Genomic DNA, 144,179 nt, shown 5'->3' with positions numbered 1-144,179 from the left:
GCAAGCAGGGATTGAACCTGTGAACTTGGCGTTATTAGCACCGTGTTCTAACCAACTGAGCTAACCCCACTGGTAACCCATGCTTGGTTTAATACCTGCTTGCTTTGAATACAAAGATAACAATTTGTTTGCTGCCCTGTTGGCCAGAACTGGCCTTATCAGCTTGCTGGACTGTATCTTCATGGAAGACTTGTGCCCAAACCCACTAACGTTTCAAAGGTAGTTCGTGTTGTATTTAGAGGGGATTGTAGCTATGGGGAGTGATGTGCTTAGCTCTGGATTTTCATATTTATCAGGAATCCTCTAGCATGCTGGGAGAAAGGTAAACACTTAATACTAAAAGCTGCAAGGAGAGGTGGGTTTGTTCAGTTTCCTTTTCCTGCAGAACACAGAAATAGAGAGCCTGTGGTTCCAGCCTTACTCATAACCTGCCAACCCTCAACTATTTCCTCTCCAAAGAGTGTGCGTATATACATGAATGCACAGGTAGACGTGTATGTCTTACTGTTTTGGATGAAATCTCTACCTGATTGCTGGGTTAATACTGATTTGCAGCTGAAAACCCAAAGTAATGTAAGGCCTTACCTTTCTCTTGCTGTTGTTCCTGCCTCCACTGTGTCATGCCTTTCCTAACACTCTTAAGAGCGGCCCTCTTCCTTCCCTTCCCCCACCTGCCAATGCTCCCCCCAACTCCCAACCTCAGAATCTTTCTTTTGGAAATATGAGAGAATAGGAATAGATTTTTTTTTTTTTTTTAAAGTCTTATCTGTTTTCTGAAGATGGTATTCTCTACAGCTGCTAATGAAACACATTGTGTCTGTTTGTTTCCTTTGCTCCTTAGTGGCATCCCGTATACACGGAAGGCAGTGAGCTCTGACCAGTTCAGAATGGAAGAATTTTTATGGTTATTTCTACCAGTTTTTCTAGCTCCTTTCCTGCAGCTTACTACTGCCATTATTTTTTTAATAATAGCAAAAAGTGTCACATGTTGCTGATCCCTTTCCTGTGGTCAGATGCTACATAGAAAGAAAGATTTGTTAACTTTCTGTACCAAAGGCAGTTTGAAACCATGGAGCTGGAAATACCAAGTTCCTCTTTTTCATTTAAACACGAACTATAGTTAGCTTCTAGTCCAGGCCTGGCACCTAGTTCTTTAACTAAATGCCTCAAAAGAAGACTCCTATTCACAAGGAAAAGTAAAACAAAAGAATCCTTGCTGTACCGGACTTTGTCCCCATTTCTTCAGGCAGGAATATCATGCCCTCAGTTCTGCAGTAATAAAAGATAGTTACTACTTAGTGCACACTAAGTACACCCCCTGCTTTTACAACTGCATTAGTCAAGCTGCTCTGCTTAGAGCCAGTTTACAACAGAGAATGTCCACGCAATGCACAATAGTAAACAAAAAGCTTAGAAAATTAGCTGGGTTCATTTGGTCAAATCCTACTGATTCTTTGTGTGACTTGAAACAAATTGCTTCTCTCCTGCTTGCTCTCGCCCCTGGGCAGTTTGTCTAGTTGCAGTATGTGGCAACCATATGAAGAGCACATATGTCTGTACAAATGATAGCTGGTGACTCTACAGGAAAAATATAATTCTGTAAATGCTACGTATTTTCTATTTTTATTAGTTAGATGTAGGTATTGGAAGCTAGAAGCAAACAGCAGTACAGAAATAACTTAAACATATGGACATAATTTATATTAAATTAGGTATTCACTATGCAAACTCATTTATAGTCTCTTTTTGTCTTCTCCTGGACTAACTGTCCTCTGTGCTGGACTAAATTAGCTGTAGGACTTGAAGTTTCTTGATAAATATTGAGATGCTGACCCTGCCAAATCCTTGGCCAAGATCAGTGGACCTCCCTCATTAGGCACTCAACTCAAAGGCACACATGATGCTAGCTTTTTGTTTCAGTTATAAATCTTCTTGGATATTTGTGTTAATCTGGAATTTTCCTATGCGGAATCAGCCAAATTTCTCCACAGTGTGCTTCTCTGGTTTTAGTCCATACTACTCAATCCCTTTGACATTTTTCTCTTTTCTTGTTGAAACACTGTTGTGGTTTAGCCCCAGCCAGCAACCAAGCACCACGCAGCCGCTCGCTCACTCCCCCTACCCTGATGGGATGGGGGAGAGAATCGGAGGAGTAAGAGTGAGGAAAAACTGCTGGGTTGAGATAAGAACAGTTTAATAATTGAAATAAAGTAAAATAGTAATAATAATATAATAATAATATATAAAGCAAGGGATGCACAATGCAATTGCTCACCACCTGCTGACCAATACCCAGACAGTTCCCAAGCAGCGATCGCTGCTCCACAGCCAACCCCCCTCAGTTTCTATACTGAACATGATGTCATATGGTATGGAATAGCCCTTTGGTCAGCTTGGATCAACTGTCCTGGCTGTGCCCCCTCCCAGTTTCTTGTGCACCTGGCAGAGCATGGGAAGCTGAAAAGTCCTTGACTAGCATAAGCAGTACTTAGCAACATCTAAAATATCAGTGTGTTATCAGCATTATTCTCATCCTAAATCCAAAACCCAGCACTATGCCAGCTCCTGGGAAGAAAATTAACTCTATCCCAGCTGAAACCAGGACAAACACAAAGGCACTTGGTCATTAATTTAATATTACTGAAAGCACAAAGAAAGGAGCAGGGGTCTTTCATTTTGTTTTGACTCTGAAGTTTTTCCCTTCTGAGCTGAGATTGCTATGGACTCAGTACAGTGTCAAGCAACCACTGTGGCTCAGCAGTGTTTTAGTGAACCTTCTCAGATAGGCTGGGTAAACCCTGCTTTTCTGCACTGTTGCGTGCAAAAGGCCCACTTCTGATGTGGGCTTTTAAATTAGGAGGGAGGAATCTATCACCAAATTGCCTGTAGTTAGGTAGGAAAATATAATGATGCAAACACAATCCCTTCTTCCTTGGTTCAGCACAAGGTGTATGCAAAGGGGGGAATAGACCCTTCACCCACAATGCATGAGCAAATGTGCATGGAAAGAGCTTGCCAACACCGCATACAAGAGCTAGAACAAGCAAGGGAGGGTGAATTCTGATCTTTGCCATCATGCATGGTGGGATGCCAAGGTGGTTGCTCTGTTCTTGTGTATAAATTACTCCTGTTAAGCTATTTATAGGCAAGTAAATAAGAATCTAAAGCAACTTATCTTTTCTTCTTGGCACAGTGCCATCATTGTGATCTCTTAGCTGGCATATGTTGCAATGAAGTGCTGTAATGATTCAGCGTAGCTTTTCAGGGCTGTATTGTGTATGCGTCTTGCACTGCTGTCCCCTACATGCTGCAGTAGGAGCTCTTCTCCCATGAGGGCTTGGCCACGTGAGCCTGTCTGCCCGACTCCTACAGCCGTGTCATATAGCCAGTTACAATCTGCTCTTTTGGTTTGTGTTCAGCATGGTTCAGATGCTCTTTGCAAGATCTTGCTGTTTTCCATTTGTATTGGCTTGAAACAAGCATGCAAATGCTTCTGATCAAGAAAATCCCAGCTATAACTGCGAAGTAGCTGCCATAAATTAAAAACTAGGAGGTGGAGAGAAAAAGGCAGAAGAATTAATGAAAAACACATTAAGGAAAAACTGTTTCTTCTGGAGATAACAGGCACACTATTATTTTCTTTACCCGTGTTCTGGCACAGTTTCTCTATGTTCAAGTTTTTGCTTTGTGATTAAGCAAAAATCTTAGCTTTTCCAGCATACAGCATATCTTTGAGGAATGAAGAACTGTGCCTTGCTTCCAATCCTTATGCCTCTTAATAAACATCAGGAAGGGGGAGGGATTAGAACAGGATTTTTTTCTATTAGTGCAAAACATAGAAGGATCTTCATTACCCACATAGTCATGAATAATGTAAATGAAGAGTCTGAGCTGGTCCTTCTTTGCTCTTACCTGCACATTTCAGTGCTGTCACCACACTGGCTTCAGTAAATATGCCGTGACTTTGTATCAGTATTTCCAGCAACACTGGCAAGGCTATTTATGAAGTCCTACATGCTCCTGTCCTTTAATTTTAGTTTTAATTATTAGTGTTTAATTCAGTCTTTAATGTTTTAAAGTAACTTTTGCCTTCTCTGTGCAGAATATCTGAATAGCTTTAGTCTTCTTCAAATCTGTGGGAGTAGGGAGCTGCCCCAGCTGAGATCCCATCTGAGAAAATGCAGAAGTCAGTACATTTCAGCTGACACCTACATGAGTGGAATTGGGCTGACTGAAGTTAGGGACACTGTTGTGAGATCAGACATTCCACCCCAAATTAAGTGCCCAAACTATGGGCAGAAAACTCTACTATTCACGTTGAGATAAGACCAGGTTTGCTCCTGAGCTGGAACTGGAAGGCAGGTGTCCTTTTCACTTGAGCTGAAATAACTCCAATAATCCAGGCTGTGTCTCATGGTCTTGAACTCCCCTTAACAACATGTGGTCATGTTGATTCTGCATCTGAGAAAACCAGCCTGAATTTTTGGGCAGAGAGGATGTTATTAAGCTTCCTATTAATTAGCAAAAGCTGGTCAGATAGCAGGGCCTGCTTATTTACATTCTGGTGTATCTGCCTTTAAAAAGTCAAAGACCAGAATCTGTAATCCTAAATGCTGCACTAAAAGGAAAAAGGGAAGAATGATGGCTGACACAAGGGAAGAGCAAGATGTCCAGATTTCTGCAGAAGAAAGAGGGATTTAAACTGTCCTTTGGCATAGCAATTTCTTTCTTGGTAAACTTTTGAAGATGAATTAGCTAAGCAGTAAATAAGAAGTAAGTTAATAGCACTTACCTGAGTCGCTATGTCCAGTCCTAGGCCTTTTGAATCCACGACGACTACTGTAAGAATGGTCTGAATCACCAGCGCAACAAAGTTGTTGAATCCAAACATCAGGGCATAGCGTTCCATGCTCAGATTGACTGCAATCTGGAACCTAATGTGACACTGGCAGGTCAGTTACTTCACACTGGGTGGAAGGCTGTTGCTCTCCATTTAGTTGAAGAAGAGAAATGATTCATGCAGATGATACATCAAGGATGGAGTAAATGGTGCTTCATTTGTTTGTTTGCTTCCTTCCTTGATTTCTCTAAAAAAATGTCTTGACTACCATAGTGTATTTTGATGTTTTTGTACTTGTCTGTGTTGCTTTTCCAAACCATGTTATCAGGTGATCTGCTTTATCTAGTAGAATATCAGATCTCTCTAACCTTCCCCTTTATTCCTTCTCTACCTTCACAGACTGTGCCAGACAGGTTGTAATGCCTTCATGGTTGGAGGCTTTCAAAGACCTGGCCAGTCAAAACCATGACCTGATCTGGCATTGGCAGTTCTGCCCTGGCTGGGAGGTTAGACTAGAAGGTCACGATGGGTATCTTCTAACCAACTTTTCCATGATGATGTGAATCACTTTTTGCTTTGTGGTTTGACAGTGGAGGTAGCCTGGCAAGAGCCTGTAGATTTTCCTTGCAATATCTTTTTTGACAATAATCAGAACATCTTTCCTTGCAATAGTTACCTCCAAAGTTTCTATCTGAACAAAAGGGTGTAATTCCTGCAGTACTCTTTTTATTGATTTCAGCAGGGGGTGGGGTTTGGGGAGGGGGGGGTTGGGTGTTTGGGTTGGGTTGGGTTTTGGTTGTTTTTTTTTTTTTTTGTAGAATGTGTTGAAATAGTTCAGGTGTGATCCACTACAACATGCTAACAGTCCACCAAAATGAAAACAGAGGATTCACTTGGCTTCATTCAAGATAGGCATAATTTTGTCATGCACTATAGTTTTAGCAGTTTTTTTAAATGGTATCTGAATAATTTTGAGTTTTGACATAAATATGCATCTGGCATTTTTGTTAATGGAATAGTGTGGTATGTGTAAAGACATTCCAATCAATAAAATAACTGGAATAATAAAAATGTTTTATATTTATTACACAGATTATATATAATCTTCATTATTTTTATTTTTCTATTTCTGACAGTGAATATCTTGGTCTCCTAAGAGATCTTGTCTGAGTTTGTATGTCCAATGTTCTCTTTTATTCCTTCTTTACATCATAATATCATTAAGGATTATGTGTATAAAGTTATGTTTGGGAACACTCCATGCCAAGTCTTTTCTTGCATTCATGCAGTTGATAGCATGCTAAAAAGAGTATCAGCAAGGTGGTCTAGCCATAAGGGGATCTTAAAGGATGGTTGTCAAGGCATGCATGTCCCTATTGTTCACTTTGCATCTTCCATGCCAGGAAGGAGGAAAATAGCTTATGTGTTTTGCTGTTACCATTGCCTTAGTAATAAAGATATCTTGTACCTTGTTTAATTTCTGCCTAGGTTCAATAATAAAATTTTGATAATTTTTATTTTATGGTTGTTTAGAAGAATGAAAACAACATAACTAGACATTTAAGGGTCCTTGTCTTCACCTAAACAGTTATGTCTAGCATTAGATCAGCTACCTCTGAGTAAAAGGAGGGATGCCCAAAGAAAACTTAAAGTATGGTTAGTATCCTGTGCATAATGGGCAGTATTGTAAGGTTTTATACTTACGTTGCTATTGTTATGAGGAGCATATAGCATGCTTTGAAAATGACATAGCCAGTGTAACATGCCCAGATGTTGGTAGTGAAGTGCATGAGAAATAGAGAACCGGCATCTATTGCAGAGAAGATCCCTAAAGCCAGTTCTCCAAAAAGGTCCCAGTTAATTTTCATATATTGTACTAGGAAAGATGTTACCGAGCCTAGAAAAAGAGAAAAAAACATGTAAATGTGGTATCTGTTGTACAGCCTATATCACCAAGTCTTGCCACCCTCACATGCTGAAAGGCAATGTTTGAATAATGAAGCAGAGTAGTTCTGAAGTGTTTCGAAAGCATTTCTAATCACTTCTGAAGTTGTGCAGATGACTGGTCATTTTTAGAGAACTGCGTAAATCAAGTCTCTGCCATTCCTTTCTTAATATTTTATTCCACTTCACAGGATAAACTGTTATGTAGAAGGATGCATTATTTAGCTGTCTGTACCCAGCATGTATCTCTAGGGAGAGAAATAGGAACACAGTTTGGAGCTCAAGAAGAACAATTCTCCCAGCTTCTACTAGCTTACTTTATAGCTAAGCTAGTAAGCTTTCTAGCTTAACAGTTTAGCTATGTGCAGCTCATAAAGGGGCTAAGCTGTCAAAAAAGGGAGTTTTGTGATATATCAAGTGAGCATGTTCAGGGAAATGAGAAAGGATAGGCACCATTTGCTTTTGGTGGGCCTGCTACAAAGAGGCATCTGTTGGGAAGGTAAGCCACCTGACTCTCCATCGTAGGCGTCTCACACAATTTTAGAACTTCTACAACTCTACACTGAGAAATAGGCAATTCCATGAGAAAAAGGAATTCATCAAGGAGTAGGCACAACAGGAGCTACATGCTTCTAATTCGTGATTCAGTTGGTCTATTTAGTTGCCTACCACAAGGTATGAGTAATTTTTAATCTTAGAAGTATCTGTTTCTCCTTAATGACCGTAAGGGTAACCTGAATGGCCAGGTATGATGTAGATATGTTTATCTTCCCTGGTGGATCACACCCCAATGCCTTGTGCAATTTCTTTACAGCAGCACAATATGAATATGTGAAACACTGCCAACTCAGGGTGGTATCCTTTGACGTTACCTTTTGATAACATTACTTTGCTTATGTGGTGTGGGCATCTGCTTCCGGTGCAAAAGCATAATGGTTAATGTCAGTAGCATAATGAATTCAGTAAGGTTTTTTTTTTTTCTGCAAATCTCTGTATCCTGGAATGACTAAAATTCTTCTTTCCGTCCTGCTGCACAAGAGTATTTCACTAGAAAAAGATCTTAATGAGAGGATTATGTTCTTTTTGTGTAAAATATTTATGAAAAACTCCTCTCATCTGTATAAGCTGATACCATTGTTATGGGAACTGTGTGATACTTGTTTGGGGAAAAAAAAAAACCAAACACACACCACCTCAGCCAAAGAAACATAGGTGCCTTTGAATGGATTTAGCCACTGGATGTAAAGTCTGCGTGGCTTGTACACACTCTGCATGCTGTAGGATAAAATTGGGTGTCCTAGTCCTAAAGAAAAATAACATAGCTGGCATTTGAACTATTTTGTACATCAAAGAACTAGGTCTTGAACGCACAATGTATACACTGGCTTCCTAGAGTGTCTGAAATGGAATGGCACTTTAAAAGTGTTCTAAATTAAAACTTTAGGTACTGCCTTTGTGATCGATGCTCAGACACTAACTTACTCAGAAAAGTTGCTATTGCTTCAACAGCTCCATTGTACACTGCAGAGCTGTGAGAGGGGGCTCTGAAGTCCCACAGCACTTGGATATAATTCAGAACCTGGTTAAAGCCTGCCGTAGCCAGAGCCCACCACAGGGACCAGTAGAGAAGTTTCCTAGAGCTGTAGCAATCCCTCAGGTCCTTGCTCAGCTGCACCAGTACGCTGAGCGCATGATGCTGGGGCTTGGCATCATCAGCCTGCTGCTCAGGTGTTGGTCCCCTGTCAGCAGATACAGAGCCCTTGTCCTCTTGGCAGCTTGGTGGCCTGTCGGAGCTGACTGTGGCCGCAACTTTATCCGGTCCTGGGAGGGTTTCTGAGGCATCTTTCCTGTGGAAGAACATACTCTTTTGAGGCATTGGGAGGAAAAACGAACACACGAATGCCAGGGACACGGAAGCCAAAGTAATGGCGTGAAGGTGAAAGTAGGATACATCTGCTAAGGAAACCAGCAACTGTCCCAGCACGGCGGCAACAGTGGCTGCAACGAGAGTGATACTTCTGCAATAGCTCGTCACTCTCTGATAGTGATCGATGCTGACGACACTGTAGATGTAGGCGTAATAGGCGACCTCGGTGGCTGTCACCATCCCGTAGAAGAATTCCACCACCTGCATGGCCACCACTCCATGTGCGAAGAGGAGCAAGAGCCATGTGATGATGAAGCTGATGCCCTGGAGGAGGAGGACGGGCTTGTAGCGCACATAGTCTGTAATCAGGAAGACCGGGAAAAGGAGTGCGAGGTAGGAGTATGTCCAAACTGGGAAAATCTGGTTGGTAACCTAAAAGAGAAGAGGAAATCTCTGTGGTGTTATTCTTGCGGAAATGAAGTTCATTTATTTTAAATGGCTTTGTACAGGGAAGGAATTATTTTTTGCTCTGAAGGAATTCATAAAATATATAACCACACTGAAGCAGCATGTGATGGTTGAGCAGGCAAATGGATCTTAAATCCATTAAATGGATCTTTTATTTATACCATCTGCTGCAAATTGTAACCTGCCAAAGTTGGTTACAGTTGTGCTTTTGGGGGTATTTATCTTTGCTTAAAAACTTTGTTTAAAGTTTTGCTTTTTTATTTTTGCGGCTCCATAAAAAAGAAAAGGCAGAGTAAAACCATACCTCATCTATGGTCAAGTTTTTATCTGGTCCTGTGAGATAGGGTGTTAGAAAAGGTTCTGATGGTTTCATCATGTAGAAGAATCCACAGAGGCAGAGGATCAGAGTCGGAAAAGTCCAGGTGTTGCTTTTCTCTTGCTTCCAGCAGCCCATGGCCTCTGCAGCAAAGGTGGGGGGGAAGTTTGTTAGAAGGATGATACTGCCTGTGCAAGCTCAAAGATGTCTTGTAATTGATTTTTATTTTGTGGTTTCTAATGCTAAGGAGTGCTCTTTAGAGGCTGGCAGTTGGAAAACATTTTTCTTCATAACTTTAAAGTGAACAGCTTTTCCTTACATTTGTCCACTGTTTTTCTGTCTTTGTAGATAGTGTATAAAGAGTGACGTGGAAGACCTTTAAATGGGAGACAAATTACACTGTCATTCAATCTGCACTGACCAAGCTAACCACAGGAAAAGCCTTTCTGGACAAAAGTTGCTGAAGACAGCTGAGCACTGAGATTTCATTCAACACCACGACTGGTCACAGCCAAGCACCTTGTTGAATGACAATTAACTAGTTCACAATTGCCGTTTTTCCTCCTTCATCTCCTAGATGTGCATAGCTTTCCTGTTATGGAGAGCTGGTAACTCTGGAGCCTAGCAGATAAGAGTCACCAATAAATACAGAAAGGATGTCAAGCCAGTTCCACAGCTGGGATTAACTGCATCAGAAATCCAGTTTGGATACAGACATCCTATTCTCAATCTATAAAAAACATTTGTGGTCACTGATGGTAATAGTTCACACTAAAATGAAATGAACCAGATATTTTTGTTCTTGTCTCTAGCTGAGACTTAGGGAATAAATTAAACTTTGCAATTCTGCTGGACAGAGCCCAAAGAGAAGTCCAAATGGGTGTAATGGGGGGGCAGGCAAAGGACACAGACAGTAAGTTATACTCCATATTCCTGTTGGTATAGGCAATGTCAGGAATCTAAACACTTACAATTTATCTTTTGGAGCCCTCTGGAGGGTGCTTGTTTACCAGCTGGGATTTCCATCACTCTGCTTTTGACTTTTACCTATTTACCTCCTGAGAACTTTTTTTTTTCCTAGGCAAAAGTTTTAATCTTAAAAATGAAGTATTTTGCAGGCAGTATTTTTCCTCAGACTTTTTTGTAAAAGCTGGAGAAAGATCTCTTCCAAAACAGCTAAAATATTCATGTACCTGTTGACTACATCACTCCAGATTTGATGGGCAGAGGATCTTATAGGGTAAGATATATAATACATAAGGTAGCAGGCATTATGCATCTTCTTTTCTAACTCCACACCATGATAGCACATTTTACTAATGATCTGATGCACTAAGAAATAGGTGCAGATCAAAGGGAATTTGAATTATTTCATTTTATGCATAACAGCTGAAACCATTGACATTATAGGATTTACAGCAGAAATGAATTTAGCTCTGTGTCAGCTCTGTAGTGTGAACCACTAGAGGGCAAGATGACCCCAGCAAAGGAAAAACGTGTATGGGAGGAGTGTGAGACACATTCAGAGTGCTCAAGGAAAATAATTTCTGCCCCTCATTCCTCCCCAGTTGTTGTAATAGCTTCTGCTGCAGATATGGCTTTGGCAGGATCAGTTTTGGCCCTGCCCAAGATCACACTCACTTAGTCACCATAACAGCCCCTTGCTCTCCTTTCATATGATAATCATTAAAGTGTTACAGCAACCTAATATATAATTGCTCCTTTCTGCATCCATAACGACAAACCTCTGACAACGAGATCTGTACCTCGGTGCTTAAGGGGGAGAGATCCAACTTGTTCCCATTCAGTCACCCCTTATGGTCAATTTGTCTTCTATAACTCCAGGGTTTGTCCTAACTTTTGGAGAGATGGGGAGGTGCCTTGGTGTCATTCTCAAGCAAAACCTCCTCTGTTTCTTGTTTCCCCCATCAATTCTTGGTTAGTGCCAGAAGCTGTCAGCTCTTCTCCCACACAGCCTGACCCAGCCTCCCAGTTCCCCACCAGACTGCCCTTTTCTTTCCTCCCTTTTTTCCTTGTCACTGCAGGATTTCTGATTTCTGAAGTTCATATATAATCTTACCTTGTCTGCTGGAGCTCTTCCTTTTTTAACTTCCAAGGGGAAGGTCCCCTTTTAGTTTCCTCAGGCTTTCTTCGGGCTGTCCTGTGTGTATTACAGCTACTGGACTCTATTTGATTTTTGTGCTTTTCCTGTTCTTCTGGTATTTCAGCTTGCTCTGATGACACATCCTTTGAAAACATTTCCAGCTGGCTTTATTTCATCCACTTTCAACACCCTTAAAGGGAACAGCCAGACAATCCTGGCCTGTCCCTGCCCCAAGGCAGCAGTAGATCAAGACCCAAACTACGGGAGATCGAGACCCAAACTACGGGCTTGGTGCTTGACTGACACAAAAGCAATAGAGCTAATCCTGCTCTTAAAGAATTTTGGGTACATGGCTTTGGACCTCTCTGTGCCTGGAACTGGTCTATATTAAAGATGGAGCAATAGCTATGCATGGGTAATGACACAGATGAGGGAAAACAAATACCAGTGTTAGAAGGTTTAAATGTTTCCCCACTGAATACATGGGGTTTCATATTATTCTAGCAGGTTTAAAAAGTAAAACACTCTGCTCTGCTTCCCTTTGACTGTTGTTTGTTAGCACGTTTCTCAGATCTTTTGCTTAGGCAGGTTCTCACAGTCCTACTGAAGATGGAGATGGCCCTATAGTCATCTTCAGAAAATCCTGCAGGACTCATAATAGCAAAGGATGCTATCTGAAATGTACAGATTTGCACAAAAAGTACGTACATAAGAATCTAGATCCATGCCCATGCCAGTCCTATGACATACAGGTCTGGAATGAAGCACATAGTAATTACTTAAGAATGTGACCAATACAGTAGGAAAATTATGAATTTGTAAATAACAGTGAATTATCCAATAGTTTCAGAGGAAGGCAGCTTCTTAGGTCATATACAGTAAAATGGTACAGTAACTTTAGAATAGGGAGATATGCATGAATAAGGAAAGCATACAAAATTCCCTGCTGGGTCAGATGAGTTGCCCAGCTAGGCCAGTATTTTGCCTTCAACCTTGGCCACATTTTGCAGCCTTTTCTCCTCCTACTCCTCAGCACTCAAAGTTACAGGATTAGTGATGATAGTGAGGCCATCCCTGCTATTGTCTTTATCATTTGTTTGTCAACCTGCTCTCTATGAATCTGTCTAATCCTGCCTGGGACACTGCTGTATACTCATGTGAGCTTTTGTGATGTATGTGAAACTAATGCGTGAAAGGGATATAATAATTCCTTTTGGCTCTCTCCCAGCTGCCAGCCATTGTCTGACACTGTTTCCAGAGCTATTTTGGTTCTACTTCACTGCATGTTTAACTGAACCTATAGCTATAGGTGACAGCCCATCTGAGAGGAGACTGTGTATACCTGCATTCGATTCGATTCTGTTCTCAAGGGCTCTTGCTAAAATGCAAAGAACTTCTGTCGAAGTGAATAGCATTACTCTGGGTTTGTATTGACTTAACGGAGGTAAGAATCCAACTCAAATTTCTCGGCACTGAAAAAAACCCCAAAACTATGTTTTTCCTGTAATGTAATAATGAGAAAGAATGATTTAAGTAACTTCCGGTTATTGATGTTTGTTTTTTCTGCTTTCAGATCCTCTTTTATCCTCTATTAGCTGTTCTTTCCACACTTTTCAGTCCATCTTTTTTGTACCTAAAATTTCATTGTTTTTCACTGATTCACATCTGAATGCCAAATGGAAGACAGTAAAACTATGATGGGCTTATGCAAGTTTTTGGCCAACTTGAGCTCTATGTCATAAGCTGCCTGCAGCAGAGCTTAGTCACTGGGTTTGAAGGGGACTGTGCTCTTTACACTGAGTTTTAATGTAGTCTGGTCAGAAGTGGAAGTGTTCTTCTGCTTGGAGGGCGGGCTAGGAGATCTGTTTATAGCTGGCATCCCAATTCTATTCAGGTGGGAAAGGGAAGACTGTAAGACCTGAAGAAAAGGTGAGTTTTATAGTAGTAGTGTATCCTAAAGAGTTAATGCAATATGGTCTCTAATGTTTCAAGGAGACAGAAAAATTCTGAGGAGAGAAGGGGAAGGAAAGGCAGTAAAAGAACAAGACTGCAAACTTCTGTCAGCCTGGTACCTTCTCCTGCCTCTGCTGCCCCTTTGGCTTGATCCTGGTATTATCTCTGGTGCTTCACAGGATGGCACCAAGGCTGAGAGCCTCACCTGGGCTGTGTGAGGTATGTCTCTCTCTCTCAAACTGTCTGGTTGGGTGCTGACTTAAGCATTGACTTTCAGCTCCCAAATCACATCTGTTTATTGACACCTGCCTAACTCAGGAGAAGAGACTTTGCAAATCAAACTGAAGGCTTATGCTTTTCGAAGAATATGTACTGTACTCCCTTCAAGAAAGAGTGATAGCAAAGAAAATTTACTGTGGCTAATACCAGAGATTTTTCTCAATTGGTGGTCAAATACAGCCCACGCACAGAAAGGTTACAATGGCAGTTATAAAGATTAAACTGTCTCTTTGTTGGATTCCTCAGACCCAGGAGGATTCACAGGACAAGTTCACTTTTTGATTTATGGATGAGTAGATCTTAACCTTTTCTCATGCACTACATTCCCATTTTGGGAATGAGCTGCCATTTACAGTCTGAACCCCGTAGAGAGTGGGTGAGGGTTTCTATAACTCGCCTCTCAGCTGAATCTCATGCAGGGTTCCCAAGGTGGGGAGACATTCACATGTTGGGCTTGAATGCTTTTCATCTGAGACACTTAAATGCTTATGCAAAGTCTAGTTTAGAATATTTAGCTAGAAATTACTCAGTGCATTACGCCAAGGGGTAAGTTAGAGAATACATTTAACCAAACTAACGTTTCAGGTACTAAGTTTAAGCGTAGACTTAAAAGTACTTCCTTACTAAAGAGTAATGACATAACTTTATTTTTCACTACACTCCTACTTACATAAGGCTAATGCCCTTCCTTTTTATCCAGTCACTCTTCTTATTCATGTCACTAGAATGCGCATTGCCATTTGCACGGTGCAGGGTAGTGGCTCCTGGTAGCAGTGCAGAATCTGGTGCTAACAGCTGTGTCATTAATCACCACTCTGGGACATTTGGGGGGAGTTAATTCTTTTTTTCTTACAGGCAGCATTTTAGTGGTGGCACACTTGGATGTTTGCATAAGTAAGGCCTGAAGCTCTTGCTGTAATGCGCTACCAAAATAGCATGGAGCACGTAGAGGTTTTGTGATGAGTTTATAAAGAGTGGTCAAACCTACTTTGCATCCAGGACCATGCTTTATGTCCCCTTTTGTACACTGCTAACTTTGGGCCAGTGCTGGGTTGAAAGGAGTGCTTTACCCTCTTAATCTCCTATAAGTGACCAGAGAAAGTTAACTTCAGTATCTTTAGCTTTCTGCAACATAAGTCACTGGCTGGATTTTCCCTCTTTTTGGTTACAGTTTTATTGTTGAATGTAGGTGATGGGTCAACGCTGCCGTAGTTGTGAGAGGCTAGGGAAGTAACATCCAATTTACACTGGGTGTCCCCTTGGGAGCATTGCCAAGACTTTGCGGGGATGTATGGCATCCCTACTTGCATCGCAGTGACCTGCATTGCAGCTCTCTGATTTGCTGCATGTCTCTTGCGAAAACCTGTCAGAGACTTTGGTAGGTTTCCAAATAAAGGTGTTTCACATTGTCTGAGGACTAGGTTTGTTAGTTGAGCAAGATCCCCCTTTTACTTTCTCACTCTGTGTTCTGGTTTCGGCTGGGATAGAGTTAATTTTCTTCCTAGTAGCTGGCATAGTGCTGGGTTTTGGATTTAGGATGAGAAGAATGCTGATAACACACTGATATTTTAGTTGTTGCTAAGTACTGCTTATGCTAGTCAAGGACTTTTCAGCTTCCCATGCTCTGCCAGGTGCACAAGAAACTGGGAGGGGGCACAGCCAGAACAGTTGATCCAAGCTGACCAAAGGGCTATTCCATATCATATGACATCATGCTCAGTATAAAAACTGAGGGGGGTTGGCTGTGGAGCAGCGATCGCTGCTTGGGAACTGTCTGGGTATTGGTCAGCAGGTGGTGAGCAATTGCATTGTGCATCACTTGCTTTACATATTATTATTATATTATTACTACTATTTTACTTTATTTCAATTATTAAACTGTTCTTATCTCAACCCAGGAATGTTTCTCACTCTTACTCCTCCGATTCTCTCCCCCATCCCATTGAGGCAGGGGGAGCGAGCGAGCGGCTGTGTAGTGCTTAGTTGCTGGCTGGGGCTAAACCACGACAAAGGTTTTAAAAGTAAATGCATTTGTTTTTTACTTTAGGATTATATAAAGTATCCTATTCTGTGTAGATTAAACAGTGATTTACTGTATAATGAACACATCTACCTAGTAAAAAATTTTATTTTTTAAAGCTCAGGAACAAAAAAAAAAATTTCTATTTTAAGCTCAGGAACAAAAGCTCAAAATAAAAAGGTAGCCATTATGAAAATACACCAGTGGACTCATGTAGAATTTCACAAGTCAAAGTTTGACAGAGGATTGTAGGTCTCAGACATGAAGGTTCTACAGCAAATGCTGTCCTGGTTTCAGCTGGGATAGAGTTAATTTTCTCCCTAGTAGCTGGCATAGTGCTGGGTTTTGGATTTAGTAGGAGAAGAATGCTGATAACACACTGATATTTTAGTTGTTGCTAAGTACTGCTTATGCTAGTCAAGGACTTTTCAGCTTCCCATGCTCTGCCAGGTGCACAAGAAACTGGGAGGGGGCACAGCCAGGACAGTTGATCCAAACTGGCCAAAGGGCTATTCCATACCACATGATGTCATGCTCAGTATAGAAACTGCACAGAGTTGGCTGGGGGACAGCGATTGCTGCTCAGGGACAGCCTGAGCATTGGTTGGCAGGTGGTGAGCAGTTGCATCACTTGTTTTTCCTGGGTTTTGTCTCTCTTCTTGTTGTTTTCCTTTTCACCATTTTTTTTTTCCTAATTATTAAACTGTTCTTATCTCAACCCAGGAGTTTTCTTACTTTTACCCTTCTGATTCTCTCCCCCATCCCACTGTGGGGGGGAAGGGTGAGCAAGTGGCTGCGTGGTGCTTAGTTACTGGCTGGGGTGAAACCACGACACTCTGATTGGCACAAAGAACACTCTGGTCTCCCAGCTAAGGGGTGCAGAGTGGTGTGGTCTAGAGGAGTCACAGAGCCAAGCCAGAAAACAGTCCAGCATGTGAAGGTATCTGCTGATACTGTCCTGCCACAAAATTCATTGTTCAGACTGAAGCTGTTTGTGAGCTTTGCAGTATCTTCCTCTTTGATTTATAATTTTCAACCTTGTTTTTTATGGTTCAAAACTACTTTTGAACAACAACAACAAAAATCAAGCAAGTAAGTTGAATACATGATAAAATTTCCAGGATTGAGCAGACGAATGATATCTTATGTATGGTCTCCCTCTTGGCATTGGGCTATGTGTTACCCCTAACAGCCAAATTTATTTTTGTTGCAGTTGTACCAATAGCAAAATACTGTCTTGAAACTTTTAAAACAGAGATGTGAAATCCAAAAATAGTGTGATCCAAAGCTTACTGGAAGTTGAAGAAAGTCTTCCTGTTGCATCCAGTGAATGTTACAGCAGGGCAGAAAGGCTGACAAAAGAATAGGTTATACCTTAAGTATTTCCTTTTGTTTTCCTTGCATTTTCCGTCCAGATCATCACTAGAGGACATGAACTACTACTTTGTCAGTGGGAATCTCTGGGGATTTTCCTTTTATTTAAAATTTGGTCATGGTTGCTGTAGGTCCACAGCTGACTTTGGTGCCGGCTGTGGATGGGTGTACTGGGCTCTGGTTTCCCTCTGCCCCCCCAAGTATGTCTGTCAGCTCTTCTAATGGCATAGAAGCTGTCAGTGTTTAAAGGAAGAACAGCAATTTGGTATTTCTGGATGAAGTGGAGGATAAATGATCCTGGCAAGAAAAAAGTGGTTGAATTTTTGTTGTGACTGCAAAGCTATCTTTCACCATCACTTTAAGATTGTCAGTGTGGTTCACAAATTGGGTTTGAGCTCTTCACTTCTGCAAACTGTGGTTGAGAGAAACACGTCTATTTTCTGTGGCTAACAAGAACATTTTACTGAATACTTCCTTGATATGAGCTACATGTTACATGTAAGAATGAAACAATTGCTTTCATGAAGTACCAAATGCTCTAAAAGTTGTGGCCTGTTTTCTCATCAGTGCCAACCACAAATTGCTCTCATGACAGCTATGAGCTCCACATGACCAATGAACCAGCCAAAGTCCATGAGGCAAGTAGTGTCTGGATACAGAGCTTGTGCCAACTCTTGCTGATTTTTTTTGGCAGAAATGAAAAAAGCTCATCTGTTTACTTCAGTGTAGTTATTGTTCAACACTGTAACAAAAAATGAGTAAAAAGTCATGCTTTTAGGAGATGAGGAAAAGAATAAAAGAATCTACTAAGCTTCACTTCTAGAATTTGGAGGACATGCCAGTCATGGATGGATGCGTGTAGTATGCATATCCCAGCACCAAAAAAACACGAATATCTCCAAGTTTGCTCCTTCATGATTGGACCTGGTGACTTTGCCATCCTATCTGTATTTATTGTAATGATGCTATACAATATCACTCAATGTGCACTCTTAGTTTGTGCTTTAGCCTTTCTTTGATTGCATACTTTCTTCATTTCCAGTTAAGTAACAAAAAGGAAATGATATATACGTCAAGGAGATCTCATTTAAATTGGTTAATACTTTTAGTGACTAATGGTGACTTACTGTGGATTACCAAAGAGAGATGAGAGGAAAAACCTGAAAGGACTTCTAAGTAACTTTCCATGTTGAAAGATCACTTTCTGAGGTGTGTTCCCTTGTACACTTATCCTACAAACCTCCCACTAGTGGCAGATTTAGCCCTGTCATGGATGGACATCTCATTTCAGAGATGTAAATTTGCATTTGCACAATTCGTGTGTGTAGGAAGTTTCAGCTCTGCACCTCCGCTCTACCTTTTTTTTTTTTTTTTTTCCCCTCAAGGTGCATCTCATTACAGACACTGCGCGAGATTTTGAATCATTGCAACAGCCCAGGTAGTGTAAAGTCCTGCTGGAAGAACATTTGTCACATTTTGACAAGTGCACATAACTAGCTGGATGCTTCATTTAATGCTAAATCTCTAATGACATTTGAGAGAGACTTAAAATAAATGCATCATCCTGCTAGTGTTTGCTTGCAAGTAAGGATTCTTGTACTCAAAATGTTCTGGATTCTTCTAAGACCTTGATTTCTTGCCAGCTCAGAAAAGTTTGGATCACAGAGTCACCAAGCACTTGCAGTGTACTAGGGAGGGGTTTTTTTGGGGTTTGTGATTTGTTTGGGTTTTTTTTCCCCCCCTCAACAGTGTGTGGGGTTTTCTCCCTTTCACAAAGAATTTTTTTTTTTTTTTTTTTATGTGGTTCAAGATTCTCTCCAGGTGCCTTCATCTTCCTCTTAGTCATTTCAAAGGCACCACTTAACAGTGTATGTGTCATATCCTGAAGCTCTGGCCCTGGTTCCCAAATCCTTCAGTGTGCTAGTTTGTGTACAAACATGAAGAAAAAAAGGACTGTTCTCTGATCTGAGGAAGGCTAAGTCTAGTAACTTGAGGTGAAAATATTGTTGTAAAACACAGTTCACTTTGCTTGGCTTAAAACATCTTGTGTTTGAGCAGCTTTTCTGGCTCTGGTTCTTGCAGAACAAGCCCTTGTTGTTTACAGGAGCCTCTGAAGCTAGTGAGCAGTCCTGTGTGGTAGGGAACAGCACCTTCCTTAAAGCCCTGCCAAGGGCATGACCAACAGGGCACTGCTGTGGCTGACTGGAGCTGTCCAGTGGGCTGACTAGGGTTGTCCAGGCCAGCAATAAGGAGAGAAAGATTTTGAAAATGAGGACAAGCAAGATATGCTTGAAGCAGCCAAGGGGAACCTTGTAGAAAGAGGAAAAAATGACCCTGGCAGACATTGCCTTAATGGGATCTAGGGCAAGACTACCCATGTTAGGGCCCCCAAATGCCTCTTGCAGAAATCAAGAGGTGAGGACTAAGGTCCAGAAAGGAGTTTTAAGGGTATAGGAGGGTAAGAAAGGCAGTATCTCAGTTGTGTTATGCAAAAGAACATGTAAGAGTCAGGATGGGAGGACCCAGGACTGTGGTTTCCTTTGAAAAAGAGCAGGACTCTTGGACAGAGGGAAGTCTGAGCTGGCTGGTTTGGGCAACCATGGTTTAAATCTCCCCACCGGAAAGTCCCTAAAATGTAACTGTGTAGTGCTGAAAAGCTACAGCGATTGCAGCACTTGCCTTGAGAAGGCCTGTGTCCATGGCTACTCTGCCAATGTTCATGATATAGCTACTCAGTAGTGTTAATATCCATTAAAAACAGACTTGCTTGTTTTTTGTTTGGCAATCCAAAATAAGCATGTGTTACTGGATACGTTTAAGCTAGTCTTCCAGTAATACATGACAAAACGCCAGCTGTGTTAATCATGTACAAAGTAGTCCAGAGCGATGAAGTGTCAAGTATGACAGTAAAACCTTCAGCCAGTAAGTTCTCTTGAGCAACTTAAAACTTTACCATTTCATGTCACTTAGTTCTTCTTTCTTCTCTTTTCTTCCTAGGATTTGTTTTTTTGTCAACTTGAGGAAGCAAACATAGAACATGAGAAAAAAGAGAAATTTCACATTTTCTAAATTATTCTCTTCTAATTTTTACATAAAACTATTCACCATGTTTCAACTGAATTCAGGAATAGCTTCAGCCCACCTAAAACTGCATTTCTAATGAAATTTTTACGTGCCAGATTTTTTTCCCCACCTCTATTTCTGTCTTAATTGTTAAAATCTGGAAAATGTCATACATATCTCTTTCATAATTGCCAAGGAATAGTATCTTTTTCTCCTCTTTCTGAATTAAATATTTTTTAAGTGCAAAGCCTCATTTGTTAGTACTGGAAGGCACCTTTATGTTCATTTTGGCCCCAGCCACTCTCCTTTTCCAGATCTTCTTTGGGATATGTACATCTCTGGGAAACTCCCAGCCACACCACAGCAGTGGAGAAGCACTGACTGACATATGTAGAGGTGGTGAGGTGGGGGCTATAGAAAACCAGAAGCTTCAGGCTTAGTTTCAGTGGGGTTGTATGATGACTCTAGTGCTAAAAGGTTGCTGACAGCTTTTTTTGTGAAGATTCCAGGATGTTAGACCATGGCAAATCACATTACTTCTTCTTTTTGTAAGCAGGTTCCTTTTTGTCTGCAAATGACACTTGGTGACCTCAGTCCCTTTGTAGGAGATACATATTGTATGCTGTCAAGTGATTCCTTCCCTTCTTCCCTACCTTTATAGAAGTTATGCAGAAAAATTGGCACTTCTCAACTTCTTTAATGGTCAGAAACGTATTAGTTGGAATGTTTCTTTTGTTGTGTTTATTATGCCTAAAGGCACATATGAATTTAGATTAGAAGGGAGACAGAGCTGTAAGAAAGCAAACCTAATGTAACCTAGAGCTCAGCTTGGTAGGTAGCTTTTAATGGTTTCTTCTTTTGACTATATTATTTTCATCCTTCTTTCCAACTATAGGTTTTGCCTTCAAGTTTAAGAGGTCCATTTCTGTGAAAAGGTGATTGGCTACCACGAGGGGCTATAGACAGAGTAGGGTTAATTTTGAAAGAGAGAAATCTGTCCTCAGAACACCAGATATTCAGCTCCTGTATGTATGCAGCAGCAAGAAACCAGCAGTGCTAGGATGGATGCTGGGATGTTCATGGCAACTGCACCAGTCTCCTCATAACCTGCACTTTCGATAGATCAGAGGTTCATTTCTCCCAACAGGCAGATAATTTGTCCATAATAACTGCATCAAACCAAGGTCATTCAATAGTATTTCTAGATCTGTTCCTTATGAGGTGCAACATATAATTAGTGAAAATTAGTTTCTTCCTTCAGACAAGGATTTTTGTCAGTCATGCAAGTGTTGAACTGCATGAAATCACTGCATTGCATCACAGCTGCTAATGCTCCAGAGATATTGAGCAAGTTAGCTATAGCACTTTTGTGCTTGGGATTTATTACGTATTTCACCATCAGGGATTACGCAATGATTAAATCCCCGCATTTGTCCCTGTTCCTTTGAACCAGTGTCTTCTCCTGCCCTTTGCTCTGTCAAAGGTGTCCTAAACCATTGGAAATTACAGAAGGGAAATTCCCCTGTTTGATTCTGTCCTTCCTGTTTGATCAGATGTATTGCTATAATGCTTTATTTTAGAAGTTTGGACAAGGGCAGTGATAAAACATCTCTTTGTGAGGATGAATAAAAATGGAAATTTTGGTAAATTGCTGCCAGTCAGTTAAAAATTGTCAATATGTTACTCATCTTATTGTAGGGGATAGGTAAAGATATTCTAGACAGCATCTAACATCAGGGTAGGTAAAAGATGGTTTTGTGGTGGTGTTTTTTTAAAAAAAATCTTTCATGTTTAATATTAAACCTAAACCCATAAAGAAGTGACTATAAGCTATAGTCTATCAATCAAATAGTTAATGATTATGAAATTCCTTCTCTGTCTCTCTTCAGAAGCTAATGGAGTGTTTTAAGCCTTGCATCTGTATGACTGTTTCGGAATCTCATAGCAGAGCTGCATAGTCAAATAGATTATCATTGTGGGGCCACAGTTTCAAAGCATTTCAAACTGTTTTCCAAATCATATACAGTTCTCAATTTCCCAGGTGCATATGGCTTCTCATATGCAAGATTTTGCATTAAAACAGACATAGCTTTATTGACACAACTCCACATGTACCTGAAAACCAGGCAGTCTGCTTCTGTGCTGCTCCTCAATGGGGAGAGTAATGGAGCAATCCCATCCCCCAGAAATACGGCCCATTTTTCCTCTGGTACAGGGGTGTTTATCAAGGCTGAACTATTAAGTCCCCTCAGCACTTGAGACTTTCAGCAGGTATTTCTGTGAGTAAAAGCCCTTTGGGATAAAAGAGAGGCGTGTATTACCGGCAGACAGCAGCCTGGTGACCAGGGAAAAAGGGGACAGAGAGGCTGTAGCTTTGCAGCTGTTGTCTGGGAGCAGTCTGACTCCCCAGCTATCCTCTTTAACATCCTCAAATTGCTCAGAACTATTGGTTTCCCAATACTACCTTGGAAAAGCCTCGGTTTTCCCTGATGTATTTCTTCTCCTTTCACAGCTCTAACTGAACGGGTCTGCAGCACTGGCACCTAGGCTGTCTTTGCCTCATCTTTTATAATACATACAGGAGGGGTTTGGCCTGTTCCCTCTGGCCCCTGGAACAACAAGAAGGGAGGCTTAGGAGAGGCTGAAAACTTTGTCAATCTGTGTTTTGAAGCTTTGTCTTACTGTGAGTGCAGCAACAGGGAGGCAGAGCGGGGTTTGTGAGGGGATCTGAGGAGGGAAAACAGGAGGGAGGGAAGTTGAGAAACTTACAGCAAAGGAAAGTCAGGAAGAGACAAATAAGTTAGGAAACTAAAAGAAGAAAAGGAGAGTTACATGACAAAACCAGAAAAAATAACTTGGGCTTGACCATGGCTTGGGAAGGAACCCAAGCATAAGATCATGCTCAGGGCAGGGGCACATCCAATTGAGGTTTGAGTATCACCAAGGGTATTCAAACTGGGCTTTCACATCTCCTCCTGGGCAACCTGTCCCAGTGCTTCACCCTCCTCACTATGAAGAGGGTTTTTCACTATGTGTGATGAGAATTTCCCTTTCCACCACCTGCGGCTGCTGCCTCTTGCGCTTCGGCTGTGCCCGTCTGAGGAGACTCTAGGCACAGCCTTCCCCATGCAGCCTTTTGGGCCCCCGCGCAGGGAAATAATGGCCTCCCTCAACCTGGTGGCCCCCTCGCTGACCCCGACTCCATGTGCAGCCTCCTAATTGCATCAGTGTTAGGACACTAAGCACAATATATTGGCTCAGCAATGATCACCCACAACTGGCCCATGAACAGACTCCGAGGTGCTGGTCGCCAGCCTGGAGCCCGGCAGCCCAATCTTTCTCCTCTGTTGCAGTCCCCTGTCCAGTCCATATTGCCCCATTTGGTCACATAGGTGCTAAGGGAAACCAGGACAAAAGGCTCATTGGGTCAGGGTGGACAACAGTCACCGTCCCGTTGTCCACAGGAAATAATCACTTCCCTTGAACACACAAGCACCTCCCTGTTTTTGTATTTTCTGCCTTCTATTTGCATTATGGACTTGTAAATGTAAAGACTGGTAAGACATGGTTATAAGTCATATCAGGACCTAGCAGGCAACTTTCTTCAGCCATTTGTATGAAACCTTTTTTGATTTTTTTTTTTTTTGACTACTTTGTGCAAATAAACTGGAGGTACTTTGTACACTCTAAGTACAAACAAAAGGACAGTGCTCCTGAAGTTAAGGCCCTCCTGATGTTTTTTTTTTCTAAGTTTAATTCTTAACCTGACTTCTTAAATCAAACAAACCACGAGATAAAATGAGTACCATGAGCAAGAGTCCTGACATGAGGCACAACACCAGCCATGGCTTCTGGTGGGAGCCAGAGGTGTGATGCAAACTGCCTGAGGGCAGAACTATGGGGTGAGCACTAACTGGGTGATGTCATTGCTCTGGTATCCAAACTGCTTGTGCTTAGTTAGGAGTAGGTAGGGGTGTCAGGTGAGAAGACTCTGTCCAAAAAGCACTGAATGGAGAAGAAATAGAGCTGTAGAGTCAGAAGGGAGACTTGAGATGCAAGGGCCACCTCCATCTAGATAACAGTATCAGTAATTACATGTTAAGCTGTAATTGCCTAGGAAATGGCATAAGAAACACCAAAGTTGGATATGGGTGTAATATATTTGGGATCAATGAGGAAAAGGAATTAGGGGTGAGTTGTTTATTTGAGGGGAGTTTGGGCAGAGGAAAGAAGATCCAGGGGTCGTGAAAAGATGGGTTCAAGAAAAGGAAAAAATGGGTAATAAGGTATAAAACGAAGAAGGAGAGCAAAAAATGGGAGGATCTTGTGACAAGGGCAGTCCGGCTGCCTCCAGGCAGTGGTGAAGCCGGCCTGTGGGCCCAAGCTCCCCGGGATGCTGGGGGCAACCCCTGTGGACAACCAGACTGTTCACCAGCTCTATATCAGAAAGACAGTGCAGGAGCGGGGAGTAAGAAGGGATAAACTTCTAAGGAAGGATAGATTTGTACCTTAATACTCAGTGCAGGAGGTAAGGCAGCAGATTTGCAATTTACTAGCACTTACTAGTGATTTTTCAGTTTTCTTTATAATAATTTAACCAATACATTAATGTAACCACTGTATCAATACTAGTAGTAAGCAATAGAATTGTAACTCAATATTACTTGAAGTGATATGATTGTGAAGTAATATTGCTAATAATAGTGGTGTTTTTATTAGCCAATTAAGGTATTAGCTTTTTTTTAAAAGATGTGCTTCCTAGTCAATAAACATTATAATCATCCTAATCAGTTACATCTCAAGTCTCCAAACTAATGGGGCAGAGGTGAACTTAGGGAGTAACAAGTACATTAGCAAGACAGGAGACACACTGATCTCTTTTTTTAGAAGGCTTTGTTAGCAATTTTTAAAATTATTGTTTGCCTAGTGCTTTTGATGCTCTTGATACTAATCCATGGATAAGAAGATACGGTTACTATCTTGACAATCTTTGAAAGTTCTTTTTCTAAAGTAGCTGGAGATTTTCCTAGTATCGACACTAGAGCGAAATGGGAAGGTGGAACTGGAGAAATGTGGGTTGATAACCCCATGCCAAATTTTCATAACTCTTAAAGGCAGTTGCTTGATAGAGACTGGATGGTGTGAACTCCTGCTTAAAAAATAGTAAGTAAATAAAAAATCCCAGGTTTTTACTGGACAGCCAGTTTAAAAAAAAAAAAAAAAAAAAGTGGTGCTGATGGGGAAGATACAGAATTGCTTATAGCCAGCCTGATGGTTCTTTATACCTGTCACACTAGAAATAGTTGTAAGTGATTCACATTTAACTACTCCTATCTTTATGGAAAGGAAAAAGCTATCAAGCTGAACTTCCATCATTTCAGGTGTTAGTTAGCTATTTTGTAGCATTGCTTAATGCTGACAAATAGTCCTTAAAACAGTTCAGAAATAGCTGCATACTGAGAGCATTATTCTTTATGTATTTTTATGACATTTCACTATCATCCATAAAGCAGTTACAAAAAGCAGCACAGATCAGGGCATGGGATCCTTATTGCCTCTTCCCCTGTCCCTTGACCAATAGCAGTGGCCCTGAGGAGAAGCATCCCCAATGTATATGACACCAAGCATGCCACAAGGCTGCTCGTATGTACCCCAGCCATATGAGCTTCCCTAAATTCTGGCTGTTATATAGAGGAATTAACTTATTTGAATAATAATCTGTTCTAGAGTTCAAATTTTTTACATTTCTATGAAGAAATAATAGGAATGGACCCTTTGTGAGAGGTACTGGCAGTCTGTGAAGAATAGAAGGTGTGTAATTATGAACTAACTATGGCTGTGTCCCTGAGGTCTACCTTAAGAGAAGCTACTTAAAGCTCAGGTTACTCTATAACCACCTGGAGCTGGTAGCAGCTCCTGTGTACACCAGGATGTGGCCTGCAGCCATCACATCCATTTCACACAGGTCGCTAAACAGCATTGGAAAGTAACAGCCTTCAGCAGCAGCTCAAAGAGTGGACTTACAGCGATGACAGAGCCTCTGTCCGAGGGTTTCTCCTGAGCCACGTGAGGCAGTTTGAATCATAGAACCATAGAATCATAGAATGCTTTGGGTTGGAAGGGACCTTGAGAGATCATCGAGCCCAACCCCCCTGCAGTGAGCAGGGATTGAACCTGTGAACTTGGCGTTATTAGCACCATGTTCTAACCAACTGAGCTAACCCGGCAAAGATTGTGTGTGTTTTAGTTGAATGTTCGGGAGTCGCAATACTCGGGTACAGTTTGGCATGGGAAAGTAACAAGATACAGCTATTGCTTATGAAGCAGCATTGATGCTTTCTGGACAGCACACATTCAGTATAAAATCCAGGCCCCATTTCAAATTGCTTTTAAGCTAACTCTGTTTCAGATGAAATAGTTCAGATGTGTAACAAACTGGCAGAAAGTGATGGCAGTGAATATGTGGTAAAAGAAACTCTAAAGAAACTCATTTCCATGAATACTTAGTGTTGCTCACATATCGCCACCAATACTACAATCTAGAGCTCAGAAAGCAGTAAGCTGGAAAGCCTGATGTTACTGTGTTGGCCAACCAGTAAGTATTAGTGTAGTGTTTTGGTATCATTGCCGATAGTTACCAAGCTCCTGTGAGCAGGCCGTACTGAAATTAATCTGGCTGGGTTAGGCCCACCTCCCTCTGCCCCCAAGTTGGGTTTATTAAACTAGAGCACAGCAGATACGCAGTTTCTGTAGGTAACATTAAGAGTTACCTACATTTGACTTGCCTCATTTCACAACCCACACTCCTACCCCTAAAAATACATATGCTTCACCCACAGAACCATTACCTCACAGCCTTTATTTCCTTTTCTTTTTGGCTGAATCTTCTAACCTACTTTAAAAAAAAAAAAAATCCCCAGCATGCTGTTATCTCTGGTTATAGCACCAGGAAGGTGTGCTGGGGCCGAATTGGGCACAATGGAATTTGCCGTGGGGAAACCCGCTGATGACAACGGAACCCGCCCGCATGTGAATTCCCGCGGCTCCTGCCTCCCCTTTATAAGCAGGTGGAGGTGCGGCAAGGCAGGCAGGACAAACGGGCAGCAGCTGAGCACTTGCTGGAGCACAGGTGCTGTGTGGAGTGGAAATGGCTGGCTTTAGCAACAAGAGCTTGGTCCTGGTTTCTCTGTTGGGGCTCCTGGTGCTGCTCCTGTGCGGCACCTCCGAAGGTGAGTGAGCTCGGGTGTTCGGCCCCAGGAAGAGGTTCTTGGTGCTGCTCTGCAGCATGCCAGCCATGCCGGGGTGTGTATGCTTGGAGCTGGCAGCAGGATGAGGGTGAGGTGGAAGGGAATTGTTTCAGCAAAGCATGCTGCCTAATCCTCCTCTTCTGTTGATGGGGAGCTGGATAGTCAGGGGGCTGAACAGCAAGTACTCTAGCCAGCATGGCAGCATGGTCCAAATGGGTTTTATTTACTTCTTTTTTTTTTTTCCTTCATTCCAGCACAAAGCAACCAGGATTGCTGTCTGTCTTACACCAAAGTGCGTCTGCCTCGGTGGGCACTAAAGGGTTATACTGAACAGCTCTCCAGTGAAGTCTGCGATATCCATGCGATCATGTAAGTTACTTTTCAGAAGATCCTCTGTTTCTTCTGACATGTATTAACTGTAGGATGTCTGTTTGGGCAGAAGCAATGATTTGAACATTAGAAGCATGATTTTTTCTTGCTTTTCAAAACATTAAATTAACTGAATAAATTGTATATAATACCTGTAAACAAAATACCCAACCTCTAGTTGATAGGGACTACTAACTCATAGGACAGCCATACAATGGAAATAATAAATCTGACTGCTTAGGAATCAGCTGTGCAAACAAAGACATGCTTTATCTCCAGCTGAGGGCCACTCTAGCTAACACAGGGTGTTCCCTTGCCAAAACCTGCTAACAGACACATAAGCGACAAGAGTTTTCTTAATTCACAGAGATTGGAATTATTTTTCCACAAGGTTTTAGCCCTCCTAAATTTTGATCTGTCACCTTAGCTTGACAGCAACTATTCTCCTTAGTCTCACAAATTACATCTGGCATCCAGCAAAGTTCTTTGTCTCAATAGTTCCAATAAATTGAACACAACTTTATGGTGCAAAAAATGATCCCTGAGACTGAAGCAGCTATTACATTTAAATTTCATTAGGTGTTTCTTTTTGTTCATATAGTATTGGAGGGGTTGTGGAGCATCCCATATCTAACTGGCATTTACAAAAGCAGTTGCTATTGTTTATTAGATAGAGTAACTACGATGCATGTTTTTGACCTTTTTTGACTTTGAAGATGCATCTTCACAGTATATACTAGCAGGGATTTCTAATGTTTTACTGATCTCTTTATCATTATTTCTTTTCCAGTTTCCACACCTACAGTGGGCTGCATGCCTGTGTAAATCCTAAGGAAGGCTGGGTGAAGAAGCATCTTCTTTTCCTGAGGTAGGTATCTAAAAATGTAAATACTAGTAGGCTGATGAAAACACAGCATGCATGAAAGCCCATTTCTTACATCTCCTGAATGCCACTTCTGATGGCAATGCTGAACACATTTGTCTTTCCACCTCCTGTCAGTCATGGCTACTCCTTTTTAGAGTCTTCCTGGGGACAGTTGTGTCACATGTCCCTTTTTCTACCTGAGCTATTCTCTCAGAAGGTGCTATATCTTGGAGAGAGAAACCTATAATTGACCTGCGGCTGAGGTAATTATTTATGTGTGTTCTCTCATTCTTTTAACAGCCATAAGCTCAAGAGGATGTCAATGTGATACCGTTTCCAGCAGGGAACTGAACACAGTCGTGGCTGAGGAACCACTAGGTTCAACCTCTCGGTTGAGATCGTCGTCTTGTACACTGTTGTGTGCTTACTCACCACTATCTCTGGCTTCTTTGGAACCGTTGAACTTCTTGAGTTGATTCATATTGCATCACTGTTTTGCTTGAATTAAGCATTTTGTTAAAGTTTCTATTTTTACTAATATGTGTGTGTTACTAATACGACATAAGAGTAGTACTTACTAAGGACTACCTTAAGCTGTTGCATAGAGTATGAATTTTATTAAGTTTATTGCATGTTATTTTTGTTTTGTTCAGCATGTGTAAAGCAGGTTATTTATTCTGTTTATTTTGTTACTTTGGCACTGCCTTGTGCCAAAATGTTTCCTTTTAACTGTAGTTAGCGTTATAATACTTCTTGAACTATTGTTAAACAAAGTCTGCTTGTAGAAAAAATGGAAATTGGAGTTTAAAAAAATAAATGTTAAAACCTGCACTCTGTGATATGTTTATTTTTTTAATTGAAAAAGGTGACTTCCCCTTGAAATTAATTCCTTTATGAGTCTCCAGCTGAAACAATTATGCAAGTGTATTCACACCTGTTAAAGCCACTTTCCATCTTGCTCACTTTGTTTGCCCTATGTGTAGCATGACCTGTATAGGGTATAATTCCTTCCTCTCCCCGAGACAGCTGCTGTATATGAAGCTTTTGCTTAACATGAAGACCTGTTCTTAGCTCAATTTCATCTTAATCAGACTTGAGAGAATTTCCCTTACCAGTTTCTCTATTTATTCAGGAGAAACATTACACATAGTGTTACAGGGCAAGCTTCTAGCTCGTCCACTGAGAAAGGGTTATGATTATGGTAATACAGTCCACTCTCAACTTAAAGGGCTACATCTAGAGGAGAAATTTGCAGTATTTTCCTCCCCTCTATGGGTTTCTTGTAGTATCCTAAGGCTTCTAGCATAATGAGGCTTTCCTGATTCAGGATCTCTTGATGGAGGTCTGCAGACACTACTGCAGTACAAATGACGCCTGATAAAAGTATTGGGACTTCATGGAGTAGGTAGGACATGGGTGCAGGTTGAATGGGGAAGGCCGCTCAGCTTTTTAGGTACTACTACATGGCCCACACGGACTTTAGGGATGTGACCAAGTAGGCTGTGTAGGTGTAGTCCTCTCATTGTCAGCACCCCAGTCTTGCAGATAAATTTATGCCTTGACTTTTGGTATCTTTTAGTCATAGAGATAGAAGTATTAATTTTAATTTAAACTTAAATGTAAAGCATTTTTGGTGTCCTTGAGAGAGGACCTGAGAGGTATTGGGTTTTTTTTAAATGGTGGTCATGAGTGTAAGGCTGTTATTTTCTGGTTTCAACACTTGCTAGAACTTAAGCAATCTGCATGTGGCTCTGCAAATCTGGGAACTGGCAACTGTGGGTGAAGCTCTGAAAGAACAAGATTAATTGGCTTTAATTTCCAGCAGGTGAATTCCATGTCCCTGATATTAAGGATATCATGTGAGAAGCTATCAGCCTCCCAGGCAGGAGTAATTACCCAACATGTTCCCAGGGGATTCCCCTAACTTCTGGGTAAAACTGCAGAGCTCTGCCTCATACCTGCTAGCGCTAGTGTAGGCTCCTGGTTGGGCTCAAAGAGCTCGCAGGCTAAATCAGGCACCAACAAAATGGTACAGGCACAATGAATGGATTTGCATTAAAAGCGTCAGGTGAGGTTCCCCAAGCCTACCTTGGGAATAGGTAGACTTTGGTGGAGATGCTAGGAACCAGAGCTGTATATGAATTTGGTGCAGAAAAACCTGGAGTCCAAGCTAATGAGTTCAAAACAGGGGAGCAAAATAAGAAAGTGAAGACCAATGTGTGAAATTCTATGAGTGGCTCTTTGTACTCTCCGGTCAGGCCTGTTAAACGTTTTGCATTGCTTCTGTAACTCATCCTTCCTCTTATCAGCCATGGCTCTGTCGCCACAAAACCCCACCATGCTTCATCCACAGGGGTATGGCTTGTGGGATATTTTTTTTTTTTTTAGTTCCTCTTATTCTGGTTGAATATTTTTTAATAACCAACCTCATTGGAGGAGAAAAAAAACAACTTTGAAAAATGGTTTCTATTCTCAATAACATAGATTGATAAGGTTGTTATGTTAATGGCAGGAAATCTGATGTAAAAAAGCATGTCCCTCCATGCATTTCTGAGGATACAAATACATATTGTAAGCGAGTGCTGCGTCTCCAAAATCATCAGATCAGAGGCATGTCTTTGTAAGTAACCTTAAGTGGCCAGTTAGAAGTTCTGACAGCTCTGAAAATCATGACCATTTCTAGGAAAACCTGAACCTTGATTACATTGGTGGGGCTGTTTTGCATTTGTGTAAGTAAGTTTCTTTTTCCTCTATATCTTTGGCCCTCAGCTCCTAATTCAGCATGTGTAATTTTGCTGAATAATTTGAGATGCAGTATTAGATGGTCATTTGGGGACTCCTTTCCCTTCCATTTATATATTTTTTTAAAAAACAAGTTTTTTTTCTTGGAAAATGCTAACAAGGCTTTTCATCACAGCTTAGATATCATTTGGTATGAGAGCTTTCCCTTCAAAGTCTCAGCACAACTTCATACTTCAGTTCCAAAGTCTCCTGCTCTTGCTGTATTGAGACCAGCCTTCAGTGTTTCCTGTGCCTGCTGGAGTATTATTATTGAATCCTATTTGTGCATATTATTGTGTGGTTTTTTTGTTTGGTTGGGTTTGGTTTTTTTTAAAATTTTTATTTTTGCTTCTTTTTTAGTTCCTTTTTTTTCCCTAAAGCAATCTCACTCTATTCCCAGTCAGGACATTGCAGCATTTCATTAGCTTGGGATCTTTGACAGAAAACTTTGTCTTCATATATGGAATCATAATTAGATTTACTAATTTCTTAATATTTTTTTCTCCCACTCCAGCGCAAAGCAACAAAATAACTTAGCATTGCATGGACAGTGATTTTTGTAAGGAGTAGCAAACCTTCTGCTGATTTAGTTTTGCTGTTAAAATATAAACCCTGCCACATCTCATCTGCTGGGCAAGTACTAACAAGTTATTTGTTGAATTACTGTTCGGTTGATGGTAGCTCCTAACTATCAGTTGAAGACTGGTTCTTGTTCCTCATCTCTTGTTTTTTCCACCTTCTACACAGAGGGGGGTTGTAAAGGATGTGCAAATGCAAGACACAAATGGGTGAAGGCCACCTTAGCCTACGGTATGCATGTTTTCAAGTCTGTCTGAAAACCAAGCACTACTGGGTGTGCTTAGTGACAATGACACTTTTAACTTTTTCATAGGGGTGTTGATAATTGGTCATTTATTTTCAATTACCAATACCAACAAGCCCACATGTAACTGAACTTTGCTCCCAATGAACTGGAATGTATCGTTCAGCTGTAATTTTATTGAGAAGTGAATCGGGGAATTCATGAACCAAGAAGGGCTTTAGGTTTATGACACTGTCACTTGATTTGAATGGCATACAGCCAGCTGGATAAACATCAAAACAATACAGATGATCAATTGTAACAAGCCTTCTGTATGCTGAGCTCTCAGCTGTGTTATGCCCTGGCAGGCTTATTCCAAATACCAGGCTACAAGCAACATCCTTTGCCAAAATATGAATCATAAAAGAAGTTTTTAGTCTTCAGACTAAAACCAGTGCATTGTGTATGCTATGTTTACTAAGCGATTATAGTTGTATGACTGTATGGAAAATTATGATTGATGTTCCTATGATCTTGTGGTTGCTCTATTCTGGGAGGTGTCAGCCGTAACTGTCTAGTGTTACAGTCCTAACTCTGTTAAAGTTTTTTAAAACAGAATGTTTGTTCTTTCTGCATTATCAGTTGCAGATAGCTTCCAGTCAAAGCTCACCATTAGTTGCTGGCATTAGAACATTTAACTACAATATACAATAGACACAATCGATAGTCGGGGTTGAGATCCCCTGAAAAAACATATGCTCTATACAGTGTCCATATATGGAATTGTGCTGGACACACTTAGAATGCATGTCCTATACTAAAAGGATTTTATCTACCATCATGGCCGCACAGCTGTACATACAAAAGTGAGGAAAAGATGGGTTGCGCATGGCAGATTTTCCTAGACTAACAGTGCCAGCAAAGGAATATGAAAATCCAAGGAGAGAGAGCTACCCAACTCTCAGGAGAGGTGACTGATGTAAGTGGGAGTTGACTTTGTATGGGTACCTATTCTGTGGATAAAAAATCTGTATCTCAGGTTCTGTTAAATTTGGTTCCTTCCCAATTGTTAATATTCTTATTATTGGAGAGGTGGCCAGGAAACACGTGAGATGCAGTCACTAAGGTTCATTAAATATATCATTAATTCCTACATGTATTAATTTACAAACCTAACCTCTGGGTTAAATCTGTTTGTATGACCTTTGGATCCAACACATTCCAGTGTACTAGGTTTTCACACTACTCCATCTCCTGGAGAATCTTGATTTACCTAAAAATCTATGCTTCACAGTGATTCTTTTCTCTAGCCCACAAAACTACAGAGAAAGCCTTGGAAAACAAAAGATGAAGAAGAACATTTCAACAGCTTTTCACACCTAAGCTAGTTGTATGATGTTTTGATATCCAACTCATGGTTTTGAGTAGCAGCAGTAGTAGTGAAATTTAAAGGGAAGTTTATTGCCATGTTTCTTGCAGTGAACACTACTTTCAGTTATCAGAAATTATGATCTTGAGCCACTCTTTCAGTGAAAAAAATTGCTGTTCCAGCTGAGGCTGAAGATGTGTATGCTCTTTCTATCTGTTTGGTTTATAGGGCTTTTTCTCCTTCACTTCTTACTGCTGGAGATGGATGTAATGGCCCACAGGCTGCAGAGAAGATTAAGCTTGCTCAAGGACTAACATTAACTGTTTCCTGTGCCACGGTGAATGAGAAGACACACATAGATAGTTGTAATAAGATATCAGATACACTTTTCTGTTAGTTGGGGGTTTCTCAGCCTGTGAAGAATACCTCACTTGGTAAGACACGCTGGGAGAGCGAGTGAGAACGAGGGAGAGAGAGACAAACCAACTTCTGGAAACAGGAACAGTGTGGCCCAGCACTTGGGCTCCCTGGTGAGAAAGCCTGAATGATAGGAACCATTTAATAGCTAGCTACAGGATAAAGCAATTTATGAAACCAGAAATATTGAGATAGTGCAGTTGGGGTACCATGGTTAATGAAGGCATGTACCAAAGTGCACGAAACTGAGCACAAAGTATTTCTTATTTCTGAGTCAAACTTTAGGTACATTTGTGATGCAAATTGTAACTGTCTTCTCTTCTGGCCATGTGCCTATAAGCCAAGACAAAACATTTATGTGTAGGCAAAAATTTTATGTGTAGGATGGTCTAGCACAACAAAATTGTACTAGACTCCTCCTATATCTTTGGGATAATAAATTTTAATCAAAACATAGATTGTTCTTGAAGGAACATGGCTTGCAAGGGGATAAACTCTGTACCAAGAATTCATATAACAAATACTGAGGTGACAGAAGATAGCATCATTAGGTACCAAGGGCAGAGAAACATTACAAATCTGTAAGAAGCTACAGACTCGTACCTGGGTGGGGAGTGGATAGCAAGGTGCTACACACTGACGGGTCAAGCCATCTAATTAGAGTTGTGTCAGTGAAGATGGGTTCAAGTAAGTGGTCTGATTTGCAGTGAAATTGTAAATTACAGTGTCAAGATTAAACTAGTAGTTTAATATCCTTGCAGGATCATTGGTCAGGCACAAAGATAGTGAGAACACTATAAATTTACAAAGTAGGCAAATGCGAATTTGAGAATGATTGATTTAATGTGGCAGATAAATCAGAGCTCTAGAGTCTGGTCAGTGTGGTGACTTCAACTGTTCACTCAAATGTGGCAGTATCTCACATATGAATAAGCTTTGTTATATAGCTATACTTAAGGAATACAAATCAAAATGTTCATGTTTGTCATGCATATCTGAAAAATAATAATATTTTAGCTATATGCCTTACTGCAGTGGTTTCTTTTTTCAAATGCGCATTTACTAGAGCTGGTTGAAAAATATGATTATGTGTTCCAGCAGGCACCTGAATGTTTCAGGTTGTTACAACTAGGAATAAATGGTCTAAATGTCTTTCAGAGACAATGCAAATCTCAAAGGTATCTGAGATACTGCACATCTCAAAGAGTTGCTCTCACTATAGCATCCTCCAAATTGGTATGAGAGTAGGCAGAATCGTTTTATGAATTTGAAAGTGGGTAGTGCTGCATTAATGATAATTACAATGATGCATGATATGCCTATATATTGTTTTGCACATCCATATGAAGTACATCACAAGACAGTAAAGAAACTTAGAAAACAAGAAACAGAGACAATAGGACTACCAAACTTAGTGAAAACATATAGATATGTAGAAAGCATGATGGTTTATTTGAAATGCTTAATGAATTTTGGCATTATAAAAATGAAATATAAAAGCCCAAATGAGTTATGTTGACTTTTTTATTAAAAACAATGGTGAGATGAACACACTTTCACTTTAATGAAGTTGTGTTTTCTAAAACAAGGTGGCTTTCACTACTTATCTTTTTCAATTCTATTGTAGACTTACTAGTAATCCTGTTATTCGTCAGGAGCTTTTAGCTTCCTCCTAACTCAAAGTGGTTTGACTCAATTGTGTGTTAGGTATATGTAGAAGTGCTCCACTATTTTCCTCAGTAGGTGCATCTGGATAACTCACTGGCTTTCATCTTGCAGCTCAGACAATCTGACCGCAGACTACTTGCGTAATTACCTGACACTGTCAACTTTGCCGTCTTGACTGGATGGTAGAGAGCTCTCCTTAACTGAAAGGTCTTCAGCCCCCTACAGTCTGGACCAGCCAAAGCAAGATCAAAGGCATTTCTGAATTCTTCTCAGAGAGGGTAAGATAAATATACTTTATTGGTTCTTCTGCATTGTGGTTTTTTGGTTGTCAGGTCTACGCGTCAGCTCGGCAAGGTTAAGAGGAAAAGCTCTTCCCTAAAAAGTGGACAGCAAGGAAAATTTTTTCAGCTAAAAGTGAAAATTCAACTGAAACAAGTAAGAATGTATGGAATTTGCCTGACTGCATGACATATGCAAGCAGTTTGTCAGAAATGGAAGATGGAAGAAAAGGGCAAACAAGGGAACTACTGTTCCTTCCTGGTACTTGTTATTATCTCACTGTAGGTGACCAACACATGTACCTATTCATGTGAACAGAAACTTGTAGGTGACACACTTTCTAGGCAAATAGCAACTAGTAATTTTTTTTTTTTTTTTAAATTCCAGATAACTTTAAATTGATGAAAACAGCCATGCAAAGATGAAAAACAATCTTTGGGAAAGAAAGTGTTTGCTTTGTTCTACAACACACTGTCACCTCTTTCTCCTAGAATAGCTCTTACGTAGTGTTGTGGTTTAACCCCAGCTGGCAACTAAGCACCACACAGCCTCTCACTCACTCCTGCCCGCTGGGATCGGGGAGAGAATCAGAAGAGCAAAAGTGAGAAAACTCCTGGGTTGAGATAAAGGCAGTTTAATAGATAAAGCAAAAGCTGTGTGCGCAAGCAAAGCAAAACAAGGGATTAATTCACTACTTCCCATCAGCAGGCAGGTGTTCAGCCATCTCCAGGAAAAAAGGGCTCCCTCACATGTAACCGTTACTTGGGAAGGGAAATGCCATCATTCCAAATGTCCCCTGCTTCCTTCTTCTTCCCCCAGCTTTATATGCTGAGCATGATGCCATACGGTATGGAATATCCCTTTGGTCAGTTGGGGTCAGCTGTCCCAGCTGTGTCCCCTCCCAGCTTCTTGTGCACCCCATACTAGCTACTATGAAGAAAACTAACTCCACCCCAGCCAAAACCAGCACACCTAGCAAACAGCAAACTCCCAGAAGATCATGTTCCTTATACAAGTAATGTAATTTTAACATTTTTCATGGCTGTGCAGTCATGGATTTCCATGACTGCATGACTGCAACAGAGCAGAAGTGAGAAGCAGCGTTAACAATGCACAGAGAAATGTATGTGTATAGCGGTGTCTGTTCGGGCAAGAGGAAGCAGGTTTTCTACGCCAGAATAAAACAACCTTGAAAAGAATTACCTAAACTCATTTAATTCACCAAGCAGAAACAAGGAAATACCAGAGCACAGTCCTTCTGCATCTGACAGACCTGACAATTCTGAGAAAGGACAGCATCTGAGAAAGGACAGCATGCAAAAACTCCCCTTAGTAAAAATTCACTGCACCCATTGCTGACATAACAGAAATAGGAAGTGGCTTTCTACATCTTTCCCTTAACTCAGACTACTCTTGTGCTGGCCTTTCTGATTTAGTTCAGCATACCACAGACTGACCTACTTCAGAACAAGTGGGTCATGATACAATTTTAAATCAGGAAGCCTAAAACCTACTCTTCTCTGTAAGCGAGAGTGTGTTTGAGTCAGAAACACTTTCTTCTTGTTATCCTTCTTAGGACGGTACTTTGGCTCAAGAAAAGAGAGATTTTTCAGAACGTGTGTTGGCAGGAAGGACCCAGCATTCTCAAAAGGAAGCTCTTCATTGTAACTGTATTAATTTTGCTTCATACTGTCCAACACAGTTGTCTCCAGCACTCTAGATAAGTGTATATTGCAGCCTTTCAAAGGCTTTTGAGTATTGACTGATGTGAGGTTTACAGTATCTTAACTTTCTGCCACTCCTGCAAACTCCTGGCATAAGCAAAAATGCACAGGGAGCAAAAAAATGTGTAAGTTATCTTTCCAGGCTGATAACGTCAATACTTTTGATCTCTGTACATAGAAGCTGATTATCTCATCCAGAGATAAAAATTGCTGCAGATCCCGGATTAATTTCTCAGCATTTAATTTTTCTTTCTAGTGTAGATATTTTCAAACTCTCTATGATTGTGTATGCAGATTCTTGAAGCTGGTCTTTCATGGCTGAGAGGCTGTGTGCACTCTTTGGATGCTAAAAACTATCAGGGCAACAATTTTGCCCCAGCATTCTAAAAATGTTCCTTCTAAAAGTATACACTAGTTGCCCATTTCCCTGAACTTGAAAAAGGGTTGCATTTCTGCTTAACAGACAAGATTTGGTGGTATGGACTTCAGCTCAGTCTGCTGTATCATCGGAGTCCCTGCTTGAGTAGTCCTCAAGCAATTAGCTGTGTTTCAGTCCTTCCCTTCACTACAGTTTTTACCTTTGCTGCTTAAAGTCTCCTTAGGTAATCCCACTTGTGCTACAACTCTGGTTCTGTTTTGTCAGAAAGTTAGTTAGTTACTATATATTTATTTTGCAGACAGGGCTGTCCTGGGTGGCGCTCTGGGAAAAACTTCATCTCAGCACAAAGTTAGCTCTTTGTCCCCCCACTCAGGTGGTCAGCCATTTTTTCTAGTTACTGTATAGGAACAGAGCAAACAAGGCCATTATGCCAGTGCCTCTTTGGGACAGTCTGGATAGCAGGCATAGAGCTGAGAGGGATTGACTTCTGTTGTTGACTCCACTGCTCCTGAATTTTCTGCTTACAGAAGCAAGGAAAGGAGGCGAGAGCTAAGGCCTGATTTCACTTATCATCTTCCAGTGTCATTATTGCCTCTTAATCCCAGGTGATGATAAGCTGTGAGGCATGCATGTTCAGATGGAGATTTACAGCAAAAAAGTGAGGAGAAAATGTGCTGAACCGCCAGCTGACATCCGTACTGACATCATGGAGCTCTGCAGCCTTTCCACTTCCCTCTCCCCTGTTTAGACTGGGCCTGCATTTTCCCTTTCTTTGTCTCATGAAAAGCAAAGAAAAAAAAAAGCTTGTTGGCATATTATGATATGCAAAACCTTGAAAAAATGATTGCTCAACAATGTCGCAATAATTGATTCAATGATGTAAATACAACCCTGAAGTACAGAATCGAAGAGATGCTTACTGCATAAATTACAGTTGAACTGCATATAGTCTTAATTTGCTGTAGAGAAGTATCAAGCCTTTAAATTTGACTAAAAAAATTAAACGTAGCACTTTTAGTTGGTGTTAAGTAATACTGAAGACACCAGAAAGGCTGCATGAATGCGTGTTTATGAAGAACAAGAAGGTGTTAACGTAGCAAGCAGTGCCCACACCATGTCTGTTGTTCACGTCACTTAAGTTGAAAGAACAGAAAAATATGTACATTCTGAAATTATAATCTGGGCGGATACATATTATGCTAAACAAATACAAAAAGCTGTTAAGAAACTGGAGACCACCAACGCTAGGGGTTGTTCAAAAAGTTATTTTTGAATAGCGTTGGTCCAAGTAAGTCAATTCAGTTGGAAAGCTGTTTGGATTATTTGTTTTCAATAAAAATATTTCTTATCTGCCTCAAGACTTTCCACATACAAATAAGACAAAAGATTTAAACAAACAAATTGGAATGAAAAACGCAGAGACCACTCTGTCCCCAGTCATGTCCCAAAGTAAATCTGGAATCAGCCATACTTCCTGGCTTTCAAAAACCAAAGGACTGTCTTCAAAGTGAAGCTGTAGGGAGCCATACGGGTGTTTTCAGAAAAGTCACGTATTGTTAAACACCGACTGGGACTGTCTTATGTTGACCCATTGTCAACAATGGGGGCTATGAGGAGATTTGCTAAATGAAAATGTGTTCACTGCTTCCCCCTATTGATGCTCTACAGTCATTTCTGCACAAAGCTTGACGCAAGTTTTTGCTTCTGTTAATACATTATCTTTTAATGATTTCATGTTGGTTATCTCTTTTCAAATACATTCTTTTCTACTGTCTTTGATGAAACAGTATTTCATACTCATGTATCTGTCCTGAGTTTCTCTGAAAAAAAATTAAGCTGATTAGGTTTGGTTTTTTTTTTTTTTTAATCTTTGCCTGCTTTCCTTAGTAATTAAGTGACTATTTGCTTTTCAAATAGCTTTCATATATTTGTTATGCTGTTACTTGTGGCTCTTTAGCACTCCAAATTTTATCATTTTTCAGTGCACTCTAGCCCTTGAAGATCTCATACTTTCTTTTCTACAGCGTAAATTACAAGCCCTTGCAGGTCTGTGTGAGTTGTATCGTGCGAGCAGTTCTAGCTGATGGCATTCAGGGTAGTCAAGACGAGCTGACTATGAAAACCGCAGAAAAACCTTGCAATGCTACGTGAAAGCACAATAAAAGGTAGATAAAATTCAGCAGGGATAATTATAAACCTATGCATCTGGGAGAAATCAAACCTAAGTTTGTCTAAATAGTGACGGGCTTCTAGCTGGCTATTACTGCTCTGGTTAACGTCTTGGAGTTATAATGGGTAGTTCTGCTGAAATAAAGTAACAGCAAAAAGCCCTGGACATTATGAATTGACTGTAGGAAATAAAATAGTGCCATGCTGCCAGATAAGCTCACGGCAACCTGCTCCCTCATGGGAGGCCTCGCCCTGCCCGGCTGCGGCCGTTTAACCGCCGTTTAACCGCCACGGCCGTCTGCCACACCGGCGACCCGCAGCACCCAGCCGCCCTTCCCGCCTGAGGCAGGCGCATGCGCGCAGGCGCTGTTGGGGCGTTGCCATGGCAGCGGGCCGAAGCCCGGAGGCGGCGGAGGATGAGGCTGAGGCGGCTGCTCCTGCGCTACTACCCGCCGGGTGCGGAGCCGGGTGCGGGGAGGCCGGGACGGTTCCCTGCCCGGTCAGGGGCTGTGCCGGCACGGCGGGGCCGGGGCCGTGCGTGGGGACTGGCGTGGGGCGTGTGGCGGGCGCCTCTGTCAGGGAGGCGCGGGGGGGGTGGCGTGTGGGAGACCTCCCCGTAATGGAGTTTTTCCTCACCCCCGTCATGGGCTAGGGCAGGAGTAAGCGGGTGGATCGCGCACCTGCAGCTGGATTGACTTCAGGTGCAGGTATTTTGGCACGGCGGTTGGCTGAGAGGCTTCCAGCTGGAAGCAGCTCATTGCCGATCGGAGCCGTAATTGATGATTTATCACTGCGAAATCAAGGCAGTCTTATTTGCATCGCGGTAAGGAGTTGAAAAAGTCAAAAGTGGCAGTAGTAGGCACCAAAAAAATGCATACGTGTTATCAAAAGGCATGTATGTGTTATCAAAAGGCCTGTTTAGCAAAAAGTTGCTGTGTTTCTTATTTTTCCTTTCTTTGTTTTGTGACTTTTCTGAGCAGAACCATGCTTTGAAAAGCTATTCCACTAAGCGATCTTCATCATTTATTGTGAACTCAGTCAGGAGACTTAATGAATTTTCACAAGTGAAAAAAGATGGAGATGGCCGGCTCAGGAACTGTATTGTAATAACAGATCTTTCTTTCAAATAAAATATTTTTCTTGCAGACTTGGTAAAATGCAAAATGACAGTCTAAATTATCCTTTCCCACAGAAAACCAAGGACAAGCAGAACTCTTTAACAGCTGTTTCAAAACAGGAAGCAATGCGGTTAAACATTTTAATATTTCAGCTCAGTAGAAGGTGCAGAGATGCCAGAGCATACCTGGAAATGGAAAGTGTGTTACAATTTTCTATACATCACTGCACAAAGGCTTTTGCAAACACTGAAAGAAATATAGCAGGTTTTGTAAAACGTGCCTTCCAGGCTTCTTGGAACACCAAACTACAGCAAGTATCTTCAGGACAGCTTTTTTGAAAATAGAGCTGATGAAATCATGCAAAAAGTTGTTGGGGAAAAAAAAGCTGGTTCATTTCCAGAATAGAAAATGGCTCATAAATAATAATGTTTAATAAGTTTTATCATATAAACAGATCAGAGTTGTTCGTCACTCTGCTAACTCTCAGCAAGAACAGCCAACATCCTTCTGGTTTCAAGAACTGGAATTAGGTCTGCTGAAGTCATTGGAGCAATAAAAGTGGAAGCATTGCACTCTACAGTGTGTGTTATAAAATCCCTGATATCTAATTTAGACCTTTTTATCACATTTTTTAATCAGGAATTATTCTGGAATATGTACAAGGTGGTGAGCCAAAGACCAGATCTATAGATCTACTTAATCTTAGACCTGAGTAAGTATGATATTATTTCAGATAACAGCAATCTGCTGTTTTATAGCATGCTCAGATACAACTCTATTTGATTGTTTTAAACATAATTAAGGTCAGTTATGTCTTGTTTCACTAAAATACACACAGAAAAGAAAATAACATAGTCGAATCATTCTCCTACTATTTTAAATAGAGAATCTTGCATTCCAGCTGATTATTACTGTCATGCTTTTCTGTTCAGAGGTGAAGTCTCTTTTTGCTTATAGAGTTATGATTATCAAGATGCCTGTACAAGCCAGCAGAAATGTACAGTGCTTAACGTTGTAATGTTGTGATGAATGACAGTTAGTTCTTGGGTCCTGTAATAGCATTTCTGGCCTTGAGAATGTTTTCAAAAAGTGGGTCTAAGTCAGTCCCCAGTTACATTGGTTTAAATGACCTCTGTTGAAATCACTGAAAATAACAACTAGGTATCAGTTCAGATCTCTTCTGTTAATTAATTAATCATAACAACCATAGGTAAGATGGTGTAAGACAGGGAAGTAAGTTATTCCCTCCCATATGTTTGCGTGGAGAAACTAAGTACGTGCTTCTGTTGCAAGTAATGGAAGTTTTCTCGTTTCTTTTGTTGCAAAACTAGTTGCAGTTGGGTCCTTCAAAAGAACAACTAAGAGTGCATAGTCTGATTTTCTAGTCTCCTACAGATGACGAAAGAAATTGCAGGAGCTTGATATATCTAAAAATCAGGGATTGGCCTCACTGAAGAATAAAAAAAAAACCCCAATGTATTTCAAAGTCCAGTTTAGATTTAAGTTTGATAGGGTATCTTTAGGCAAGATAGAAAGCAGAGGTCACTTCATGAGGAAGCAAGTGAGACTTGCTATGTGGAGGACAATCTTCAATCACATCTGGCTCTGGTTTTCAGATGGAAGGCACCAGTCTGAAACTCTCTTATGCCTTCCTTGTGAAGAATAGGACGAATTTGTTGTAATGAAAATGTTGAATTGACAAGTTACTATGCTGAATTAGCTTTAATGCTGCTACATGTTATTTATGCACCAGTGCTTGAGAGGTTATTTGACTGGCTATTTTGTGCATTCAGTGACAGAATATAATGGTATGCCACAGAATCAGAGAATTGTTTAGGTTGGATGGGACATCTTGAAACCATCTAAAGCAGGGTCAGCTAGAGCAGGTTGACCAGGGCCATGTGTAGTTGGATTCTGCATATCTCCCCGTTGGAGACTCCACAACCTCTCTGTGAAACCTGTTCCTGTGTTTGACCACCCTTACAGCAAAAAAGTGTATTTTTGTGTTCAGATTGAATTTCTTTTTTTTTCTTTTTTCTTTTTTTCATTTGTGCTCCTTGATGCTTGTCCTCTCAGTGGGCAGTAAAAAGTCTGGCTCCCTCTGCTTCATCTCCTCTCAACAATTATTTGTACACATAAAAAATATGGAACACTTCACAATTTTGCATGTCATATCTAGTGGATTTTTTCACAGAACTTTTTGGCTGCCATCAAACACCATGGAAAGTTTATCAGGATTTATGCAGCTCTCAAACTATTTCTTTTGCTTTTCTCCAGTTCTAGGCACCCAAAAGAAAAAAATTAAAAGAAAGCTGAGAGACTTAGTATAGTTTTGGTCATAGAAGTCAGCCTACGTGCTCTACTCAGCCAGCTCTGGTAGGAAGAGCTTCAGAAAGAGGAAAAAATTGCCACCATTGAATAAAGCTGCTGAAATCCTTAGAGTTTATTAGGCAGAAGGGCATGAAGTAATATGATTGTCTTAATATTGACATTGATATGGAAGAATCCTTGCATGTGGGCTGAAGTTAGTAGACAACGTAGGCTGCACATGCAAGATGAATAATGCAAATTTCTAAATTGTTTATTTTTGTCTACCTGGAAATGTCCAGCTCAGTACTCTGGATAAATCCTAATGAGTCACTTTATGAAAGAAATAAGTTGTCTGGTATTACTTAACAGGAGTATAAACACTGAGAGGATACTAATTTACGGGGATGTTAGTGGCTCCCATTTAGAGGACTGATATAGAAAATCCCCTTTAGACTGCAATAATTTACATACTAACAGAAATGCTAGCTTTTTCTTGCTAGGACCAGTTTTAAGTATATGTCGGTTCTTCGACTGCTGGGTACCGTCAACCCTCAGTTTCTCACGGATGGCCAGGAATCAGACTGCAGACCATGTTTTGGAAGTTATTATCATAAGTAAGAGTTATAGGAACAGGCATAGATTTTTGCTGCTTCATGGGCAATTCATTCAGAATTTATGGAATTCTACTTTAGATCTTTGTTCCAAAACTATCAGTTTTGAATACACATCTCCCATGTCTTACCCTCTGTGGAAACCCTTTGACAAGGTAAAGTTCTTGCCAAACTAAAATTTTTAAAAGTTGAATCTTACTGAACAACGTTAATAAGAGAGGGAAGTATAGAAACCAAGAAAGATTTATCCATATTTCTTTAAGCCGTTACAGAATGAGATAAGTGTATATCATTGAATTGCTTACTTCAGTTTCTCTGCAAGTAAATAATATTCTTGTTTTTATAATCATAATTATTTCCAGAGGATGAAAACTGGTGGGTTTGGTTTTTGTTTGTTTGTTTCGTTTTTTTCTCATAATTAGCACAGATGCCATTGCCTTAGTAGAAGAAATTCGAAAAGGAGAACCTCTCATCACAGCTTCGTGCAAGGAACATGTCATACATTTAGTACAAAGATTGCAAGAGAAGCTAGGGGAAAAAGAGGATCACAAGTTCTATCTTTTTAAGGTCAGAGGCATCTTTAAAATAATTTGGGGGATTTTGGGGGGTTTCAGTTGTGATGGTGTGCATATGTTTCTACTGCTGCATATTGTGCCTGAGAGCAAAATTTGAATTTTATGACCAGTTTCTTGCTTCTTTTCAATCACCTCTGCACTGTTTAGAGCAACTGAGTCTGGCCTGGTTATGTCTGTCAGGAATTCCCCCAAAAGGCTAGGAGGTAGAACTGTTCCTAGACACTGTTTACACAGGCTTATGTACAAGGGTGTGTTTTGGATGGAGAAAAATAATTCTCTTATTTGTCAAATAAGACTCTGTGGAACAGCCACACCCATAGTTATGTTTAAATAAAACCTGTAAATAGACCCCAAGTAAATTAGCTGCTGGGAAAGTCCCAAAATATTTTCATACCCTTGTCTACTTATTTTTCATTTTGTGAAAACTGTGTTTATTTTAGGTATTCTGCTACATACAGTAATATTGGTTGTCATTACGTTCTGCCATTACTATTATGTTTGAAAATTGATAGCTTGATCTTCGGCTTACAGACAGCACCTTGTAATTTTATTTTAAATGAGTGAGATTTTTAAGAGCAATTATTAGAGAGACCTTTCAGGACTTCAAATCCAGGATTCAGTCTATCAAAAGAGAATAGGTTTATTTGTATTTAATTGTGGAAATATAAATAAAATTGCTTCCAGAAATTGCATGTTGCAATCTGAAATAATTAAGTGTTGTATCTTTATTGTGTCAGCAGATGGCAATGTGTAGCTGTTAAAAATTGTGGGTCAGTGCTATGTTTCTGATTGTTACCTTAAATTTAGTGAGAAAAGGGAGAAGTTTTGTGTTGGTTTGTTTGGCTAAAAAAAATTCCTTACATGTTGCTAGATATAACTTGGGTTCTTTTGACCAACAGTACACATCTGGGTGAATTCTGCACAGATCTGTGTATTTAACCTTGAAAACAGAGCTATGTAATAAGGCATCTTAAATTCAAAAAGTGTCTGTTCTGTTTTAAGGTATGGTCTCAACTACAACAATGCCTTGCTTTTCACAAGCTTTTAAAATTGTTTGTTCATCACAGAGACTGACAAATCATCAAATGCTTGTCCAAATTTCAGTGTAAATAATGTATTTGTTCTTTGCTGGGTGTGGTGCCACATTTGAGCTTCTGTATTTGGCAATACTAGAAGCAAGCAAATCCAGTCAGTGCTGGCTTATTTCCTTCACTGAAGAGTAGTTAGAAGTGTGTGAAAAGAACTTGTTTTATATTTCAGTTCCATTTAATGCTTGAAAATGAAACACGAGTATCAGGTGCTTCTGAGATACTAATAAAATACAAGAGGTGGGTGGGAGAGCGATTCCCCCCCTGCCCCCATGTTCCATGTGTTTGCATTGTTTGGAAATCAGTATTTTTTCTGTTGCACTGGAGTGTAATCTCCAATGAGTGTATAAACCTATCTTTTTGTTATTTCCAGTAATTGTAGTGATGGTGTTGTGTTAGGCACCCTGCAGAGAAGCAAGCTTTTGTAACAATTTCTCAGGTTTTAAACTATTACATAGCAATGGTATGCTGTAGTGATTTGCAGACTTTTATTGTAGGGACTACTATAGCAGATTTTGCAAAACTGAGGTACATTTTTTTAATATTGCCTTAGGGTTTGATTATTGTATCATTTGCACAAGCAATTCTTGCTGGCTTAGAGTTCTGTGGATGAAGCAACTGCACCACTGGGCATAGAAAGAACAGAATTAGTCCCATGATCTGAAATTGAGCATAAACCCATCTCATTTTCCTCCTTTTTTTTTTTTCATAATTGTTAAATATGTTTGTTGTTCAGAGCTGCCTGCATGGAGCCCTAAAAATGTCCTGGATCAAATTTCCATAAATTTCCATTATTATCCATTCTCATATGCAGATATTTGTATACTGTGGCTGTTTTAAAAGAAAGCAAAATATTTTTGTCATTTTCACATCTTGATTGCCCATTCCCACTGCTGTAGCAGAAAGTACAACTTGTGTTATTACTTTCTGTAGATAACAGAAATTGCTGTTTCTCTAACATAATACCTGTTCTGTTTCTCTCTCCCCCAGTCCTTCACTTGACCACTGTTATTTCTCTTCCATTTTGATCAGTCCCTACTATTCTGAGTAGATCTCTGAGCTCCTTTCATTTTCCTTTGGAGACAGGCAGCTGAGAAAGTTAGAGATAGAACAAAAAGTTGAAGCTCTGGTAATATGTCAGTGATTAAATGGGATTGCTCATAAATCATTTCTTCATTCTTACACTACAGAGAAGACCTAGTGGACCACTGCTGTATTTTTAACATCCCTTTACTTCACTGTCAGCAATTGCTGTGACTTCCCAGGTTATGATTTTATTATGCTTTAGACTCTAGCAGAAGCCAGCTTGTAATAGGTGAAAGTTGTTCAAATGCAAATCCTGTTATACAGTAGCCACCTTATTAAAAAACAAGCCAGATTATATTTTTTTTTCTGTCATTTTCAAAGTATCATGGCACGCTGACTTTCATTGGCAGTATCTGAAACCATTTTCACCTATGCTTAATAAACCTTAATATCTATTATTATGGGTATGAGATAATTTACATGAAACATATATACTGTCTGATTAAAGGACCTTAGAAGCAATGTTAGAAAAACAGTGACCTCCATACAGGCAGACATCAAATTTGAAATTCCTTCTTTGAATTTTGTCTTGATAAGTATCTTTGTTATGGTTCTGCATGCCTTTTTTGTCATGACCTCATAGGATGTAGATGTAACTTATGTCTGTTCTTCCTGTTTTTAAAAAAAAAAAAAAATCATATACCAGCTGAAAGCATCCCATTACCTAAAAGACTCAAAATACTAAATTTGGCTGGATCTCTTGAATCACTATATAAGGCTTAATATTATTTAGGATTTCTTTCATCAGTGATCTCACCCGGCATGGTCTCCCCACTTATTTGTTTTTGCACTTTCAGCTCTGGTCTAGGGTTACTTTGGTGGTCTCGGGTTACTTTGCTGGTCTCAGAGAAGGTGAAGAAAAAGCAAACATGGAGGAAAAGACAGTTCATTCAAGTAAAATATAAATTTGAAATCAATACTATATAATATCTGCAGTGCTAACCTGCTGAGGCATAGGGGACTTTTTAGTTGGGCATTAATGTATTACAGCTGTAACTGCTAATCTGACTGGAGGAGAAAATATTAACCTATTAAATATTTTGAGCAATTGTTTTGGTTTTGTTTGTTTGTTTTTTTAATTGCATCAAATGTTGTTTTCTTCTCCCGCCCCTGCTTGTATTTCAGGTACTTAGAGCACATATATTGCCACTGACTAATGTAGCATTTAACAAATCTGGTTCCCGGTAAGTTGTTTTCAAAGTCAAAATACATAATCACTAATTGAAGTTTTGTATTTGTAAATTGCATTGTAAGGGAATTTCTGTGCTTTTATCTTTCTGCAAAAAGAATTCAGCTGTGCTGCTTATAAGCAGCTTCAAGCACGACTGGGGATTGGATTTCAGGCCTCTGTGGGAGAACCAATGGGAGATGCAAAAAAGTAGCAGGAAAAAGAAAAGGAACCTCTATAGTCATTAACCTATATTTCTGAAAGAAAGAAGGGATTTTAGGGTCTTAGACAGTGCTAACTGAAATCTGTGGAAATAACTCATTTGACTATGCACCAGGACCAGTAAGATATTCACTGTATTCAGAAATTAATTTCTCTTTGCTTTAGCTTTATCACTGGAAGCTATGACAGAACCTGCAAAGTATGGGATACTGCATCAGGAGAAGAGCTACGTACGCTGGAGGGGCACAGAAATGTTGTCTATGCAATAGCTTTCAATAATCCCTATGGGTAAATATATTTTCTTTGAGATAGATCATAATTGCTTATCATGTTATTTTGCAAATAGAGAACTATCACCTAAGCTTTAACATGTCTCTGTCTCAAATTGAAAGAGTTCAAATTCTGAATTTGTAAAGCTCAAGTATAGCTGATCACCATGGGATGACATCCATATTATTTATATGAGATACATTCAAGCATGTTTTCTGCTATAATTTTTTTAAAAGAAATTTAGAAATTCAAAGCATACATTTTATTAGGTATTCAGTGTCTTGAAAAATACACATATGAGTCATTTTAATATATTGAAACACAGAGCTATTTCAATAATATCTACATGACCAGGTTGTGTTCTGAATCATTCTTTACTGCCTCCGTGTACTTGTATATGATGTGAGATATAAGTACTTACGACAGCTTGTGTTGCTTCAGTTAAGGAGAAAGAACATTTCTGTCATAACAAAAGTGCATTTCTCTATTTTGTGTTACACTTTCATTATTATTTAGGACATGCTTTAGAAGTGTCACAGCTATTGAGTAATTTTTATAAAATCCACAGGGTGCCGCTGTATGAATGTCAAATATGATTCTGTGCATCTTTTGTTTTCTGGAATAACTGTTTGCCTTAGGTTAGAGTTGCCACCTGTTAGGTAAAGGGAATTACATGTTAGCTACTGAAGTTTCATTGTCATTTGCTTCCTGAGGAAGCTGTCATGTTAAGTAAACCATTTTTCTTCTCTGCAAAAAAAGAGAAATTAATTCCTATTTTTATATTGAATCACATTACTTCTTTCACTGTCAGATGTCCTATTTATCATTTAAGCAATACACAGTTAATATCAAGAAATAAATGTTAAAGTCTTGTTCTTACACTTTTTGGAGCATCATTATTTCCTTCTAAATGAAAACACTTTATCCAACCTAGAACTCGCTATATCGATGTCTTATATTCTGATATTATTCTTTGCTTTAAAAAAGCAATTAATGAAACTCTCTTATATACTTTTAAGAAACTAATGCATGACAAAAATCTGTGCAAAGATTAATAACTAAACTGTAACGTAAAACTAGAAAAGCAATACATAGCGAGCAAAAATCTGATGAGAACCTTGAGCTAGTCTTAAAAGTTGCTACATTTTCTGGGTAACTCACTTCAGTCTTGCTCTAACTGCAGTTGGTCACAACGCTTCCACTGACTTCAATGGGAGTAGAGTTCGACCCCTGAAATTTGGGTAAACTGCTTATAAAAAGAGTTTATAACTGTTGATAAACAAACAGATGCTATCTGATGAAATTACATAACTTATAAATACATCTGGAAGTACAGCGGATAACCTCATCCCTAATGTAGGTTAGTCACCTGTTACGAACACTTCTGTGCTAATAGATAGGCACAGGGGCTGTTTTAGAAACTAATTATGTCTGCTAATTTTTTCCTTTAACATGACTTCTGTTTGTGAAGTCCTGCTCCAGGATCTCGTAGTGCAGCAGAATGTACCAAAATGCATGCAACCTTCTTCAATGGCTGGGTATTGTTTCTGTGAGCTCTACTGTCTTTGAAGTCAGAAGTTTTTTTCTAAATAAAAGTGACAAGATTTTTTCCATTTAGTGACAAGATTGCCACTGGATCTTTTGATAAGACCTGCAAACTGTGGAGTACGGAAACAGGAAAATGTTATCATACTTTCAGAGGACATAGTGCAGAAATAGTGAGTACTGACAGATGTTTCTTACTCCTTTATGCTTCCACACACCATTATTGACAGCTGTGGGTTCCAAGTCCCTGTGAGCTGACATTGGAAGGGGCAGCTATTCTGCTGCATCTATCCACACATTCAGATATTGTGAACATTTCTCCACTGCAAGAAAAGATAGTCTGACAGTTCTTAAGAAATAGAATAAAACATTGTATACCGTTTGAAAAGATACTTTTACTTTTAGTTTGTTCCAATTTCCCTTGTTTGCTAAATGTTAAAACATTTTTGAAAAATACCATAACAATTGGAATTTTCAATGTATTGCACATATTTATTCCTGGATTTGCTTATATATCCCATTTTTTTTTCTAGATATCTTGTTTTGCCTCTCATATTTGCAGAACTAAATACACAAGAACGTCATTGCTTGTATTGCTGTCTTTCACATTGAGATCTGTACTTCACGTACAGGACCAACTGAAGCCACAGGAGAATGAACTTCTGAAATTTTAAGTGTGTTAACTGGGAATATGTGGGATGCTGAAATGTCAAAGATACATGAAATGAAAACAGTTGAAGCTTAAAAATGGTTGGTTTCCTTTCCAATGCACCAGGAGCCCTATTAGTGATAGCAAATGTCTGGATGCAAAGCATTCTGATTTAAAAGATATGGGCAAACGATTGAAACTTGTAATTTCAATGCAGAATATATTTTTTTTTAACAAAAATAGCTGTACAATCATTATTCAATAAAGCATTTCTGGAAATCGTTTCTGGGAAAAATTGGAATTTAATTTGTAGATTGCAAGGCCTATAACTACTGTGAGAAAATGGTGGTTTACCTTGGTGGAAGGCGAGGTTGGTTTCAGTGGGGTTTTGATTCTCTGGATACTTTGAAACAGATACCTCTTACCACGGAGAACATCTTTGCTTATTGAGACAGGCTGCAGTGATTTTGCTTCCACAAATCAGTTAGCTAAATATTTTAAGGTCTCCCAATTTCTTCTGACTTCTGCAGGGGTTAGATTAGACCCAAAGTGTTACAAGTTGTGCTAGCAAGTAATCAGCAGAAGATAATAGCCAGCAGAAAATGATGTGTTTCTCCGAATGAGACCTGTTTCTGAAAGGCCATCATTGCATATGATACGTTGCTGGCAAGGGCATGTCCATAGTTATTCAGCATAAAAAAAAGAAATTGACATCGTGAAAATGTGCCAGTGCTATAAGCTACTGTTTTCCTTTTTACATGGTACCTCTTATTCTTTATTAGCAGAACAATGATATTGCATAATTACAGAGAATGGGAAGATGACTATGTGATTTTTTAATGTAAAAAATTAATTAAGGAAGTTGTTGAGCTTTTGTTCTTGCTTTTTCATAAATAAATATTATGTTGTGGGATGCCCTTGGCAAATAGCCTAGATAATGACACCTGTTAAGATAACAGTGTGAGTGTACCGAGTGTGTTCGTGGGTACACAAAACTGTGTGGAGGGTCTTTGCCTCGAGCTGATCAAGTTAAAGAGGAAGCCTACCAAATGATAGTGTTAGGGAGTACTGTCAGTCAGATTGAACAGTAACTGGAGAATCTCAAAGAGAATTTTGAAATAAAGAAGTAGAAAAGCCCAAAACCAAGCATAAAAGAATCAAGACAATTTATAACAGGGTGGGGGAGACATTAGTCTGGAAGCAGCAGTTGTCAAAACCTGCTCTGGTGCTTCCAGAAGTCACCCTGGGCACCACAATCTCTGCCTAGACCAGAGAGCGTAGCCTTCCTCTTGGAGATGCCATGAGGAGTCTGCATCCGGCTAGTGGATTGTCAGTACGGGGTTCAAGAAGGAGGCTCCCTTGTCCCCCCTGTAAGATGTGTGTGTGTGAATTAGGATGCCTTATCTCTGGCGTGTGGATCAGCACATTGCAGGAAGTGGCATGGGCTCAACTAAAGCTAGAGCACTCATGTTTTCTAGGGGAGGTGCTTGCAACTAGGGGAACGCATACTCCTAGGAAAGGGGGGTGCGCTTGTGACCCACTCATCTTGTGAGAGGGTGTTGTGGTTTAGCCCCAGCCAGCAACTAAGCACCACGCAGCTGCTCGCTCACTCCCCCTACCCCGATGGGATGGGGGAGAGAATCGGAGGAGTAAGAGTGAGGAAAAACTCCTGGGTTGAGATAAGAACAGTTTAATAATTAAAGTAAAATAGTAATGATAATAATAACAATATAATAATTATAATAATAATAATATACAAAGCAAGTGATGCACAATGCAATTGCTCACCACCCACTGACTGATACCCAGACAGTTCCCGAGCAGCGATCGCTGCTCCACGGCCAACCCCCCATAGTTTATATACTGAGCATGACATCATATGGTATGGAATAGCCCTTTGGTCAGTTTGGATCAACTATTCTGGCTGTGCCCCCTCCCAGTTTCTTGTGCACCTGGCAGAGCATGGGAAGCTGAAAAGTCCTTGACTAGCATAAGCAGTACTTAGGAACAACTAAAATACCAGTGTGTTATCAACATTCTTCTCCTACTAAATCCAAAACACAGCACCATGCCAGCTCCTGGGAAGAAAATTAACTCTATCCCAGCCAAAATCAGGACAGAGGGGATGAACGTACATGCAAGAGTGTGAAAGTGTGTATGTGTGTGATTAAAACATCTTGGAGTTATAGGAGGAGGTTTAGAAATTTGTAGCTGTTTATTGAGGTTGCATAAGTTTATCTATTGTATTACAGATCCTGGTACTGAATATACAGTTCTCTGCCAGTGGTGCACTGTTAATAAGTTAACAAACTGCTTCAGTCTTGATTTTGATTAAAACTTTCTGAACTAAATAATTTCTCCCTGTGACACAAAATGAAGCAGCTAAATAGTGAATTTTAATCCAGGCTCAAAAAACAATACAGGAAATCTTCCAGTAAGTCTTTTTAATGCACTGCCATTGCAAAGCCGCCAATTAGTCCATTTGATTTGAGTAGTCATTCAGAGCTATGTGACAAGGATTTGTTGCTCTTCTAGTGAACTGCTGGAAGAACTCTGCAATTTTTCTGTATGCCATAAAATATTAAGTGAGACTTTTGTCTTCTTTAAAAATATTAATCCTGACCCATTGTTTTTGAGAAAATGTATATAAATACTCTCCCACTTTTTCCACCCAATTTTTCTTGTTACAGGTGTGTTTATCATTTAATCTTCAGAGCACATTGGTGGCAACGGGAAGCATGGATACCACCGCCAAATTATGGGATATAGAGAAAGGAGAAGAAATAGTCACTTTAAGTGTATGTTTGCCTTCCTTATGTTTTTAAAGGTGTTCCTTGCTTTCTTAGTTTTCTAACTGAGACAAGTAACAGTATAACCATTATAACGGTTTCAAAACTTGCAGAGTTTCTGTTACCGCGTGGGTCCCACAGTGGCTGCAGTTATGAAACAGATTAAGAAAACTTGAAGGGAATCATAAAGCTGTGGTGTCTGATTTATCAAAAGACAGATTTTCTCATTTCAGTGACATTACTGCTATAGATCAGAATGCCTTACATTGCTCATTAAAACATAGCTCTATACTGTAAATTCTGGTCTCCTCTGCATTAACATAAAGTAACTCTGAGAACATTAATGTCAGACACAACACCGTATGGATTGTCTTCCTGTAAACATCAGCAGAAGCAAGCCATCCAATTACCTCTAGATTGTGATGTCTCTTTGCTCTCTGTGCCTTGCTGGGATTCCACAGGTTAGATTGGCCTGTGCTGTTTCAATGCATTTCTCTCACACAAATCCTACATAACAGGTAGTGCATAAGCTTCCTTTGGTGTTTGTGGCCTATAGAGTGGGGAAGGCATTTTCTCCTCCTTTACTTTCTCTTCGTCAGAGCCCTGAGCAGAGCAAAAAGCAGTGGAATGTGTGAACCTTTAGCTTATAAGAACACTTACCTTCATTTTCCCAAGCCTCTCCACCAACACAAATGACAAGCTGTACTGTAGTTTACTGTAAATGAATCATCTGATTTCACTATGTATTGGTGAACAAATGTGATTCTGTTTAAATCAAATATGGAAAATATACACTGATGACATCACTGGACAATTGTTCACTGCTTAAGTGATGTGCCTGATTTTTTGCAGTTGTTGGGATGCTGACTATTCCACAGTCTAGCAGATCTTTCTGTCAAAATTGTGTTATACTGGAGAAGACAGTAAATAATATATTGAAGGGTTATGAAAGGATTATGCTGCTGAAAAAAAGCTACATATTGAATGACACTAATGGAAAAGTCATAGTTTGCTTTCTCATACTCCTTTTTAAAAATTCTCTCAGGGGCACTCAGCAGAAATTATTGCGTTGTCTTTCAACACCACTGGAGATAGGATTATCACTGGCTCCTTTGATCATACTGTAGCAGTGTGGGATGTTGGCACTGGCAGGTACTAAAATACTAATAAATATAATTTCACATTGCATGTTTTAATGACAAATGAAAGAGACGATGTTGAGCTACAAAATACAGACCTTGTGTTTTTGTTTCACTTAGAGTATGTGTTCCTACATTTTATCATTTATTACTCTGTTCCCTTTGTTTTCTGAAAAGGAATGCTGCTCATGAAGTGCTTTTGTGTATGTTTTTTGTTCCAAATTTCCATCTTATTAACACTGAGAAGGCAGACAGAATGGACAGAGCCTGTGCTTGTTGCTGATGAATTCTCCAAACAGGAAAATATTTTATCAGCGTGGAAGCTCATGGTTTGGAAGGTGTCTAGAATTTCTAGATGGAACAGATTGTTTAAGTAGAAAGAAAGTGTATGTTATGTCATAGAAAATTAGTGTGGTCACATTGTCTTTATAAACCATAGAGGGTCTGTTTTCCTTCTCACAGTCTTTGTGTCAGTATAAATTTATAAAGAGGAGAAAATTTGGCCCTTCTGACTACAGAGAAGAAAATGTCTTGATGATGATGCCAACAAATAATAATGTAGTAGCTAGATATGAACTTCTTGTATTATCCTGACAAATCCACCTGTTTTTTCAACTGGAAACTCAGTATAAGTAGAATAATAAAATGATTGCCCTGATTACTGACAAAGTAATTTATGAAGATAACGATCCTATTATGTTTTCAGAGCTCACGTCTTTTTTGTTTTTGTGAGAGCAAGGGCAGTATCTCTGAAATTTATATATGAAAGGGAAGTGTGTGTATAGTGATATCTTGGGGTAATAAACAATGTGTATAGCTTCAAAATGAGAGTAATCATGTGATTTAAAAAATAATGCACACATAGTACATCATTTAAGGCTTGATCCTGTAAGCTTTGAGCTTATTCAACACCAGCAGTTTAAAGTTTGGCATGTAAATACTTAAGAGGCACTCATTCAGCAAATCGGACATTTGGATTCAACTTCATTCAGTCGGGTGTTCTTGCAAATGTCTTTTTTAAACTTTTTTTTTTAAAACAGCTGCTTCTTCCAGCTTCTTGTCTGAGCCTGCAGTGAAGTCAGTGTCTTGGGATTTTCATGATGCATTCTTTTTTTCTAAGAAATGAATGTGGACTTCGTGGCAGGGTCAATACCAAGAAGTGGAACATGAAGGAGAAAATTCTTGTTTAAACACTGGCAGCTCTGGTAATTAGCTAGTGGGCAATATGATTGTGCCAGGGCCAGCATTTGGTCTTTTAGGTGGCAGCTGGGCATATATACATTTAGTAATAATGAAAAGCTGCAGTCAGAATACAGACTGTATGCAGTCTGTATACAGGTTCAGGTAGATGTGCAAAAATCTTGTAGGTGAGGTTGTGTGTTGATGGAGGGACAAGAAATCTCAAGAAGGTTCAAGATTTTCTTCATAAAATGCTAAAATAAAATAAAAAAAAGGGGGCAGGAAACACATGCTTTTGTAATACAGGTCTGTATTTCATCAATAATTTCTCAACGGCAGATACAGTCAGCCAGCTGTAGTTCAGTTGAAGGTGTCTTCAGAACTTCATTTGATAAATCAACAGCCTGTAACTGGGGTCAGGAGAGCTGGACAGCAGGATGCTGAGAGAGAGACAGTTTCTTCTTATTTGCAATTATAGTGCAAATATTAGGGCACCCATATATTAAATTTCACTGGAAACTGAAGGCTAAAGAAGTATTATCATGACTGAAGATGATTTTTTTAATAATTTAAATGGAAATTTTTTATGGCATTTCGCAAGCCTGTTTTTTCTAATTGTGTATCTAATAGATTGTGGTTTCTGTGACATGTTGCTATTTATTCTGTTTATTGATTGGATATTTCTGTTGAAGCTTGAAGCCTGGACTGCCTTTTCGAAATTTAGAAATTAAAGCTTTTAAATTTTAAATTAAAACTTTTTTCATTATTAGGTATTCTGGGTATTGGGTATTACAATAACAGCAGTCTTGATGGCCAAATAATATGTACACAAAATGAAGAAGTTTTCCACTGTTGTTTTCTGCTTGTTGATTTTTGTTTTTACTGTAAAAAGGCCTACACAATTACAACAGTGCAGGCCTCACATTGTTAGAAAGTAAAAGGAGTAATTCTATAAAATGACATGAGTATAATCAAGTTTCTGTTATCATAAACAAATAGAAGAATTCAATTGCTCAGGAGATTTGCTTTGCTGTTCATTTAGCGTATACATTAATTTAGCTACCCTTATATATCTTACATGATGAATAAATACATTTCAGTTACTTAAATTCATTTAGCTGTCTTTCTAGTCGCTAGTTTATCCATTAGTTAAAGCAGTTTTCTATTAATGATACAGTGATATTAGCATTGTGAGAATAACGTGATTTACTAATCCTTTAAAATATATATATATATCAATTAATCTTTTTTAGGGTTCATTGCTTTATAGACCATTAATTCTTAGGAAGCAACAATGGCTAATTGTACTTTCTCTATCCAGCTAAAGCTGAAGAATTTAATGGAATTAATATTGTCAGTCTTTGTGCAGCAAGAAGTTTAGGATTAACAAGGATTACAAATCATATTTCATTTTGGCCATCATTTACCTGTTACTTGGGAACCCGTTAACATTAAGTACCCGATTAAGTTCCATTTGATCTTCAGTGGATTTTATAAAAGGTTTAGATTATATGGAGTTTTAAAGATGTACTGTTTACAGTTCGTTGAAGTAGGATAATGGGAGAGTAATGTGGAAAAACTTGCTGTATGTGCTTTGTATGTAGATGAATACAAGACATCTGTCTCTGGCACTGAAAAGTCATCACATTTCACTGGAAATACATTCACTAAAATATTTTTGAAAGATAAAGGAGGAGTTTTCCTTTTTGTTCCTTACTGTTTCTTTGTCTCAACGATAAAAAATGGAATTGATGTAGTACTAGAATCCTAAATGAGCTGCACCACTCCATTTAATTGCTTTAATGGATAAAATGGTGAAGACTTGACACCTTAACTATACTATTTTATAAACTTACTTGTAATTTGTATGCATAGATAAAAATACACACTAAAAATGTAAATTCTCTTTTCTGTAGGATGTTACATACTTTAATAGGTCACCGAGGAGAGATTAGCAGTGCACAGTTCAACTGGGACTGTTCTCTCATTGTCACTGGATCAATGGACAAAACATGCATGGTAAGAAAGTTGAGTATGTACTGAATACAGCTACTTGATATATAAAAATATCTCTTTTGTAAATGGAGGAGCAGTGTTTTAAACTAGTACATGTAATTTGTTAAAGAATTTACAACTAAATGTAAAACCTATAAGCTTATTCATTTCAGTGAAGTCCAGTTAAATAATAATATATGTATTTTAAGGCTAGTTTAATCAATACACTGAAATAAAAAATATATAGGACTTCATTAAACTGACTAAACAGTGACTATTAATTTATACCCGAGTTTCATGTTAATACCGTCAGACATCAGAAAGGGCCTATACATGTTGCTTTATGGATGAACTAGATATCTATCAAGTAAATTAGTCAAAATAAGTAAAAAATTACCCTTATTTATCTATGCAGCTGTGGAATGCTCTGACTGGGACACATATAGCAACTTTAACAGGTCACAGTGATGAAATACTGGATGTCTGTTTTGATTATGCTGGCCAGCGTATTGCAACTGCTTCCGCTGATGGTAAGTGAAATGACTGGGATAAGAATTACAATAGTAGCATAAACCAACTTTTTCCTTTGGTTTTGCTTTGAATGTAGCTTGACGGAAGTGAAGTATTGTGACTCAAAACTATAGAGCAAGCAACGTTTGTTGCATTATAGAAAGTTTTGATTTGCACTTTCAGAAACAGGATACCAGACTGGATGGGGGGCACTATTTAGATCTGATTTCCTGTAGCTGCTAAATTAAGACTGGACAGGCTGGACTGATGGGCTGAGGCCAACTGTATGAGGTTTAACAAGGCCGAGTGCCGGGTCCTGCACTTGGGTCACAACAACCCCATGCAACGCTACAGGCTTGGGGAAGAGTGGCTGGAAAGCTGCCTGGCCAAAAAGGACCTGGGGGTGCTGGTGGACAGCCGGCTGAACATGAGCCAGCAGTGTGCCCAGGTGGCCAAGAAGGCCAACAGCATCCTGGCTTGTATCAGGAATAGTGTGGCCAGCAGGAGCAGGGAGGTGATTGTTCCCCTGTACTCAGCGCTGGTGAGGCCGCACCTGGAATACTGTGTCCAGTTTTGGGCCCCTCAATACAAGAAAGACATTGAGGTTCTGGAGTGTGTCCAGAGAAGGGCAACAAAGCTGGTGAAGGGTCTGGAGCACAGGCCTTATGAGGAGCGGCTGAGGGAACTGGGATTGTTTAGTCTGGAGAAGAGGAGGCTGAGGGGGGACCTTATCGCTCTCTACAACTGCCTGAAAGGAGGTTGTAGGGAGGTGGGTGTGGGTCTCTTCTCCCAAGTAGTTAGCAATAGGACGAGAGGAAATGGGTTCAAGCTGTGCCAGGGGAAGTTTAGGTTGGAAATTGGGAAAAATTTCTTCACGGAAAGGGTAGTCAAGCATTGGAACAGGCTGCCCAGAGAGGTGGTGGAGTCCCCATCCCTGGAAGTGTTCAAAAAACGGGTAGACATGGCACTTTGGGACATGGTTTAGTCTAGTCTACCCTTGATTGGCTTAGTGTGGACTTGGTAGTGTAGGTTAATGGTTGGACTGGATGATCTTAAAGGTCTTTTCCAACCTAAACGATTCTATGATTCTAAGACATAAGACAATGTAAAAAGGTTCCTGAAGTGTAATCAATAGCTTATTAAATATAATTAATAGCTTATTAAATAGAATGAATATCTGAAATATAATGACAGCTTTCTGAATATATTGTACATGCGTTCTGAAATTACTGACTTCAGTGGTCCATGTTCTATGTGGACATTTGTATTCACATTTTAGAAGTGTTCTGCCAGAAACTATTAAGAAGTCAACCTTTTCCAAACAGATTACAGATCCTTTTTGACATACACTGTCCTTGGAGGAAACTGTGTTAAGACTGTCTTCTATTTCTTTTGAAATCAGACCTGAGGATGAGGCCCTTCCAACCTTATTAAAATGTTCTTATTGAAATGCATGCTTAAGCATAACAATCACAAATGGCTCTAATCTACTACAGGATCAGCAAGAGTCTATAATGCAGAAACAAAAAAGTGCATTGCAAAGCTAGAAGGGCATGGAGGTGAAATTTCAAAGGTAAGTTGTTTGTTGTTTGCATCTTTTCTTATTTGATTATATGTGACATGCAATCCACCAGTTATTCCATGACACAGGAATACTGTTAAAGAATGTGGTGTTAAAATTACTAATACTTAAGATTGAGAGGTCTGGCTAAGAAGTTATCTTTACTAAAAGAACATTCCTTTCTACTAAAAATGAACTAACATTGACTAAAAAGTCAATGATTGTTTCCAACTCCTCACTTCTGAGCTAAGATAATACTGGGTGTGCCACTCCTATAGGCTCCACCAAGAGCCATCTCTCCATATTGTCATGTTATTTACTATTTGATTCCTTAGAATTGTGGCAGTTAGCAAGCTACTTAAGAAGTCCATCCCTGCCTGGAATGGATACCTGGCTTAGTTAACATTGAAATGATTGTTTTTCCTTACCTTTTTCCTTTTTCTGAAACAGTGTATGGGTTGGGTCTCTGGAATCACTCAGCAGAGAACAGAGGAGCGGAGAGGGAGATGCTGTCCAAATGTTCACTCACTATGATCGTAGTTAAAAGAGCTTCTGTCTGACTTGCCCTAAATTGTACTTGTGTTATTATGCCCTCAGAGTCCCCAGATTCTCTGACAGAATAGGCACAAGTTTTTAAGTCTCTTGATGACATCTTAAGGCTATTGCCTCTGAGGCTTTTACCATCACCCTTATTCTTTGCTTCTACAAGATCAGCTCCTCTTTACTCTTTTTCATTTCTCTGCACACCTGATTTATGGAACGGAACAGAAAAAAATATATTTCTGTGGCAAAATACATGGAGAGTCTTATTTTCAAAAGTGCATAAGGGACTTGGAAGTATAGACCTTATTTCAAAAATCATTGGTCATGAGGAGTGTGCTTATGTACTTTGCTGGAAGTCTTGCCTGGCTCAATTTTGAATGCCAAAGTTCAGTTCCAAATACATGTAGTTACTTCCAAAATTGTACGTATTTTTCAAACTTTGTTATTTAATGCTTGCAACTTTTCATTATTCCTTCAAATGGATAGTTTTCACTAGCTTCCAGGCTAGTATGCCAAGTCTGTGCTGCTTTTGTTTGATGTATTTTGTAATTGAAATATTAATGTTTTGAAAGTAGGGTGGTTCTTAGTGAACAAAACTCATGTGCTTTCATTGTATTGATTTGGCTATTATAATCACTCCGCTGCGAGAATATTAAGTTCAGAAGGGCTAGTCTTTCCTCATGTAATATACTCAGTGCAGTATTTCACACTCAGTGTAGATGCACTGAGGAATGCAGTCTGAGTACATGCTGACATGTGGGTGGGTTACAGACAGCTTCCATCAGGGTCCTTAGTGCTGGCATGATTTCTTTGCTGGAAGTGAGAATCTGCTCATCTGGGAGCATGTTAAAAAGTCAATCTATTTCTGCAGATGTTCTGTGTAGCTGTGATCACTTGGGAAGTTTATTACTTGGAAATGTGATTCTGGGCAACTGAGGCATTTTGCCCTCAGTAATTAAGCAATTTTGCATTATATAATAAACCTGGTATTGTCCGGTTAGTGCTATAAAAATATATCTGATTATCTGGAAATGCATGCAATTTTGGCAATGAGTGTTTAACAAATATGAAAACATACTAAAAATGAGTTGCCTTCAGTGGAAGTTTTGATATTATAGAGACGTATGTTATTTAATGTAGAACTCTATAAAATATGTATAAATTTTACATTGGAATGATGATAACATTTAAATAAATTTGTTACAGGTGTAGAGCAATTGTGATTTTGGAGGATAACGTTCTGAAGTCTTGATCCTACAGTAAGGTCACTGTTTATAGACCTTTGCACATACACAAAATTTTCAGCCGCAGAAGTTTGCCAGGGTGACTCTAGTGGAATACTATCCTGAATTTTAGCTGAAAAACTGAATGCAAGAGTTGCTGGTTTCTGTTTTCACTTTTTAATCACTAGATATGCTACTTTTTCTAGGCATATGGACTTGCTAAGTAATATAACTCTTTTCTATGTTTTTTTAAAGATATGTTTCAACCCTAAAGGCAATCGTATACTGACAGCCAGCTCTGATAAAACAGCTCGACTCTGGGATGCTGCTACTGGACATTGCCTTCAGATATTAGAGGGTCACACTGATGAGATATTCTCCTCTGCTTTCAATTACAAAGGCGATATAATCATTACAGGTAACTAATATATTCCAATTTTTTTTAATTTTTTTGAGAGACATTTTAAATCTTGTTATGGTAAAAAAAAAAAAAATTAGAGTCTGAAAAGTGTCCTGGGCCGTATCCCAAATGCAGGTACCAGCATTGACTTAACAGATAGTCAGAAAAAGCTAGCAACTCACTTTGGAACTGAGGCTTAAGTGAATGCCTCCATGAACAAATTTGTATAAAGGCACGTGCATACCCTACCATCTTTCCTATGGGCATATACCAGCCTCAGCCCTATGACTAAGCCATTTTCTCATGCCGTATTGCAGTGAGGGAGGTCTGGATGAGCAAAATGCAAAGCTTCTTAGATGGGAGCACACCTTTGGTGTATTTGGCACTGCATTCCATTCAGGTTTCATTCACTTCAGACAAAAAATAACAGTGGGAAATGTGAACAGAGTATTTGTGATCGCTTCAATCTTTTGAGTGAACTGCCAAAATATATGGGATGCAGAATGATCTCAGCTAAAATATTGCTGTAGGTCCTGCTGTCTCTTCCTAGTCACGGACAGAAAAATATTTCTCTGGCTCCTCAGCATTCTAGGTAGATTGTTGATGTAGGTGTGAACAAAAATGGGTAAGTTGTGCAATACAGCTAAATGATTGCCTCACAATGTGTTTTTATTACTAGGGAGCAAGGACAACACCTGCAGAATATGGCACTGACTGAAGACAAGGAAAGATCCAGTTTGGTATATGTCTACTTCGTGAGTTTCATAGCCAATAAACTCAATCTTTCAGGTCTGTTTTCTTTTTACCCTCTTTGTTCAGCTTTGCTGAAGTAGAGAAGTTACGTAGATTTTGACAGGTTTGACTTTGGTGATGTCTGGTAGATATGGAATCATAGAATCACAAAACAGTAGAATTTGAAGGAACCTCTGGAGATTGTCTAGTACAACACCTCTGCTCAAAGCAGCGTCAACTAAGCCAGCTGCCCAGGACCATATTCAGCTGGTTTTGAGTATCTCCAAGGATGTAGACCCAGAGTTTCTCTGGGAAACCTGCTCAATGTTTGATCATTCTCACAGTAAAAAAGTTTGTTTTTTTCTTATTTTTAAATGGAGTGTTTTCTTGTATTTCAATTTGTGCATGTTAGCTCTTCACTGGATACTGCTGAGAAGAGTCTGGCTCTGTTATCTCAGTCACCTGGGAGAAATCATGATTAATGTGAATGAATCCAGTCGGATGGCCCCATTTCTTTGTGTGTCATTTTTTCCTTGTAACCCTTTTAATAAAAAATAGCATTATGATACTCTCAAGTGTGAAAGGGGTGTTGTTATGCACTCACTCCAAGTACTTTTGTATTAACTTTTTTTGTGTGTAATAAAGTATAGAGTTAAAACGCCAGTTTCACTGCTTGTAATACAATGTCCCACTTGATATTTCCGGGGAAAACCAGCAACCATTTGTGAAGTGCATTTCTATTAACTACTGTATGCATGCTGCAGTTAAACTCCCACTCGCCCCCTTTTCATACTTGCCCACGTCTTTCCATTCATTCCATTCCTTTCTGCTCAGCCCTCATACTTCTGTTTTGGTCTGAGGTAAAAAAAAATAATGTGGGTGGTGACTCCAACTCTGAATCCTGGCCCAAAGATTATGGCCAGCATGAAGAAACTCTACACACCAACAATTTGGAGCCAAGGATCATGACATAAACTGAGAAGTGGATGAGGAACTCCTGCAAGTTATTTACCACCATACAATGAACTCTAAGCGAGGTTTGCCTCTTGCCAGCAATTGCCAACAGGCTTCACCTGGGCAGAGCTCTCCCCACCTCCTAGCAGAGCACCTGAAACTGCAGCTGCTCTTCGCGGGGAATAGCAAAGAAGCAGAACCGACAGGTCTCTTCCGGCAGCCCTGGAAGAAGGATGAAGAGGCAAAGAAGGTAGGATTGGACAAAGTATGTGTGGTGCCTGGGAGACAAAAGAAAGGAAGTGTGCAGCAGAGAATGAACTTGAAGGTATTTTGTTTATATTGTATATCTCTGGGTGATTATGGACTTGACTTCTAATTGTTGTTAAATTTAATAGGAAGTTACTAATGCTGACATGTTCTGCCTATGTCTGAGTGCTTGCCAGCATCCTTGTGTGTAAATGAAGAAACAAAAGTGCCTGTCATCACTTGGCAAATATCCTGGTTGTTTCAAGTAGTGTCGTGTTGTGGCAGAACTAAGCAGTGTGCTGCAGATCATTTAAAATTAAACCTTTACCAGTACGCGAAGTGGCTGATACTAATGTTACAGTCATGCTTGCGGTGTTTTCTGTTGTCTAGTGCAAAGACATGATAGCAAAAAAGTATCTCGGTAATCTGGAATTGAAAGGGGCAGGAAAGGCAATGCAGTTCTGTGTTACTTTAGAATTGCCCCATGTGCCTAGATGAGTTTGCACCCGTACTTACAGATGTGACACGGGGCATTTCTGGCTGACAAAAATAGGGGAAAATTAGTGTAATGAAGTGTGTACAAATACTGCTACATAGATAAAAATGGGAATTTTATTGGCTGTGTAACCATAAAGTAAAAAAAAAAAAACTGGACTGTGATTAGGAAGTAGATTTTTTTTGCTTAATCTTTCAGGTTGGATTATTTTCTGTTGCCTTTTCCTTTATGATTTTTCTCTTATACTATGTTAGTGATTCAGCAAATCAAATATCTGCACTAGCTTTTGGCTTCGAGCTCTTGTCTTATTTTTATGCGAAATTGTGAGTGAGCTGAGGTTTCATAGGCTAAGCGTTGGACTGGGAGGCCATCTGGGTGCTATTTCTGGCTCTCCCTAGATTCACTGAGTGAGTAGCATTGCTTTTCAGGCTAAGTTATCCAGGTTTCCTGCTCAAATGTGAAATACTTTCACATCTGGTGTGATTCACAGCACTGCTGAAAAGTGTGCTGGCTTGGTGCCTCATAAGAACTTCAACAGTACTCTAAGGTACCATCACATGAATGCTTTGATGTTAGGCTCTCTGCACCTTGGTTTACCCATATGTAGATTTAACAAATTATGAAGATGTACGTTAGGAGTGCATTGTATAGATGCATCATCCCGAAACCATTCTGTGTCTCTGGTAGCAGCTTGATTCCCTTTCTCTTAATTCCACTTCAGTCCTTGCAACCAAAATAGCATGTGTGTGTGTGCTCTGACTCTATTGTTTGGTGCCATTTTAATCTTATCAAAATATTTGGCTTCTACACACCTTACGCTCTCCAGGCTGCCACTGTAATCACTGGGTGGTTAGGGTGGGATGTGGCTCTCAACATCATCCTGAAATGCCGGCAAACTTGACTCACTGTGACCTTATTGAAAAGGATTACCTCGGGAGACCCCTGAAGTGTGCTTTAGTAAGGACTGTCACAGGGGAAATCAGATTTGCTGGGGTGTTTCTGCCCTTGAGACCTCTGAATCCTCCCAGTATATACTTCTGGGAATATACAAGTTTGTTTCTCTGGGAAAGAAGCCCTTAGATTGTGTCATGTAACTTTCCCAGGACAGAACGTACGTTTTACAAGGACAAGAATTTCTGTGTAAGTGTATGATGTGTACTTGGACTCTTGATGCGTGCTTTTTGTATCTCCTGAAATTCAAATTCTTTTCTGAATAGGTGAGGATAATAATACTCATACCCACTCATGTTTTAAAAGAGGCATTTTGTGAGAATTTCTTCATCAGCTCCTTCCGTGTGATCACTTGCATTTCCTGGGTAGTTAGTGAAAGGGTATGAAATATACCCTGCTTGGTTATATTTTTCCAGTTTGCTGCACTTTACTGTCTAATTTTCAGCTGAAACTGGGAGGAGAGCACAGTATCCATCAGCCAGACCTGTCTTCACTGCAAATTGTTTTAACTGGTTTGATAGTCCAGCTGTCTAACTTAACTGTCTGTCCTGCTAGATGCTGTACAGCTGCAAGTTGCTTTCTGAGGGCCTGTTCCTCATGATGCCCAGCTTTAGAGGGGGTTTGAAAAATTGAAGTAGTGGCATTATGAGTTTGCTCATACTTAGCGAAGGCTTAGGAATGGCTCTGGCTTGAATTAAGATTCTTAAATTGGCTAGTATGGATGTACTTTCTTCTCAGCTGGAATTTGGTTTATTTGTGAAGTAGCTCGTGTGGGTTCTTTATTTCAGTGGAGCGGTGGGGTTTTTTTTCCCTGACGTTTTGAAAGTCAGAGTGCAGGATTCATGGTGATATTCCTGTGCTTGCCTGTCATGCAGCTGTGCATGAAACTGGCCAAGAGAAACATAAAATCGGCCTCTCCAGAAAAGTTACCTGCTGAATTTAATAAGGTACCTGTAAACAGGTGACCACTTTTATCATAGACCACAATAAAATGGTTAATTTACTTGAAGACACTGTGAAAATCTTCAGTGTTATGACAAAATGGAGGAAGAGTATAGAATCATAGGATCATTTAGGTTGGAAAAGACCTTTAAGATCATCCAGTCCAACCATTAACCCACACTACCAAGTCTACTCTAAGCCAATCAAGGGTAGACTAGACTAAACCATGTCCCAAAGTGCCACGTCTACCCATTTTTTGAACACTTCCAGGGATGGTGACTCCACCACCTCTCTGGGTAGCCTGTTCCAATGCTTGACCACCCTTTCCGTAAAGAAATTTTTCCTAATTTCCAACCTAAACCTCCCCTGGTGCAGCTTGAGCCCATTTCCTCTCGTCCTATTGCTAACTACTTGGGAGAAGAGACCAACACCCACCTCACTACAACCTCCTTTCAGGTAGCTGTAGAGAGCGATAAGGTCTCCCCTCAGCCTCCTCTTCTCCAAGCTAAACAACCCCAGTTCCCTCAGCCACCCCTCATAAGGCCTGTGCTCCAGACCCTTCACCAGCTTTGTTGCCCTTCTCTGAACATGCTCCAGCACCTCAATGTCTTTCTTGTATTGAGGGGCCCAAAACTGGACACAGTACAGTTTTTCAACGTCTAATGATCCCAACATTAAAAGCACCCTCAAGAAAACCCAACTACAAGTGAAGGGTTTAAATACTTATTTTTCAATAGGTAATTCTCCTGCAATTACACTGATGTATCTACAGGCCAGATCCAGCTCTCATTAGGTGGCTGGTGGAGTCACCACCAGGGTGGGAGGCCCCTCTCCCTGAAGCCTTCTTGCAGAGTCCGAAGGTGGCGGGGCAGCCCCTCACGGCCAGGGCATCTCCTGAGGCTCACAGGGTTTGTCTTATTTAGTAAATTGTGGTGCACCTCTTTCAAGTCTTATCCAGCTCCCACTTGAGCCTACGTACAAGTTTTGCATCCTCTCATTTGATAAAGTGTCACCTCTTTTTGTTTGCTTTGAATCTGGCTTGTATGAGTTTCATTCGTAGCTTTTGTACTGGGAAAGAGTGAGCAGCCACCCTCTCCACACCCTCATGATACTGGCAACCTGCCTCATGCTCATGTATACAGAGGCTGAATTGCACTTGATTTACTCTGAGATTTTTACCTAAAACTGTGTGTAGTATGAGGTTTTCATTATGTGTAATTAAAGCTGACTTTAATTTTTTTCAGCCTTTTTTTAACGGTGGACAAGTCCTGTTCTGATTTACTCAGCTAAGCGTTAGTTTCCTTTTCTGTTTAGCAGAAGTAGTACCTTTACACCTAGGCAGTAGGGCAGTAAATATCTGCGCAAACTTAAACAAGCAGACGAAACTCTGGAACTTCTGTCTCCCCACCCCCCTGCCCACTTTTGCAGGTACTGAAAGCAGGCAGAGCGAGCCCTAACAGAGATTTGGTAGGGTGGGAGTTATTCTGGGGATAATCCTCGGCAATGAACTTGTAATTTCTCTTTATTTTACTGTGATACTAAGAATGTTATGATTAGCCTTGTATCACTTGAAAGAATTGCAGAGCCTGAGTAAAGCTGTAGCTTTGGTACTGAGGTATGCCCTGGAGCTTCCTCTGACTTGTTTTGGTCAGGGCCATGGGTCAGATTTTTCATTCAGAAGCAGAGCTTTGAGAAGCTACAGGGATGGCAGGCAAATATTATTTAATAGGTCAAAAAAACCAAAGCACATTCATGAATCTCTTAGGAAGGCAAAGAGGACGCACATTATAACACAAATTTATTTCTGCATAAATTGCAACATTAAGAACTACTGTACAGAGAAACTGCATCACACTGTTACAACTGTCATGATATTTGTGCTTTGTAGGATAAGTAAACATTTATTCTATCACAGCAAAAAATCGTATACTGACAACTAACTGTATTTGGTTTAAAAATAAATACACTTTCCCATTTATTAACTCAAAGCACTTTAAGTCTCTAATACTTGGTGCTTTCTATGAACTTTCAGTCTCAGACATGCTGAGCATTCAGAGTTGCTGCTCACCTTGGTGGGAATTATGGATGTTCAGCAATTCTCAGGAGCAGGCTCGGTGACTGCGCAGTTACGCTCAGTGTATGCAAAAAAATGACCTTGATCTTGACAGTAAAGTGACCTTTGCTGTTCTGTGTATGCTGCAGAGTAGGTGTAGAATTAGTCATGTCATTTAATGTTCCACGGTGGATTTTGATTCACTAACAATTTGTATTTTGTAACAAATGAGTGATGCAATCGTGCAAGTTTAGGAATGGTTTTAAAGATAAAATTGAGAATATGGCTCTTTTTCATAAATTATTTAAAACTACTTCAAAATTTTCAAAAATATTTAGTGCAAAAGGATAGGTCGTCCCCCCCCCCCCCCCCCCCCCCCCCCCGCAATATTACAGAAGCATATACTGTTATTTGGAAAATAAAACATCTCTTAAATATTTTTTTGGGAAAAGCAGGCAGGTTTTCTATTATGCTATTTAGGTAGGGAGAGATGAAAGATAAAGATTTTCAAAGAAACAAATTGCAGAAGAGCTGTGATGTGGTAAGTTATATTTAACTTAAAATTCAAAGCCAATCTCTTTGGCAGAGTCAAGAGAATGTATCATTCAGCGCATGATACTAACAGATCATCTCAACAAGACGATACCATAGTATATCTTACCAAACATTTATATAAATGTTACAGTAATGTGAAGTATCACATATAGTCCAAACACTTATATCCAAAATGAACAAGTATGTCTGCTGAAATTTTAATAATAATTTTGCTTTCTTGTAAGTTACAAAAATTAACATCAAGATTTTAATGAGATGGTGCTCTCTTCAGATATGCGTTTCTTCACCTTATTAACAATTTATTTGATTAAACTAAAATTAAAATAGTATTTTTTTTTCACTGCTTTGAACTGATATGTAGCATGTTACACATTGCTTGAAATAGAAGCACTTCCAGTAACACGGGTACTCTCGTTACTCCCCCTCAGCAGGTAGGGACACTGAGGCACAGAGGTGAAGGGGCTCGCCCAAGGTGGCGCGGCCGGTCTGTGGTGGGAGGGGGCTCAGAATCCTGCTGCCCTGGCTCACAGAGCTGTGTTCAGGGATGTACCAGGTGAGGCTGTGCGGAACTGCACCGCCTCCAAGTGAACAGGAATGAGTTTTTTAAGGGTAATAACTGAGAGTCTGGATTTTATTTCCTTGAGAAGATGACAGGAATGGGGAACAGCTATGGAAGAGAAACAAGCCTATGGAAAGAAACTAAAATGTGTTCTCAGCAGCTTTTTATTGTGTTGTCTAACTGCAAAGCTCTTAAGTGTTCAAAAGCCTTTACCCCTTAGCAGACTATGGGGATTTAAAAAAAAAAAAATTGTTTGTCCTGGAATGTGGGTGCCTCTAGGCATCCTGGAACACACTCTGGTTTTAACAGTTAAACTGTACAAATATTGGTGTTTTAAAACTGAATGTTAGTGTACTATCCCATTTTAGCCAATTGATTTAATCAAACCGAGGAAAATGGAACATATTAGATACTTAATTAAGCCTTTACTGTGCAGTCCATTAATTTAGAAAGCTAAAAATCCATCCCCTCCTAGTACAGTACATCCTATAGCACAATATGTCAAGAGTCCCTCATGACACAGAAAGACACAATACACCTTGGTTTTGCTTTGCTCCTTGCTCAGTTGTGGAACGGACATGTGCTGTTTCTGTAGAGTTTGTATATCTTTGCTCATTTTATTCAGTGATGTTTGGAAATCAGAGCGTTAGACAAACCACTGCTTATTTCAACTGGAATAAAACAAAAATGCTGAACAGGTGAACTTTGTTAACCCAATTCAAGAAGCCAATCAAACAGGCTTGGTGTCATCTCTCTGCCTTCCTCACTGAGCTTGCAGTACTGCACCACGGCATGAAAGATATCCCCCACTTTCCAGGACTTCCGTTGAACTAATTGCACAACATCTAAAAACTAAATAGAAAAGCAAAAAAAAACACACTTAGGATTTAGTTAACATTTTGCTAAGGTTTTGTTAAATGAATACATGCAAACTGCTGTAAGACCATCCTTTGTAAATGTGCTGCTGTACAAGGGAGTGGACGCAGTTCACCGCACAGCACCGTAAAGGTTCTTTCCATTTATAAAATTTCATTTCGGAACTTCCGTAGTTTGCCAAAAACTGGTCAGATCTCATGACGTTTTCTAAATCAGTTTTCTCGTCAATTATTTCTTATTTATTGCAATGAAAGTAGTGACAGTCAGCTTGATAAAGGATCACAACTTTCCTCATTATCGACAATTCACTGTCAAAATAATGGAAGCGTGGCTATCCATATTAAAGAAAACCAAAAATCCCTCTTCATTACCATTAGCTATATTTTAATTTATATTTAATTTTCTGTATTTCCACATATACATCCCGCAGTATTTTAAATATGAACATAGTACTGGTGAGAGGGAATTCTGGGTAAACTTATGTCACATGAAGACAATTGCCACAATTGTGGTTGAATCACAGAAAGGATCTATATTTGATTTTTTTTTTTAACTTCCAGATAAACCAGAGGTTAAATATATGTTCTTAAGCAGCTGTAAAAAATCCTGAATTTTGTCCACTTTGTACTTAATAATGGGCTTCATGGTGTCATACATCTGGTCCCCTTTTTTTTCTGAAGCACACAAATGAAAATCAAAGCTTTTCATTTCTTTGAATTTCATAATCAATATCTAATTAGCTTGCTCCTTCTACGTTTCCAGCTTCAAACCACACAAGAAAATATTGTGTGCGTCTAGTTAGTGTAGCTGTTTGCTATTTACATACTGAAGCCTAAACTTTTAATATGTATTTTAATGATATTTAATAGGCACGCGATTTCCAAGAGCACTGTTGTAGGCAGGATGTGCTTCATTATTCTCTAGTGTATTTTTGCAATTGAATTAACTGTTTGCCAAAGCACATGGGTAAAGCTGACAGCTGTTTCTTTAATTAGATGCAATTTGGACTGTTGCTGCTGAATGCATTTTAAATTATGTTTATGATTCCTAAATGCATGTACTCAAGAAAATCAAACAATATCTCTACTACTCAAAATGATCTTCCCATAGACATTATTTTAAAAGACCAAAATACTGATTTGTAACACTTTTCATTAATTGATTTGAATAGCGTGACACTTTTTGTAAGCCTTAAGGTTTGAGCCATTCTTGCTGACCTTGGAAAAGGGTCTGTTTTGGTTATTCCTGAAACGTTGTGGGTGGCATGCGGTGCTGTCTGCAACGGAGCACTAACTGATCATTCAGGAACAGTAACAGCCTGCACATCTTGTGGCCATTTTGGACCTCAGTGTTGCTCTTGGTGCTCTGGCTTGGACTAATACCTCGGAAGGTTTCTCAGTTCTGGTAGTCTTGTGTCTGTCTGCCTCTTTTGGAAACAGATTTCTGCTTTCAAAATGGTGGTTGGCAGAGGCTAAGCTACACCTGAGCAGGAGCAAAAGGGTACTGGCACACATAACACTTTTTTATTGCTAAGCCAGGGGAGGTGCTTCATAATTTCCATACAATGATGCAAAATATTTCAATCAGTCAGACTGATTTTCCAAGTAACAGATGTGTGACTGCAAACATGGCTCCACTGGAAGCACTGGCTGGTCACTGCCTGGGCTAAAACTGTGTCTCAGGGTAGTAACAATACAAGGATATGCCTACACAGATAGGTCCGTCCTGCCTATCCTCTGAACTTTTGATCAGCTCTGGTGCAGAAGACTTGTAGTGTTGGTATGTGAGACACTGAACCTGAACTAATGTAGGTTATCTTTATTTTGCAGTTAGTCTCTTCTGTACATTTGAGCAGTGGGTCCATTCCTTGATGAGCAGCAATCTTTTTCTACCAGCACAAAGTGACTATGAAGCCAGTGCATTTGGCCATGGTCAGTCTCGCATAAACATAGGAGGCACTGTCAGGCCCCCGTGGTACTCTGCTGTATCCCCGGCTGTAGCAATTTACGAACAGCCATGCACACATTCAGACCTGCCTGAGGCTGCCCTAATCAGTGTTGCAGGCCAGGTGGAACCTGCATAAGGACTAAGGAACTTCAAAGCTGAAAATCTTAAGCACAACTTGTCTCACATCATAGTCAGCTCCTACCGTCGCCAGGTAGCAGAACTTCGTATGTGCGAGGTCTACACTCAAGTGATTTTTATTTTTCAAGCTACATGTTTAAACTCCATGTAAGCCACCTGTAACCCTTCAAATGCAGCCACATAAAGGACTTGTTCTGTTAATTCTGCCTTAGGCATTGATACCTAATGCATCATTGATATGAAAAAGTGAACAGATTCATCAAAGCATGTTATAGAGGCTTTGGAGAAGGTCTCATGGTAATACTATTTTTTTGTGCCATGGACATAATACTAAATGTCTTCTTTCACATACCTTAAATTCTCACAGATCTAATCCTCTCCTCCCTCTCTGTAATAAACAGTAGCATTACCATCTTGCTGTAATGAAGATGTTTTTGCATCAGCTTTTAAGCTCAGTAACTTCAATACATCATAACTGGTACTGTGATTGAAGTGAATTAATAGTATGCCCAATTCTGTAAATACTACCTTTTCAATTCTGTTTTCCTGAGATTTCTTAAAATAGATGGTTGGAATTCCAAGTTCAGAAGCAGCTATCCACTGCAGGGTGGCTCGCAGCTCCGCGTCAGGACACTCTGGTTCCAGATCAAAGTTTATCACCAGTAGGTCCTTTTGACAATTGGCAGTTCCCACTGAAAGCCCAGAAGTACTTTCTGGAAAAATAATCCCAACAGTTACTGTGCAATTACTTGTGTTAACTTCAGACTGTATGCTTTAATTCGATACGGTTCAACTTACCCTCTGTATTTTCTGTCTGTTCTTTAAGGAAAACCTTTTCTTCTACTAATTCACTTAGAAACAAACAACAACAAAGCTTATTAGTGATATTTAGGAACAGTCTATAACATTGCTTCATGATGGATAAACTTCTCCCTCAATGTAAGACCTAGAAAACTGCAAGAAAAAAGTTACATAGGATGAAATAATAAAATGCAGAATATATTTCAATTATTTAATCTGTAAATCAGGAAAAGCTACAGAAATTTCAGCGTTATTCCCATAATAGGATGAAGTACTTGTACTGGTTGCACTGTGTATTACATTTCAGCAGGATCTGTGTAATGACAAGCAAATGATATTGTGGTGAGACACAGCAAGTCTCATAACCTGGGGGGAAATACTGAACTTCCAAGGTCTGCGTTTTGCAGGGCTATACTCCCAGGCCAAATCTTTTTGAGTCCTGCTTTCTAGTTTAATCTTTCGTAGTTAAATACAATCATAACTATCAATGACTTCAGCTGCTGCTGGTTTTAAATATATTAGCTGTTTGGATAAAGAAATTCTGTTTACACCTTGCAAAAATTTCCAAAGATCTTCATGTCTTATGTACCATCTCTTTCCTGTTAAACTACACAAACCAAACTCCTGGCATGTGGTCACTGCTTCAGTTCCCATTTCTGAACACAATATCCATGCTTGTGTACATGTGGCAGGAGACTGCAAATTCACTATTGATGTCACAGCTATTGCATTTGTTTCATCGCTCCTGGAGGGATAGAACTTACAGTACACGTTTCCAGACTGTCCTGTTCTGTTCTCAATCAGGGGGAACGCTGCAAGTGTAAGATTTTGTTTCTAGCATGGGAAGACACTACTTTTACCACTCTCATTCACAGGATTTCAGAATCTCCCCCAAGGCTTCAAAGAATCAAGATTATATATACTCGTGCAGTAGTTACTGCAAGATGTGAGAGGAAAGAATGGCAGCATGCAACATATGGTTTGTCATGACTTAGAATCATAGGTGCTTAATAACTTCCCATCAGATTTTTTTCCAGTTTTCTGTTTGAACAGCAGATGTATTCTGTGCCTTGACTTTTATTTGTGAAAGTACAAACTTCTCATGCCTATTGGCTAACACCTGAGAATAGCCCCTGAAAGCTAACAAGGGGAGCCAGAAATTTATCCCTTTGGTCCTCGGAAACATAAGGGAGAGGGGTCATCTTTAGGAACGTCTGTAGGAGGCATCACTGCCTACTGTGACGATGGGAATATTTTAACAAGGTTAGTCTCTGAATCATCAGCTGAGAGAGAAGGCATGGAACTCTACAGATATATGAAAGCCCAGATTTCTCCCCCAAAAGAGCCTCTTGAAAGTGGGATAGTTGTAATATAGTCTGGTAATGAGCTGTGAAGATTTTCTGATGTCAGTGACTTCACAAAGTTCCCATGTTCAATGCGTGATGTACAGTCCATACACTTCTGCAGTGGCCGTACCCTGACTGCATCGTGACATTCACCAGCTGGCAGGTTATACCAGGTTTCAGGGTACCAGAATCTTTAGGCAGGTACTTGCACATCTCTCCGATAATTTTATTGCATGCTCAGTAGAAACATGCCCAGAAACAGTAGGTAAAATGTACTTTGGGCCAAATTATTATTATTCTTGAAAAGAATACTACCATATTTTTTTTTCTTTGACTTTAATTGATCCTTATTTGGTTGACCTGGGTTGCTATTACAGTAAAGATGTGATAATATTTGAAGTTATTCGGAGAAGAAAGTTCACACAATGGGAAACCGATACCACAGAAAACGGTCCTTAGGCAGAGCGGTTGGTGGATCCATATTCTCTTGAGAGATCCACCTGAGAAGGCTTTCCTGTAATCTTTCACTGTCTAGTGCTGTCACTCTGCACAGACGACTCCATGTGCTTTTTTCTAAAACTAACGGCAGGCTCAGCAGCAGGTGCAAAGCAGGGCTTGGCACATTTTAGATGGTGTAAATGATTTGCAGTTAAAATTAGACTAAACATCAAGTCTCACTTCAGTGACTACTTACTTAATCATAGGAGAAGATGGCACGTTCTCCTGATAAATTTCCAGGTCCATAATGCCAAGACTGCTAGTTGTACTGCTGTTGCCATTGCTGACAAAGCAAAAGTTTAAATATTAGCGCCAAGCTGCACTGAACATGTCTCCATACATCTTTTTTTAATTTATTTATGTACAAAGCAAAGTGAGGAGGCTGCCCCCTGTTATGCAGAGTTCCACAAAATCAGTTGTGCTCACCAAGTGTTCCCAGAATGAAGCACACTGATCTGCTCGAAATAACAAGGCTTTTATTAAAATAGTTCTAGATGAAGCACGAATCAAGTGACACTGTCAACGGGAGGAAAAAAAAAATAGTGAACTATCTTCTTGTGAATGGCTTATGCAACGAACATCTGGCCTCAAACAAAAAAGCTAGTCTGCATGAGTCCTTAAAAGGAAGGATTATCAGGTACAGAGATGTGCTGGGAAAAAACTGCAGAGATTTAGATACCTCTGAATGTTGTGAGTTACAGAAAGACATTTGGTTGCCCATCATACTACTTACCTGCTGGGTGACTCCATGCCTGTAACCAGCAGCAGTTTCAGTGTATTACATCATACCCCAAATACTACCAGGGATCTGATGGAACCCACAGGTACAGTGATGGCCCCTTATGTTTCTGACTACTCTGAAAGACTGACATTTTAACTAAAGACAGTGCTCACTGGGACCAGCAATACATAGAAGAGTTCTCTTTGGCTTCTTCACAAGAATGAAGTCTTACATCTGAGAATATTTGGAAAAAATAGTACCAGTTCAGTTTATAACATCATTATAAATTTGACAGTGAATGTTTATGCAGATATTGTAATAGGCTGATGAACAGGTTGTGAATTTGCTGGCTGCAAGTCAGTTAGCACAAACAAGTTCTGTGTGGCGAGTCAACTTGAACCACTTAATTTTTACTGGGAGACCAACTAATAGTATTTTTCCTTATGTTAGAAGGACTGACTAGACAGTTCCTTTCCCCATCAGGTTTTTCTGAGTCAGCATCAGCACGCCATGCATTCAGACTTGCTGTAGCAATTTCTGTTTCAATGCAGAGCCAAAAGGCACAATACCTTAGCTCTCTCAGACCAAGGACTTTGTTAAAGGTTGATACTCTAATAACGGGATGAATGTTCACCCATACTGACAGACAAGTTTTGTTCAGTATTTTTTCACCTAGCCAACGGTGCTCTCTGACAGAGCCTCTTTCTCTTCCCTGCTTCATTACCTTACTGTCTTCCCTCTTTGTCATCTTAATACCCGGGAGAAAGATGTAATTACTTGACAATATTTAAAAACCTAATCTAAAAGCGTGTGAAGGAAAAGCCTTGCTCAGTTTGAATCATGAAAGGGCTGAAGTCAAACTAACATCACTTTAGGGACTAGATAACATCTTTAAACACATGTCCTGACTTGGACAGGAACAAAAAGCAGTACATTGCAATGGGAGCTCTGGAATTTATGCCTACTCAGGGGGAACTCGGTCATCCTTTGTTGATCTGCTCCGCTGTGCCAGTCTAAGCAGATCAGGGCTCTGTCTATCTCTGCTGTCAGTGCACAGATACCCAGTGGGAATAGCAGTCTCATCGATCTCAGCTAAGGAGATGCTAAAATAAACGTTATGCAAATAGTAGCAAATTAATAAAAGGAAAGACTCTAGCAATTAACTTGTCTGGTGACCCTTTCATTGTAGAACTGAGGCACTTGAGTGGTGCAAAGAACTTTTTTTGTCTGAATCTAGCAGCCCACCAATAATAAAAGACCTGGCTGAGAACCAGAATGTGGCTAATTTTTTTCCCTTTTTTAAAAATAAAGAGATGAACTCTCATTAGGCTTTCTTTACAGTATTCTGAATAAAACTCGAGCTGTTGACTCTCATTCCTGATGCATGGTAGTCAAATCATTGGCTTGGTTGACTAGACCATATTGTATACTGAGAACAGACAATATGTGTACCTCAGGGATCGCTCGCTGAGTTGTAAGTAGCTACTTGTGTCATCAGGATTGTCCTCATCGTTAGCTAGCTGGGACCAGCTGCCAGTGCTTTCTTCACTGCTGCTGAGATGGTTTGGAAATTCTTCAGCTGTTTTTGTCTCTCCTATGATTTCAGCATCCGGTCTGTTCTGAGAACTGTTGCTGGTAGGGTGATAAGGAAGGCACACTGATATTGTAATATAGGCAAACAAAGTAGTGCCACCAATCTTCAGGCAGTGCTGCTCATTAAAGTCAGCCAAGCTGCAAAATCATACACATGCAAGAGACTGGACAATTCACACACAAAGTTCAGTCGAACATAAGGTCTGAGATGCTCTTAAAAAAGGATCTTCTTATGACTGCTACAAATAAGCACAAAACAAAGTAAGCCTTATATTGAAATATGCATAGAAAAGGTTTAACTTGTACAAAAAGATTTTACATGTACAAAAAGAACTGCTCACTGCATAGGCCTATTGCTTAACGCACTTCAGTCAATCAGTGGTTGAAATATGTGATATATATTAGTGAAGAATGACAGCATTTCTTGGAAATATATATTGGCACTAAATTCCTGTCGTACTAATGGGTGAATAAGTTTCTTGCCAGGATTTTCTACTCTGCTAGCACTGTAGATCCAAAAGCAGTCTAGAAGTAAAAGTAGGAAAGTATTGTGGGTTGTGAATCACAAATGACTCTTAGCCTTTTGTGGTTTTTAGGATCTTTGCTGCTTAGGTTGGGGAAGGACAAAGTATTCTTTTTTTCTAGGTAGCAGCAGGTAGTCAGAAACCAGACTGAGTATGGAGCCCAGACTGAGTTTAGAAAACACAGGGTTAAGGATAAAAAGCTTTATAATTCTGCAGACTTGACACGTCTCACACACACACACACACACATACATATTTATATAACATATATATACATTCCCACAAACAAAAAATAAAAAGTATATTTACAGTAACTTTTCAGAGCCAAACCGGACTTTGTGAGACTTACCATGGGACTTTTGATATGCAGGCAGAAAGGTATATAATCATCCAAACCTCCCTCTTTTTGGATGATAAGAAAGAATTCATTATGTCACTGCAGTGCCAGAATAACAATTAAAGCAAAACTGTAGTTTGGTTATATTTACTGGATGGTCTGCATTTGCAACTTTGTGATTAAAACAATGTAGTGTGTACTGACAACCTTCTGCAGGATCCCTCTAGAGAAGTTCTTGCCTTCAGTCTGTAGTTATGGCTGAGGTGCCCTGTCTTCAGTTAGAGCAAGAGATCACCCCAAAATTCTATTGCTCTCAAGTAATTAGCTTGATTAAGAATATACTGAGACAATATCATTGTGGATATCTCCTTTTGCCATGCTCTCACTCTCAGGACAACTGAGATGTTGCTGCATTAATGCTGGATGCTGGAGAGAGAGGCAGCCTCCTGTACAGGGAGAAAGGGACTTGTTTGCCTGGGGGCCTCTGCTCCACCAGGCAGTCAACATCTGTCAAGTAACTATGCCTCTCATCCCTGACCCCTCAGGTACAAAACTCATCATCTGTAGTAACACAAAGGCACTAAGCAGCCAGGTCACAGGGTAGTGGTGTTATTCAGATTTTTAATACAAGGCAGATAGCACCTAATACTTGGTCCAAACACGAGAGATTTTGGTGGGCATTGTTACTTGGCACTGTAGGTTTTGTTTGATTCATTGTGCAATTACATCTCAGACTAGCGATGCTTTGAACTGACAGTTCCCTACTTCTGAACAGTCCGTTGGAACGGTTCCTGTGTATCTGTAACAGGACTGGGTCTGTTGCACTGCCTACGTACAAGAAACAATTCTTTTTTCTTGCTGAATACCTTTTCCCCAGGCCTGCACAGCTTTTTTTTTTTTTTTTTCCCCTTCCTAATTGACTATATGTCTGCTTGATATTTTGCCTGGAGTCCTATGTGTCTGTATCTACACTAGCAAGTAATTTCATGCTGTAGGAGTGGATCAAAGCAATTGGTGCTAACGCTTTTATATCTACATTATATGTATTTTTAGGTTTTTACTTCAGCCTAGACTTGGTCCAGACAGCCATGCCACAAGTGGTTCAAATCCATGTGAAGAACCACTGGAAGCTTTGCCTTCCCAGTAGGGGTACGAGCACATCTGGTACACACTTGTGCAGCTTCTGGTTGAGATTTTTTTAAAAGAAATCTGCATTGCATGCTGCAAAAAGAGCCAATGCATGGAAGTTGAGACAAGTTGATTCGGAACTGTACTGCATCACTGAACCAAAATGCTCATGTAGGTGTAGCCCCTCGTTACTAATTCTGCCCTACCAATCCTATTGCTATAAACTTCCCATAGCCACTTCGGAAATTCTGCATCAAAACCAGAGGAAACGTTGTTATTAAAGGGCTCATAAACTGTGCAAAAATAATTTCATTTTCAAACAGTCAAGATTCCAAGTAGGTAGATTTCTAAATGTACCTTATTAAAAGCAGGTTGTGTTCAATGGAAGAGGAGGGTTAGTGGGGGAGAGTCAGAATGAAAGAATAGCGACACTATGATAATGATCCACCTAATTGCTACCATATACAGGAAAGTACATGCTTTCTCACTTCAAGCAGAGCTTCGTCAAAAGCCAAAACAGAGCACTGCCTAGAATAAAATGAGCTACAAAATGGTTTCTAACACTAGCACCTGCACTCTTTCTAGCACTCTGAGATAATGGGGTGCTGCAATGCTCCAAGTGACTGGCAGTTTAGATACCACTAAAGTAACAGATATGATTAAGAAGTGTAGTTAAAAATAGGCAATGCCTTGAGAGAGAGCCTTGCTTTTAACTTCACAGCATCCACAGCAACCCTCTACATTTGTGCTGCACTCTCATACTGGGCTTACACTTTGCCTTAACTAAAGCAAGTTTCAGATTTCTCAACAAAAGGAGTACAGCTGTAAGGAGAGGGTGGCGAGCTGTGGCATAAACTCCATGAAATGAAATTAGAATAAAATGAAATTTTATTCTTTTCTCTATCTAAGACTACTAGAGAAGTCTTGAACCAAAGGAAGTAAGGGGTGCTTTTAATTACTATTTTATTTCCTCCACTAAAGAATTTTCATTACTCGTAGCTCCAGACTGTAAACACAAAGCTGAACTTCAAGTTTTTGGAAGTCTGGTCTTGTTTCCAGGTACACAAAGCATTAGTTATATGAACAAGCATAGCAGAGAACTACAGTTCAAATTCTGCTATCTTCTGTTTTATACTAAAACTGATTTTTTTTTTTTTTTTTTTAAATTATCAGCCAGTGCTAAATGAAAGTTCAAACGTTGTCCATCTTTCCTGTCTTGACTATGGACGACTTAAATATCTGTAGAAGGAAAACTTACTTGTCCGTGCAGTATTAGATTTGAATCTCAGAACCATAGTATTGCCACACTCAATGTGAGTTTGCTCCAGAAATAGGCACTGTGATATATGACTGGGTGATTTTATGCCTGTAGTCAGAACTTAACCTGTTTATTTCTTTAAAACTACTTCTCTTCTTATCTTCTTCATTTATCAAAGTAATTTTTACTAGGAAATTAAAACAAACACCAAAGCAATGTGCTGATTTGCTGTTTCGTCACTTACTTATTTAGTAGGGAACTGGAAACTGTGTGTTTCCCATCAAAAGCTTCTGGAGGGTTTTCTTTGTTTTGATGCTCCTTTCCAGAAGGGTCACATGAAGTTAAGGACTCTGAGTCTTTATCTGGCTCATCTCGTTGATCGGTTTCTATCTGAATTAAAGGCACTTCCCTGTGCTGACCTGCAGGGAGGCATCCAGGGCTCTTCATGTGCTCTTTTTTCTCATCCAAATTTACTCCATCCCTTTTGGGTTTTGACTGAATCTGAGTTGCACTTTGGGGATGTTTGCTTTCCAGCACATGTTCTCGGCTTGTATAATCAAAGGAATCCTGCTGGACAACAATTAAATTTTTACCACTTTCAACAATATTTGCAGCCAGTCTGTTTGCATATTGTTCCACATGTGGTGGGGAATCACTGTGAAACTTGTCTGCCTCTGCAGCCTCTGCTTCATCTGCTATGATTTTGTTCTTGCGCATTAGAGATTCAATAGAACTTGCCCATGTCTCGTGAATCAACATATCTGTTATCTGGTCAGTCTTACATCTTTGGTACAGGCATGAGTCAGACTTGCAAAGACCTGAAGAAGCCATGGTACTGACTGGCTGTACACTTAGGGAATCTTGGTGATGGTGTGCAAATCCATCTAATGAATTTGCCTTAATGGGGACGTTAACTGTTAGCCTAGAGCCTGATGATCTGCTGTCGGGCATTGATGACTGCCTAAAGCAAAAAGGTGATCGTAGAGAGGGTGGTAGCAAACTGCCGCACCAGTCCTTTGAATTCCGAGGGGAAGACACATTATCTTTATTTTCCTTTTCTATTTCTTTTAGCATATACCTATAAAATTCTTCTGTTATGCTTTCTGTGCTGGACTGTTTGGATGGACAACTTGGTCTTACATTAAGATGACCATTTTTCTTGGCTACCTGTTGCAAAGCAGAAGTTAAGATGTTGTTTGCATTTTTACCTGCATAGTAATCCAGTAATAAATCAAACCCTCTTCCTTCATTTTCCATCTGGTTCACCATAAATCTTGAAAATTCATCTGTAATGCTTTCACAACTAGACTGCTTTGAGACAGAACTTGTCTGGCTCACGGTCTGACCAAAGGTGTTCATTAGGCTTAGGGTACTGAAACAGGCTTTGGAATCCAAGTCCTCCTCCGGTATGCTCTCGCAGCTTGAGGCCTTGGCTCGGCTCCATCTGTCACAGTGCAGCCTATTCCTGGGGTGGTTTGGACCTTGCCAGATGCTATCAACCATGGAGAGTTCGGTCAGGTTCATGATCTTGGCAGCCACTTCATTTGCAAAGATATTGACTGAATCTGGTGTGTCCTCAAGGTTTATAGATTCATCTACTACTCGATTCATCAATCTTTCCTTTAGCTCAGGATGCTCATCTGTTTTTCTTTTGATCTCACTAAGTCTAGGTGCCCTGTGCTTCCGAACAACTGAACCATTAGCATGGGTTTCCTTTTTCCTTTTCATGGTTCTGCATGATAAACCCTGGGTCACCAGATATTCATTGCCTCTCTTCCATGCACAGAACCAGGGTTGCTTTCCATTTGAATTTTCAAGACAAATGGCAGCTATTTCTGTTGCCATAGAGACAACTGTTTCTGCCAATTCTTCTGCAAAATCTGTTATACAATATTTGTCCCTTGAATGTTTCACCTGTAGCACAGGCTGAGAAGGAAGTAAGACATGATTTCCTAATAAAGACAAGCTAACCTGGACATCATTATTTAGCACAGCATCACACTTATGCTTGGCCTGGTTTTCTGCATTCATGGTGGCACTGGAAGACAGCTGTTCTTGAACACCATGCCTGCATTCATTATTTGCAAAGGTGTTTTCCCTGTCTGAAAATGATCTGTAGTCTTTCTTCTTCTGATGATTGTTACTCTGATTTGGGGATTTGTAACAGTCTCGTGTGGTTCTTTTCAGGTATCTTTTCTTGGGAGATGTTTTGGAAACAAGTGCGTTATGCCCTGTAGCTCTACTTGTTGATTCTGAATTCAGTGTGGCACTTTCCTTGCTATTTACATCTTTCATATTACTTTTCCTAGTGTTTGTGACATTTCCAAGATCTTTGCTAGCACTAGTGCTGTAGGATGTACCAAATGGCTTAACAGCAGAGTGACCAAAGGGGCTGTGTGAAGTTTCACGTGCTGTTGCCTGTGTTGACCATCCTTCTGCTCTTGTTACTTTCTCCGCTATTGTGCCCTCGGAAAAGAGAGGAGAACACTCTTCAACTTGTCTTATGTCATTCATCTTCTGGCAAGTGAAATATATGACATTAAAAAGCAACTCGTTTGCAGTCTCCATGAAAATGTCTTGTGTACTTGAGCCGTTTTCTGAATGGGGGTGTAGCTGTCTCTTCTTCCTAACCTCTTCAATAGAATGTCGTAGAATAATATTGGATAAGTTTTGCGCCAGTTCATCCCTGATTACTTCATCAGCATGTCGAATCCGTGGCCTTGCTGCTGTTTCAATAATTTTTCCATTTATGGATTCCATAAAATGCCCTACATTTTTGTATGTGTTGGGTTTTGTCAAAAGTATTGACGCCTCTTTGAGAAGTGCCTCTGCAATGTTATCATTTAGCTTCTCCATGCTGCTTCCTATAGCTATGCTACAATGAAGAGTAATGGCTGCAGAAGTCTGAGCAGCAGACAGAAGTCCACTCGAAGTTGCAGGGTACTTCTCTTCCTTCGTTTCCCCTAGACCACACACGGCTACAGCACTTGCTACTTGAGTCATGCCACACAGCGCAGATGGAAATGAATATTCTGTGCCAGCACGGGCATCAAGTAGCTCTGAAGATGCTGTGTGTAGCTCTTCATTATCAACTGCTCTGCTTTTAGAGTCTGTGGCTTCTTGATCCCGTCTGAATTTTTCTGCAGCCTGGGGACTGGAAATGGTTCCAATAACAGTGGCTGCACAAGCCAGAGCCACTTCCAGCGCACTTTGGGTGTGTCCGTTTGAATGTTCTTCCTCAAAGTAATCCGAAACCTCAGCAGAACTTTCTGATTCAGTCCAGTGGCACAGGTTGGGGAAGGCAGACCCTGGCCAGTCAGATATATTCTCAGAACTGTCTGGACTTTGCACTATGACAATCTTTGGAAGTTCATTCCACGATCGGGAAGCAGATACATCTTCTGACTTACAGGAGCTTCCTACGGAGATGCTGACTGCAGCCTCCTCACTACAAGTGGGTTGAGACTGTGACAGTCTAATGAACGCATCTTGCAGAACAGATTCTGCTAAATTTGTGGCATACTGACCTGTAGCTGCCCGCTCATTTTGTGAGGGAGGATCAGTTTTCCTGACACCTGCACAATCCTCTCCATCTGTCTTACTGTTGTGTTTCACTGTTGGGTCACACAGAGGCCCCAGCTGCTCTTTAGCCATTTTGGTTAAAGATACATCTTCTAACATGTGTGCTGAGCAGGAATTTTCAACCTCACTAGTCAAATTAGTAGTACTAAAGGAAGAAGTAGCTCTTCCAGCTAATTCCTTCTGCCACAGTATTTCCTGGTCTGACTTATCTTCAGGTTGCAAGATGCCATCTTCAGCCACAACATTCACAGCTTCAGTGACTCTAGTAGTTGTGTTATCTTTATTAATGCAGTTCCCTTCAAGAATGAACGGCAACCTGGCTTTTCGGTAGTGGAGATTTTCAAATCCCTTTCCTTTATTTTTTTTGACATCCGAAGCTGCTTCTGAAACATTTAATTTTTCATGACCTATTAAAAGAAAAACAAGAAATTAGTTTTTGCAGAGTACCCCGTAACTTTAAAAAGAAAATGGCTGCACAACTGTGTAACGTATTACTGCTCTGTAAAACTACTGCACAACCATGTATCTTTGTCTTTGAACAACGATTTAAAAATATGAATGGCTTGTCCATTTTCTAAATTGCAAATAAATATATGCATGAATTAACATCAAGTGCAATTTCTGTGAGCATTGCCATGGCTGTTTTGCAATTTCTGTGAGCATTGCCATGGCTGTTTTGCAGTACGAACAATAGCAGAATTATGCTCAGTCCCGTTGCTTTTACCAGTTTTATATTCATCAGCCTCGTTGTCATCCTCGAGGTGCTCAGATGCTGTGAGGAAATCTTCTTCTATTGAGGACACTGAGCAGTTTGTGTCATCCTCGGGCTTTAAGACATGAGCTATCTGCAGCTGTCTCTCCTGAACGAGCTCAAGTCCAATCAGAAACTTGTTTATTTCAAAAATGATGCAGCTTGCGCTGTTTTTCCTGTCCCCCCTCGCACACTGAACCAAGCAGACATCTGCCAGCCAAGGACACTAGAGGGGAAAAGAATCTCAAATAGTTATTTAATTAAAAAATAAAACTTATTTTAAGCTTCCCTCTCTATAAATATCTCAGGAATGTTCTGTTGCAAAGATGCAATACAATTTGTCATTTAGATGTTTGTAACACAGTGTGCAGTTACATATATGACAAAACAAGACTGCTTGGACTGACAGCTTTTGTTATACAAGTGTTTTAGTAGAGAACCCAGCTGTATCACAGGGGCATCTTTATTTTGTTGACATTAGCAAGTTGTTTGTTTTCAATCAACTACTTCTTTTAATGACAGAGACTTCTTTGCTTTTAGCCATCTGACATTAATGGCCTTATACCACCCGGCATTACCTGTCTCTTGAGGGAAGTGTTTGTGGGCATGAATTCCTTTTCAGGATAATTTCTGTTGCAAAGCTTGTTTGAAGGCAGCCCTGTAAATACTGGCTGGCGAGATTGTTAAGAGCAGGTCACCTTTAGATGTTCCTACAGACTGTTTCAAAATAGTGTTTTATTTTGTTTCTTTGCTCTTCTTCCTCTCATTCCTTATTTGCCCAAAGCCTCATTATTTCAGACCAGTATAACCTCCCACTGGAAGTAGGGCTCCACTGCACACTGTGCTGAGCCTTTCTATAAAACTGTCTTACCCAGAGAAGCTGTACAATTAAGTTGAAAGTTGGACAGAATTGAGAGAGGGGAACTCTGCTTATCCTCATTTTATTGATAATGTAACTGTTGGATATTTATACAACCACAGAGCTAAGTTGATATCTCTGCATGGGACCACGTTTGTGGTATGGATGTACTCTGAAGCAAAGCCAAGCTTTTGCAGCCTGTGATCTTGTGCTTTAACTCCAGGCCCCCAGGAAGGAGCCAGCTTGAGTGGAACCACCTCTGGATCAAGGTGGTAGATTTTAAGCTGTGCAAAAGATGTCCTGGACCCCCTGTGTGTTTGCACAGTATCTAGCATAATGTAACCCCATCCTAGATCTTTTGTCTTTGAATGTGAATGCAAAGCACATATCTAGTAATAAAGGGAGCGGGATGAGTATTATGTTGGAATAACACGTTTTATTAGCCTGCTCTTCCTTTCCACCTAAAAAATGTGCCTGAACAAAAAACCAGAAAAATTAGTGTGTTAAAAGTAAAACAGAAGAGATAGATGTTTTTTTTTTTTTTAACTAGCTGCTAAGAAATTGTTGCTGAATCAGACTTGAGCATACACTGTATTGTGAAAATTGTTATTAAAAACAGATGCAGCCTTAGAATAAACATTCTGCTGTTTCAGTTTGCAGGGTTGCACTTGTGAAACAGGCTGAGGGGGAACAGAATAAAAATCCTTGTATGAAAACTACGCAAGTCTCTTTACAAATGAAATTCTCTGGAACGCCAAACAAATGTAAGGACGAACATAGCATGTGCTTATCTGGCCAATAAATCTCACCCAGTCTCAATGGAAAGCTTTACTCATAAGACAGAAATTTAGGTTAGTTCTCATTTGTCTCTTGCCTGCACTATCTCTGAGAAGGCTGCCAGTCTCATTGGCTGCAGTCTTTTGGAGATGGGGATGACTTGGGTACTTGAGTCTTCTTGTTTGGGCCTCGAAACACCCTTGTGTGTATTGCAGCAGCTTCCCCCCCAGGGAAGTGGCGTTTGGAGCTCCACTGCTCCCACCACAGGCTTGTGCTCTTATTTTTTAAAATCTTTCTAAATTCAGCTATTAGTCAGAAGTGGCAAGAAAGCTCAATAAGCAGGCAATTTCTCTCTTTAAAGGTCAGATTATTGGTATAACATAAAATTCAATGATCTTTGCAATACAACTGTTCCACAAAGACTTCTGTACACAAGTTAATTTTAGTGAAAAAAAGTTTTCTGCTTTTTTTTTTTCCCCCCTGCAGCAGATAAAACTGGAGATACTCGTTCATGTTTTAAGTTTGCTGAGGGAGTTTTGTACTCCAGGAAAACTCTGCAGTTTTAATGAAGTTGTTCCCAATTCATGCTTGGCCAAATGCCATCAGAATCAGGATGAAAAATACTGAAGTATTTTTCATTCTTTTTCTTTACACAAATATGAACAGGCATAAAGTATAATAAAAATGGAAAGGAAGAAAAAGCTTTGCATTAAAATAAGGAGTTAAGCTTCTGAAACTTGTGTATTAAAATGCCTTTAAGCCAATGTTATTGTTTGCTTCCTCTCTCTATGTGGTGCCAGTAAAAGGAATTATTGGCCTCCAGATCACAGTTAGGGAACATTTCATTGGCAATAATGGGAGTGAAGCAAGTTAGAATGCTAACTTTGCCTTTAGCTCCTTTAAATGTTAAGTTTTAATTAATGCATTAATTACTTTTTAAGTTGACAAGCAAAATGAGGAATCAGCTCTGATACGGTTAATGTAGCTTGGTATTTTCCATTGTCACATTCAGGCTTACAGTAGCCTCTAGGATCTTCAAGTCCTATCATCAGCTCTTTCCGAGGTGCATGCGTGGGAGAAGATGGATTGGGAACAAAAGTGGGAAGTAGCAAGACTTCATTTGAAAAGGAGTCTGTAGGAGCTGTGCCCTGATCTAGCTATGTGCACAGAAAAATTGTTACATCTTTCCTTTCCCCACTCTGTGCTGCCCTTCTGACTCCTGCTACTCTTGAAATCTGGGCTTATGAATAATCTCTGCCACCAATGCCTGCCTTCCCTAAAGGATCAACTGCTAATATGGCTTAAAGCATTATCAGCTGTAACCCAGGCATCCACTGGATCTAGAGGGAACAGCAGGATCTCTCTCCTATCTCTGTGTCACTCCCCCTGCCACACTTAACAGATTTTTGTTAGACAGATTTATTTTTTATGTTTGCAAACTCCCACTCATCTCTTAAACTGGTGCAAGGTCTTTGCTTTCAGCTTCTTTTTTTCCATTTTCCAAATTCCATCCTTCACAGGTGTGATGTGATTCTTAAAGATGAGTTTGATTCCTACCTGGGGAACTTCATAATCAGCCTGAAGGTTTCCTGATGATAATCCGCTCAGCAGGACTATTTCATTTTCCTTTGGTGGCTGCACATTCATCGAACTGATTAGTTTGGGGAGATTTGGAGAGACGCTGATCAACCTCTGTAGTATGAAAGATAGAGTTTGCTCTCAGGTAATGAAGTCTGAGTTGCACAGTTACTCATAAATATCAAAATGAAATACTACTTGTAAGCATCCCTTTAGAAAGCTTACTTCAACTTACTACTTTGAGTTGATTAAAAATAGAACTGGCAGCATTAAAATGCACATTCTTTCTTTTGAACCACCAGGCAAGACAACAGTGACAGCATAAAATTCTGCACAACTGTCCAGGACAATCTGTCATTCCTTACGTTGTCATGTGCTAAACAGCTTGATTGTATTTGTGCATCTAAATGTTTGGCCTTCCTATTACGAGTGAGTTCCCAAGAGACTGAGAACACTGTGTCTGTTATTGTCTAAAACAGAAAAGATTCAATAAGTGTGGTAATGAGAACAGGGCAAATCTTCCGCTTTTCCTCCAGGCACATGACAAGCAAGAAACCGAAGGGAAAGTTAGACAGAAATTGCTGATCAAATTGATACAATACTAAACCTGGAATAACAGAAGTATTTAATACACAGATGAAATATGTATTTGCTAGAGCCAAAAGTGGTAACAGTCACAACATCAGTGATGCTATGTAACATAGGAGATTTGTATTGCGATACTGCTAGGAGTCCCCAGTGACGTGCAGGAGACATTTGTGCTCATTCGTGTACAAAGGCCAGACCAAAAGGACAATATGTACTCTAAGAGTGCTTGCAATCCTTTTCTGCCAAGGATCTCGGTGTGCTTGCTTTATGAACAGGGAATCAAAGATGTCACCTTAGAGGGAGTAAATACCACCTCCATTTTATGCACTAACACAGCCCATCAAATGGCAAAGCCATTAAGGGAATGCAGATCTCGGGCACCCAGCCATATGCTTCAGTTACTGTGCAATTCAATGATACTTCACTTTTTCCTTTTCATCTTCAAAATAATAAGCTTGCAGTACTGTTATTAGTACTGAATTAGATATAATAAAACTTTCTGGTTTAGCAAATATAATTCAATTTTGGGGAACAATTCACTTTTCTGTAGACTGATCTTCAGATGAGGCTAAGTATTTGTATTTGACATAACTAAATTCAGTACTTCAATTCAGTTTGACATTTCGGTATAGTACAAAAAAGTTCTCATCCTTTTCTTTTTTCAAATTATAACCTTTCTGTTATCACACATATTTCTCTATGTATCTCTATTTTTCTACTGCCTAAATTGCCACATTTTATTAGATTTCTTAGGTAGGAAATGATGGCATTTTGTATATCTTTTACTTCAGTTCCTTACCTCTTGTTCAGAATAAAAAAGGAAAAGTCTGGAAAGATGATTATTTTACACCAAAAAAACCCAATTTAACCCATTCCAACGTTCAAAGGGTAATGCAAAATCCTAACAGTACCTATTAGTAAATAGTTATATATTTCATATGAACAACAGCTATACTAACATCTTTAAAATTCTTCTATGAAATGCTTTCACCACATCAGTGTGTTGTATAAAAATCCACCCCACTCAAAGCTAATTTACACAAACTGCATATTATACACAAAAATTGTGATGAGCGAGTTTCCTCTTAAAGAATACACACTACCTGTGCTAGCAGTGAATTTTTATTATCTACACTGAAAACTAAAATAAAAATATCATCTCCCCATCATGGCTAATAAATGTGTTGACTCTGCACCAGAAACTACCTTTCTAAAATGCGGCCAGATGTTGCGGTCCCTCCATTACCAGTCCTCCATGTGCCAGGCAGGGAGTGCCAGCTGTGGGCATGTCGGGTGCAGCACTTTGGGGAGCTGATGGGGCTCTGCTGTGAAGGAAGAGCTTAGGGCTATGCAGAACACACGGGCAGTGAACGCACCACTGCTGTAGGGCTGATAGGTAAAAACCATGCAGCCGCTTTCAAAGGTGATTTGTGCTTGTGAGGGAATAATCTAATCTCCAGGCGTTGTAAAGGGTAGCTGAATAAAGCTAGTTGTCCTGGTTTTGGCTGGGATAGAGATACGCTAAGGGTGGATACTGTCCTAGGTACTTGCCTATACTATCCCACATACCCTGCCACTCATAACTATCCAGCCTTGGGGCAGATCTCTGGATGATATTCTTAAATTGCTTATTAACCTTCTTCAAAACCAAAACAATATTCCCAAGAAATACCAATAGATGCATCTTAACTACCCAAGGATGTTCAAGATACTGAAAAGTTATTGTAATGAAGGAGGAAACATCATAGAAGAAGGTAGTGAAGGTGCCATTCTGTATTTCCTCCACAAAAAACCTCTCAGAGGAAGAGGTATAATTACTAATTCTCTCCATGAGGTGGTACCCGAAGTACAGTAATGGCTTCAGTACAAAACCCAAATACCAGATAATGCTCAAGGTCAGTGTTTTACTAACAAATCTCCCAGGCAAAACATCACTAATCACTGCAGAGCACAGCAAACTGCAAAAACCAACACCAATCTTCAACATGTACAGCAAAAAAGGAGCATGGTGCAGATCAGATGAACTAATATCGTGTCTGGCAACTGTTAACAGATTCCATAATACACTCTGGTTAATCTGTTGTTATCTCAGACCCTCCATGCCCCATGTTGGGTGCCAGAAAGGACTGTCATGGCTTAACCCCAGCCAGCAACTAAGCACCACACAGCCACTTGCTCGCACCCCCTGCCCTGGTGGGATGGGGGAGAGAATCGGAAGGGTAAGAGTGAAGAAAACTCCTGGGCTGAGATAAGAGCAGTTTAATAATTGAAATAAAATAAAGCAAATAGTAGTAGTAATAATATCAATTTAATAACAACAGTAATAATAATATACAAAGCAAGTGATGCACAATGCAATTCCTCACCACCTGCCGACTGACACCCAGACAGTTCCCAAGCAGCAATCGCTGCTCCCCAGCCAACTCCGTGCAGTTTATATACTGAGCATGACATCATATGGCATGGAATAGCCCTTTGGTCAGTTTGGATCAACTGTCCTGGCTGTGCCCCCTCCCAGTTTCTTGTGCACCTGGCAGAGCATGGGAAGCTGAAAAGTCCTTGACTAGCATAAGCAGTACTTAGCAACAACTAAAACATCAGTGTGTTAGCAACATTATTCTCATACTAAATCTGAAACACAGCAATGCCAGCTCCTGGGAAGAAAATTAACTCTATCCCAGCTGAAACCAGGACACTAGTTTAAGTTGGCTTTTACAGATATCTAGCTCTAAGATTGAGGGAGAAACTTTTGGTATTCCCTTATGACTTGTTATAGTTTTTGTTCCTTAATAAAAACTGTAAATAACAATAAAACCATTGCTTGTTAGAAAACAAACAGTGCTTCTGTGGATTCAGTAAAGTTAAACCTCTCAAACTGTTCTGCACAGTTAAACTGCTGATTCAACAGAAAAATCATTTTGTTGCAAGAAGCTGTATCTATTTGCGACGTGAATTTTCACAGATCCAAGATGCAGAAAACAGCATAGAAAAACAGTTCCTGCTAATGAATGACTTGCAGGAGGCAACGAGGTCCTAGCATTGTTTGTCCTCCCATGAGCTAAAAGTGGTTTCAGCAAACTAACTGTAATGCTTTACGAGGAGCTCCCTGGATATTGTCAGGAGATCCTACCTTTGTTCACCCATCACATATTGCTGCCTTATTGCTGTGTCGATTGTAGGCACCAAGCCAGGATGATGAATGTTCACTGATAAAGGAAGATGTAAACTCAAAACTGACACCATGCCATATCTTTAAAATGTGACTTTCTCAGATTTGAGGGTTTTTTGGAATGGTATGTATTTTAAATAGCATATCATGATGTAGTCTGTCTCAGTGTCTGTAAAATAACTAAGATGTTTTCTTTTTTTTAATCCCTTTTTTTCTACTCTCCAAACTTTCAGTTAAACAGGTAAAACACATCTAGTTCTGTTTTATCTAGACCCCTCCTCAAGATGACATAATTGAACTATCTGGAGTTTGACTGAGTAAGACTGGTCAGCTGAACTGGACTTAAATGAGTAGAAGGTTCTCAAAGGCTTTTTGGCGGTAGGAAAGACAGACATCAGAAATTACTTTTATGTAGTGTCATGTCAAATTAAAAATTGCATGTATGACATATCCATGTTCACTTCTCTGATAAAACCAAAGCGGAGCAAGAAGTCCACTCACATGATAACTGCTGTGAATTCACAGGCTGCAACAATCTGTTGGGTATTTCTGGGATGGGAGTAAGAAAAGCTATAAAATATGGCCTGGTGTTGAGATAATTTCAGATTCCTGATGCATTGCTTTCTGTAAGGGTTAAAAATCTAGGGCTGACTTTGATTTGTCCATAGAATTTTGATCTGGGTTTGTATTGGAGAGTCCAGGTGTAGCTGACTAGACCTACTGTGCATGTTATTAAGACCTAAACTGTTACCTGTTTCACTTGCTCATCGCTGCAATCGTCTCTGTTTGCATCTAAATTCACAAAACAAACCTGTCATAAGAGACAAAAAGAAACAGTAGATTATAAAGTCATATTAGAATGGCAGCAACCCTTTTAAAGTCAATATATGTTCCTTTTCTAGCCTTGTAGCTGAATATGTGAAGCCTTTTCCTAGTACAAGAAAGGTTGAAAAGTTAGCAAAGAGAATACCAGAGTAGATATAAAGAAAGGAAAAAAAAAAGAACAAAAGTAAGAGTTGTGACTTTATCTGCTCTGACAATTAGCTTGTCTGATGAATGAGCAAATGTTGCCAGTAAACTGTAATACAGAGGATATTAGACAAGATAGAGGAAATGTTAAAAATGCATTTGATTGTATATCAGAGAAACTCTTCATGTCTGGCTTTTGCAATGATTTCTTCTTTTCAGGCACCTGTTGCTACATGTTTCCTAAGTGCAAGTATTGATATATATACAAATTGTGAGTTGCTTTTAGAGTTTTCTCCTCATCACATAAATATTGTAGCATTTTTCCTAGCTTTCCAAATTTCCTAAGTAGAAGTTTAAGACTTTACGGAAATAATTTTTTTAACCTTGGTTCATGAGCCAATATGCAAGCAGAAGTTTTCAGCAGTGCTAACCAGGCACTACAATAGGTGGCAGAACAGCTTACTATCTAGTAAGTTTATATGTGATTCACTGGAAAGTACTACTTGTAATGACAAGGTCTTTTGCTCCTTCCTTGATCATTATGAGTTTCAGCAACCATTTAATGGTAGTGAGGTTGACTTAAACAGAAACTTCGGATCTAAAGACCGTTTCATTTCTGAAAACTTTTATTTTTTTTACATGACTGGAAGGCCATTTTCTAACTTTCAGAAATAAGAAAATCTTTCCTCCAGCTTTATTTCCGAGTTAGAAGCAGGGATTCCAAAGCTAGGCTGACTGTCCTACTTCTGAGCACTGTGGATATCTCTTTAGAGGTTTGTGAGAGTTTGGTGTTGTCTTGATTTAAACCAAAACCTGGCACAGATTCAGGGCTGAGCTGAAGCCAACAGCTGATTCCAAATAAATTGCAGATCCAGAATTTACCTTCTAAGAGCTGAGTGATTTCTTTTCTTTTTCTTTTCCAGCAAACAGTAAATGCTTCTTTCCCTAATTCTATGTAAATTTCCCCTAGAAAAATAAAATACTGTAAATTATCCCCTTCACCAATATTCTTGTGTTAGGCATTCGAGCTCCTGTTGTGTGCCTGCTTTTATACCAAGACAACACTGATTTCAGTTTATATATGCACATACCACATGTACAGATTATGACCATCTGCAGTAACAGCCAGCACAGCAGATGGAAAGATCCAGCCAGACCTCCCATTGTGAACCAAAAAAACCCCACTGAAAAAGAAAGCTTTTTGCCCTTTTAAATAGTTTAATGGCATCTTTATATGAACTTAAAAACACATTTTCCAACATTTTTACAATTTCAGGAAAAATATTTCTCTGCCTGGCAATGTCGACAATCAGGATATGCCACTGTCATCTATGGCTGGCTAACTTTTAAGAAATAGTTATAAAAATTTCTAAGCTATAAAGCATTAAAAATACCCTCTAGCAATATAATGTGGTAGTTATGTAATGTCCTAAACATGTTACAGTTAATTGTACAGACAAAAACTTGTCTTACTTTCCACATGTAGGCTTTTTACATATTAGTACTAGGTAGTTATTACAAAGCATTAGAAAATTACGCTCTTGATTTGCACTTGAGGACTTGCCCAATGCCTGCAGTGACACATGGTTATGAGTCTGGAGGCACACGGAGATGTGTTTGCTTAGGTGACCATTAACTTGGCAACCAGGGTAGAAGTGCTGGAAGTTATGGGTCCAGTTTCTAGTCCTCTCAAGCATGTTAACTACTGTACTGAAGGTAGGGCTGTTACTTAGGAGCTTTGTTTCCAAGCCCCCATGCCAGAGTGGTAAGGTCTAGTTTTGTACTGGATTCAGTGTGAAAGCTGAGTGGGAGCAGTCATGTCTGCGCATACGTTCCAGCCAAACTCTTGACTCTCTGGTAAACCTTGTTTTGTCATTTGCTACCAGCATGTTGGTACAATGGTACATGTCTTTGCTGTGTTATACACTGGCACTCCTACCAGTGACACCAACTACCAGCCTAAAGGTATGCCCTTTCCAAGCAGCCAAAAAAAATCATCAGCTCTGTTTCATATGGTATGGATGGCATATAACTCACTAATGTCTCAGTAGAAGAAATAACAGTATAAACACAAATATCTACTATTTAGTCATATTCTCTTTCTTTGATCTATTTTTTTTTTAAATTTTCAAATTCCATTGACGTTGATTTATTACACTGCCAATGCAGTCTCTTAGCATTTTCCTGTTCTGTGGATTTTGCAGTTTTAATTATAGGCAATTTTCACACAAAAATAGTTTTGCACTGGTGAAAGACACTGAAGAACTCATTTACTTTTTCCGTTTTGCTGCTTGCTTCGAGATTAGCCCTGCTTTGGGCAGGGGGTGGGACTAGAAGGCTACTGTAATCATAAATTAACTCTACAGCTCCATCCTGGCAGGCTCTGCACTACTGCTGCTTTCTAGGAAGTTCACTGTGAGGATGTTTTTCTTGGAGATACTTCACTAGAGGTGCTCAAAGAGAAAAAATCCATCTGAAAAATCTCTCACTGTCTTCTGCTTATGTAATACAAAATTTAAGCTCTCACTAGCTTGCACTGCTTGATGAACTTCTAGTAATTATCAGAGACACCTCCATCAAAGCAAGGCAAAACAACACTACAGAATAATTAGTAATCTGTAGGAGGGAAATACTGCATAGGTTACTGAAGAAAGAGCCAAGGTCAGGTCAGCATTTGTTAACCTCAATTTAATTCTAACTTTTTTCCTTTGGATCAGATGCAGGTTAATGTATTTTAGCTTAGTTTAACTAGAACCTAACCTTATCCTAATCATAGTATCTTTAAATGTCAGTCCTTTCCTGTACACTTCTCCTTTGCACCTCGCATCCTTGTCTTCCCACAAACATCTTTTCACTTCCAAAATGTGTCTGCTCTCCACTCATATTGAGCTACTGTCTGGAAACCATGCAGAAACATCAAGATATTGCCTTTTGTTCTGGCTTAGGAAATACTTATTTTGGGGGGAGAAAACAACAAAAATTAAATGGTGTTACATAATACAAAAAGGGAAAAAAAACACCACCCAAATTCTGGCTTTACATAGTGAGATAGTCACCCACAACTTCCCTGTTAGATGCTAATATCTACTTTTGGTTCAGTAGTGTTTCCAGTGTAGAAATCCTGTTTGCTCAAGTGAGAACAATACTCTTCTTCTGGTGAGTATGTACCACTGCACTCAAATCTAGAGTCTTAATATTGGCAGAAAGCAGTATGCTACATATCCAGAAAGCATTTAATACACAATCACGTTGTAAATAGCAACCCTTTTACTATGCAGATTTTTGTACATGAATAACATGAATTGGGGTCTGATCCCCTAAGCCTCCTCTTCATACAACTCTCCAAGCATTTCTACTAGGACAGTACCAGGCAGATTATCATCGCTAACTTGCTGAGCTTTGATCTTGAAGAAGCATTTACTTTCTAGGATCATATAAAAAGCAAACAGAGAAACTTATTTTTTTTCTTTTTTTCTTCCCTATTTTGCATGACAATTTCTGTGACTGGTAAGAAGTGTATGGAGTAAATTCTCTAGGTCAACAATTTCAAGTCCTGAAATCTACTTCTGAGTCGGTGTAGAAACTATGCAGGCACCTCAGTGTCCACTGTCTGCAAATTAAGACTATTACTTCTTACAAGAACTACACATTAAGAAATAATTTGTTTATAAAGCACTTAAGGTTGCAATGTACTATACACAAAATATATTTTACTCATTGACAGATGGCCTCAGGGAATCACTAAAAGCATAACACTGGTATCCCTTCAAAAGAGTAAAGCAGTTTCATTTTTTTTTCAGAGTATTGATTCTGGCAAACAGCTGAATGACAAGCAAAGAAATATATTATTGTCTATATTTTTGTTACTGCTTTCATTTTGGCTTGTATTAACCAAGGTTGGTATTATTGGCATTTTAATATTCCCTAGATAAAAAAAACACAGTGATGGTAAGAAACACTGTCTCAGAGGTATAACACTAACAGTAATTTAAAAAAAAAAGTGTATTTTTCCTAAGTGTCTATTCTAGGGTGAAGTCTATTTCAGTTCTGTACTATCTTCCCCAGATAAGAGATTGCCAATCTACTTTTTTCTGTTTGTTTTAGGAAGTGCTAATGCTTCTTTCTATTGTCTGTATCAATGCCTGACAGTAAGGAAAGGCTTATTCTTTGTCCTCTGAAATAGGTTATAGCTTTTGGTGAGATTAAAACAAGCCCCAGCTTGTGGGTTTTTTACTAAACTACTGGGGTTTTTAGTGAAGAAGAAAATCTGCTTGTTTCACGTTCCTCTTCTATGTCAAAATACTAACTTTGCAGAGATGTTTGAAGGCTGGGCTCATCCTGCCACAACAGTAGTAGCTTCTTGCACGGTGCTGTAATGGCTAGGAGCTGCTAGCAGCTTTTGAGAAGTCAAACAGCTTTGCTTGGTTTCTTTTCTCCCATGAAGCATAAGTTCTTCCAGCTTCTTCTTAGGGAAGAGGTTGAACTGAAAATCCACTATACTACTCCCTTTCACTGGGATAATAGCTGTCCCTTGCACCTAACAGATTTAGTTACTCTGGTAAGTGAAGTGAGAGTCATAGTCTTGTGTTCTGTGCTGTAAAGGACTGCGATCAACACTTGTTTAAAGTGCTGCAAGAGGGGTTTACTTTTTCCCCCCATAAAATCCAAATACATATACATTATATACCATCCTCCCAAATAAATTTCAACACCTATTTTAAAAGAAAGGAAATCAAAATGAAGAGACAAGACTTGAAAATTAGAACTATATGCAGATGGCTTGTGCAACCTTAATTCTACCTTGTATGCCCACATATATACAATGCAGGATCTCTGCCTGATTCAATGAACAGGAAGACTGCAAAAAGGTGCAGAATTACAAAGAAGCAGAGAACTGTGTATCTGCCATTTTCTAACATTTGAGTTTATGACTTTGTAACCTAAAGGACACTCTTAAACATGGTTTCTTTGCTTCTAGTGTATGTCAGTTGGTGGATTACAAACACGCAGCTAAAGACAGTATCAAAATGCCAAAATGGTGGCAGGACAACATTCAGGTGGCACAAACCACTTCATCCTTGTCACTCTACCACTGTATCCATACAGCTGATCCTCATCATCTTTGGCCCAGGTGGCACTAGCAGGCTGGGTTTGGTGCTGTATACCTCAGCATAGGCTAAACTTCTGTGTATGTATTTGGATTTGCAGGGGAATTGCGCAGAACTCACCGTGCTCTGTGCTGTCCTGGTTGGTATGTCAGTTCCCAGACAGCATTTACATACTGAGCTTATAGGGTCTTTACAACCCAGGTCTGTGCTGCTCTGCTTTCTCCATCCTCTCTCCTGTCTTCTGTCACAACACCAAGTCTACTTAGACATGCAAAGGTGCCAATTCAGACAGCCCAGGAGAAAGTTAGAGGAAATAACTGGTTTGGAACTGCACTGCAATCTGCTCATAGAACTCATGTTTAATTTCCTACAAACGGAAGTGAAAAAGATAATTAGTCCCAGGAGAGATCGCAAGAGAAAATAATTCTGAGCAGGCAGTTTCTGGGTGCAAAGGAAAAACATCATTTAAATGCCTAAGCCTGAGAACGTGCAGGATACAGCCGTGTGGCCTGGGAAGGCTGAGTGACTGCTGAACCCAAGACTGATAGTAGTTTAGTACATAAAACCAGCTGAAGTGCTGATGAGAATGTAGTCCTCAAGGGCAAAGAACTGAAGCAGTGACTGTATCTCCACAGCAGGAAAGGCAAGTTCAAACTGTGCTGTTCCTTGCACTTCAAGCCTTCCCTGATGACACTCGGTTATTTTGTTCACTTTAAATGTTAACTTCTGTTGCTGACAGGAGTCCAGTGGTGGGAGCAAGAAGGTAGCTGTATGTCAGGGCAGTCGGCTGTCCCCTCTCTATCCTGGTTTGGGTGATGCAGGTATGAAACTCTCACAATGGGACTTTTAAATTAGTATGTACCTGACTGTGCTTGTTTGCATCTTCACTTGCTCCTTGTGCCCAATGTGAGTTACATGTATCTTACATTAATGTAGTGATGTTCTGATTATTTAGCATTATCCTTTGAGAAATTAAAGCTTGGTGTTTATATTCACATTGTTTCCCCTCTGTATTTTGGGCAGGTATTGTTTGTTCTCAGGATGTGTATTGTTTCTTATACGCTATTATGCTACTGAACAATTTATCCCTTTTTTAAATGTAGAACTGCAAAGATACAGTTTGTGAAGAGGGTTGTGACATTTTACAGCAATTATGATTGCTATGACAGTTGTTTTTAAGGATTTAATGGGTGTCTGACCTCATTTATTTCTGCTCTCAGCAATAACTCTGTGATGGGATGGCAGTTTTGGAATTCTGAGCCCTATTCTCATCCTAATTTCATCTGTGCAAAAGCAGAAAAACAATACAGTTGCTCTAAACTTTTATTAGACCAAAGTCAGAATCTCCTGGCTTTAGAAAGATAGTTTAAATCACCATAATTTCCCCACAGCACAATAACCAAATATAGCTACTCAAAGGCATCACTCACTGGAATGGTGTCTATTTCATAGAACGTACAGCCGCATGTCATGCTCCCTTAGGAGCTGAAGTCAGCGAAAGCCCTAGGACAAAATATTGGTTTACTGCATGCATCTGAGACTAAGCAAACTGTAACCCACAGAAAATATCAAAGGAGTGGCAACGTGCCATATTTTGTCCAGAAATTTTCTGTGAGCTTTGTCTCTTTGAAAATGACCGGCAACTTCCACATATTTTTGACTTATATTAGGATGGCATAAAATGCCTTTTCCAGCAGATTCGAGCAATGCAGCCATCTGTTTTTTTCTGTCTGTATGACAAGATCATTTGTTTTGATGGTTATCAAAATGCTGATCTGCAGAGCTCCCAAAAAGAACCTTGCATTTATTTTCACTTGAATTATTTATGTTAATGTGAAGGCTAAATAAAAACTCTTGGACTTCTTGTGGGACATATATATATATATGTATGTGTGTATATATATACACACACCCCTTTTCTGTAAGGACCCCTACTTATTGACCTCTCCGTTCTTTAAACTTGCAGCTTCTTGAGTCTTGTAATCCGAATAGAGTTTCAAGTACCATTTATTATTTTTTTTCAGAAAGACAAACAAAATAACTGTAAAATGATGATTTCCAAATAAATGTTCCAAAATGTCACATGAGATTACCCTTTAGCTAATAATTAAACAAACTACCTCATAATTTTGGAGATCCTAGGAATTTTTTTTAGCATCTAGGTTTGGTAGGACTTGCATGAAAGGAGACTGCTTGTGTGAATTTTTTGGGAAGCTTGTGGCTTTGGTCATTTCACCACAATTATTTACTAAAAGAAAACTTTCATAACTGACACCTGGGGCCAGTATGTCTGCACCTCTCAGTACAATTTGTACAATATAATTCTGATTCATTTGCTGAAAACCCACTATCAGGTTTTCACTGTGACTCAGACTTTGGAGAGTAGAAGTCTCCCTACATTGCAGCTTCAGAAATTTGAGGTCTTGGGCAAATTCATTGCATTGGATGGGAATCTTGTTATAATGATTCCGTGACTGCCCCAATGATTGTGCACATGCGGGGTGTAAAACTTACTTCACAGAAATGACTCAGCATCGTTCAAGGCCAAAAGCAATATCCAGCCTAATATTTCTACCCTTTGCTTGTCTCTCATTACCATTAAAAAGTGTATGTTTCTCCATCACCCTTTAAATTTACAGACTGGGGTCAAAAGTAGTTCTTCTACAGAATTAATAGAAAGTATCACTACTTGTGCAAGACTACAAAGTTAATGTACATTTCTGTAAAAAATTATGTGCCTGCATTAGTCATCTTAAATTACTTTTTTGCTAGGCCTTATGCTTATTTATTTTCTTTCTTTCTGTACCCATTTAAATGTCAAGTAGAATCTCAGAGAACTAGACAATATAACTGTGACAGTTAACAAAGCTGAGAAATCTGATTTCGAGGCCAGTCAGAATAAAATAATGATAAATATAAACCAATAAACCATAATTGATACCATCATTTGGCTCTATTGAAGTTAATCTTGTCTTTTTCCATTTCCTCTATTTGAAGAATGTTGGTATGGAAAAATTATGGTTCCATCAGACCATTGCAAGGGATGTTATTTTCAAGGAGGATTTGCTCCTGAGCAAAATAATAAGTATGAACCCAAGACCAGTTTGTGGACTGCACAGAAGCCAGTCCTGCTCCTTCCACTTTTCCTGCATCTTTTGATCTCCTGCTCAGCAGTGCAGGCTGATGCCTGCTACCCAAATATCAGCAGAGTCTGGAACTATATATCAGTGACCAGGCTACTCCAGAAAGACAAAGATAAAACTTTACAAAACAGCACTTCCAAATTTTAGACACTTTTAGGGAAAAGATTTCATAGAAATTGTTGAAAGTTTTAGTTGTCAAAATGCCATGAAGTTTTAACTGTTGTGGTTAACTACAGGACAGACTCTGCTAAATAACTGCACCAAAGAATATAAAATATTTAATGGTTTGGAAAAATGAGCTATTTAACAATGAAACCGAGGTGAAAGACTGATTCCCTGCAGCCCTAAATTCTGATTGTCATGGCAGTCTCTGCCCAGGCCAGTCTTGCTAAGCCAAGAAATGTAACTGCCTGTAGTCTACAAAGACAAACAGATGCATTCTTTCATCTTATAAGCAACTGAAGCAGAGAATTATTATGATGTTGGATATATATGGAGAAGAGAACATTGACAATGCATTACTAAATGAATGTTCAGATTTCTGGGACAGTTGAGTATTTGCCTACTATTTTTTTAACACACCTAGATAGTCTCATTTGGTACAGTGTTCCTCTAAACGAATATAAAAATCAATTATTTTTCCCCAAAAACACTTGTATGTCATGTAGAAGCAAAAAAAGGAGATTAAAAAGTTCTAAGTACTTAAATCCATTCTGCTTATCTGTGCATGTCAAACAGTTCTATGGTGCTCTACAGGCATTTTCAGTACTTGAGAAAGATGAGGAAGTAAATGCTGCTAAGCCTAATTTAAAAATGCAAATGATTTTGCTAAACAAAGATGCCAAGTGAAAATATTCCATAGCAGTGACTGTAAGAGAATGATTGGACTCAAGTTCCACATGCTCCAGGTCTCTGGGGTATATGAATGAGCAGGTATTACCGAAGCGTAAGTGTATCTATCAGCTGGATAGAAAGAGTAAATTGTGCGTTATACAACTAGATATAAGCTGTTAGATCAGAAGCTAAAGCAGCAATATCTGGAAAAGTGTATTTGTGGGTTTTTTTGAACTGAGTTAGCTAGTTCTTTCTTACTTGCCTCTACTACTCAATAATGCTTGTCACTTCATTATGATACTCTGTTTTTTTCCCCTCTTCTGTGGTATAATGTTAGTGTGCATAATAGTTTAGACCATGTTTCTCATTTTCATATTGTCTTTCACACAGTGGGGCAGGTCTGCTACATATTGCTGTCCCCTGGGCTTAGGTGCCTTTGTTCTGGACTACAGTGGGAGAAGGAATGGGTAGGTGGCACTTTGCAGGGCAGCAGACAAAATCAGCAGCTCCATGGTTGTCACACCTCCTGAAACATGTCTCCTGATAAATCTCTACTCAAAGCCTTCTGTGGAAAGGATTTCAGGAGTGGATCCAGTGGATCAAAAACTATTGTCTTGAGATTAAAAACAGGCCCCTTTGCTCCACTGGTTAGTGAGATCCTCTGTAGTAAACCCACACCATTTTGTAATGCTTTTGAGAAAATGAGGTGGGAACTAAGGAAGGAAACATGCAGGTCTGACGATGGGTTTTGACTGAGCTCAGTTCTGTGATAAATATGCATCAATATACACATCAAGAACAAAAATCAGGTTTGTAAAATCTCACTGATCAGGATAATGCCCTAAACTCTTCCTTCTCCCCACCAAGCCCCTCCTGGCCCCAGTGCTTCTACTTGCTTCCTGGGTCATAAGATTAATTTTTTAAACCAAGACCATAATGTTTTCTCCCCTCTGAAGAGGAATGCTTCATCCTTCCCTCAACAGTATTTGCATTCAGCACACAAAAGATCTGGCTACAGCTGACCAATGTTACAAGCAACAGAAATTACAGCTTTATAATACGTATGGTTTGATGACAGTGTTCTTAGCTCCATGCACTTCATTGTCAATGTCTAACAGAGTCACCCTGTAGAAATCTCTAGATTAAGTTACAGTACAAATAAAAATAATCCACTTACTCTGTGACTGAACCAGTTTGTTCTTTAGAGACTTTTTCCACTCTTAGTGGAACAAACAAACTCTTAGCAACTAGCTAGTGTTTTCCACTGCAATTCAGAAGATAACATACCCTGTTCTAAACATTTGAGTTCACAACACATGGCATAGCCTCTAAATTCAGCAATTCATAGTCTCTAAATACAGCCTTAAATCTACTAACCTACATTAGTTCAGTTACACAAAGGCCAATGAAGATAAGACATTACTAGGAAAACAGTAACATGAAAGCAGAAAACCAGAAATGTCAGTGCCAGGCTTGTCAGAGTTGAGGATTAGCCCAGAACAGCAGTGATGCCTTCTGCTTTGTCTGTCCCCTCTTAACAGTGTGCTTCAAACAAAAGGCTAATTGCCCAACTTCACCAGCTCAGTCTTTCACTGTGGGCTTTGTTCCTGCTGTGGCTCATCAATCTCTCTTTTCATCATTTCTGACTAAAGTTCTGTAATAAAGATAACATATGGTTGCCAACAGCTTCAGTCATTTTAAACTAAACCTTTAGGGACTGACCTCTGTTTCTGCTGAAGGAGACTTCCATAGCATCTGTCTGCTCACGCGTGCTTTACAAATTCCAGGGCAGCTCTGCCCCAGCTGTTAGCCAGGTTATAAATAGGTAGAGCTCTGAAGCAGGAAGATTACTTGAAAAAGAAGAAATATAATATGTTCTTGTGCTTATGAAGTGGTCTGGAAAACAGCTGATTTTCTGATTGGCTATGTGAGTGCTGGGATTACACAAGCCTGCTTACCTATGTATTAACATTTCAAGGTTAACTTTTCAGCATCTTGAGGTGTAAGCTCTGACTGCCACTTTCCCTTCAGTAGAGTGTTTATGAAGGTGTGGCTTTGTCTTGTTTCTCTGTTGTATAAGCAAGGTTTGAGTTCATACTCAGCTGGTGCACTTACAGTCTCCCAGTTTCAGCTATATTCATGAAATCTGTAGGAACTTTTACCTCTGGGACCTCTGGCCTACTGTCAAATTAGATAGATACCATCCAGCAAGTTCAAAAGTGACTACATATTGTCACAAGGAGACGTTGACCATGTATACTCATAAGCTATGTCTTGATTGGAAATGAAGATCTAATCTGTAGCATACAGAATGGTAGCTTTGTGTGGCATGTGAAGCACATCAGATACCAGATCCTGCAAACTGCAGAGGAGTCACAAGAAGAGCACTGGTGGGGCATTAGCACCAGTTCCTCCTCCTCCCACTGTCAGCACTGGTGGCAACACAGTCTGTCTCCTTATCAAAGCTACCCACCCTCCAGCCTTCTTTGTTCTTCTCACCTGCCTCCCACAAACCATCAGGGCTCAAAATTTGGCTTGAAAATAGCTGAAGCCCAATGCTCAACTTCTGCTGCTGGAGTCTGTTGCTGTGGGAGGTTGTCTGACATGGCTCTGTCAAGACACCGGACTCCTCTGTCTTTCTGTTTAAGCCTCTCAGAGGCATTGGGGGAAGCTCTGTTGCCAAATGTGTCCCCGAAAGGAGTGGGCCTGCAGGTCCGTCTGCTTTTGCGTAAGTAGGGGTTTACTTTGGTGCTGTCCTCTCTTTCTTGCTGCCTATTTTTAGAGGACTGCTTTGTGTTAGTATCCATAAAAAAAGTGTATTCTATGATACCACCATCTCGGATCCCACAAATTTTTTGTAAATGAAGTCATGAATCACCATGCCTACCATGCTTGCAGCATGTGTTGTTCAGTCACATTAAAAAGATTCTTCAAGTCAGTTAATTTGACATCTTAAATATATGCTCTCAAAACCCTAAATGCCACTGCATAATTAGAAAGAAAGCCTTAACTGAACTTTGAAATTTCCTTTTCCCCTGACAACTTTATTTGCTCTCCCCTCAACTTGCATTTGCTCTTTCATTGCTCTCAGTTGAGCCTGAAATTATTCCTGTTGGTAAACAGGCAACCAGAAACCATAATTATGCTTCTTTACTGAGGCTGTAATCCTAGGTATTCTCTTGATTCTTAAAAAAAATATTTAATCAAACTAATTTAAATCTAATTCAACTAGTTTGTCATACTATTTTTATGCACGTAAATTCACAGCTTCTTTGGGACAATGTTTTGCCTAATTACATGTAGTTTTTGACAGATTTAGGTCTTGCCCCAGTTGAAGTCTGATCTATTGATTTCCAGAATCCAGTATGAAATAGTAAAGATAAATAATTTCCTCTCACAGAGTTCTTTAAGCACCTTTCAGGGAAAATAAAAAAAGGGGACAAGGGAGAAGTGCGGATCTGGAAGGACTTGTCTTACCCAAATACACTGTTTAAGAAGCAAGCTAGGAAATTCTTTAAACTGTTCATAATACATAAAGTGATTTTAACCAGGAAACTACATTTTGGTGGATTTGATACTGATTCTTCCCAAATGGTCAGAAAAACTATTTAGAAAAATATTAGTCTACCCACCTTTGCATACCATCAGTGAAAAAGGGCATGGAATATCTCAGTTAAAGATCTTCTGCTGGAATCTGGAGGAGGTGGCCACCACATCAGAATTATCAAAACCACCCCTAATCCCTGGGTGTCAGGCAGAAGTACCTGTCCTTGTGTGCACTCACCCATTCCCACAAGCTCTGTACTGCCAGAGCCAGTCCACACACCTGCTGAAATCATGGATGTTTTTCTACTAAGTTAAACAGCAGCGGACAGAAATAAAGCTTTTTCTGTCCATGAGTCGGATTATTAGTTTTACTATTACCATTTTTAAGCTCTGCAGCTTAAAAAAGTGAGTTGTTCATTCCACATACTTATTTGTGTATGTGACTGGAGAAAAAATATCTAAATAACACTTTTGAGAGGTTTAGAACAAATGCCTTAAATAAAGTAAGAATCTCCTAGCTTTCAATTTCTCATATGAAATGATGAAGCTGGAAGTTAAAAAGATTTTCTGGTGTGAACTTTCTTCTTCCCCTAGACAAGCTTCTATCAGGACAACATCTGCTTTCCTCATGGCCTTCTTAAACCTGTAGGACCAGAGCAGTGCTGCAAACAGAACTGGGAGACTTCCTGACATGCTTTCTGTGGCATCATCCCAAAGTTGGGTTCATATTACAGAAAGGGGTCTGAAAGCTCCTACAATGATTAAAGTCAGGGCTTTTGTAGCTCCTAGTTTCTTTGCAGAAGAGCAAAGAGATAAGAAATCCTGGCATCCAGTTGAGGATTGGATTAGATCTTTTTGTAAAAGGAGCTAGAAACCTCAGCCTGAGCTAGTTTCCTGCAATACTCTTAGGAGTGGTGTTTTAGGTAATTTCAGTAACGCTATGTGGTGTGGTTCCTGATTGTTCTCTAACTTATGCTGATACTTTGAGAAGGTAAATATCTCTATAAAAAAGAAACCCCTATCCTTGCTTTTTGCTTACCCCTGGTAACTTTTTCTTAGTGTAGCTAGGGGGGGAAAAAGAAAAGCCATATGCTAACACTATGATGGTAAAATGGATGTTGTATGGACAGCTGTAGTGGATCTTTTAGTACAAAGGACACAGGAACACACACTTTGTCTATACAAGGTCCCAAGTTCCGGAGAAGAAAACACCTACGGCAAAACACTTGACTGCAATTACATGCAACTTCCAACTTAGCGGAAGTTAGATTTCATGGTCTGAATGCCAAGAGCACAAAGCTACGCAGAAAAACTTCCAACCCTAGTACGTTCTTCAAGTCCTCGCTTACACTGTTGTTGGGCATGTGTATTTGTCTGTGTAATAAACAACTGCTCATTTTCCTTAACAGAAACTCTACCGCTGCAGCCAGCATCAGACTGAACTGGAACAGATGCAATTAGACAAGCTGCCGGGGGGCAGACAGTCTTTGCACTCACTCAGGCCCACTCACAAATTTCTCAGCTATTTAAAGATATAACTGTGCAGTCACACGCACCCTAATGAAGAGAAAATGAGGATTATCTGAAGTAGGAGTGTGCGCATGTGGCTTTCTTGTGCATACAGTTTCGTAATGCCTAATGTGTGATCTTCATTCAGCTTCCTTCTGGTTTTATACTGTGCTTCCTTAAAATGCCTTCCTGCAGAGCAGTGAGGCTTGCAACACCTACGTTATAAAGCATGTAAAGGAAAAGACACTTTCCTATGGTTTCTGGGAGGGAGAGATTCCAACTGTTCACAAACTGCTAGCTGAAATTTGCTGAGTGTCAGGTAATATTCTGTAGAATGTTCTCCCACCTTTTCTTTTTTTTGTCATTACTATTAGTTAGCTTCCTATTGCTCCACCTCTGAGTAGCTTTGGGAAACAGGCAGGATTTTGTTTCCTGCTTTGCTATTGAATTGGTGTGATGTCACGGGATGGAAGAACATAATCGAGTAATTCCCAAGTGTTTCCGTTCCCTCAGCATACAGATAAATACCTACTGAAGAATGATGTGTTATAAGGATTGACATCTCCTTTTTGTAGAGATCCGAGATATTTCATAAGAAATAAGGAAACTGAAAATTACCAGTTGTTGCTTTTATGTTGCAGTTATTTGCTTTTAGATTACAATTTCCTTTCCCCCACTGACTAAGTTTTGGTTGACTTATTTTCCCTGCCGTTGGCTCTCATCACTTCTTTTCGGACTCATTAACAGTTATAACTAATACGCATAGCTCAACTTTTTGGTAGATAGGAGACTGGGAATGGTATAAAAGATGTAGCTCTCTCGTCCACATACAGTAGAATTTGATCCTTTATATTTAAATGGTTAAAGAGGATCTTGAGTTGGAATATGTCTTATATGAGGTGTTTGGAATAGCCTGATAGTGACTCAGAGTAAAAAAGCATCTTCTGGAAGACAGAGCTAATTATCCATTAACATTTGGATGCAATGCTTGTCTCACATTAATTTTCATGCTTGCCAAAATGATTCTGGCAGAGGAACCAGCTGTGAAATGTAGAAATGAAAATATTATTTTGGAAGTACTGGATATACCACGTAGCTGCTTGCAAAAGCATGTATATGAATGGAAGTGTGAGGCAGCAGTATTACACAGGTAGGAGAATTTAGAAGTGATAACCCCAGAGTATGAAGAAGCTCAGGTACACCTTCTGCACTGTAATCTAAATAACTCAAAAGGCTTCATGAAAAGTATCCCTCAGCTATACGGTAGTACCTTCCTTAACTCACCAAAGTGAGATCAGGCTGCTGCAAACCACCAAAAAATCCATCCTTGTCAAAGCAGGATGATGGCACTCTACTGACAGTTTCTGTGCCCAGAACTTCAACAGGATGCAGGGCAGGTTGGGGAAACATCAACTTGAAACATCAACTTCCTTCTGTTGTACAGCCCTTCACATGATTAAGGAGTGACAATTTCTCTCTCTAGCTGTGAGTGGAGAAAATCTTTTTCCCCTTCTTGCCCCATATTTTCATTAGGACAGCCACAAAAATCACATTACTCGTTCCAGACTCTATGTAAAAATCTCTCTCATGAGCTGCACAACTGCTATCTAACATGCATATGAGGTTTCCAGCCACTCTCCTTGCAAGCCCTAATGGAGCGTTTCCAAAAGCAGACAACCCAGTATATACTATCTTCCGTGAGTCACTCAAGTTCACCTAAATAAGGTCCTGATATGACTTTCCTGTCTCTCTCCAGCCCAGCCACAATTCTTTTTTAGGTACACATTGTATGTTGTCAGAAGAATGTGTTATACTGCTCTCCTTCCCCCATTTATAGCAGTAAAGTATCTGAAATTTAGTCCCAATTACTCTTCAGAAGGTGCATATCTCAAGTGACTCGGTGAATTTATGGGTCTTGATATTTTAGAGACTATCCCTATTTTAACGGCTGGACTGCATTAATGAATCATCCCTAGTCATCTCTTCATAATCCATTGCTTCAAAACCAGCTGTGAATATTTTCTTCCCATTAAGGCTTATTCTTTTGGGTTTGATGTAATTAATTGTCACTTATGACTTAAAGAAACTATGCCAATAAATATTTATGCCACATGCACCATCTGCTTTCTCCGGTGCCCTGTATACTTAATGCTTAACAAATTTCTATAAGCCTCACACTACAACTCATGTTAGAGGGAGCCTGTGGTTATAACAGCAGCAAGCAGTTAAGACGTCCACTCTGGAGGTAGCACAAGAATCCCATTTCTTGATAAAGCAGACCATGGAAACACTGAGAATATGCCAGTATGAAATGCTGAAGGGGATACAGCTGCAATACCACATTTGATCCTCCTCGGTGTTTATTTATAGCTTTGTCAGAGTAAGGCTAAGCATCCGGTTCTCTTAAATACAGATAGGAAAACACTGCTTTATGAGAGTATCAGAGAGGGATAGGAAAGACGATGGCAGATCTAGACAGAAGATTAAAAGAGTGTCCAAGTCTGAAGTTAGAAGGAAAGAGAAGAAAATCTATTGCCAATCTTCCCCGCTCCAAAATTCATGAGGCAGCTTTTGGCTGCTGTAAAAAATACATGTGTGGTACTGAAAAAGTGGAAATACAGCTCTTTAAAGGCGTATTTAGTTTCTGCCTTAGCATTAGCTCATATGTGAAGATATATTTGTCAGAGCCAAGTATGTACAAGAGCAAAAAGAGAAACATATCTTATGGATTATACAAGTAATCCTTTCAGTGGTCTTTTAAACTAGTGCTCTGTCTGCCTGTGCTGGGCTCCATAAGGCAGAGACTAATTGGTGAAGAGGAGGGTTTCTTATTCCTTTGTGCAAGCAAAAGAGGGGGTCTCTGGAAGGTACAATTCCTTAGCACAGCAGGATGAACACCCACTCATGCCTGAGAAAGGACTAAGACTCAATGCCACAATTTAGCCTGCAGCTGTTGATTCCTGCTCCTTGTCAGGATATAATTAAGGTATCGTCAGGCTGAATAGGAAGATGGGACTTAAAACTAAAAATACCTTTAGTAATTATGGCTTAGATCTGGAAAGCAACGGATGGATTTTGATTTCTGAAAGAGACAATGCTGTTCGAGAAGATGGTTGAGTAATTACTGAGTGAAAGGTAAAATAAACACTCTTGTAATCCCGTCTATATGACATACTGCTGAGGGTGTGCATGCAACCTCATGAGGGATGGCAAACATCTTAGTATGTAGGTCTGTCTATTTTATGCAGACAAATAGGGCTTTGCTATGTTTACTAGGAAATGTAAATCTTATTCAAACACAATAAAACAAAACAGTTGTTTCAGTTATGTTATCGTCACTATTCAGGAACACACATATGGTTTTGATTTTAAAAAAACCCAACAAACAAACAAACAAACTCCTCTGGGATTCAAGGTTGCACTTCCATACTTGGCTGTATAAAAAGCCTTGTTGACTACTACCAAACCTGTGAAGAAACATCCTCCTTTCTGAACTCCTGTAAGACTAGATCTCCACCCTTCAGTAAGGGCATGCTTTCATTCTTTGGAGACTATGGAGAACGTACTGCATACAGAGGCCCTGATTAAGACACACAAAATGTCCCAGTGCTTAGATTTCAACACCCTGACCCAGTGTCTGCACTATTGTTAGCAAGTTACCTGGAAGTAATTCTGGTATCAAAGACTGATGTAAAATAGAAATCTGTGTATTTGTACCTAAACATCTGAAGATATATAGTGTCACATCTTTAAAAAGACTTGGGTGAAGAAATGAATGAAAACCGCTCATAATCTACTTTAATTCAACTGAAAGCTACTTTCCTTTTTCCCTCAAAATACACCTTGCCAAGGATTTTCGCGTTCTGCATATGCTATCATTCACTTTCAATTAATTTGTGGGAGCTGTTTCCTGGAAGTTTTTGTTCCATCATTTGAGTGAGCACTGGCATTTGCCTGATAATACAGTGAGATGATTCAAGGAAGAACTGGCCACAAAAACTAATTTCTTAATTTTCAGTTATTTTTCTCTCTGAACTGACTTACTGCATGTTTGTACAAATGCTGGGGCAATAAAAAGGATGAAGTAGGAGCTGGAGGTGAGACCACAGAAGTAGGAGGTAGACATGAGACCACAGAAGCCCTGATGTGACGAGCTCAAATAAGTGCGTAATAGCAGCCTTAACCTCCTCCTGAATCTGTTTAAAAGCTTGATGGCTAAACTGCAATGAAATTGACAGTGCTTAGGTGCCTGCTTAGCACAGCGAAGCTAAGCAGTAGCAAGATAAGCAGCCAGTTCTGAAAATCCAGCTGCTATGATGGCAAAATGACATTCTTCATTATCTCAGTAAACAGAGAGATCACGGAGAACGTGATCCATAATTACATCACCTCTTTGCTTTCTTAACAATCCGTTTTATGTCTCACCAAGGCAACAGCCTTGCCACCCTTCACTAATACAAGCATTGCTTCCTTTCCTGGAGATGTCTGTCTCCTAGACTGGGTATGTTCTCCTGTACTGAACTAACCAGCTAACAACCCCAAGCTGCAATTCTTCCTCCTCCTGTGCTGTGGATGGATCAGAGTTCTTCCATGTGGCATAAGCCCACCCAGTTGCTGGTTACTGTCCCCACCATCCCTACTTCCCTAGTCATGTTGTCCTCCGCTCTCCTTTGTGCTACCACCAGCACTCATCAGATGACTTGGAGAAAAAGTGCAAATGGCACGGGTTCAGACAAAAGCAGCCAAAAATTTAATGAGAGAGTACTTTAACAAGACTGAATTTGACCAAAGTTTGGGCTGCTGTCCTTCCCCTCTCCCTCAACTCTGGCCATGTGTTCCTTCTGGTCCCTTGGGCTGGATCTAACCAATATACAACTGCATGTGTCTATGCATATAGTCTACATTATATGCATACTTGAGTATTCTGGTGTGAGCATTTATGTTGTTACAGAGTAGGAGTACTTGCAAGTGGAAAAGTTGCTGGACTATTTCAAGAATGTTTCAGATCTTTAAAACCTTTATTGAAACTGTTCCTTCACCCATCTGCCTGCAAAATCAGATTTTTTTTCAGCTATAAGGAGACATAAAATGATTTTTAAATGAGCTTTAGAGCCCTTGACACATCCTGATTCTTTAAAAAGTGGTATCTTGTTATGCTAAAGTAAGAAATGAGCACTGTTCTTTATTGCTTTTTTTAAATTGAAAACCAGAGATTTTCCACCTTCCATATCTATCACTGCCATTTAATGGTGTAAAGTTTGTGTTTCTACTTCTCCAGAATACTTGACAAAAAGTTTGCAGCATCTCTGCCAAAGTCTGGAAATCCCATTACCCCTCACACAGAGGCACAATGCTTGGGAAAGGAAGGGTGTATTTTCCCAGATCAGTGGTTCTCAAGTGTAATTCCTTGTTAGGCTGTGTGGAGCAGGAAGGCCTGCTTCCCAACCTCCATGTTGGGACCAGATGGTCATGTGAAAAAGGAGAGGGCATGACGTCGCATTTTGTGGGGAGATTATTGGAGTCTGGGTCCATTTTGAGAGAAAATCTTTTTTCAGTACAAATATAATTTCTAATGGCTTTTCTATCTGTTGCTGGTCTAGAGTGTGAAAGTCCAGAGAATTTCTGGAAAATTCACTGCTGTGGTTTATGCATCTTGAGGTAAATGAATGCCAAATGTCTTGCAAGACTATAATACCTTTTTGCTTTGTTTTGTATCCTACTTTTTTCTAAATAACTCTCTTCATTAAGAATTCCTAAAAGGCAATTAAGATACATCTTCAGCAGCATGGCAATACCACCTTAATCATGCTGACGCTTACTGCACGGGTATTGAAAAGAAAAATGTCAAATCTTAGGAACTGCTAAGAAGAATCATGAATTACTTTTCTGTGTGCAAGATTAAGACTTTGCACTTTAGGAGAGTCCAATGCTAGAAGAAACTATAAATCCTCTAATTAAGGAAAAATTTATATTTCTTAACTTGTACTAACATAAGCCAACCACAAATGGTCAGTACTGGTAATTAAATAACCTAGATCTTTGGAGGGGAAGTAGGGACACAGTATCTATCATTTTTTTTCTTTTCAAGTAAGGTTTGCTTCAAAGCATGTCCAAAGCAGGGAACATTTGATGTAGGTCCAGAGAAAGATAGTTGGCAATAATGGAGTGGACAAAGGTGCAGATATTTATGTAAAACTACATTTATTGTATGAGGTCTCTCCATGGGTTAATAAGAATGTCACATTACAGATATTTTAATTACATTTATAAGTCACTATGTGCAGCTTATGAATGATTACATCTCATGAATCCATGTATTTTATTCTATTAGGTAGATTTTGATTAAGTTCTCATTCAGTGGAAACAAACAAAACAAGACCTCCATAATTAAACTACCTTTAAAATCTGTACTATTTAATTATGATATTAGCATGAAACTTGTTTCCAAATGAAAACGGAACACTTTAACTAAAGGTATTACCAGCTATCTTTGGGAAAGCAACGATTAATGATATAGTACATTTGAGATTTCTTTTTTCCTTTTGCAAACCTAATGACAACTTTCAGAGGCAGTTTGATTAAAACATCTCTAGCACCATTGGCAACATCAATTTATAAAATCTTCCACGTGAAAGAGAAGATAGAACATATTTTCTGCTAAGGGCAGTCTGGTTTGCTTGCTAATTGAGAAGCTGGGAAAACTATTCCATGTTCATATCCTTCTTCCTCCCTCATTCCTGCAGCTTCTGCTCATTTACTCATTGGAAAGGACTCAGAATGAAATGCTTTGCAGGTTCCGAGTATGATACTGAACTGATGCTTAACCCTTGCACAGAGGTTAAGTATTCCCTGTTCCCTGGTTTGCTCATGTACTGTGCATAGCCAAATGAACCACCCATGTATCTAAGGTGAGGAGAGCAATTCTGAAAAAATTACACTCTGATCCACATATCAAGTTTGATGATTAATGTCAAAGTTTTCTAGTTTACTGCTTGTATTTACATTGGGTGTGCAACTTTTTAGGCACCCAAATTAAAACTCTGTACTGTACTAACACTCGGAACAAATTAACCAGGAATATGAACAAAACTTCAGTTCTGCTTATAACAGTTTATGAGTAACTATTTAACAGTACCTCAAAAGCACAACTTCGAGGGACAGATCAAGAACTAAGCTTCCAGGCCACCAAATACCTTTTCTCTTGATGTGAATAGTGATGTTCCAAAATAATATTTAACTTCTTAGCTTCTAAATTAATGCTCTCTATATATGATGTTTTAATTTCACTCAATATATCATTGTACATTCCACTTCAATCTCATTAATACAAAATTCTTTCATTATCATCTCTTTTCTTCTATAGTGATAACTGTAAATTGCAGAATCAACTAGGTACCAAAATTTTTCTTTGAAAATTGAGAAACTTTTTTTGTATGTAGAGTTGGCACTATGTTCAGAAAGCTATACAGGGAAAGCTGACTGTCCTATATGCACACTATGCAAGGAGTAGGCAATAGGAGAAGATGACTTGGCAGACCTTGTTTCGTAACATATCCTAATATTCCTCCCATGTAAGAAAGGGGTCAGTCAGGATCTCGTAGTTTAAGATAGCATTAGGAACTGTGGGGCAGTTCTGTATCCTGGAAGCCTACCCTCTGCCTACAAGCAAAACTACACCATCACACAACAAGCTGTTTTCTTAGGAAAGAGCTTTGTCTTGTTTGTCTTTTCTTTGACAAAGCGGGGATTAAAAGAAAATTATCACCTTGCATGACTTTGCCAGGGAAAATTGTGGGCATTCAGCATACATGAGATTTGGGTCTGTGAATTGCTGAAACCGCTTATCTCAGAATCTCCTTTTGGGCTTGTAACGAAAAGTCATTTCAGTACTTCTGCCTGTTCTTTCACATCTGCAGAATGGTAAGAGCAATGCTTATTTTCCCTACAAAGAGACTGACCAGGGCTAGATAAAACCTGATCTGTGCTTTCAAGAGGAAAAGCATGTATCAAGCAGCTATACTGGGTATTTTTAAATCAAATCTGAGTATAGTCTCATTTTAACAAGCTATCTTTTCTCGGTACCTCCATCCTATCAGAGATAGATATAATTTCCTATAAGATTCAGAGAAACATGAAGAATAAAGTCAAAGCTCAACATATCAAAAAACAAGTCATATTTCATTTTTTATTATTATTTGGAGTAATCATTTCCTCTGAGAAAATAAGCCTTTTTCTAGGATATGAAATACTGAATAGTAAAACCAAGTGACTGTGTTCAATGTTTTCTGCATTAAAAGCAATCCTTTCGTACATCAAACAACAAGGATACCACTGATTACCTGCCTGAAGACCCCGTTCTGGTTAAGAATGTATTCAGGATACTGTTCAAGTGACAGCATTTCAGCTGCAATAGAACAATGTTTGTGCTTCCTAATACTGTGATCCATTTTCTTGGGAGAATATATGCAGAATGCTTGAAGAACAGGAAACTGCCGTCTATCTAGCTTTGGGAGTCTAAGGAGTAATGTTTAGTGGTACTAATTTCCTAATATCCCCTTCCTTGTTTCGTCTAGCATCATCCAATATAGACACAGGGGTCTGTTTAGTTTCTCACCTTATACCTTGTATGGTTGCTTACTAGCACAGTCTGATTAGGTTGTGTATTTTGGTCACTCTGTCTTGTGGAAACTGATAGTCCAGTGGACAACATGACAGTGAATTGAGCCCTATAACCTTTGACCATATTCCTAATTTTTAACTGCTGTAATTACACTGTTGTATCACTCCTGCTGTTCTCAAGCATGCTGCATCACCCCCAGGCAAGACACAAAGCCTCCAGTTATTGCCACTATGGGATGGAGATTCAGTTTCTTGACAGCAGGTGTCTGGGTTCATTAGCTAGAGCTGAAATGTCTGTATCCTTGAGGGAATCCCAGCAGACTCCAGGAGAGCCCTCAGCTGGTCTTTAGGTTGTGTGCAGCACAAGCAGTGCTGGAAATATTTCGCCTGAGATTAAACTACTCTTTGTTGGCTCACTGGGGCGGGGAGTAGCAATCAAATGGGATTCGAGTAAGGATCTGCTCTCCTGAGTCCTTCATCAAATAAAAAACTATTACAATCATAGCAACATACTTCCATCCAGTTTCATGTAGATAGTGTGTAAAGCAACAAAACGATTCCTATTGGTATGCTCTTAACCAAAAGCTGTTCTTAATTGCATTATAACCCACAATAGTGAGATTTAAATTTCATTTCAAATGTAAAATAATTCTGTTTGAGTTCTTTAGCAGCTTCTCCTCATCTGATATGGAAAGAATTTTCTCTTTAATTGTATCTCTATGCCTTCAAGAACATTGAGCAGCCTTTTAAACATCTGCTCTTTCCAACCTGCCACTTAACAAGTTACAGTTTGGAATAATTTTCTCTTTGGCTTATTTTTCTCTCTTGTCAGTTGCAGATTATGAACATAAAAAAATATGGAAAGCCACAAAGTCTGAAGGCCAAATGTGTGGAAACCTCTGCAGTAATCTTTATTACTGTGCTCTGTATAGAAATCTGTAAGCATTTTTGCTTTGTATGTTTGCTTTTAACAGAAGGCTGGAAATTACAGAAAATATAGATCAACTGCTATAATTTCAGTGTCAGCTAGTCATTGACTTTTTCAAATTTAACATGTACTGTGGTTGGCCCCACATCCTACCCAAATAACTCTCAATAGACTTTTCCCCAGAGGAGATTACAGGGAGTACTTACTGAGGCACAGTTGCTTTCTGACTTGTCTTCCAGAAAGCCAATTTGGCATGGTGTCCTCTGATTCTGCAGCCAGTAGTCTGTTGATTCTAGCAGACTGTTACTGCAGAGAATCTGTTAAAATAGTTAAAAATAGTTAAAATAATTAAAAAATTTACACAGTCCTACTGTGCTTTGGGGGGCCTGAACTCTATTGTTGGTAACTCAAAGGAAATCTTGCCTACAAAGTTTTTTGGGGGCAAGACTGGGACCCCTGTTCCTTTTGGACCTGTCCAGTTAATGCACCTTAAATTCAGTGATTTATATATCCCCTGAAGTATTAGCTTATTTGCTTTCAGAACTGGAAGTCCTTGGAGATACTTGGAGGAGATGCCTAAACCCAACATTTTGATTGGAAAATATTGCAAAGAGTTTTGTTCTGTGTTAAAGTGATAAACATAAATGTTGGGAAAACTAATTATTTAATTATACCAGAGTGCACAAACTTGCAGCCTTTACGATTTACTGTATCTCCACAGTAGATCAGTACTATTCATTCTGCCAGCAGCCTCATTTCTGGGACTGCCTAGGCTACAAAATCTTTCTTCTTAAACACATTTTTCTGCTTTCTGAGAAGCTAAAGTATTTAAGACCTGCTGTAATGAGTACTGAGCTCAGACAGTACCCCGAGACCAGAACTTTGCATTTAATATCTCTGTGTTGACTCAGACCTACAGCTTATGCCACGAGCTTTGCTCAAACAAAACCAAAATGGGGCTACAGATATCTATAAACTATAAAGAGGCAAAGCCAGTTTTGCAAGTCCAATGCTTAGATTGATCTGAATTCCTTACTTGCTGCCTCTTTACTAATATTCTTCCAGGAGAAACAGGGACCCTTAGTATTTTTAAAACAACTAGGTAACAGCAGGAAAAGAATATCTGCAACAATGATGCTACTTATAGAATATTTCATATGGCTTACCATCTTCCCCAGGCAGCAATGTTAAGAAGTATGTTTGTGAAATGGATGTATATTTTATTTGTACTTCTTGCATTTCTTGCATTACATGGAAATAGGCTGTACCTTAGCTCCTTGGCCTTTTATTTTAATAATGATATTTTAAAATATAAATTTGTTGCTCTACCTGGAAAAAAAAATCTATCCACAGTACTTTCCTTTACCTTGCTGCATGTTTTGCATTGACACACCTTTGTCCTACTTCAGGAACACTTGATCCGTAAGCCTAGATCCCTTCCTTAGGAAGAGAGGTGAGAAAAACTTGTGAGGCGTCTTCATTTCTCAGGGAAGATGAATGACTGTGGAAAGCTGATCTGGACAGTTGACATGATTTTCTAATACTCAGGGACAATCCAGAAGTAAGCTTATTAGCCCCCACAGAATAGCATGGACTTTAATTTTTATCTTTCTGGCAGAAAGCCAGTTAGATAGTTAATAGTGCACTTCCTGTATTATTCTATATTGATTTCTGAATAAAAGTCAGCAGAAGATGGATGAGAAGGTAATGGGGAACACCACAGTCCATAAGTTTGGCCTGCTTCAGTGCCCTTCTTCAGTGCCGTCCACAAAGGCTTCGCACCTTTGTGGTGGTTGTTTCTCAGTACTCCAGCCCTGCTATGGGATTTCTTCCAAAGAGCTTCTGAATACAAATTTAGGGTGCACAAAATACTCAGAAAAAGCACTGTGCCCAAAGACTTTGTTCTGAGAATGACAAAGGCTTGTGAATGCTTCACATCAACACCAGTCTCTTTTTGGGGCTGCTAGCTAATCTTGTTTACCCGTTGAATGACTCTGCACTCAATAAATTTTATAACTTGCTGCCTCAGTACAAAAAGATTCCTGCCACCATAACTAACTCTGAGACTACATGGGGAAAATAATATATTTCATATTCCAAAGAAACAATTTCCTGTTAGTGTTACAAACTTTTGTATGTTTGTTTGTTTTTTAAGAAATGTTTTCAAATGTGGAAATACTGAAGCATTATAAGCTGGTTGGTAAAATCTAGAATCAAGCACTTTTTTCCTCTTTTCCAAAAATTACCATCCTCTGAGGCTTTTATGAGGACATAAAGAATTGAACAGATACATACATGCACACACACGCACATATCTACATATATATATATATGATTTCAGATTTCATCTGATTCTAGATCTTCTTACCCTCAAGGGTTGAAGTTCTAATTACCTGTTAAGACATAATTTTGCATACATAAGAAACAGCTATTTTTAGCTCAAATAGTTTTTGCTGTAACAAGCAGTCTTGTTTCATTTCCTTAAAAATCACAGTGAATTTGTCTTCAGCCTTAATCACTTCAGATCTTTCTTTCCCGAATCTCAGAGAGTTTCTGAGAAACCAGAATAGGCAGCAATTATCATGCAGAAACAAGCTTCAAATCCTTGGTACTACTCTGTCTCATAAGAACTTGGTGTGCACACCCAACATTTCAGAACAGCTAGATCATAGCAGATGTATATTGTAGATGATAAACCCATGAAATGAGCTGGACAGTCCAAACTTTACCTAGTTTTCCTCCTGTGGGATGTTAAATGATCCTTGTAGCTCGCTGCTCCTTTCAGAGGATGTTTTTATCAGGAAACAAATACTGGTAAAGCACCAAGAGAAGAAAAAACTCTCCTGAACAAATGTTTCAGGTCAGGTCATTGTTGCCAAGCTTGGGTCACTCCAGGATGGTTTATAAGTTGCAAGGCTTTATAGTACATTTAATTTTTTTATGCAGCTTTTCATAATAGACTTTGAAGTCAAGGGTAGAAATTATTACTTGGAAGTTTTGGACACCATGTGATTTTTAAGTTGCCTCAAGGAGATGAACAACATTAGTCGAATGATGTTTTCCCTGAGCCAGATTCTACTCTCATGTGTGCATAAGTAGTTCTGCACAGGCACTTGAGAATGCAGCCAGAAATGTGAAGAAGGGTGCAACAGGCATAACATTTTTACTACTGAAGGCTGGAGAAAATAATTTGCAGCAATTTGTTTTTGAAGAAGACAGGTGAGATAAACAAAACCAGATATACTTGAGTCCATGCAGCAGAAGCTGGCAGAGGTCAGCAACCTAAGGAATACAGGTTGACCCAAAGTCACCTGGAAAGCCTCTGGAAATTACTCAGAAAAGACAGCACTCTGGGAAAGGGAGGCATGCAGGAACATGTGGGAGAGGCCTCCTTGCATATGGTCTGGTTTTACACATATCTGAATGGTGTTTAGGAGATGGAAGATGACATTTGAGTAAGCAGTGGCGGGAATGAGGGGTAAACTTTGGATGAGTTTAAAATCTATCTCATGAAATGCAACGTTCTGCATTAGGACCCTTACAGATGATTACAGACGTGTTATTGCTCAGAACCTTCCCATTAGTAGTTCTTTGGAGGAAGGATAGTTTGGGCCACCCCGCAATGCTGATCACAGTAGGGTTACACACACTTGCTATGCAAAAATGCATATATAGAAGCCATGCGAACTTTTGGGCATATTTCTTTGGTAACAGACAGCAATATTATCACTGTCAAAGACAAACATGCAGTAAGAGTGAATGTAATACTTCTTAGACCATCTCACTACTGTAAGGCAATTCTCCCTGTTAACTAGGTGCATGTGTTTATATAAAGTGAGAGTCTGCATATGTATTAAAACTTGCTGGGATATTCATGCTTTTAAAGGAATATACTGAAGTCCTTATAGCAAAATAATGTATGACTGCAATGATCAAAAGTGTATAAGCTTGAAGGAGCTGGCCTAAATTAACAGGGCTAATTAATTAATGAAATGTAATATGAGAATTGGTATTCCTCAGAGATGTAACTCTACCGGTACATTCTGATTGCCATTTTTGCATTTAAGCATATTTTCAAAATATACTGAGCTGGTCTACCAAAGGATAAGAAATCTAAACCTGTACTACTTCAGCCATCAGTCAGCATCCTTCTTTTATACAGCCTGCACTTTTAGGGCAAACAGTATCACTTGCCAAAATTTCCTACTCCTATCTTGTACTTCTCTTCATTCTTATCTAATTGAGACAAGTTCTGGGCCAATCCCACTGACATACATTGTTAGCAATTTTGCTGAATTCAGCAAGGTTGCTTCTGATTTGCAACAGCACAACTGAAAGCAGAACTTGATTCATTGACCATACTTATGTGTAACAGCTGCACACACTATACTGCTGTATATCTGGTTCTGAGCAGGATCATCACACTCAGAAAATAATTCAGGATGAATTTTATCGTGCACTAAATGTGAAATCAGCAGTAATTCATGGTTCTAAAAAAAAAAGTTTTCCACTCTCATCTAGAGACTCAGCCGTCAGCATTACTCAGTGTGTTGTGAATCAATGAACTAAATCAGCCTCTAGCAGAGTGTGGATTAGAAAAGTCACTCTTTCCCAGAGGAAAATATGCATGTGAGTTTAGTGTAACAGCTTCCTGCTCCCTGATTTAGATCATAAGACATTAAAATACAGTGAATATCTATAACCGAGACAACATTAAAAAGGCTCTGCTCCACAAATGAAACATCTGCGTCTTCATGGCTGATCATCTTAATTGCTTTAGTTAATTACTACTTATCAAAAAAGATATGAAAGTGGGACATACAGAATAAGATGAGATATCAAGGGGCACATCTTCTGCATTTGTTCATATTGATCTGTATAGTAACAGGCCACATGTTATATGGTTCCTGACAGGAGCCATTCATGCCAAATACAATTACTCAAACATGCAAGTCAACTGTTTAAAATGTTCCCTTGCAGCAGGAAACCACAGTGTTTCACTCCACCACCAATTACACATCTAACTTAAAAATCACTGTAACTAACAGAGATTAAAAGAGAAAGTAATGGCCTATTTTTGGTAATTCTTTATCCTTTTCCACACAAAAAAAGAATGGTAACACATTCTGTGACAATGCTGTAAAGAAGCCCAAAATATCCTGCTGTTTGTCAGAAGTGTTGGCAGAAGTGAATCACTTCTTTTAGTGTGCCGACAATCATAAAATTAACTCGTGTTACAATGAAAAGTTCAAATGTAAGGGATCAGACAAGTGAAGCAGCTCTAAATCACGTGGTAAAGGCTAGCCTTCAAAAGGGTGTGATGCTTCTGAAGGTGACCATGCTGGGAGCATTTGTAAACACAGTGATGGCACTTCTCAGTGCTGTGCCACTGTCCTTCAGTCTTACATAAAATAGACAACTCTGAGATTAAATGAAAATTTAAGATGTTCTCCTACACAATGGATTTTCTGCCTATTTCTGTCTATATGAAGATTCCAATTACAGTCAGCAGCATTTTTTAAAAAATCAGGTATTCTTTTGTAAATAAACAAACCCTTTGATCAAATGAAATATTGACACTTTGTCTTTTAGCCATGTTGGGGTGAGCTGGAGAAGCCCAGTCCCAGCATACACATCAGTCTGTTAGAGTTCTTTATTATATCAATGATTTTACATCTAACAAAATTTCTGTCGACAGACCATACACATCCCCCACACCCACAGTGTGGTTTTCAGGATGAAGAAAATAAATCTCTATCTTCTACCTGTTTTATCTTTCTCTCTCTCTCTGCTTACATATATAAATATATATTGTTGTGATTTTTGGGGTGGGGGGAAGGAAAGCATTATTATTACTAGTGGAAGAAAAAGAAAAAAAGTAAGAATTATGGGAAAACTGAATGAACTCTGAAGTTTTATAACATTTCTGTGTTAGAACAAATGCTTTCTTATCATGTCTAGAATTATGCCTGTGGGAGACAGTAGAGCTCTGAGGGTTATTGCAAAGTGAGAGATGAAAGATGGCCTGCCCTCCTCAATAGGTCTTTGGTAGTGCCCCCTTCCCTTAGATTGTACTGCCATAATCTGGCCCTGGGGAGGAGGAATAAAAGGTCCACGGTCTTCACCACTGTATTCTCAGTTGTACTGAAATTACCTACATGCATAAAATAACGCGAGTCATATCTGTTTCCTCCTAATGACATCTATACACACACAGGCACCACTTTTTTTTTTTTTTCCCACATCCTCTAAATTAAATAACTACATATAAACCCACTATGAGGCAACAAAAATAGTAACGGTCAAATCTATACTACCTCCTGGGTTGCTGAAACCCTTTCAGTCAGATAGTAGGGAAGACAGAAAAGCTGTTTCATGGATCCTCCATTGTATTGACCTGAGAGAAGCAAAGCTCTGGACCCTCAGGCTGGATCCCAGAAACTTGCCACGTATTGAAGAGCAGTCCTGAAGGTATTCACGCTATGCACTGCCTTTATTTCCTATTGTCAGATAATGAGGAAAAATAGAAAAGTTCAGGGGGATTTTGTCTCCCATATATGTATAATATATTTTGGGACCAGACAAGTATAGATGAGGCAGACAAAATTGCAAGGTACCATAACAGCACCCAGAATTTATTTTTCTCTATCAGTCCTTTTCTTTTTCAGGTATCAGTTAAATTTTGTATTCCCCATAAAGACAAAACCTAAAAAGCAAAGTTATAACCTGTGATATACCTGCCTTTGAATGTAACATAAACTTAGAAGTTACCTTCTTACATGCTGTGACAGAGCTTCCCAAACTGCTTGCCGAACTGTCTGTGCTGCTGCCTTGGTGCTCTGGGACTTCATGCATCAGTGGAGATTCAAAGTTGCTGAAGAACAAAAAAGAAACAAACCCTAAAAAAACCTTTCCAGTGACTCAGCTACATAGATAACAGATGATACCAAAATACAGTTCAGTAAAGAGAAGTAACTTAGATTACAAGAAGCTGTCTATTTCTCCAGAAATGTACTAGGGAAAGAGTATCCTACACAGTCTAGGTCTGCTTCCCAAACTGGGTCTCTAGAGTGCTTTTAATTTATTGCAAGTCATCTATGAGAAGATGTGGAACATGTTGTGATAGACCATAACAAGCAACCAGGTTAACATGGCTTAACTAATAATCTTTCATCAGCTCCAACATGGGATAACAGACCATGTGCAATTTCCTGGTATGCTCAATTAAAAACTAAAATGCATTTTCATAAGTCACCTTCACTGGAGCAGAAGCCAATATGTTAAGAGGAGGCTGCTTTCACTTTCTGCCCAAATCCACAGTCAAATGTCAATAAGGCTACCTTTCTCTCAAAGGTTCATGTATGTATATTTCACCTGATAACCGCTTAGGACCACTTATGAATATATGAATCTGTCCACTCCCATTGATAAGTAACTTTGTCAATAAGAATTTTGCTGATGTGTGTGGTGCTATTCCATAATTATTAAAGAAAGTATCTATATATGCTGGAATTAGAAGAGTGAATGAAAAATGTAAAACTAACTTAGCACTTATTAATTGCTAACTGGGGAGAAGCTTCATGAATTGCATGGGAGGATTGAATACAGGTGCACAAATGAGACCAGTAGATTAATTGACTTCACTTGAAAAGTGTGATACGACTTAATACTCTCTAAGATAGCAGCATCATTGGTATCTAGAAGGGAAACTTTTGTCTCTTCTGCTCCATTGCTCAGATTATATAGATAAACAGTAACATTCCCAGGCAGTAATTTCTCTGGCATTTGACAAAGCAAAATAGCATTTTATAGCCCTTATACCAAGTTCTTTAACAGAATGAGGAACATTAAACATATGAAGTCATTCTGGTTTTATATCTTCATTAAAAACAAGAACCTCATATTCAGAGGGTCAAATATTGTATAGGTTAAGTACCCTCCTTGATAAGTCCACATTTAGATGCAGCCTCTGTACTAGGTACAACTCAGTACTCCCAGCAGAAGCTGTGCATTGCCTCTTTTTATAAGATGCATCACTTCTGCAATCTAATAGTAAATTACAAATCAAGTCTGACCTGCAGGTTGAAGTACAAAGCCCATTGTTTTCTCCTGCTCTTCACTGAGAGGAAGACAGAGTGGCTTTGCCACTGCTTTGCCCTACAGGGGGTTGATACGCTGATAATGACTATTTGCTGTCAGTTACACTGTGCAGGGAACTGAACTTCTAGTGCATGAAGTGTTGCTGCGTCTAAAAGCAACAATGATGATAGTGGGGCCACTAACTGAAGGCCTTTTTGGACCTTAATTAAACAGTACAAATAGAACACTACATTAAAGCATAGATGGAAAAGACAGTTGAGAAGTCATGTTCTGGAGTATTAACAAATTTGTGCTATCTCTGGATGATACTCCAGTAAGGGGTAGCATGCTCCATGTTCCATACAGAAGTAAAGCTGTCCTCCTAGTCATGTGGAAAGCAAAAAGATCTGTAAAATCTTCTTAATCCTTTAAAATATGTGTTCTTTCCAAAATGAACCTACTTTTCATTTGTAAATATAGAAAAGCTTGTTAAAAGTACATGATGAGTGAAATAAATGTAGAATGCTGTTAAATGTTTTGAATGGAAAAAGGCTCCATCTCAGACTGAAGTTCAGACAGGCAACAACAACTGCCTTTGGTGTTTTTGAAATCTGGTAAACCTAAATTCTCTTGTCAGCTATCTCAGTCCTCAGAGCTATATTTCACATCCAACTGATTACTCAGAGCACAGGCAAAATCAGCAACTGTGTTTCACAGGACAAGGGACAACACATTTACGAATATCTGTAACACTTTCAGAGCTTCTTTTTTGTTTTAGGGTTCATCTTTCCTGTGCTATAACTGTAGAGCAGAACCCTTATTCTCATGCTGCATTGCAGTTAAACTCTAGCATTGTGCTAGTGATATGAACTCTAGGCTCCCACTGTTTGCAAACAGGTTCACACAGTCAGGGTTCACAGTCACTTAAAAACACAATAATTTTTACAAAGAAATGCTAAATTATGAGAGCTGCATTTGGAAACAGTTTTAGACTCCACAGCCTTCTCCTCATGAGTTTATGGTACACAATTTCTAAAAGTACAGAGAAACACATACCCCTACACCTTGGCCACCATTGATGGTCAGCTACATGAACACCTCTAGGTATCACACAAAGTGGATATGTAGCAATACATACTAACTGATGGAAAAAAATGAGCACCTAGCTGAGCTTCTTCAGGTCACAAACCTGAGTCTTCCATAACTCAAGGAGGTGCAGTGTATAAGGTTCTGTCTAGATACCTTCAGATTTTCATGGGTCTTTCTTTCAACATGGAACACAGGTTTGGCATTTCAACATCCATTTTTTGAATTATCTCATCTCACAGTTAGATCAAAGTTTCCTCTTCTCTTTCTTTATCTTGTGGGCACCCTTTCTAAGCTTTAATTTTCAATATGTGTGTGATTTCTTAAGAGACCCTCCTCAGGTCATACAGCTCTGCCACCTTCACTCTGCAGCAAAGCCAGCAAGATAAACCTAGTTTTCATTAACTCCCCAGGGAAAAACTATTCTGTCTTTGAGAAGCAGCCTGCTCTCATTAGTTCCTCAACAGCAGGAAGCTGAAAGAAACTGCTGCAGAGATGTAGCCATCTTGCCATCAAATGATAGCTCTGCATTCAGGTACTATACTCGTTACTTCACATTAACAGTTTACGCAAAGCACTAGTCTTTCAAGGCATCTGGCACAGATCTGAGCCTTTTCGCTACAAGATAAAGCAAGCTGTTGAAGGTTTCAGGTCCTAATTCTCACCTTTGCTTGGCTCCCCTTGTTTGTTATGTGACGGAGAATGCTCATCTGACTTAGATGTGCTCATCTGATTTAGAGCTATCACGGAAGGCCACAGGCATAACAACGAACCTGTGTTAAAGGATGGCTCATTTGGGGATTTTTCCTTTGGTCTGAGAGATCCTAATTTACAATTCAGCTTTTGAAACTGAAGCTGGGAACCTGGACCTATGACCCAGTGTTAAGAAGTACTCCATTTTCACTTTAATATTTCCATTAACAGAAGAGTCTCCACAGTCACTTATTTGCCACCAGGTGCTGTTTTAGTGATTCGTGAATGATGACTGATACTTTTTTCCTACAAAGCTAAATGCTCTCACAAAGAATGCAAACAAATTTCTTGGAAATTAGAGGGCTGTAGTAAATAGCTATGAGGTTTATGGCACTAACTGTAGTAACAGTACATCCTTTATTATTGACCAAAATGCAAAACAATTGCTTCTCTTTTCCTACGTTGAATAATTCAAAAATACTGACCTTGATGACTCAAGACTTAATCAAAAAAACACAGCTGCTCCTAAAAATAATTATCTTCTTTGCAGATGTGGCAGATGGTGCTATACCAACTAAGAAGAGGTAATTTAAAGAATTCCCCAGGTTATCACTAAAGAAAATTAATCTTGTGAAACAGTATCAGAAACTTCAATTTCCTACCATCTTGAACAAGCATAACCAGTTTCCAAAAACGTGCTGTTCAATAATTGTTCCTAAGGAGCAATTTCAATAAATAATACATGACATTACATATATTTTTTGAACCAATCCTATTATAGCCTGGTGCTTTTCATCTTTTTGTTATGATTCCTAATCTCAGCATTTTGAACATACAAAACATACTGAACCATGAGAAAGATAATCTTGATGAAGGAAGCAAACTGAACAAACACAGTGAGGTTTCTCAGTGCAATTAAGTCCAAGTTAGTCGGTGACATTTCTGATGTTTTGCTGATATTTGTGTTGAACACCATGAACAACAAAAAAAAGAATGAATCTCATTTTGAAATAGAAATACGACGCAAGTGAAAGCATAGCAAAATACTTTAGCATATTGTTACCTTTACACTCAGAAACAAACCCAAAAGCTACTCAGAAATTGAGGAAGGCAGCTAGCTTAATCCAGACCCTAAGCAAGCAGCAGTTTTGAAAGGCATGCAGCAAACAGCATCCCTTAACTTCAAAGCCTTTTTGAAGTGGACAGACCAGTCACACTCTTTCCTCATGCTACTTTTCAGATTTTACAGTTTTAAGATTTATCTTTACATGTAACCAGGTCAACAAAGTCACTAGCATTAAAATCATTAGATGTAACAGTGTCAAAGTTACTATTTTAATCCATAGAACTGGTTTTTATTTAGTCTGGACCATGTGTATACTTCAATCAGAGCACAGATGGTTAGTCAAACAGACGCTCTATAAATACCTCAAACAAATGTCTTTCTGATTTTGTTATGGATTTGAAACCTATGTGAAGAATATAATCACTAGCAATATCAGGGTCTGATCTTGTAAGGTATTCATAGACTTGTTTCAGTCTCCTTTGGCTGCTATTGACTTCACTGGGAACTGAAATTACTGAATGTTTCCCATCATTGTCAGACCTGAGCATCTATGCAGTCTAACAGGTACAGGATTAGGTTGCTAGTTTTACAGATCAGCGCACTGAAAAGAGTAAAAGTTTAAATGCTCTATATTCAGATTGCTCATTTCATAATGTCTGTTGGGTACTCTTGATGTACATTTTATTTTTATCAGTGACACGGCTGCAAAAAGGCCAGGTCTTTAGCTACATGCTAATGAAAAACAGGAGCAGAGAAAAGACAGCCCATACTATGGTACACCACACAATAAAAAAACCTTTTCCTTTCATGTTCACAGGGCCCTGAATGCGCTTTATTCTGTTCCAAATTAAAAAAAAGCAAACAAATTTAGAAGCCTCTGCAAGCATTAGCAATGATCAGCCTTCTTTCAAATCATGTTTTAAAAATACTATAAAAGAACAGACAAGTTTTACTCAAGAATAAATGTAAACCAAATTAACTAAATTTTATATGATCTACTTAGAAATACTCCTTCCTTCCTTTATTTACCAATTGAATTCTTAAAGGAAAAATAACAAGGTTTTATGTACATGTCTGACAGACTTCTCCACATTCAATACTTATGGCAGGTTATACTTGGATGAAAGAGTTAACAATCAAATCAAAGAGTTGGCAATCAGGAGGTGAATGACAGATGATTGGGTTGGGGTTTTTGCGCTGGTTAACTGTATTTCGGTAGTTTACTGACAGAGAGCCAACCCAATAGAAACTGGACTTTTGCATACAGCTGATAGGCATCCTGCCTTTTTCCCACCTACCCCCAGACTTGACATGACTTTAGGACAATTCCAGGTGGACCTTTGTTTTGCTGGTAGAATGGCTACTTACTAAGGAAACCTTCCAGAAAGGACAGGCTTGGACCTTGGTCAGAAGAGACTACAGAAAAAGCACGAGTAACCATGAGATCTCTTCCTGGTAGGGTGCATAAGGCAATGAAAGAAAATGCTTAGAATTATATATAGGATGCAGTATTGGTAACAATCATTTTTGAAGAGTTTCTGATTTGGAAGATTTTTAGAATATATAAAAAGAAGACCTGGATCAACAACTAGGGACCAGTTAAGGTCTGATGAGGAAGAATGACTGAACCTGGGAAAGATTAAGGAACAGACCCTTAAATTCAGGGAGGGCTAAAGGACTGCACCTTATGGAGATGGACTGAAAGATAGCCAAGGCTGCTTTTCTGCCCTAAAAGCAATGAGTCTATACTCAGGTCTGGAGTGCCAGCCAGGTGGGAAACTAAAGCACTGTTGAGGGTTTGACTGAAGGAAAGATAAGAAATCTTGTTAAAGGAAGGATTCGTCAAACTAATTAGTCTGTATTTACGTAACTTAAGTGGGCAGTGCTGATCAAGGAAGATGATTTGACCGAGATACAGACTGAATTCACTATACCCAGGCACAGGTATTACAGAAAAAACAGACTAAGGCAGTTTCATTTCCTCTACAGCAAAGCAATAGGCTTGCTGCTATTTAAGCCTACTAAGTCAGCAGGAAGCAATACAAAATCAGAAATATTCTTAAAAAGATGTCCCCAAAAAAATTCCTTATTCACTTAGCACATGTAGGTGTACTGTACAATAGCACTTGTGCTGTAGAAAGGAGGACAAAGAGGAAACACTTGTTTTTCCTCTCAAACAAGAATGTTCATGGCTGTGTATTTGTTAAGCAACTTATTACTGCACTTCTGATGGCAATGCCTATTCTTAATATAGATTATGTTGTTAGTGCAGCGCAGTGTAGTATTCCAAGTGTGTGATGTTATCTGATCTTACTTCTTTTAAAGATAATGGAAAAAACATTCTGACACAGCTGGAATCTGGTGAAATTTGGTCCAAATTAAATACATAACAAATGTGCAAGCAGCTCCCACAGATTTCAACTAGAAATGGAAATTCTCAGCATTTTTCAAGATGAAGTCAAAGATGTTGCGAATTAGGCTTTCATGCCATAAACCACTGGGCAATTTTTAAAAGTCTGTTTTAAATGTTTCTTGTATCTAACAAAAAACTTGCATTCTCTGACTGCTCCTCTCATCCTTTTGCTATGCACAAACTGTCAGGTGGGCATTTCAGGAGAACCAGTGGAACACGACATAGGAAGAAGCTGGTGATTTCATGTGGAGGATGTTAATCTTGGCTTAACTAGTTTTTTAAGTATTTTTTGGCATCTTGTTTATATTATATAGTCAAACTTCACAGTCAAGCTTCTCAAACAGCTTTTGCCATTGACCCATGCAGTGTATTTCTGATTCTGAGCATTAGAGCAAGAGGAGTCAAATACTGACAAAACAAGCCTCAAAGCCCAGCACATGCAATCAAGTATTTCACTATCTGACAACTTTTCTTAAAGTTTACCTTTTAAAGATCTCATATCCACTCTATAAAAGCTTTTCATTAATTAAATTCAAGACAGATACTAAGTATTTCTGAAAGGAAGAGAAATATGACAAAGATGTTCGTAACTTAAAAGTAAATGCATATGTCATGATTCTATTTGAATAGAAAATGCATGTAGCTAATCAAAACTTGCTAGCTGTTCCAGTGTTTTCCTTTTTCGATTCATTACAAATCCAATAGACTGTAAAAGTGTAATTGAAATGTGGTAGGTACTCAGGATTATGTGTGTGATAGGAAGGTGAATATTGCTTTCATGTTTTGAATTGTGTGTTTCTAATGCTCGGCGGACTCTGAAATTCTTTGTACCAGCTCTCCTCAGAAATAATAAATCTGGCTTTGGAAATCTGGGATTAACAAAGGGCTGATTTGTCCCAGATGTTTAAGGGAGAAGTTTGGGAATTTCCTACTGTCGCAGAATCACTTTCAGCTACTTTAAAAAAGGGCAAAGCTGTTAGTGAAAAGGAACTAGTGATACTGGAAAACCAAATTTTTAAACATAGAATCTGAATTATGGAACAGCTTGAGGTCTTGGAAAAAAAAAAAGTATGTGTATGACCAGCTAAGAGGCCATAATATCATGCTGTACAGTGTTCTTTATTACAAATTGTGAGATCCTAGAATTGACTTCAGCATAGTGTAGTTGAAGGTGCAGTTTTTCATATCACAGAAGTTCATGTTTCTGAATACTAAAGGAAATGATAATAAAATATTTATTCCAAATTCCTGAAGACTCCCTAGCCACCAGTAAACCACAGAACTAATCAGTAAAGCATGACAACCTCTTTTTTCTTTTCCTTTTTTTTTCTTTTTTTGGAGTATTTCTGAGATACATGTCAATCAGAGTAGAGGGAGAAAGAATAGGGTGAGGTGATCCTGTTATCAGGAATCTGTGTGGCATACAACTAGCTGAACTAGTGTTTTATGCCAAGCCTTTTATAACACTGGCACAGTGCTACTGCAGAATGATCCCTCCTACCACCAAACAGCCATGCTAGCCTATGTGGTTGTTCTAATTCATGAAGGAGGTAGCATGTTAAGTGGAATGGTCAGATTACCCTCATCTTCAACACAATGGTGGCTTGTAGATATTTTGGCAAGCCACCAAAGACATTTTGAATTTTGAACCCACCTGCTTGAATTCCTCCCTTCCGCCCACCCCTGAGAAAACCAAGACTTTGCTGCTGTGAGCAAAGCTGGAAGCTTTGGTAGACAGTCTTCCACAGTCTACCCTTCTTCCTCAGTTCTCAGAAATAACATTACCCAATTGTAAAATCATTTCTACAGCTGTAAAAATGAAGGCAATTCCTAGTCTATTGTCATTCATTTCCTTGCACAGGCAGCTTCACCAACACATCCATATATTCAAAAAACAATCAGTCAAAACTACTCTATGTAGTTGTGATGTTGGTTCCTACTAAACTCAATTTCATTATAGTAAATATTTTACTTTAACAGTATCTAAAGTACTTTCAAAAGTACCTATCTAGTGAATACACTATTTTTTCAACTCCATTCCGGTTTCCAGCCCTTTTTACTTGAAAGAAAGCCAAATTGGTTTGGATTGCTCCTAAATCTTTCAAAATGTTGTTTAGGATTATAATAGTGTTCAGAAACCAATATGTTTTTACCTTAACTAATGCTACCAGAAAAGTAAAACAATAGTCTAAAAATTAGTGTCTTCATCTAAAATATTAATGGAAATTTCCTATTCTCTTTAATCCAGTATTGTTTCTATGACCACCTGCAGTTATATTCATAAACTATCTAGTTAAAATGTCAGGGTACATTCTGAAGTTATTTTAATGCCAAAGAATACATTCTGTCATTGCTTATTCACAACAAATCTTATTTTAATGTAATTTAACATAATTTACATGCCTAAAATATTCCTGAAAAATTCTTATTTGCTCCTAATCTTATCAATTTTGATGCTAAGTTAATATGTCAATAAATAGCAATCTGTGATAACTTATAGAAAGCAAGGCCTCAAAACCCACTTGTTTAAAAGTATGGGGCTTTTAAAAAGCATAACAACATTGTCAGAGATGTGAACAAAATTAAGTTGCCTCTAATTGTCTCGGCTTCTAATATGATAAAACGTGGTTTTGTAATGTGATTAACAGGATTGAGTGGTAGGTATAAAGGCAACATTCTCAATTTTTTCCTAGTTTATACCAGCATAAGGAAAGCATGAGATTTCAGTCCAAGAAATTATGATTAAGGTTTTTTTGGCAAGATGAATCCTTCTTCTTTCTACCCCCTAAAACCTACTGCCTTTCTAACTATGTATAAGGAACACAGGACATTATTTCTGAGAGTCTAAAGGTGAATCAGATCAATGAGTTACTAACTTAATCTCATTTTTTGCCTTGGTGCTGCAGAGCTTCTTCAGCCACTGCTTTGTAATGAACTTCAGAGTAACTATGAAACTGTTGTGATAACTGTGCTTGAAATGCTTGACTTTTTCTCACTGGGATGCACAAGGTCCAGCAGCACCACCGACTGAGCTTAGGTTAAGTTCTCAGATAACTTTATCATTACCTGCAGTGTGATTACATGAGTACTTGCTAAATTAGTATTCTTGCATTTACACCTAATGCAAAAATATAGACCAGACTATGTGTAGACATGGATTTTCAGTTATCCACTCAGAAATCAAGAGGAGATTTGGTTGCAGAGAATCTGAGAGAAATTAAATTGCTCTTTGATGCCACTTGCTCTTTTTCATGCTTGGTTCTTGCAGATGAAGTGTTTCTATTAGATTTAGTTCAGATACAGACAAGTTCACTTTCACCACAGGCTAGGAATGATCCTACAATAACTTCAGTGAAGCTGACCATGTAGTTGGATTGTACATGATGAGCAAAAAGGGTATCTACATTGACCATATGTATCATAACCATTAGCTTGTCCAGGCTTCTTTTTTAAAAAATAAAAATAATATGGCAGCATGAAATTTTTGTATTTTGTAATGCATCCAAAAGTACCAAATGACCATAACTCACAGTACGAAGGAAACTGAAGGTGCTCATTGGCTCTGGGGCAGGAATGTCACCCTGCTTCAGCAGAGCCCAGCAGCAGCCATGCTCTTTCTATTAACTTCATTAAGACCAGAAGTTGCCTCGTTTCATGTCTTTGGGTGTGTTTAAGTTCTACTCCGATCAGCACTGCAAAGTCTAAGTTCTTTTGATTCAAAGGAACAAAACAAGAGGAATGCACTTTGTCGTGGATTAACCCTAGCCAGCAGCTAAGCACCACACAGCCACTCGCTCCCTCCCTCCTGCTGGGATGGGGGAGAGAATTGGCAGGGTAAAAGTGAGAAAACGCGTGGGTTGAGATAAAGACAGTTTAATAGGTAAAGCAAAATCTGCGTGCACAAGCAAAGCAAAACAAGGAATTAATTCACTACTTCCCATCGGCAAGCAGGTGTTCAGCCATCTCCAGGAATGCAGGGCTCCAATGGAGAAAGAGATATTGGCAGCATATAAAGGGGTTTGAGCTGCTTCATAAGTGATTGGTACTGAAGCACAGCTCCTGCTGGCACCCCGACTGCTGTTGCTGGGCTGGATGTTCAAAGGGAGGGTCCCCTCTACACATCATGCAACTGACACTACATGGAGTAAGTAGGTCACGCTGATCACACAACGGGCTCGCACAGGAAACCCCAGTCACCCAGGAATCTTGGAAGTGATCGTGGACTGGCCAGAAGGCAAGGTTTTTCGAATATCACCAGAGGAGGGGGTGACATGTGCTGAAGAAGCCCCGCTGTAAAATAAACTACTAGAAAATGAGAATCAGTACGTCCTGTTGTCTTGTGGGAAAGCATCGGAGGTGAAAGGCTTCTGTATGGAGTCCCTATATGACAAGTCAAAGAAACTGTGAAGGAGAAGGGGAATCAAGTCAGTTTTCAAAGGTGAGAGCCATCCAGCTGGCTTTAGATATTGCTGAACGAGAAAAATGGCCAGTCCTTTTTCTCTGTACTGACTCATGGATGGTGGCAAATGCCCTGTGGGGGTGGTTGCAGCAATAGAAGCAGAGCAACTGGTAGCACAGAGGTAAAACCATCTGGGCTGCTGCTTTGTGGCAAGATATTGCTGCCTGGATAGAGAACCTGGTTGTAAAAGTACATCATGTAGATGGTCATGTACCCAAGAGTTGGGCCACTGAAGAACATCAACTAGCGGGTGGATCAGGCTGCTAAGACTGATGTGCCTCAGGTGGATCTGGACTGGCAACATAAGGGTGAATTATTTATAGCTTGGTGGGCCCATGACACCTCAGGCCATCAAGGAAGAGATGCAACATATAGACAGGCTCATGATCAAGGGGTGGACTTGCCCATGGACACTATTGCACAGGTTATCCACGAATGTGAAACGTGCTGCGATCAAACAAGCCAAGCAGTTAAAGCCTGTGTGGTACAGAGGACGATGGCTGAAATATAAATATGGGGAGGCCTGGCAGATTGATTATATCACACTCCCACAAACCCACCAAGGCAAGCACTATGTGCTCACCATGGTGGAAGCAACCACCGGATGGCTGGAAACATATCCTGTGCCCCATGCCACCACCCGGAACACCATCCTGGGCCTTGAAAAGCAAGTCTTATGGTGACATGGCACCCCAGAAAGAACGGAGTCGGACAACGGGACTCATTTCCAAAACAACCTCACAGACACCTGGGCCAAAAAGCACGGCATTGAGTGGGTATATCACATTCCCTATCATGCACCAGCCTCCAGGAAAATCGAATGATACAATGGACTGTTAAAGACTACCCTGAGAGCAATGGGTGGGTGGGGCATTCAAATACTGGGATACACGTTTAACAAAGGCTACCACCAGGTGGTTAGTCAACACTAGAGGATCTGCTAGTTGAGCTGGCCCTACCCAATCAAAACTCTTACGTACTGTAGAGGGGGATAAAGTCCCTGTAGTGCACCTAAAAAATGTGCTGGGGAAGACAGTCTGGGTTATTCCCCCCTCGGGCAAAGGCAAACACATTCGTGGGATTGCTTTTGCTCAAGGACCTGGGTGCACTTGGTGGGTGATGCGAAAGGATGGGGAAGTCTGACATGCACCTCAAGGGGATTTGATTTTGGGTGAAAATAGCCAATGAACTGAATGGTATGATGTTAATTGCTATATACTACTGTATGTCATCTCTTTTATGGTTGCTATGTGCTGTATCAACGGTATTACAGTAAGAATCGCCCAGATTAATGAAGAATTAACTTTGATGAAACCGAGCAAAGTGCAGCAGTGATGGAACCAGAACATGCAACAGTCCAACACCACACACCATCTATCCTGCCCTGAAGGACTGTGATGACAGATGGAGCCCAAAGTCATGGGCTAAATGAACTCAATGGACATTTTAGAGGGATGGCCCACAGACTAAGGGAATGATATCTGCATGTATATATCAAGACAGGAAAAGTGGTGGATTAATTGGAATAATTGGAATGTATTGGAAAGGGTAGGACCTGGGCATGATATAGATGGTATAGAATAAGGGGTGGATACTGTCCTGGTTTCAGCTGGGATAGAGTTAATTTTCTCCCTAGTAGCTGGCATAGCGCTGTGTTTTGGATTTAGCATGAGAAGAATGCTGATAACACACTGATGTTTCAGTTGTTGCTAAGGACTGCTTACACTAGTCAAGGACTTTTCAGCTTCCCATGCTCTGCCAGGTGCACAAGAAACTGGGAGGGGGCACAGCCAGAAGAGTTGATCCAAACTGGCCAAAGGGCTATTCCATACCATATGACGTCATGCTCAGTATAGAAACTGGGGGGAGTTGGCTGGGGGGCAGCGATTGCTGCTTGGGAACTGGCTGGGTATCAGTCAGTGATATCAGGTGGTGAGGAATTGCATTGTGCATCACTTATTTTGTATATTATTATTATTGTTGTTGTTATTATTTTCCCTTCCTTTTCTGTGCTATTAAACTGTCTTTATCTCAACCCATGAATTTTACTTTTTTGTCCCGATTGTCTCCCCCATCCCACTGGGGGGCGGGGGGGGTGAGTGAGCAAATGGCTGTGTGGTGTTTAGCTGCCTATCAGGTTAAACTGCAACAGGAAGATGAACGCCATCATTCTGAATGTCCCCCCTTTCATTCTTCTTTCCCCAGCTTTATATGCTGAGCATGACATCATATGGTATGCAATATCCCTTTGGTCAGTTGGGGTCAGCTGTCCCAGCTGTGTCCCCTCCCAGCTGCTTGTGCGCCCCCAGCCCACTTGCTGGTGGGGTGGGATAAGAAGCAGAAAAGGCCTTGACCCTGTGTAAGCACTGCTCAGCAATAACAAAAATATCCCCTTATTATCAACACTGTTTTCAGCACAAATCCAAAACAAAGCCTCATACTAGCTACTAGGAAGAAAATTAACTCTATCCCAGCCAAAACCAGCACACACTTAAATCCAGGTTTTGCAAAATTACTATTGTTTTATTAGTGGAGGATCACTGTAACAACTTCAGCTGGAGAGAGATGCAGTATAATAGAGAGGTCTGGTTCTGTGTATCCAAAAGCAATCAAAGACAAAGTAAACCTGGACCTATGGCCTTTTTTGTTGTTGTTTTTAATTACTGGATTTGGATTATTATTTGTATTATTTGTTTATGGTCTATCTCTGTTTTTTCAGTAGTTACTCAACTATTTTTCTAATACGTGATACTTTAAAAGCCATGCCTTCTGAATCAGAAAATCATCTGTTGCACTCAGCAAATATGTGCTTACCTATGAATTAATTTTACTTGTATGAAACAAAAATCTGCTACTGATGGTAGTACCCAATGACACCTCTCTCATACTTGGATGTGCTGTTCCATAATGTACAGTATTGATTTCCATAATCTTAGAAATATGGCTGTACTTTTAAAGGCATCCAAACTTTGTATTTGGTAACTATACTAACGTTTAAATTACATCATGCAAACCACTGATACAGTTCATATATGCTACTTACTTTTAAGAATGTGAATAATGTGACCGTTGGAATTTATTGAATTTATGTCATGTGTTATGCTTAGGATTGAGTTTATTGGCAGCTGCAATGTGACCATTTAACTAAGGTCCTTAATAGCTGTACTACTACTTCTGTATTTTTACATATTCAAGAAATATTTTTTTTTCTAGTTGAGGGGAGGGTCTTATTCCAGAATTAGTGTGAGGATGATAGGTTTTTCATTTCAATATCACAGCATGAAAATCTTTTGCTTTAAAATAAATCAGCTGGTCATTTTTATTGGACATCTACAATGGTAATACACATTTTTCACTGAGAAGGAAGACATTGCCTTGACAACATAGAAGAGGAACAATCTATAAGCATGTTGTTGAAGTGTTGATCACCCTGCTGATTTGACCTCTTCCCTTTTCAAATTGAAATAGCATAGACAGTTATAAATTAATCTTGGGGGAAAAGGATTTGGATCTAATTTAAACACAGTTCTGAAAACTAAGAGACACCTTTTCATTCTCCCCTGAATGTTCTGAAGAGCCACTGCATGTAATGAACAGCTCCACTGCTGATGGAGGTGCGTTGTGCCTGCTGTATGAAATTCTGATAACTATGCAATCTTACAAGGACAACATGAGGACCACCTAAGTTTTTAATTGTTGACAGAAAATGCAAGTCCAGTCCTATGGGACTAAGTAAATTGAGGCTTCTTTGAAGAGAAACTAGAGTACCCAGGTAACTTAAGATTACTGCACGAGACAAGCACGGCAATCCCCCCTGGCCTGCTGAACACTCTTAACAACAGTTCTGTCTGTGGGCTGAATGGTTACACTCAAGCTTTCTGGACTTACCTAGCCCATACAGCCTGTGCTGCCACTCCAACAAGAAAATTAACCTCCATGCAAGAAAAAAACCTACAAATCTAACCGGTAACATAGTTGCCACTAAGTAACTAATTCTACACACTATCCCACCACACGGGTGTCTGGTGTATCTTTGGGAAAATCAGTCATCGAACTTAAACTATTATCCAAGTCTAGGCATCCTAAGATGCCACCAAGACCACCTGGTGGATGAAGGAAAGGCTGTGGATGTCATCTACCTGGACTTTAGCAAAGCCTTTGACACAGTCTCCCATAGCATTCTCCTAAGGAAGCTGGCAGCTTATGGCTTGGACGGGCGTACTCTTCGCTGGGTGAAAAACTGGTTGGGTGGCCGAGCCCAGAGAGTAATGGTGAATGGAGTTAAGTCCAGTTGGCGGCCGGTCATGAGCGGTGTTCCCCAGGGCTCTGTTTTGGGGCCAGCCTTGTTTAATATCTTTATCAACGATCTGGATGAGGGGATTGAGCGCACCCTCAGTAAGTTTGCAGATGACACCAAACTGGGTGGGAGTGTCAATCTGCTCGAGGGTACGATGGCCCTGCAGAGGAACCTGGACAGCCTGGACCGATGGGCCAAGGCCAACTGTATGAGGTTCAACAAGGCCAAGTGCTGGGTCCTGCACTTCGGTCACAACAACCCCATGCAACGCTACAGGCTTGGGGAAGAGTGGCTAGAAAGCTGCCTGGCTGAAAAGGACCTGGGGGTGCTGGTCGACAGCCGGCTGAACATGAGCCAGCAGTGTGCCCAGGTGGCCAAGAAGGCCAACAGCATCCTGGCTTGTATCAGGAATAGTGTGGCCAGCAGGAGCAGGGAGGTGATTGTGCCCCTGTACTCAGCGCTGGTGAGGCTGCACCTGGAATACTGTGTCCAGTTTTGGACCCCTCAATACAAGAAGGACATTGAGGTTCTGGAGTGTGTCCAGAGAAGGGCAACAAAGCTGGTGAAGGGTCTGGAGCACAGGCCTTATGAGGAGCAGCTGAGGGAACTGGGGTTGTTTAGCCTGGAGAAGAGGAGGCTGAGGGGAGACCTTATCACTCTCTACAACTACCTGAAAGGAGGTTGTAGTGAGGTGGGTGTGGGTCTCTTCTCCCAAGTAGTTAGCAATAGGATGACAGGAAATGGGCTCAAGCTGTGCCGGGGGAGATTTAGATTGGATATTAGGAAAAATTTCTTCATGGAAAGGGTAGTCAAGCATTGGAAGAGGCTGCCCAGAGAGGTGGTGGAGTCCCCATCCCTGCAAGTGTTCAAAAAACGGGTAGACATGGCACCCTGGGACATGGTTTAGTGGGCATGGTGGTGTTGGGTTGATGATAGGACTGATGATCTTAGAGGTCCTTTCCAATCTTAATGATTCCTAGTTTTTACTTTCATTATAAATAACCCAGCCACCAAGCCAGGAAACATGAAATTGCTACTCTACCCTTAACTGGTTTAGTGGTGGACTTAGTAATGTTAGGTTAATGGTTTGACTGGATGATCTTAAAGGTCTTTTCCAACTTAAACGATTCTATGATTCTGTCATTCTATAAACTCTGTGTATCTTTCTGTTTAAAAAGTTTTAGCTGTAACACAAAGATGTCTTAGTTCAATGAATGCTAGTTTTTCAGCAATTCATATTCATATAATAAATGAAAACTTTTCCAGAAAACAAAAAACTCCTGTAATACTCAGAAGCTGGTTATTGTAAGTGTAGGGAGCCAGCTCAGAATAGAGCATAGAGGGTAGGTCCCAGTCTTAAAAGTGACCACTTAGGGTTATACAGGACTTGTTGACTAGTTTTGAATTTCACTGGCTGGGAAATATGCACTGCAGCATCAGGTTCTGTGTTAGAATTTTTTAAAAGGTCCTTATTCTTTCAGCTATAATTTAAATTTAATCAAGATTTAGAAAGGAAACTTTCTTACAGAGCAGTCCAGAATAATTAGATATATAATAAATTACGATGCCACAACCAAGAGAAAACATAGCTTTGATAAAAAACCACTGACTACCTATTTGTGTCACGGGCATTGGCAGCAGATAGATATTTAATAATAATCAGGCAAGTCTTGAAGAGAAGAAAATTAATGAGGGAAACTAAAGAGATTAATGAAAATAATCCAAGGTTGACAAGACTGAAAAAGAAGGTTTAAAATTCATACTGGGCACCAAATAAATCCTAGCAATCATAGTATTAATCTGCACATACTAAATTTGTACATGTTATTAAAAGAAAAACAGAAATATCCAGTGTAATTTTTTCCCTCTGTTTTCAGTGAAGCAGGAGAAAGGGAAAGCGTACTGTACACACAGTTTGAAGCACTATCTAATCCATTGATAAGCAAAGAGGTGGTTAAAAAATTGGGAAACAATCCCCACAAGTTTCTGACACTGAGCTCCTGATACATGTAAAGTGTTTCAAAGTGCATTGTCCCTACCGATGCCAGGCAGGCTTTCCCTTCCCGCTCCTCCCTGGAGTGCAGCCAGCACCAGCCAGGAGCCTGCACAACGTGCAGGGAGAGGGGGAGCTGCTGCCGCATTTTATCCAGTGAGTTGCTAACTGAAGCTATTGTTTTGATGTAGAAGTTTAATTCATTTTTCTTCTTCTGAGAGAAAACTAAAACTGTCTTTTCCACTTCTGGGTGAATGCTCAAAGCTACTTGGCTGTTAGTGCTTGGGTTCCTGGTCGTTCATGTCAAAGCTGTTTCCCCACTGTTAAATAACTAAATACTGTCTCTGAGAGGCAGCTGCAGCATTCCAGCCGAGCTTGAACGACTGTAATATAGAGCAGTGTAGCTGGAGGGACCACTGCTGGGATCCTAGTGATCCCAGGTTGGTATCCTCACCAGAGTGAGCTCTCTCAGCCTCTCCTATCAGCCTGTTTCTGCTCCTCAGCACCTCTAGCACACAAGACACTCTGCTGTCTGAATATGGGACTTACTGCTCTCACTTCTGGCTGTTCAGGTGCCAATCATGGCTTAAAATACTGTTCTTTAGAGGGTGCTCTAATTTACAGTGTTCATAGACCCAAGACTTTAGAGAATGACAGCTGCATGAGGGAGTGACTTGAAGCAGGTTTTAGTGCTAGGGTTCCTTATCCACAGTGCAGATAAAGGCTCCCACCAGCCTAACTATGCCTCCCTCCCTCCTACTCAGGGTGTAGCCTAACAAACTACATGTAACAACAAAGAGTAAAGTAATTAACATAGGGCTGAGGAAGGACATGGCAAAATCCTGCTAAGCTAGTAAGTGTGCTTACAATGATTGCTGGAAGGAGGTCATAGCCTAAATCATATACAAAATGAACAGCACAGCAACAAATTATGGACATATCTAACTGTCACTGATACTTGTTAGGGTTTCTCAAGTCAGTCCTGGGGGAAGGACATTTAAAGGAGGAGAGGACTGAATGATGAAGAAGGGTTGATACATATAGGCAGAACTGTGAAGAGAGTGACTGACACTGTTACAGGCACTGCCGTCAGAAAGAGGAGAAGTGATGTACAGGAGTAGAGCAGGAATCGAAAGAGGAGATTAATGGGTGTTTTCAGGAAAAGAAGTGTGAAGTTCATGTGAGAGGCTAGGGTAGCCTGGATTAAAGAATTCAAAACAGATGAGATTGGTAGAATAAAGGAAGAAGTGGAGATGCAAGTCTGGAAATAAGCAATAGGTTTTTGCCACTATAGTACGTACTGGGTTAGTGAAACAAAGCATGGAAATTATATAGTTAATTTCTTTACTATTTTTGCAAGTCTCCCTCCTCCTGTCACCCACAATCCCACTCCTCAAGGGATCAGATTCCTCATTCACAGACTTACGACCTTTGATAATTTAAGTTCCCTCTGGTTTTAGCTGAATTTTTGTTCCCCTGACCTCACTGAAGGAAAACATCTCTGAGAATTGTTGCCTATGTTTGACAACATAGGTTAGCCAGGTTAATGAACTGTTTGAAGTAATTCTCCGTGACAACAGGATGCAGCATGCCATTTCAAGAATTCCCACCACTGGCAATCAAACTGACATTGTAAGAAGGTAGTGAATATCCAAAACGATCACATTGCATTAGATGAATTTTCTGGCCACTCCACTCAAAACATCTGGTAAATTCATCTGCTAATTTGCAAATGAAAAGCATAACCAGCAAGTATTAAACTGATTCTTCTGGTTAGGCTGCAGTACTGGTTCTGCACAAGTACAGAAAAACAAATTTCATCCTCATATGTGACACCAGCTACTGTTCTAATGCATACAGTTGTCTTGATAATGAAAGTTCTGACATTACACTCTTGTTCAGCAGATTTCTTCATTTGCTCTCTTTTATTTAAATAAGATTTGTAATACATTTGTTTCTCTTTTACTCACGGAGGTGGAAAAATACGGAGAACAGATCTGTAAGCTATGTGGTCAGTCTCACCAAATACCACCCATCACCCCCTGAGCAGGTGTCTTTGCTTATTTCATTCCACTCATCACTGACAATTGTTCAAAATACATGCTTATTACTGATTCCTGTTGGTTTATGTGTTGCTGTTCTGGTTTTGTGTTTGTGTTTGGTTTGGTTTTTTTTCTTGGAGTTCTATTTTTTTTAATATTTTTTATTTTTTAATGATTTCTTCAAAGAAACTGTTATCTCTAGCTTAGTCCCATGATTGTTGAAGTTCATAATTTGGGTCTTTGCCTGCAATTTTGTCTCCTTAAAGGATCAAAGTTTTATTTCACTCATTCCTAAAAGCATCTTAGTACAAAGCCACCAAATCTGTTTTCTCTGTTATACAAGATCTGGGCTGCTTTGCTGGACCACGAGAGCAGCTGTCAGCTGAAGTCTGTGACATTAGTGTTACTGTGTAAGTTACCAACAGCAATGAGTGCATGGTACATGCCTACTGCCTGTAAGAAAGGTCTGCTTTTGGATCTCTTCTTAGCTTTGAATAACTTACCTCTTTGGATCTGTGGTCAGCCCTAGCATATTCATCAAATGAAAAAAATGCCTGGTTTCCAACAGGATCCTGTAAAACCAGAAAGGCTTTCTTAGCCATTCTCTCTGCTCTATGTGCCTAAGTTTTCTGCCATGTCAGGTATTGCTGAGATGTAGCAAAGATATTTCACTTCATCTTGGCAATACAAAAATTTTTTTACTACATGGAGAGTAAGTTTCTCAGAAATAGCCAGACATTCTCTGGGCCTGTCTTTTCACTGTTTAAAATATAAAACCTGCTACTTCTAAACTCTGTTGGGTGATATGCATTTTAATTCTTTTGAATTACTGTTCAGTCTAACATTGCTTCTAAGCCCCGGTGCTGCGTCTAACTCTGAATTGAAGAACACTTATTATCCCTCCTCTTCTTTCCAACATTCACACAAAAGATGTGTTGAAAGCATGTGCCAGTCCAAAAGATGTGTCTGAAGACTCTTATTTGTCAGCTAAGACTACTTTCAGATATACAGGGTTGGCCAAAAATTGCATGTGTGTATAGGTTTAGTTTTATAAGCTTGAGCAGAGAAACCACAGTTTTACCAAAAGGGGTGGTTGTATCTCCTTAGGCAGCTGTGCAACAGCACCCCAAATAGTCACTGGCTTACAGAGGGGACAGA

The 144,179-nt window shown here is 39.6% G+C and overlaps 4 protein-coding genes across 4 annotated transcripts; 2 read left to right on the top strand and 2 right to left on the bottom strand.

The window, feature by feature from the left end:
- Positions 1 to 3,366: 3,366 nt before the first annotated feature.
- Positions 3,367 to 9,615, bottom strand: LOC104026318 (thiamine transporter 2). The gene is made up of 5 exons (XM_075716475.1): positions 9,424 to 9,615; positions 8,267 to 9,083; positions 6,545 to 6,737; positions 4,793 to 4,934; positions 3,367 to 3,546 (listed from the first exon to the last, which is right to left on the bottom strand). The coding sequence occupies exons 1-5, from the start codon at positions 9,571 to 9,573 to the stop codon at positions 3,367 to 3,369; spliced, it is 1,482 nt and encodes a 493-aa protein (XP_075572590.1). The 5' UTR covers positions 9,574 to 9,615.
- Positions 9,616 to 27,375: 17,760 nt separating this feature from the next.
- CCL20 (C-C motif chemokine ligand 20) lies at positions 27,376 to 29,037 on the top strand. Its single transcript, XM_009480827.1, has 4 exons — positions 27,376 to 27,457; positions 27,730 to 27,844; positions 28,635 to 28,712; positions 29,010 to 29,037. The coding sequence occupies exons 1-4, from the start codon at positions 27,376 to 27,378 to the stop codon at positions 29,035 to 29,037; spliced, it is 303 nt and encodes a 100-aa protein (XP_009479102.1).
- Positions 29,038 to 40,713: 11,676 nt separating this feature from the next.
- DAW1 (dynein assembly factor with WD repeats 1) lies at positions 40,714 to 62,992 on the top strand. The gene is made up of 13 exons (XM_075716832.1): positions 40,714 to 40,753; positions 42,055 to 42,127; positions 44,759 to 44,903; positions 48,211 to 48,269; positions 48,641 to 48,763; positions 50,364 to 50,463; positions 53,630 to 53,737; positions 54,774 to 54,880; positions 57,963 to 58,065; positions 58,457 to 58,571; positions 60,048 to 60,124; positions 62,134 to 62,296; positions 62,958 to 62,992. Exons 1-13 carry the CDS (start codon positions 40,714 to 40,716, stop codon positions 62,990 to 62,992), a joined length of 1,248 nt encoding a protein of 415 aa, XP_075572947.1.
- A 7,482-nt stretch (positions 62,993 to 70,474) lies between these two features.
- SPHKAP (SPHK1 interactor, AKAP domain containing) lies at positions 70,475 to 123,748 on the bottom strand. Its single transcript, XM_009484314.2, has 10 exons — positions 123,665 to 123,748; positions 117,100 to 117,210; positions 92,989 to 93,048; positions 88,460 to 88,594; positions 85,240 to 85,492; positions 81,178 to 84,922; positions 77,546 to 77,824; positions 73,526 to 73,578; positions 73,256 to 73,440; positions 70,475 to 70,618 (listed from the first exon to the last, which is right to left on the bottom strand). The coding sequence occupies exons 1-10, from the start codon at positions 123,746 to 123,748 to the stop codon at positions 70,475 to 70,477; spliced, it is 5,049 nt and encodes a 1,682-aa protein (XP_009482589.1).
- Between the last annotated feature and the right edge of the window lie 20,431 nt (positions 123,749 to 144,179).

This window comes from Pelecanus crispus, chromosome 9, assembly GCF_030463565.1.
Source record: "Pelecanus crispus isolate bPelCri1 chromosome 9, bPelCri1.pri, whole genome shotgun sequence".
Lineage (NCBI taxonomy): Eukaryota > Metazoa > Chordata > Aves > Pelecaniformes > Pelecanidae > Pelecanus > Pelecanus crispus.
Note: the sequence above shows the minus strand (reverse complement) of the source record. Positions and strands in the feature narration are given on the sequence as shown.

Bases quoted from the DNA above. Each gene is read 5' to 3' on its own strand.
- LOC104026318 (XM_075716475.1), bottom strand. From the start codon at position 9,573: ATGGGCTGCTGGAAGCAAGAGAAAAGCAACACCTGGACTTTTCCGACT. The intron at 9,084-9,423 runs GTATGGTTTTAC...CTTCTCTTTTAG, and splicing joins AAAACTTGACCATAGATGAG to GTTACCAACCAGATTTTCCC. The intron at 6,738-8,266 runs GTAAGTTAGTGT...CTCTTTTTCTAG, and splicing joins AGCAATAGCAACTTTTCTGA to GCTCGGTAACATCTTTCCTA.
- CCL20 (XM_009480827.1), top strand. From the start codon at position 27,376: ATGGCTGGCTTTAGCAACAAGAGCTTGGTCCTGGTTTCTCTGTTGGGG. The intron at 27,458-27,729 runs GTGAGTGAGCTC...CCTTCATTCCAG, and splicing joins CCTGTGCGGCACCTCCGAAG to CACAAAGCAACCAGGATTGC. The intron at 27,845-28,634 runs GTAAGTTACTTT...TTTCTTTTCCAG, and splicing joins TGCGATATCCATGCGATCAT to TTTCCACACCTACAGTGGGC.
- DAW1 (XM_075716832.1), top strand. From the start codon at position 40,714: ATGAGGCTGAGGCGGCTGCTCCTGCGCTACTACCCGCCGG. The intron at 53,738-54,773 runs GTATGTTTGCCT...AAATTCTCTCAG, and splicing joins AAGAAATAGTCACTTTAAGT to GGGCACTCAGCAGAAATTAT. The intron at 58,066-58,456 runs GTAAGAAAGTTG...TTATCTATGCAG, and splicing joins CAATGGACAAAACATGCATG to CTGTGGAATGCTCTGACTGG.
- SPHKAP (XM_009484314.2), bottom strand. From the start codon at position 123,748: ATGCATGAAGTCCCAGAGCACCAAGGCAGCAGCACAGACAGTTCGGCA. The intron at 117,211-123,664 runs GTAACTTCTAAG...CTATTTTAACAG, and splicing joins CTGTCACAGCATGTAAGAAG to ATTCTCTGCAGTAACAGTCT. The intron at 84,923-85,239 runs GTAAAAGCAACG...TTCTTTTAATAG, and splicing joins GGCTGATGAATATAAAACTG to GTCATGAAAAATTAAATGTT.